We start from the raw sequence: 144,179 nt of genomic DNA on the forward strand, positions 1-144,179 counted from the left end.
GGTGTGACCAAGTAGCCTTGACCCTATTATCAAGTGCAGAACCAGCATTCACCTGACACTCACATGGCACTTCCTTCACCCTTCCATCAGACCGGCACAGGGCCTTCAGCTTTCCAGCAGGTGAGGGCAGGACATTCACCCTACCATCTCCTGAGCACTGCACATACACTCAGACCTCACATCAGGACAAGACCTCCACCAGGCCTTCATGTCAGGACATGGCACCCACCTTACACTCACATTAGGAAGTGACCTACAACCTTCTGTCAGGTGAGAAGAAAGTGAGTACTAGGTTAGGATAATAATTCAAACAGGGTGTTCACATTTCCCTCAGGAGATGCCTTTCAAACTTTTGTAAATTGAGAACACAGCGTTGCATTTCTGCCTACTGAGTTCACAGACTTCACACTTCCAGTTTCTGAGGAAAAGGTGTTCCATCCCACAGGTGAGCACAATGATTGCTCTTCCATCAGCAGAGTATATTCCCTCAGGTGAGCAGAGTGCATTTACTCGGCCGTCAGGATTGGAAAGGGCATTCACCATTCCACCAGGTGAGGACATGGCATTCACTCCATTATGAGGAAGAATGTTAGCCTTATCATCACAAGGTGAAATGGCATTCACATGTCAATCAGGCAACAACATGGCCTTCTCCTTTCCTTCTACTGAGGACAGGGTATTCAGAATTCTCTCACATAAAGACAAGGCCTTCGCCCTAACACCACTTGAGGAAACTATATTCACTCTACAGACATAGGATAAAGATGCCCAACCTTCCCTCAGGTGAAGAAAGGATGCTTCCTCTTCCATTGGCTGAGTACACGGAATTCACCTTCTCATTGGAGCAATTTGCTTTCCATCAGGGGAAACAGGAAATTCACTTACCATCACCTGAGTACCTTTCATTCACCCTTCTATCACATGAGGGGACAGGGTCTTCACCCTATCTTCACCTAATATGAAATTCACCTTACTGCCCCATTAGGACATGGCCTCCAACATGCCATCTGGTGAGAAGGTATTCAGAGTTCCATCCGGTGAACACTGATGACAATCTTTCATTCGGTATTGGAGAGGATGCTCCCACATCCCTCCATGAGAAGGCATTAAAATTCTGTAAGCTTGGAACATGGCATTTGCTCTTCTCTCCAGTGAGGTCAGACTTCTCCCTTTAGGTGAACAGAAGCTGTTAATATTTTCACATGAGTGTACTACTGATTACTCTTCTATCAGCATAGAATCTGTCTCTTCCATGAAGGGATGCACCTTTCAACCTACTTAACCATAAGATGAGGGAGTCTACCCATCCCTCACGTAAAGAAAGCACATTATACCTTCCATCAGCTGAGTCCACAGAGTTCACTCTCCCATGAGCTGTAGAAACTGCATTCATGTTCCTGTTGACAACCTGACCTTCGGTCTTCCATCAGATCCTTCACCTTCCTGATGTCATGATTAGGACAAAGCATTCAAATTTTCAACATGCCAGGGTACAGGGTTCACCTCTCTATGCCCATGACAGCTTGTTCATCCTTCCATAACAGGCCCACATGTACTTCACTCTATCATCATATGAGAACCCTGCACTTCCCCACCACTCATACGACAAACTTTCTTCACCCTTCCATTAGGAGAAAAGATGGTGTTCCCTATCCCACAGGAGTGTTCATGTGATTATCCTTCCATCATCAGGGAACAAGGCACTCAGCCCTCCTTCAGATGAAGAAAACACTTTTTCTTTTCCATAAGTGTGAGAAACAGCATTTCCCATTCAACTAAATGGAGACATGGCCTTCAAAATTCCATTGTGTGATGACAGAGTGTTAACAACGCTATCACAAGAAGAAATGGCATTACCACGTCCATCAGGTAAAGACATGGAACTCATCCTTCCCACATTTATGAACAAGACACTATCCCTTTCCTCAATCAAGGACTGGGAATTCACCAATCCTTCATGTGAACACCTGAACTTCACCTCTCACCATGTGAGGACATGGCATTCAGTCTACTGACAAGAAACATCAAGGTATCCACATTTCCCTCAGGTAGCAAGGACATTCCCCTACCATGACCTGGGAACACAGAATTCACCCTTCCACCATGTGAGGAAAATGTGTTCATGCTTACCTCAGTTTGAGGGCAGGACCTTCCTCTTCCATCAGGTGGAGACAGGCTGTTGCTCCCCCTCTTCATGGAGGAACGACACAGGACCCTGCGCTGTTCTTTTGTCTGCTCGGCCCTCCCCGGGTTTGCTGCTGGTTCTTCCCGGGTTGGCTACCGTCCCTTCCACCTCCGTGGAAGGGCGGTTCCCCCTGCCACTTTCCCCACTTCCGCAGGGGAGCGGCACACCGCCGGCCGGCTCTCTCGGGGGCTGCATAGGTGTTCCTTCAGATAGATGTTCCTGGTGCATGTTGTCTCTCTCCTCCTTTATAGTCCTCTTCCACCAATCCCAACTCTGCTACCCACACGCCGAGTACGCTGCTCTCCTCCAATCAGGAGCAGGTCCTGCTGTTTATTGGTTGAACTGGAGGCAGCTGTGTAGAAGCTGTTTCCTCCTCTCCCAGCGCCATATTGTGGGAGAGCAGATGCATAGAATAAGTCTTAATTCCAGTAACAGTCTAGTCCGAGTTGCTCCCCACAACAGGCCATTCAATGAGGACACCAAATTCAAAGGTCAGATATGTGAGATGACAACCTTCACCTCTAGGTAGTTGGGGACAGGGCATCCACCTATAGATCACATGACCTTCACCATATTGTGATGTGAGGACCCTGCACTCTCCCAGAATGTACATGACAACACATCAATCACACTTCCATGGGATATGCACAGAGTGCATAGTCTTCTACTTGGAAAGGACACAGCACTGACTTATTGTACTAATGATCCTGCTTAGAAGACCTTGCTATCTTCACATGAGGACACACCATGCACCTGTCTTTCATTAAAACATTGCCTTCTCTAAAGCTGTATTGTGAAATACAGGAAACTTGCATAACATATAAATTTTTTTTAGAAATAAATTTTAATTGGAAAAGAAAAAAATGGACTTCAACTCTCAGATGAACAGAAAACATGTGGCTTTTTCAATTGGGTGCTGGGTGATAATTCTTCAGTCAGTAGTGAACATTTTGTTCACACTTCCATCATAGGGAAAGGGTATTGAAATTCTATAGGAACAGAACATGTTTGCCCTTCTGTCCTGACAAGACTCAGATGTCACCCTTCTATTAGGTGATGAGAAGGCATTTTGTATCTCACAGAAGAGTTCAAATAAGTGAAATTCCATAAATGGTGAATAGGACACTCAGCCTTCCATCCAGTTAAGACAGAGCCTTTACTCTTCCCTCAGGATTATAAAATACATCTATCACCCCAACAGTTAAATAGGGCATTCACACATTCATCATGTGAGGACTAGGCATTCACATCACAATCACGAGATAAAATGGCACTTATTCTTCCCTCATAGGTAAAGAAGCCATCCTCCTTTTCCCTTGTAGAGGATGGGGCATCCAACATTCATCATGTGAAAACCTGATCTTCACCTATTTCCATGTGAAGACATGGCTTTGACTCTACTGACACCAAAAATGATGTGCCCATCTTCCCTCAGATGAAGGCCATTCCCCTTCCATCAGCTGAGAAGAGGGAGTTCACGCTTCAACTATGTGAGGAAAAGGTGCTCACACAGTACTGGCACTGTGGCTCAGAGAGTTAAAGTCTGGCCTATGGTGCAGGCATCTCATATGGGCGTTGGCTCGAGTCCCAGCCACTCCTCATGTGATCCAGCTCTCTGCTATGGCCCGGGAAACAGTAGAAGATGGACCAAGTCCTTGGGCCCTTGAACCCACGTGGGAGACCCAGAAGAAGCTCCTGATTCCTAGCTTCGGATCAGCTCAGCTCTGGCCATTGTGGTCATTTGGGGACTGAACCAGCAGATCAAAGACCTCTCACTCTCACTCTCTCTCTCGCTCTCACTCTCACTCTAGCTCTACCTCTCTCTGTCTTTCAAGTAAAAATAAATCTTTTTTTTTAAAAAAAGGTGTTCATGCATCCATCAGTTGAATACAGGACATTCCCTCATTCCTCAGGTACAGAAAGGACATTCATGTTCCTATTCAATGAGGACACCACATTCAAACTTCCAACATTTCAGTTGACAGAGTTCACCTCTCCATGGCTGAGGACAACTCTTTCATCCCTCCATCACATGACAAGACCTTCACCCTATTGTGATGTGAGGAACCTGCATTCACACAGACATAACATGACACATATCAATCATCCTTCAATCACAAGGGCAGAGGCTGCTCAAACTTCCAACAGGATAAAAGAATACTCACCTTTAACCATTACCTGCAGACACTCCATCCACCCTTCCATCACATGAGAACAAGACCTGTATCTTCACATGAAGACATTCCCTTCACCATATTCTCACACTGTAATAAGGCCTTCACCCTGCACCCTGAACTCAGAGAAGGAGAAGGTACATGGCCTTCTTCAGGTGATTACTGGGTAATAATTTTCAGTCACAAGTGGACAGGTGGACATTAACGCTTCCCTCAGAGTGGAGAAGGCATTCAAATTCTCTAAAATGAGAATGCCATGGTTGCCCTTCTGTCCAGTGATAAAAGGCATCAGTCTTAATTAGTGAGGAGAAAGCATTTACTATATCAAAGGAGAATTCCAATTGTGGGGAGCAACCCGGTCTGGACTGAGTTACTGGAATTAAGACTTATTCTATGCATCTGCTCTCCCACAATATGGCGCTGGGAGAGGAGAAAACAGCTTCTACGCAGCTGCCTCTTGCCAACCTGAGTGATGACCTCCAGGAGCTGATCCTGCTCCTGATTGGAGGAGAGCAGCGTACTCGGCGTGTGGGCAGCCGAGTTGGGATTGGCGGAGGAGGACTATATAGGAGGAGAGAGACGGCATGCACCAGGAACATCTAAGGGGAACATCTAAGGGGAACACCTGTGCAGCCCCCGAGAGAGCCGGTCGGCGGTGTGCCGCTCCCCTGCGGAAGTGGGGAATGTGGCCAGGGGGAACTGCCCTTCCACGGAGGTGGAAGGGATAGTAGCCAACCCGGGAAGAACCAGCAGCAAACCCGGGGAAGGCCGAGCAGACGAAAGAACAGCGCAGGGTTCAGTGTCGCTCCTCCACGAAAACGGGGAGCGAAATAATGGTGCCGTGACTCGCATATGAAGCCTAGGCAGGGTCCTGTGTTGCTCCTCCATGAAGAGGGGGAGCGACATAATGGTTCCGTGACTCGGATAGGAAACCTAGGACGGATTAGGAAACTTAGGAGGAAAGAAACGGGAAGAAGCAGGAAAATATCGGAGAGAGAGACTAGCAAAGAGCCTAGGTGCCGGAAGAAGCTATTGAAAGCCTAGGCAGAGACTCGGATATGGACTGTGGGAAAGAAGTTAGGATTTAAAGTGAAAGCAAGTACAAAAACAATCAAATACCTTGGAATAAACTTAACCAAGGACGTTAAAGATCTCTACGATGAAAATTACAAAACCTTAAAGAAAGAAATAGAAGAGGATACCAAAAAATGGAAAAATCTTCCATGCTCATGGATTGGAAGAATCAACATCCTGAAAATGTCCATTCTCCCAAAAGCAATTTATAGATTCAATGCAATCCCAATCAAGATACCAAAGACATTCTTCTCAGATCTAGAAAAAATGATGCTGAAATTCATATGGAGGCACAAGAGACCTCGAATAGCTAAAGCAATCTTGTACAACAAAAACAAAGCCGGAGGCATCACAATACCAGACTTCAGGACATACTACAGGGCAGTTGTAATCAAAACAGCATGGTACTGGTACAGAAACAGATGGATAGACCAATGGAACAGAATTGAAACACCAGAAATCAATCCAAACATCTACAGCCAACTTATATTTGATCAAGCATCTAAAACTAATTCCTGGAGCAAGGACAGTCTATTCAATAAATGGTGCTGGGAAAACTGGATTTCCACATGCAGAAGCATGAAGCAAGACCCCTACCTTACACCTTACACAAAAATCCACTCAACGTGGATTAAAGACCTAAATCTACGTCCTGACACCATTAAGTTATTAGAGAACATTGGAGAAACCCTTCAAGATATTGGCACAGGCAAAGAATTTCTGGAAAAGACCCAGGAGGCACAGACAGTCAAAGCCAAAATCAACTATTGGGATTGCATCAAATTGAGAAGTTTCTGTACTGCAAAAGAAACAGGAGAGTGAAGAGACAACCGACAGAATGGGAAAAAATATTTGCAAACTATGCAACAGATAAAGGGTTAATAACCAGAATCTACAAAGAGATCAAGAAACTCCACAAAAACAAAACAAACAACCCACTTAAGAGATGGGCCAAGGACTTCAATAGACATTTTTCAAAAGAGGAAATCCAAATGGCCAACAGGCACATGAAAAAATGTTCAAGGTCACTAGCAATCAGGGAAATGCAAATCAAAACCACAATGAGGTTTCACCTCACCCTGGTTAGAATGGCTCACATACAGAAATCTACCAACAACAGATGCTGGCGAGGATGTGGGGAAAAAGGGACACTAACCCACTGTTGGTGGCAATGCAAACTGGTCAAGCCACTATGGAAGTCAGTCTGGAGATTCCTCAGAAACCTGAATATAACCCTACCGTTCGACCCAGCCATCCCACTCCTTGGAATTTACCCAAAGGAGTTTAAATTGATAAACAAAAAAGCGGTCTGCACCCTAATGTTTATTGCAGCACAATTCACAATAGCCAAGACCTGGAACCAACCTAAATGCCCATCAATGGTAGACTGGATAAAGAAATTATGGGATATGTATTCTTTAGAGTACTATACCGCAGTAAGAAACAACGAAATCCAGTCATTTTCAACAAAATGGAGGAATCTGGAACACATCATGCTGAGTGAAGTAAGCCAGTCCCAAAGGGACAAGTACCATATGTTCTCCCTGATCGGTGACAACTGACTGAACACCAAAAAGGAAACCTCCTGAAGTGAAATGGACACTATGAGAAATGGTGACTTGATCAGCATAGCCCTGACTGCTAATGGACAACTTAATACATTATCCCTCATAGTATTTTTTTTTGTCTGTTCTACTTAATATGACTGGTTTAATTCTGTAATTATCACACAGTTATTCTTAAGTGTTGAAAATTAACTGAAATGTGATCCCTGTTAAACATAAGAGTGGGAATAAGAGAGGGAAGAGATGTATAATTTGGGGCATGCTCAGGCTGACTTGCCCCAATTGGTAGAGTTGGAAACATACCAGGGGATTCCAATTCAATCCCATCAAGGTGGCATGTGCCAATGCCATCTCACTATTCCAAGTGATCAATTTCAGTTCACAATTGATCATAATGAAAGGACTAAGAGTCAAAGGGAGCACATAAACAAGTCTAGTATCTGCTAACACCAACCGATAGAATAAATAAAGGGGAGAGTGATCCAACATGGGAAGTGAGACACTCAGCAGACTCATAGAATGGCGGATGTCCTAAATAGCACTCTGGCCTCAGAATCAGCCCTAAAGGCACTCGGATCTGGCTGAAAAGCCCATGAGAGTATTTCAGGCATGGAAAGCCAAGACACTCTGGCAAAAAGATCTCTGTGAGTGAGATCCCAGTGGAAAGAACAGGTCTTCAAAGAGGGAGGTACCTTTCTCTGAAGGGAGGAGAGAACCTCCACTTTGACTATGACCGTGTCTAAACAAGATAAGAGTCGGAGAACTCAAGGGGCTTCCATAGCCTTGGAAACTCATAACTGGTGCATGGGGAGATTACTGATGCCATAAACAGGAGTGTCAATTTGTAAAGTCAACAACAGGAGTCACTGTGCACTTACTCCTCATGTAGGATCTCTGTCCTTAATGTGCTGTACACTGAGGCTTAATGCTATAACGAGTACTCAAACAGTATATTTCACTTTGTATTTCTATGGGGGTGCAAATGATTGAAATCTTTACTTAATGTACACTAAACTGATCTTCTGTAAAAAAAATAAATAAAGTGAAAGCAAGAAGAAACTCAGATACGGACTGCAGGTTGAAAGTGAAAGTGAAACCTATAAGAAACTTAGACTTGGATACGGACTGTGGGGAGAGGCCAGGAGAAATGAGGGAGGAATATTGTTGGAAGAAAACTTAAGGAAACATACCGGGTAGAGAAAAATGTTAGGGAGGATGAAGCCGCGAGTGCAGGCCGAGGCGGAGACGTAAGCCACCTTGGAATTCTTCAAGTCACCCCAGGGAGCAAGAGGCGAAGATCTGGAACCAGAGGCAGAGACGTGGGCCGCCAGGTTGGAATTCGCCAGGTTAGTCCGGGGAACTTGGACTGAATGCCGGTGGTGGCGGAAACATTCGCGGAAGCCGCCGCGTGCAGAGAGAGCATGGGGCATGAATAGATAGGGAATGCAGGGCTGGCGCGAGGCCGTGGTGCAGGCACGTAGTGCGTGGAGACCGCGGAGCGTGCGCGCAGAGCCGGGAACCCGCTGGCGGGGCGAGGCGCCGGGAAGCCGCGCAGAGCCGTGACGCTGCCGCGGGGCGAGCCGCCGAGAAGCAGCCTCGGGGCAGGCGCCGGGAAGCCGCAGGGATAAGAGAAACAGAAGTTTAGAAGTAAAATGAGAGAAATAGGAATGCTGGTAGATAGAAGTAAAATAGGAGAAATAGGAATGCCCGGAGATAGAGAAACAGAAAAATAAGGCCTCCCCACAACACAGCAATGAGAGAGCTTGGATTCGGTCTGCCTGATTAGGAAGGCGGTGAGCACCTGCGGGCGGCTAGCAGCTTATGCGCCGCAGGTCACCGAAGACAGGCACGAATTAACATCAATAAGGCCTCCCCACAATACCTCAATGAGAAGGCTTGGATTCGGTCTGCCTGATTAGGGCAATAAGCACCAGCAGGCAGCTCGACCAGAGTGTGAGCTGCAGGTCACCGAAGATAGGCACGAATCAACACCAATAAGCCTCCCCACAATATGGCAATGAGAAGGCTTGGATTCGGTTTGCCTAATAGGGCTTGTAAGCACCTGCAGGCAGTTCTGGCAGAGCATGCGCTGCAGGGCACCGAACACAGGCACGTATCAGCACCTAAAAACCTCCTCACAACATGGCGAAGAGAGGACCCAGATTTGGTTTGCCTGATTGATAGGACTTGTAAGAACCTGTGGGCAACTCTAGCAAGCAGAGCAGAGTGTGTGCTGCGGGGCACCGAAGACAGGCGCGTATCAATGCCAAAAAATAAAAAGAAAGGGGGATCTGTGGGGAGCAACCCGGACTGGACTGAGTTACTGGAATTAAGACTTATTCTATGCATCTGCTCTCCCACAATATGGCGCTGGGAGAGGAGAAAACAGCTTCTACGCAGCTGCCTCTTGCCAACCTGAGTGATGACCTCCAGGAGCTGATCCTGCTCCTGATTGGAGGAGAGCAGCGTACTCGGCGTGTGGGCAGCCGAGTTGGGATTGGTGGAGGAGGACTATATAGGAGGAGAGAGACGGCATGCACCAGGAACATCTAAGGGGAACATCTAAGGGGAACACCTGTGCAGCCCCCGAGAGAGCTGGTCGGCGGTGTGCCGCTCCCCTGCGGAAGTGGGGAATGTGGCCAGGGGGAACCGCCCTTCCACGGAGGTGGAAGGGATAGTAGCCAACCCGGGAAGAACCAGCAGCAAACCCGGGGAAGGCCGAGCAGACAAAAGAACAGCGCAGGGTTCAGTGTCACTCCTCCACGAAAACGGGGAGCGACATAATGGTGCCGTGACTCGGATATGAAGCCTAGGCAGGGTCCTGTGTTGCTCCTCCATGAAGAGGGGGAGCGACATCCAATGAATGTCCTTTAATCTGCAAAGAATAGGACATACAGCCTTACAAGGACAGAGCATTTACTCTTTCCCTGGGATTGTAAAGTACATCTAGTGTTCCACCAAATAAACACATGACAATCAAATGTCCATCATGTGATGAAAGGGCATTAACACTATCACCACAGGACAAAACAGCATACACCCTAACCTCATAACTCAGGAAACCATGCTACCTCTCATCTGCAGAGTACAGGACACTGACCATGCCAGCACATGAAGACATGATCTTCTCCCTGTCACCATGAGAGGACAAGACATTCATCCTGTTACACAACAGATGAAGCTTCCCACTCTTCTCTCAAGGAAGGAAGCACATTCCCCATTCATCAGATGAGAACAATCTACCCTTTCAACATGTGAGGAAAATGTGTTCATGCTTCCTTCAATTGAGGAAAGGAACTTCCCTCTTCCATCAGGTCCAAAGAGACCATTCACCTTCCCATTCATTGAGGATACCACATTCAGACTTCCTCCATGTGAGGTGACAGGGTCCTTCTCTACACGGCTGAGGACAAGGCATTCATCCTTCCATCACATGATAATAGGACCTTCACCCTACTGTGATGAGAGAAACCTGCATTGACCCGGCCCTCATAGGACAACACATCCGTCACTGTCCCCTCAGCAGTGCAGAGTGTTGACACTTCAATTAGGAGAGAACAGAAGATTCATCACGTCATTACATGAGGACTCCGCATTCACCCTTCCATCATGAGGAAACAGGAATTTTAAGGCCATCTTCACAAGAGGATACTCCTGTCACCATATTCTCACATGATAAAATGGCCTTTATATTTCTGTCAAACGAGGAGTCGGTCTTTTGCTTTCTTTAAGTAAGTACTGGTTGATAATTCTTCAGTCTGTATGGACACTGGGTTTGCACTTTCCTTTGTGAGCACAAGACATTCAAATTCTGTCACATGATGATGCAGAGTTCACCTTATTGCCAGTGATGAAACAGATTTCACCATTCCATGAGGGTAGGAAATGACATTCACTATCTCTCAAGATAGGTCACGAGAATGCCTCTCTCCACAGAGAACAGGGTACCCAGTCTTCCTGCCAGGGATGATAGAATCTCCTACCCATGTGAGAATAATGTGTTCTTCCATCCTCCAGCAGAGGACAGGTGCAGGCTTGCCATTCACTTTCCCATCAATGAGGGCACCACATCTGAGCATCCATCGTAAGGACAGGATTTTTATCCTTCCATCACATAACAAGACCTTCACCCTATTGTGATGTGAGGATCCTGCAGTCACCCAGACTTTACTTGACAGCACACAACCACCATTATCTCAGATGTGTACAGTATGCTCTAACTTTTATATGCAGAGGACAAAGTGTTCATCCTGCCATCACTTGAGAAATCTGCATTAATTCTTCCTTCTTCAGAGAACAGGACCTTCTTGCTATCTTCACATGAAGACATTCCCTTCACCATATTCTCACATTGCAACATGGCATTCACTCCTCTGTCAGAAGAGAAGGCATTTGGCTTTTAGCTAAGCTCTAGGTGATACTTCTTCATACTTAGTGGGCATGGTGTTCACATTTACTTTTGTGTTGAGAGGGAATTCAAATTTTCTAAAGGAAGAATGTCCTTCAATCAGTGATAAAATAGGCTTCACCATTCCTTTGAGTGACAGCATGACACTCCTTTTCTCAAAGGGGACTTCAAGTGAATGTCTTCTGGTCTGCAGAAAATAGGGCTTTAACCTTCCCTACAGTGAAGACAGAGTCGTTATTCTTCCCTCAAGATTTTACATACATTTATCCTTCTACCAGATAAACACAGGTCATTCAAAATTCAAATATATGAGTACAGGGTGTTAACATTTCCATATGAAAAATGGCATTCCTATATCCCTCATCAGTGAACAAATAATCCTTCGCCATTTCTTCTATGGGGGAAAAGAAACTCACCGCCCCTTCCTATGAAGACATGCTCTTCATTGGGTCACTATGTGAGGATATAAAATTCATCCTGCTCACACTTCAGATGAGGTTGCCCAACCATCCATCAGGTCAGGGAAGACATTGCTTTTCTATCAGCTGAAAACAGAGTTTGCCATTCCAACATGTGAGCAAAATGTAGTCATGTTTCCACCATTGAATGAGGATCTTCACCATACCACCAGGTGCACCCTAGCCATTCATTTCCCATTCAGTAAGGACATCACAATCAAACAACCAACATGTGAGGTGACAGAATTCACCTCTCCATGGCTGAAGACAGGGCATTCATCCTTCTATCACATGACAACAAGGCCTTCACCCGATTGTGATATGAGGACCCTGAATTCATCCAGCTGTAACATGACACATATCAAGTGAGAAGATGGCATTCATATTCTCACAGCAAAGTTCAAATCAATGTCATTCCATCCCCCAGAGAATATGGCATTCATCTGTCCTTCAGAGAAGACAGTCTTTTTCTTCTATCGGGTTTACAAATTCATTTATCTCTCCACCAGATAAACACAGTGTTTTCAAATTGCAATCAAATGAGTACAGGGAATAAGAACTTCCATCACAAGAAAAATGGACTTCGCCCTTCCCCCATGAGTGAAATAATCACCTTGTTTTCCTCTTCTGAGGACAGGACACTCACCATTCCTTCACATGAAGACAAGATCTTCACCCTGTCACCATATGAGGACATGACATTCCTCCTGTTGACACAACAGATGAGGCTGCCCAGCTTTCCCTCAGGTGAGGAAGGACAGTCCTCTTCCATCAGCTGAGAACAGAGTTCACCCCCCCACACACAAACACACACACCCCATGAGGAAAATGTGTTCAGTGTCCCTCAGTTGAGGACAGGAACTTCCATCTTTCAGGAGGTGAAGATAAATCATTCACACTGACATCAATGAGGACACCACATTAAAACTTTTAACATGTGCCTGACAGGATTCACCTTGTCATAGCTGAGGACAGGACATTCATCTTTCCATCACATGACAACAGGGTCTTCACCCTATTGTGATGTGAGGACCCTCCATTCACACAGCCCCTAACTCAGAAAACATCAATCACCATTCCACCAGATACACTGAGTGTGATTTGACTTTGATTAATAGATGACATAGCATTCACCATGTTATCCAACAAGGAGTGTGCAACCTCATTCCAATATGGCAGAAAAGGACCTGCATGCTCTCTTTACATAAGAACTTAGCCTTCATCTTATTATCACTATGCAACATGGCCTTCACCTTTCTGTCAGATAAAGAGAAGGCATTTTTTCTTTCTTTACTTAAGTTCTGTGTGAAAATTCTTCTGAATATATTGGAGATTGTGTTCACACTTCCCTTTTTGTGAATTGGGAATTCAAATACTCTAAAGGGAAAATGTCCTTCTATCCACAATCCAGATGGACTTCTCCATTCTATTAATTGAGGAGATGACATTCATTCCCTCACAGTTCAAATGAGTGTGTACCCATCCACAAAGAATATGGCCTTCAACCTTCCCTCAATGAAGATGGAGCCTTCATTCTTCTCTCAAGTTTTCAGGTAGACATTCCCATTCTCATTCAATGAGGACACCACATTCAAACTTCCAACACGTGATGTGAGAGGGTCCAGCTTTCCATGTATGTGCACAGGGAATTTACCCTTCCATCTCATGAAGGCCTACCTTCACCCTACTGCAATATGAAGACCTTGAAATTACCCAGCCCTAACACTACAACACATCAATCACCACCTCATCAAATGTGCAGAAGGTGGCCAGACTTCAACTAAGAGTGGACAGAGCATGCACCATGCCGTTATATGAGTACCTGACATTCACACTTCCATCACAAAGAAATGGATCTTCAAACAATCTTCACATGAAGACATTCCCATCACCATATTCTCACATTGTAACATGGACTTCAACCTTTTTTTCTGATGAGGACTGGGCATTTTGCCTTTCTTAGTTAAATACTGGTTGAATTCTTCAGTCTTTAGTGGACAATGTGTTTACACTTCCCTTTATAGGAGAGGATATTCAAATTCTCCAATGTGAGAACACGGTGTTCATACTTCTTATCAATAATAAAACAGAATTCACACTTCCATTAGGTTGGAAAATGGTATTCACTATTTCTCAGAACAGTTCATATGAATGTCTTTTTCTCCACAGACAACAGAGCATCTGAAGTTACCTCCTGTGAACATGGAGCCTTTATTCTTCCCTCAAGATTGTAAATATCTTTATCTTTCCACAAAATAATCACAGGTTGCTCCAACTTCCATCACTGATTACAGGGCATTAACAGTGAAATCATAGGACAAAATGGCACTCAGCATTCCTTCATAAGTAAAGAAAGCTTCCACCCTTTACTCTTCTAAAGACAGAACACTCACTGTCTCTTCATATGAAAACATGATCTTCACCCTGTCACCATGTGTGGACATGTCATTCATCCTGCTGACACATCAAGTCAGGCTTCTTAACCATCCTTCAGGTGATGGGGGACATTTCCTTTCTGTCAGCTGAGAACAGAGAGTTCACCCTTCCACCATGTGAGGAAAGTGTGTTCATGCCTCCCTCCATTGAGAACAGAGCCATTCCCTTCCATAACATACAGATTGGCTAGTCACATGCCATTTTAACTAGGATACCTCTTTCAAACATCCAATATGTGAGGTGACAGAGTTCATGTCTCCATGGCTGAAGACAGGGCATTCATCCTTCCATCACGTGGCAAGATCTTCACCTTATTGTGATGTGAGGACCCTGAATTCACACAGCTCTTACATAACAACACATCCATCACCATTTTATCAGATGTGCAGGAGGTGCTCAAACTTTGATAAAGACAGGACAGAGCATTCAGCCTGCCATTACACAAGGATTCTGCATTCTCTTGTCCATCACCTTCATGAAATCTTCACATGAAGATATTCCCTTCATCATATTCTTATATCATAACACAGCCCTCACCTTACAGCCAGATGAGAAGACAACATTTGGCCTTCTATACTTTAGTAGTGGCTGACAATCATATGGCCTGTCATGGACACATTGTTCACAATGTCTTTTATGAACATTCAAATTCTCTAACATAGAAATACAGTGTTTGTTCTTCAGTCCAGTGAAGAAACTTATTGCATTCTTCCATTAGGTGAAGAGATAGCATTCTGCTTCTCACAGGAGAGGTCAAGATAACATCCATCCAAAAGCAAGAATGAGGCATTCAGCCTTCCCTCCAGTGAAGACAAATAATCTAATCTTCCATGCGGATTGCCAAGTACATTTACCATTCCATCATAAAAACATATAGGCCATTCATAATTAAATCATGTGGGTACCGGGCATTAACTTTACATCCACAACAGCATTCACCATATCCCTCATAAGTGAAAGTCACCTCTCCTTCCACTGCTGAGCACAGGACATCACCATCCCTTCACATGAAGACATGATCTTCACCCTGTCCCCATGTGAGGACATGGCATTTGTCCTGATGACACATCAGATGAGGCTGCCCACCCTTCCTCAGGAGAGGAAGAACATTCCCCTTCCTTCAGCTTACAACAGAACTCACTCTTCCACCATGTGAGGAAGATGTGTTCATCCTTCCCTCAGTTGAAGATAACATTCCCTCTTCCATCATGTGCAGAAAAATCATCCTCTTCCCCACACAATGAGGACACCAAGTTCAAACATCCTACATGTGAGGTGACAGGGTTCTCCTCATCATAGCTGATGACAGGGCATTCATCTTTCCATCACATGACAACAAGGCCTTCACCCTATTGTGATGTGAGGACTCTGCATTCACCCAGTCCTACCAATACAACACATCAGTCACCATTCCACCAGATGTGCAGAAGTTGACCAAACTTAGATTACAAGAGGACAACATGCCATTACATGAGGATTCTGCAGTCAGTCATAATGAGAAAACAGAATCTTAATATCTTCACAACAGGACATTCTCTTCACCATATTGTCACAGTCACACGGCTTTCTCCATTCTTTCAGATGAGGAGTAGGCATTTTGCCCTCTTTAATTGAGTACTGGCTGAAAATTTCACAGTGAGTAGTGGCTGCTGTGTACACACTTCCCATTGTGAGGAGAGGGTATTAAAATTCTCTAATGGAGAACATCCCTCTGCCTGGAGATGAAACACCACATGGTGAGGAGTTGGCATTCACTGTCTCACAGGGAAGTTCAAGCATTTGTCTTTCCATCTACAGAGGATGGCTTTCAGCTCTTTCTCCAGTGAAGACACAGTCTTTATTCTTACCTCAAGATTGTAAAGTCTAGTTATCTTCCACTTTATAAACACAGGGCATTCAAACTTCGAGCATTGGAGTACTGGGTATTAACACTACCATTAAAAGATGAAATGAATTTCACCCTTCCCTCGTAAATGAGAAAATGGTCCTCCCTTTCCTCTGCTGATGTTAGGAAACTCACCATTCCTTCACAAGGAGACATGATCTTCGCCCTATCACCATGTGAGGACTTGGCATTCATCCTACCGACACATCAGATGAGGCTGCCCACCCTTCCTCCTGGTGAGGAAGGACATTCCCCTCCACCAGCTGAGTACACAGAGTTCACCTTTTCATCACGTGAGAAAACTCTATTCATGCTTCTATCATTTGAGGGCAGGACATACACTCATTCATCAGGAGCTCTCAGTGCAATCACTCTTCCATTTGATGAGGAATCAGCTTTCTCATTATTTTCCTGTGAGGGCATGGGGCCACCTCTCCATGACTGAGGATAAGGCCTTCACCACTTTAGCCCACTAGGACACAACACTCATCCTATCACCTATTGTATTCGTCCAATACTCACCTGATTATACTTCTTTCTCTTAAACACCAAGCTTTCAACCTTGCAACCTTGCATCAGGAAAAGGCAAAGCATTCACCCTACTATCATCTCAGGTTCTACTTACACCTTTTCATCACATCAGGATTTAGACCTTCACCCTATCTTCAAGTGAAGATGTTGCATTCACCTTACACATACCTTTAGGACATCACCTTCAAACTTCCCTGAGGTTAGGAGAAGGTTTTGGCCTTCAGTCAGGAGAGCACCAGATGATAATTCTTCATACACTAGATGGCAGACTGTTGACATTTTTCATGGTGAAGGGAGGGTATTTAACCGTCCAGGAAGTGAGAATTCGGTGCCTGCCATTCTGTCTGGTAGAGACATAGCCTTCCCCGTTGCTTTAGGTGAGAAGTTGTTCATCCCACATTGTGAGCAGATCAACCCTTTCAACAGAAGAGACTAGGACATTCCCATTAGCTCAGCTGAAGAAAAGTCATTCACCGTTATTTCAAATAAAGCCATGGCCTTCACAGTATCACCATGTGAGAACACAACTTCCAGCCTACTGACACATGAAATGAAGCTGCCCCCTTCCATCAGATGAGGGGAAGACACTTCCCTTCCCTCAGAATGTACACAGAATTCACCCTTCTATCAGGTGAGACAACTGCATTCACTTTGCATCAGGTGATGACAGGACTTTCACTATTCCATCATTTTTGGACAGAGTTGTTACACTCCCATTCCATGGCTCACAGTTTCAAACATCTATCATTTCCAGGCACAGGAGTCACCTTTTGCACTGGGATGGGGCATCCACTCTTCCATCATATAACATGGTCTCCACCCTAAGGTAAATGTTTGCAGTGTGTTTTCTCATGAAATTCACATAATGATACATCCTTCATCCTTCCATGTTGCTAGGAAAGGGATTCAGTGTTCTTCAGGAGAGAACAAGGTGTTCACCATACCATCTCTTGTGGACACCTCATTCAGCCTTCCTTATGTAAGCCAAGATCTTCACCATTTCCACATTAGAACAAGGCCTTCACCCTTAAAACACTTTGCAGAGAATGACCTCAGCCTTCTGTCAATAAGCACTAGCCAGAAAATCTTCAGGGACTAGACTCAGGATGCTCATTCTTCCATGGGTAAGGGAAGGGCATTCAGACTTAGGTGAGAACACGGTGGCTGCCCTTCTGTCCAGTTGAGGACACAGACTTCACTATTCCTTAGGTGAGGAGATGGTGCTCATCTTCCCACATGTGGGTACATGTGATCCCTCTTCCATCCACAAGGAATAGGGCATTTATCTTTCTATCTCATGAGGACAAAGACTCGGCATCTGAAAGCACATGGACCATTCCACCAGATGAACACAGGGCATTCACCTTACATCATATGAAGATACCATATTAATCACACCTTCATGAGATGCAATGGCATCAACTTCTTTCACATATGAACATAACGTCATCCTTTCCCTCAGGTGAGGACAGCCATTCACAGCATCCCTTCAGGTGAAGACACAGCTTCCAACCTCTCATCATGTGAGAACATGGTTTCCTTCTGTTGAAACATGAGATGAGGGTGTCCACCCTCCCCTGCAGATGAGGAGACGACATTTCCCCTTCCAACAGCAAACTATGTAGAATTCACCCTCCATCAGGTTAGGAAATGGCATTCATGCATGCACCAGGTCAAGATAGGACATTTGCACTTCCATCAGATGTAGAGAGGGCATGCACCTGCCTATTTGGTGAGGAGACAGCATTAAACTAATGGAATCAGGAGGCTTGAGGTTCACCTCTCCATGCCTGAGAATAAGGTATTCACTGTTCCATCAGTTGACAGCATGGCCTTCACCCCACCATCATGTAAGGACCCTGCATTCCCCAGACACTCACATGACAACACGCCCCTCAACCTTCCATTAAGTGAGAACAGACACTCAACCCTCCATCAGGAAAGGCCTGGGCATTCACCAACCATGACTGAGGACCCCACATTCACCCTTCCATCACAGGAGGACAGAAGCTTTCCCCTACCTTCATGTGAGGAGATGGAATTCACCTTTATCCCATGTTAGGTGAAGAGAAGACAGTCAGCCTCCCATCATGTGAGTACTCGGTGCTAGTCTTTCAGTCAATATGGAATAGTATGTTCACACATCCCTTAGTGAGAAGAGGGCATTTAAAACTCTGTAAGGTGAGACCATGCTGTTCGCCTTTCTGTCCAATGAGAACACAGACTCCATCCTTCCTTAAGTTGAAGAGCAGGTATTCACATTCTCAAAGAAGTGACCATGCAATCACTTTTCCATCAGCACAGAATAGGGCATTTGTGATGACAGAGACTGAGTCTTTCCTCAGGCTTAGGAAGAGCATTCAAAATTCCACCCAATGAAGATGTGGCATTCACCCTTCTATCATGTGAGAACAAGACTTGAACCCTACCAGCTTGCGAGGAAGTGACATCTACACTTACGTCAGGTGAGTGCTTGGCATCATCCATACTCTCTGCTGAGGACAGGACATTCCCCCTACCTACAGGGTTTCATCATGTAAGGACGTGGCTTTCATCCCATGGACTCATGAGAAGAGAGTGTCCACCTTTCCCTTGGTGAGGAAAGGATGTTTCCCCGTCTATCAATAGAACACAACTCACCCTTTCCATCAGGTGAGGACAGGACCTTCATTTTCCAATTAATGAGAACACTGGATTCAGACTTCTGTGAAGACACATGGCTCACATCTCCATGATGATGCAGCCTTCACCCTAACATCATGTGAGGATCCTGCATTCACAACACTCACATGACGATACTTCCTTCATGTTCTATCAGATGGACATAGAGCACTCAACCTTCCATCAGGAAAAGACAGGGCATTCATCCTACCATCACCTGAGGGATACCACATTCACCCTCACTTCAACTCCAGGAAAGGATCTCAAATGTCTTCATGTGAAGACACAGCATTTGCCTTACTCTCATGTAAGGGCACAGCTTTCCCCTACTGTCAATAAGGAGAGGAATTTGGTTTTCGTCAGCTGAGTACTGGGTGACAATTCCTCAGTCTGTACTGGACAATGTGTGTTCAAATTCCATAAGCTGACAGGACATTGTTCGCCCTTCTGTTCAGTGATGACATAGATTTCAACCGTCTCTTAGTCAAGGAGGTGGCATTCACTATCTCACAGGACAATTCAAGTGAGGGCCTTTCAATCTGTAGGGAATGGGGGGGGGCGATAATTCAGCCTTCTCTCCAGTGAAGGCAGCACCTTTACTCTACTCTCAAGATTATAAAGTCTGCTTATCATTCCACCAGACAAACACATGGCATTCAAACTTCCATTATCTGAGTACAGAGCATTAGCAGCATTTTCACAGGACAAAATGGCCCTCACTCTTCCCTTACACATGAAGAAGCCATCCGCCCTTCCCTCTGTTGAGGTGAGAAAGGGGCATGTTCGCTTCCACCAGCCAAGCACACAGAATTCACCCTCCCATCAGGACAGCAAATGACATTTACACTTCCGACAGTGAGGATTTGACCTCCTCCAATCATTTCTGCACACGGCATTCACCTCCCCGCTCAATGAGGACACAGCATTCAAAATCCCATCATGTGAAGGCAGAATGTTAACACTACTGTTATGTGAGGAAATGGCATTCACCCATCAAATAAGGAAGCTGCATTCACCCTTCCTGGTTCAGGACATGCTATGAGGTTCACCTCCCTCAATGGAAGACACAGTGTGGCAACTTTCATAATTTTAGGACACAGCATTCATCTTACCTTCACTTGAGGACAGAGTTCCAACTGTTGCCAGGTGAAGATGGGACATTCACCTTTCTGGTAGCTGAGGACACAGCTGACACTCACCTTATCATCTCATGAAGACACAGCATCATCCACACAAGTGAGGTCACAATCTTCAGTCTCCCAGACCCCAGGCCAAGAGTGCCTGAGTGGGTGGGCATCACAGAGGTGGGTGAGCATCTCAGAGGTGTTGCCCTGACTACTGACCACCAGACATTTACAACAGACACCCCGGGACTTCAGCTGGGTCTAATATCAAGGGTGTCTCCTGGGCCAGCAGGCAGCGTCCCCTGAGCTTCAGGTCTGTTCACAAACAGGCAGTTTGGTAAAACAGATGCTCAGGTCCCCTAGCTGTGGTTGATCAACCAATGATTTAGTGGGACTCCTAATAAGCAACACATGAACATTCAGGCTTCCAGATTCAGCTTCAAAGTGACCCTCCAAGAGCAGGCTCCAACCTTTGTCCCACAAGTGCTGTACCCAGGCAGCTTCTTATTCCTGGAAGGGAGTGGATGCAGAGCCCTAAGGACCTGCACCAGGTCAGGCACCATCCACCTGCTGGGTTGGATTGGCTCCATCCTCTCCTGCCCTAAGACTCAGCCTCAGACACTTGAGAGAAATGGATGAGGCAGTTCTCCAGTCAGTGGACACCCAGGAGGGACCCCTGTCCTGCAAGTACAGGGCCTGCCAGGGACCCTGGTATCCATGGGAGGCTGTGGCTATCCCATGAACTCTCCTTCCAGGGTAAGTACAGCAAGCCCTGAAAGAGCTGAGGGTGAACGGTCCTGAGAAGCAGTCCTCCGCCCAGGGGATGGGATGGGGCTGGGACTCCCTCAGCCACTTTCCCCCAGTGGGGGTCCCTATCATAGACCCATATTGTGGCAATGCCAGAGAACTGCCTGGTACTACCAGGGACACCTGGCTTCAGTCTTTCCTGACACCCACACCCACTGGAGGGTCCACCTCCTCTAGCTGCTCTCCTATACCATGAGCATTGACCCACCTTCCCCAACCTCACCGCTTTCCACAGTGACTGTGTCTCCTGCACCCTGACCCTTCTTAATCCCAGGACTTCTCAGAACCTCAAGCCCAACATTCTGCAAGGGTCCCGACACCTAACTCATCCATGTTTCAAGCTGGGTTGCTGACACGTGGTCCTGAACAACACCTAAGCAACCATCCCACTTGTATGCCTGAGCCACCTCCCCAGGACTCTCTCCTACTGCTGTCCTGGGACAATGGTGGGGACAGACACTGGGCCTGACTCTCCACAGGAGGCCCCAGTTCACCTCCCAGCACAGACACAGGGCAGTTTGCCCCATGCTACAAACCCTTCCTGCATGGATCCTCCTTGGTGAGTCCCCAGAGAGAGGTTCAGTACAAGTGGCCTCCCCTAACTGCCCCTCACATTCCCCCTTCTAGATGCTGCAGGTCTGCTTCCATGCCCCCACTGAACTGTTGGAAACCACATGACTGAGCACACAGACTCCTGCCCCATGTCCAGTTCTATTCTGGTCCACTCTCCTGAGTGGCTTAATAGGTCACTCTCATCATTGGCAAAACATAGTCCTGAGCCTGGAATGTGCTGGGGCTGGTGACAAGGCCCCAGACCCTTTGAAGAGACATCCTGTATCAAGAAAGGAGTTTCTGAAAACAGAACTTACCCTGAGATGAGGTGGGGAGATGAGCCACCGCAGTGCAGGTCCCCAGACTCTGCCAATAGGTGTGGGCAGGGTGGGGGGTGTGTTCCCCTCTTCCCGGGCATCAGCAGCAGCCCTGCTTGCCATTCCTGCAGCCCACAGAAGACCTGGGTTACAGGCCAGAGCTCCAAGTTACAGAACAGGACAGCCCTGCCCTCTCCTGCAGACTGATGGAGCCCAGACTATGACTGGGGGCCCATCAGGTAAGGATGACCCCACCCACTGATCCCTGCTAACAGCCACTGCTCACTCTGAGGCCACCAATATCTCAAGTACACCCCACTTTCCAAGCTGCAAGACTGAAGTCCAAACCTGACACAGTACTGAGGGCCACAGGGTGGCTTCCCTATGACTGTCCCTCAGATCACAGTGACTGACACTGCACAGTGAGACCAGTGGCACCCAATACCTAGAAAGCAGGAAGTGGTCTGCTCCAGAGGACATGGACAAAGGCAGGCCAGCTTGGTCAGCCCCTGTACTTCCCAAAAGCATTTGTCTCCAATCTGTCTACTTTTGCCCAGGGCAACTCTGGTCTAGAAAACCAACACAGGCCAGTTCCTAATCAAACACTGCCTTCCTCTAACTGCCAGGGGACAGGCAGGGAGCTGCTTAGTGATGGTGACATCATGAGGTTCTAGAGCATGTCACAATGCCACTCTGCCAGATCAGCAACATGGGGTCCAACTGCTCAAGCCCCTGCATTTTCCAGTTCTCACAGAGGTGGGTTCAGAGATCTCTCCAGGATCAGGTGAAGGCAGGTCTGTCACAGGTAGAACATGAGCCCAGGTATGCCTGTGCCCACTGTTCCCTGCATGCCAAGGTCCTGAGATTCGGCAGCCCTGCAGTTCTTTCTCCTATGACTCCTCTACAATCATACACATATACATATATACTTTTCTTTAAAGGCCTTTTCCTTCTTAATAAATGTGCTTCTTTCCAGGGTCTTTCTAGTGTCTGTGACCTGAACACTGCCTGACACAGGTAATAACCCAGTAAGTAATAACAAATTGAAAAATCTACAAAGTCCTCAATATTCTGCTGTAGGCCTGTGTGGCATTTTAGGCAATAAAGACATCCTCCACTGTGGTTAGCAGCCAGGTGTCCCAGAGCAAGCAGAGCTGCTAATCTGTCAGCCAGGCCAACTAAACTAAAACAGAAGGCAGGAGAGAGCATGTTCCCAGAGTGAACCCCAATGCTGGGGGCTGAGCCTTCTGTCTTCAAGGGAGGGAAGAAGTGGTACCAGGACAACAGCCATTATTCTCTACTGCCTGGGTAGCCATCGACAACCTTGGGACAGGGGCACCTGAACAGAATAGAGCTCCTCTGTTCCTTGTTACCCTCCCTGTCCTAAGCAGTTGCTCCAGGGAGTGCTGAAATCATTTGATACTCATAGTGTGGCAATGGCATTATAGTGTCTGTAAGCAGCTGATGGCACATCACTGTCCACACTGGCAGACATGGGGACAGAGCTCTGGAAGCCCATATGTCCCAGCAAAAAGGTCAGAGGAGGCTGGGCAGGGCCCGGGAAACAGAGCCTGGGATTCCACCTACTCTCATTTTGCGATGCAACACACACACCCAGAAATGATCCTTAGCCAATACATGGGCACCCACCATCAGGTCAGGTTGACTCCCAGAATGAAATATCACAGTCACACCCCCGTCAGCACAGCCACCATGTGCATTTGCTAAAATCAGGCACCATTTCCAAAGAAAGGCAGTGGCCAGCCATGATCACTGCTCCTGCTCCACTGGTGTGCAACAAAGCCACACTGACCTTCCCCACAGGAGAAGGCGAAGGCTGTGAGTGCTGTTGGCTCTTCTCTCAAATGCCCTAAGCTGCCTACTCCAGTGCACAGCAAGCAAAGCTCAAAAATCATGATATAAAGCCATAGTCTAAATCTAAGCCCAGCCTTGTAGACAAGGTCACTCTTCCCCTTGATTTTCACAGAGCTCACTGGTTATTTATATAAACATTTCTGCTCACCCTTTTTTTGTTCTAATATAGGTGATCATGTTGACAACATCATTACTACAGAACCTTCAGATCCTGCACACCAGGGCCACTATTAACCCATAGAAACAGGAGTTTCTCACCTGTTGGTGGCACAGAATTTTCTACTCCTATGTCTACCTGGGATCAAGAAACATTCCCACATTGGGTAATCAAGGGTTGTTTTTCCAACCCTAAAAGAAAACAGAGATTTTTATGTGACTGGTGCCCCTGAGGCAGGGCCAACCCTTCTATGGTCACCTGTCCTGTCTTGATGTCACTTGGAGAGACAGGCTGGGTGCTCCCCCTATCTGGGAGCAGCAGAGAACATGCTTTGGTCTTCACCTTCCCAGCAGGCCTGGGCCATCCCAAGGCTGCTCCTGCTTGGCCTGAAGCACAACAGACTCAGGACTCAGTGCTCAGGAGCCCCCAACACTCGGATGCCTCAGCCCCAGAACTGGATTCGGGGATCAAGTTGAACAGATGGGGCTCCCTGGTTCCCAAGCTGTCCAATTTTACCTGAAACCATATCATAAAACAAATCTCAAATGGACAGTTTATGATTCTAAATGATAATGTCAAACACTTCATAAAATGCCAATATGCATGGTGACAGAAAATGTTTAAGGTCTGACAGCAGAGCCAGAAAATATAAAAGGCTATTTTATGGTACATAAGTTTTATACTTTTGAATGAGATTAAAAAATAGAAAAACTAAAGGACAAATAATAAAAAAACAAGGCTAATAATCACAACCTGTATGGCAAAAATTCTGCATTCTTGTCTAGGTTATTTTGAAGGTGGCTGGGAATTAAAAGCAAATTATTTCTTTAGGGGCTGGGGCACACTAGGTTAATCCTCCGCCTTTGGTGCCGGCATCCCATATAGGCGCAGGGTTCTAGTCCCAGCTGCTTCTCTTCCAGTCCAGCTCTCTGCTGTGGCCTGGGAAGACAGTGGAGGATGGCCCAAGTGCTTAGGCCCCTGCACCCGCATGGGAGGCCAGGAGGAGGTACCTGGCTCCTGGCTTCAGATCAGCGTAGCTCTGGCCGTTGCAGCCATTTGGGGAGTGAACCAACAGAAGGAAGACCTTTCTCTCTGTCTCTCTCTCTCACTGCCTGTACCTCTACCTGTCAAATAAATTTAAAAAAATCTTTTTTTAAAAAAAAGCTACTTCTTTATCAGCCCTTGTCAGTGTGACGTGATTCAACCCAGCACCCTCAACACCAGGCACCTAGAACTGCCATGAGAAGCCTAACCTATTGCATTCCCCTGAAAAAGGAAGAAGTGACTCCCCTGACTCCCACAGGATCTCCTTCCTTGGAATGAATGCACACCATGTACTGGGAAAGATACTCCAGAGCATAAGCTGTGGTTATCTTGAGGCTTGGGTGAGTTACTTTTTCCTTTCTGTATTTCCTAAATTGAACACACTTTCCTTTGGGAAATAAGGGGAAGGGTGGTTATTAGGCCACTTTTTTTTAAGATTTGCATTTGTTTATTTGAAAGGCAGAAAGAGAGAGAAGGAGAGAGAATTATGAATCTTACATATACTCGTTCACTCACCAAATGGCCACAATGGCCAGGACTGGGCCAGGCTGAAGACAGGAGCCAGCAGCTTCTTCCAGGTCTCCCCATGTGCGGGCAGGAGTCCAAACACTTGGGACATCTTTGGCAATTTTCCAAGGTGCATTAGCAGGGAACTTCATTGGAAGTGGAGCAGTGGGAACTCAAACTCAGCATCCATATGGGATGTTGGCATTGCAGTCGGCAGCTTAACCTGCTGCACCACAGCACCAGCCCATAGCCCAAGTTCTTAACTGTATGTAATACATATCAGTTCTGATTTACAAAGAGATGGGTGGTATTTAAAATGCATTGGGATTATCACTGAATTATACAAAAAGGTGGAAACCCATGCTGGGGTGCTGAGCAGAAAGAAAGAAGCATCCAGATCACCCCAAAGACTGGTGAGAAAAGAGCTACCCATTTAGCATGAGGGGCTAACCTTGGGGCCACCTCCATCTCAGCATCAGGCACTCTATCTTGGAGTAACCACAACTGTCCCTGTGTCTTGGAGATCATTGTCATCTCTGCATCTTCCTGTTACTCTGCCCTTGTCAACACAGAGGGCACAGCTGGCAGAGAGCCTGGCCAGATTGGGTGCCTGCACCCCCAGAGCAACCACATCTGCAGTGTCAGTCTCTCCAGCAGGCAGATGGCTCTTCATCCTCTCTACACTCCTAAGGTAGAGATCCTAAATGTAGATAAGGGTGGTTTGCATGCTGGGCAGAAAAGAGAACAGTCAGTGTCCACACAACACACTGCTAAGGGATTCTCACAGGAAACAGAGGAAGGAAGGACTCTGGGAAGCTCAGCAGCAGTTCCAGGAAGACTGTGAACAGCTGGGTGACTCAGCCAGATGCCTCCACCGGACGAAAACCATCTTCCTGCCTGGACCACAGGAATCTTCCCATTTTACTGCTGTCCCTGAGATACCTGCCAAGTAACACATTTTGGGGGTTAACCATGTTTTATATAATGAAAGTCTTCTGGTAGGAACTGATTGGTCACAGTGCTTTGCAATTCCTGCTCACAAAGCTACTCTGATGCCGAACTTTGAATGGAGGTGAGGGAGACGAAAATCATGGCACTGAGGGACTGGGTAAGGAGATGCAAAGGTGGTGAATTTAAGGTACAGTGAGTGTGTCACAGAAAAAAATTATTCAGTGATACTTGTTGATGTACAGTAAGGAAGATGGTACTCAGGGCACCAAGATATGTTAGGGGAACACTGTAATAGACTCTTGCAGTGTTGAGGAGAGACAGGCTCAACTCTGAACATGATCAAGCGAGGATTTATGGCTCAGTGGATGAAATAAATTTAGGAAGAAACATTAGGGTCCAGGGCAATTATGGCAAAACCATCCTAATAGGATGCTGCTGAACACAGACTAGGGGGACCAGACCTCTGCTGGGCACTGCTGGAGGCTGATCAAGCTGGTCAGCTGCCAAGGTTGGCAGGTTCTTTGCTAAAGCTGGATTTTAGAAGAAAGAGCAGAGATGGGCTAAATGATTGTTCAGGAACATGTCTCAAGGTGACCAAGCAGAGACACTTGGTCAAGCACATCTGGGTCACAAGAGGAAAGATACAGGTCATGAAAAAAAAAAAAGCAGAAAGGCAGGCAATGGCACCGGAGACAGATATTTCAGAAATGCATGGCAAATGGACTGATGCTATGATGTACCAGGTAAAGGTGTCACCTGAAATGCCAGTATCTCAATGGGTGCCAGGGGATGCTCCACTTCCAATCCAGCTCTCTGCTATGGCCTAGGAAAATAGTAGATGAAGGCCCAAGTGCATGAGTATCTGCACCCAAGTGGGAGACATGGAAGAAGCACTTGGCTCCTGGCTTCCTATTGGCTCAGCTCTGATCACTGTGGCCTTTTGGGGAATTAGCCAGCACATGAAAGACCTCTCTCTCTTTGTCTCTCTCTCTCTGTCTCTCTCTCTTTCTTTCTGCCACTGTGTCTCTGAAACTCTTTCAAATAAATAATCTTTTAAAAAAGTTTATGAATATATAATTCATATAAATGGATGATGTGACACATAATTTTTAGATCTCACTTATTGAATTATTTTAAATTTGATTTGAGAGGCAGAGAGACAGAAAAAGGCCTCTGCAAGGCCTCTGCCTCTCTGTAAATCTGCCTTTCAAATAAACAAATGAATCTTTAAAAAGAAGAAGTAGAAGTGCACAGCGAACATCTGTGGACCAGGAACACAGTGAGAGGACAGCATGGACTTTCCTCACAGTCCCTCTGGACCTACAATGTGGACCACGGCAGCTCCTCTGCTCCAGTCACCTCACAGAGCACAGAATCCCCTAAAATAAAGTTATGGAAACAGCCTTCTTCCCCCAGGTAATGGAAGCAGCACCAGAGGTCACGCCCATCTGTCCCAAGGTGTGTGCCCAGGGATGCACTCTTCACTCTAAGAAGCCAGTGCTGTTTTAGGGACCCTGGGCAACAGTTGCCAGTGTCAGAACCAGGAACAACTGCTCTTCTCCCTGGGGGCCAGGCTCAGGCCCACATTTGTCTTTTCCTTGCCCTGCTCCGTGGCAGCTCAGTCAGGATAAGGCAGCTCCAAGAGGCAGCAGGATGCCACAGTGCTCAGGAGCATGTTTTCTGGGTTCCCAGCCACTGCAGGTTTTCCCAACTCTGTGTTTACCACTGCCCTTCTCCTCTTCACTATTAGGAACCCACCAGCCACTGACAATGCTGTTTGTAACAAGGTCACACAAGAACAACCAATACGCATGTTCACATCTGCTGGGAAGCTGGCCTGTAAACTGAAGGCATAGCTTTGAAGAGGGAGAGGTGGGGCCTAATGATTCTAGGTCCCAGAGAAGCTCTCTGAGTACAGTGCACAAAGCAGGAAGTTTATGTAAAAGATGAGAAGACACACACACAGTGTGGGAACAGTTGAGGAGTGGAGTGGACCAGAGACAGAGAAGGGGTATTGGGGTAACAGAGAGATGGCAGCCCAGCCCCTCCTTCAGTCTCCATCTCTGACAAAGGGGGAGGAGCACCTTCCAGCCCCTCCTGTTATTAGTGCAGTCCTCTGGGAGTTTGAAGACACCTCCATAAAATGCCACGTGGAAATATTTCCATGGCAACTTTCCCCCAGGTCCCAGATGAAAACAAGGCATCTGGGAAAGGGGATGCTTTGATTGACAAGTAGGGTAGAATTACATGTGCAGGGGATTATGGACTGGGACCTCCAGCTTAGCTAGCTACCTTATCCCATATCAGTTTGACTCTAGTGGGACATCATTAAATCACACTTACATCTCCCAGGAATTCTTCTGGTCTCCAACTGCTATCTACCATGGGAACAAAGAGGAGGACAAGACTGCCCAGAAGGGGCTGGAAGGAAAGTCTGAGCTGACTGAAGTGTTCTTCCCGAGGTTCCAGCCACATGGCAGGCTGTGAGTGACCAGATTTGGAAAGGTCCCCATTCAGGTTCTCCCAGGGGCTGGGTTGTATTTTTGGCTCTGTTGTTGCTAAGTGGCCATGGACATTCTAACAACATTGGCTATGGTACACCAAAAAATAGTGACCCTTAGTAGTATTTAGGATAATCAGATTACAAATCCTCTCAAACACTCTAACAGACACATTTAGAATTAGATTAACAGGAACTAGGGGAATATTTTTATAGAGTCAATTTGTGGGTAGAATAAAGATGGTTTTAAAGCAGCCAAAATGCTTAAGGAAGGCCAAGTGGAATAATGGTTTTTATAAAAGCCTCAAAACGCGAGAGAGTAACTTGTATTTCCTGAGGCAGGCACAGGTTAATCTGTAGGACCTGTACTGGTGGCCCTGGTTGGTCTACCGAGACAAATAGCACCTTCTGGTTGTGCAGGTGAGGCCTTACCACTTCGGGGAGACAATATTTATAGCAACAACAAAGAGGAGAAAAGTGAAATGGCAATCATTTTTATTTTGGCTCAGCAATTAGCAAGAAGACTTGGAATGAGTTTGCTTCATTTAAATCTTGATGGAAGTTTCTGAAGCAGCCTACAAGGTACCACTTCAGTCAGAGGCAATTAAAGGACAGAAAGAGAAAGCCCTGAGAGTTGACACTGCAGGGGATTCTATTAACTGCACTCCCATATACTGTGAATCGAGCTGCTTTGATTCTCCTCCAATACTGTCACCCCATTTTGGAGTGGGAATGGTGCAGGTGTTGTGTAAACAGTAGGAAAGTATACTCAGATTTTGCCCTTCAAGCTTTAATGCCCACAACGTGAGTGTGTTACAAGAGTCCAGTAAGAAGGATGATGCAGACTCTGTCCCCATATGCAAGTGATTCATACTGTCCCTTCTTGTCAGTGACAAAGAGAACACACATGAGAACATCCTTGGCCTAGGTTTGCACCATCCTTACAGCCCACTGAAGAAGGCACAGCAGCCCTAAGGGTCTGGACACCATTAGAGATGGGGTCTCACCAGGTGAAACTGCCTACAGGAACCACGTTAAAGGGGCCTTCACTGTATTGTTGCAGCCTATGAGAAAGCCACTTGATGATGCATGGAGCTATTATAACATAACTCACTCTTATAGGAGCTGCTCACATATGGAACAATTGCACCTTTCACAGCTTGTTTCCTGTTTAAAGCATGTGCCTTCCTCCATCTGTGCTCTGTGTGAGTAAAGAAATACCCTGTGCTGCATAGCCCAGGTCAGAGACCTGAAAACCCAGTAGCCCTGTCCTTGAATGGCCCCTAAATGCTCAATAACCTTTCACGTAATCTACAATCCACCTGACACAGCATCCTTAGCTGAATTAAAGGTGGGTAAATTTTTGGATTAAATGTTAATCCTCCTGATTGGCAGAGCATGAGAGGCTCCAAATTACAAGAAGGGCAAGAACCTCTCTAAACTCCTCCTAGAATTTAGAATATTCCAGGACAGATCCCATCAAAAAAATTCAGGGCGCAGTGCTGTGGTGTGGCGGGCAAAGCCAATGCATGCAGTGCCAGCATCCCACGTGAGCACCGATTCAAGTCCTGGATGCTCCACTTCCCATGCAGCTCTCTGCTATGGCCTGGGAAAGCAGTAGAAGATGGCCCAAGTCCTTGGGCCCCTGCACCTGTGTGGGAGACACAGAAGCTCCTGGCTCTGTTTTTGGCTAAACTTACACATTTTCACTGTTTGTGCAGGCAGCCATAAGCGATAACCCCTAAACACATCTATGACTCTACCTTCCCAGGTATGCTCAGCTCAGTGTCTCCCTGTCCAGGGAGTCCAGCCGGCACGCCATCTCTGCATCAACTTGTTCTTCCTTTAGAATCTGTACATTCGAGACTCACTCAAGCTCAAGTCCAACACGCACAGAGTCCAAAACCATGCTAACAACCAGGTTAGTACTGACCTGCAGACACTTCTCTAAACAGTCCTGTTTCAAACAGCCAAGGCTGAATCACAGGAAACTGCTGAGTTTACAGCAACAAAGTCTCAGGTCCAGTTTCTCCCAGGGTATCATGCAATGGAAGGGCAGCTGAAATGCCTGTCCTGTATTCCACTTTGTATTTTGTGCACAGTCTCTTCTAAGGGGAAAACATGTCCTTACTCATCTGTTTCCTTCACAATAAACTTAGGGGCCAGGTTTAAGGCCTAAGTTCTTGTTTCTCTGCCAAGTGCACACAGCCACAGTACTTCTATCAAGAAGACTATCACAAGGCTGCAAAATCCAGCAAGGAGGACAATATGCAGGCAACAAGAAGTAGTTTCTTCAGCCACAGTGAAGCAGACGTCAGAGGAAACTGTGGCCACTGCCATCTAAGGTTGGACAGATGTGTACCCGGGCACTGATACTAATACAGCTCGTCATCAGGAATATCAAAAAGTAATAGGAAGCTCTTCCTTTTCTATCTGGAAACAAGGGACCTGCAGGACATGAAGACCTCAGGGAGGGAAGAAGCAAGTGTGTAAGCTCCTTTCTGGGTCTTTGTTAGGGGAAAGGAAGTAAAACGCACAACACATACAAACAACACACACAAATCTGGAACATTTGTCAAGGAGCAATAAGCCAACGCAGTGAGAACAACAGAAAAATGTTAAGCTGTGTAAAATACAGTAGAGTCAAGAGAAAAGGCTTATGTAAGAAGCAGGCTATAAGGACGGCTAAGCTGAATTCACCTGGAAGTTTAGAACAACACAGGGATAGCTAATGGTTACTGTCTCAGTAGAATTTAAGAACCTCTTAGCATAAAAATGTGATTTGATTTTAGTATCTTTGTGTCAGGCCTGTGCACTGATGCCAGGGATCCTGAGGCAAGCAGGGCTGGAACTGACAGAAGACGTGCAGAGCTGCAGGCAGATGGGTCATCCTTGATTCAGGCAGCAGCAACAGCCGCAGCATGGGTGACCATACCACAGCAGCAGCAGCCCACAGGGCCGGTTCCTTTTATACAGGGTTGCACAATAGGGGCCATCAGCCAAGGACTTACCCAGCAGAAATATATCAGTCCTGCTGGGTCTGCTGACCAGCAGAAATGTATGTGTCATTGCGACCTGCCCTGCTGCCATGAAGGCACAGACAAGAAGGCATAGCAGCATGCAATCTTAGCACTATTTATCAACCTGTTAACCTGCAATGTCTTATGGTTCCAACACCTTGGACCCTAACACTCTGCCTCTCAGTATGAACTTTTCTGATAAATTATGAATGATAAGAAAAAAAGTAAAAAGAATAAGAATTCAGGGACTCTGTCAGAGGCCTTACAATCTCTTAATAATTCTCCTTGTCTCTTGGCCATAGCTCAGATCTCTTGTCTTCCCCAACACAGAACGGCAGAGAGGCCAGCATCACTCATTCCCTATTTTCTATTGTTTATTAACTTCGCAATTATAAATGCCACTGCTGCCTTTGATAGCAAATATGAGTGTACTTTTGATAGCAAATATGATCTGTACTTCAGAACCCATTGCTTTCATTTTCATTTTCTTTTTTTTTAAAGATTTATTTTATTTATTTGAAAGACAGAGACAGAGAGAGGTAGAAACACAGAGAGAGAGGTATTCCACCCATGGTTTACTCTTCAAATGGCTGCAACAACCATAACTGAACTGACCTGAAGCCAAGAGCCATGAGCTTCTTCCAGGTCTCCCATGTGGGTGCAAGGACAAAAGGACTTGGGCCATCTTCTGCTTTTTCAAACAAATTATCAGGGAGCTGGATCAGAAGTGGAGCAGCTGGGACTCAAACTGGTGCCCAAATTGGATGCCATTGCTGCAGGTGGGGGTTTTAACCCACTGTGCCACGGCACCAGCCCTTCCTTTTCTTTTAATATATACTTATTTGAAAGGCAGTTGGGGGAGGGGAGGGAGGAGGGAGAGGGGGAGGGGAGGGAGGAGGGAGAGAGGGAGAGAGGGAGAGAGGGAGAGAGAAAGAGAGGGAGAGAGGGAGAGAGAGAGAGAGAGAATCTTCTATCCACTAGTACATTCACCCAAATGGCTGCAGCAGCCAAAGCTGGGCTGATATGAAGACAGGGCCAGGAGTTTCTTCCAGGTCTCCCACATGAGTGGCAGGGACCCAGGGACTTGCACGATATTTCACTGCTTCCTAGGCGCACTACTGGCAAGCTGGACTGGAAGTGGAGCAGCCAGGACTCAAACCAGTACCCATATGGGATCCTGGCACTACAGGCAGTGGTTTTAACCGCTACGCCACAGCCCCAAGGATTCCACTGTTTTCTATTTCAAATTCTCCAAAGATAGTCAATGGATACATAATCATCTAATCCACAATCATTTATAAAGTTGTCCAAAACAATACTCTACAGAAAACATTTTATTTCCAGTGGAAGACAAAATACCCGTGTGTTCCCTTTCCAGGAAAATCTACACTGACTGTGAGTGTTCAGATCAGATCCATGTTCCACCAGCTCCACAGGTGATGTCAGGCTGTGAGCCAGAACTCCTGCTGGATAACACTAAATGGAGTCATTGGAGAAGCCAGATGTCACCTATGCTAACTGTTCATGTCTACTGAAAGAATGGAGATTGAATCTGATTTTGACTGCTACTGCTATTTCCACATTGAGTATGACAGCTTATTCTTTCCTGTGTGGAGCTATCATGTTGCTTCTTTTCCTTATTATAGGAAATCAGAATAAAAGTTTGGTTCAGGATTCTCAGATTATTGTAATGGCGCATAGTGCAATTTTGGAAATCTCAGCAGAAATGACCCATTTATTCAGTGGTTTTCTTAGTGAAATTACCAAGTTTAATTTATGTTTTCCCTGATTTGTGGTAAGGTGTATACTGTTTACAGAAAACTTAATATATATCAGTGAAATTGACTTTTTGAGGTTTGATTGTTTATAGTCATTCTCTATTCTCTTGAGGAACTGTGGTTTTTCTACTGACCACTAACTGAATTCTTTAGTGGAGGGTTAAGTTTGTGATTATAAATAAAAATTGAAATATGTCATTGTAAAAGTTAAAAGAAAGAAGAAGAGGAGTGAGGGAAGGGTGGGAAGTATCTTTATACTCTTATAACTGTAAATATCAAGAAGTTGTAATTTTTTTCTTTATATAAATTTTAAAAAGTGAAAATAAAAGATGCTAACCTTAGTCACCAGAGAGGAAATCAGTTCTTGTTTTAAGCCACTGAATTTAAACCTTGGATTGTCTGAATCCAGAATCTCATCTCTAAGATCTAGAGCTGCAATTTCCTCTTTGATTTGGAAACATATACCTCTTATATACTAATTAAACTCTATTATAGATACAATAGAAGAGCAACTTTAGAAGATGTGGGAAAATGGAAGGAGAAGGCAACACATTTTATTTATTGATTTATCTATTTGATAAGTCAGAAAGAGAAAGAGTGAGCTGTCACCTGCCAGTTCACTTCCCCAGGGATGTAACAGCCAGGGACAGACCAAGTGGTGTCAGGAGCCAGTAACTCAGAGTATCCCATGTCAGTGGCATGAACTTAATCACTGGAACTAACAGTATTTCCTCTCAGGGACTGAAGTGGCAGGAAGCTGGAGTCAGGACCCAGAAGCATGCACTGAGCATAAGCACTTTGATATAGGACACGGGTATTCCAACAGTCATTTTAATTACTAGGCCAAATGTAACAAATTATTATTTATTAACATAACAAAATCTGTTCTTTAAAACAATGAAGCAATGGTACTTTAAGGTCTAATGAGTAAATTACAAATGGTCAATAACACAGCGAGAATCATAGGCACCTATTCTGTCAACACCCTTTAAGGGTTGGCAAACATTTTCTGTAGAAGACTAGATCCCAAGCACTGTAAGCCTTGCATGCCGTGTGGTCCCAAAATCCTCAACTCTGCGACTATGGAATGAAAACTGCCATAGGCCATGCATAATGAATGAGTATCATCGTGTTATAATATTTTTAATATTAAAATGTGTATTGGGCTATAGTCTGCCAACCATTTTAGGCTCTCAATGATCTTGGGCCAAAATTACCTAGTTTATTAGCTTTGATAAAGATAATCTATATGTTGAGTTACCCCAAGATCTACTAGAAAGTCTATATTCATATTACACTGTCAAATACCACTAGGTATATGACATGGTGAAATTTTGCATGTGAACTTAAACTTGCCTATGTTTCACAGCTGTTGATTAAACATGAGCCTACATGTTGCTGATAAGGTATTTTATAGATGTCATGAAAATTTAACATCAAGTGACCTTGTGGGGAGCAGCTGGGAGCAACTCGGACTAGACTAAGTTACTGGAATTAAGACTTATTCTATGCATCTGCTCTCCCACAATATGGCGCTGAGAAGGGAGAAACAGCTTCTACACAGCTGCCTCCAGTTCAACCAATAAACTGTAGGACCTGCTCCTGATTGGAGCAGAGCAGCGTACTTGGCGTGTGGGTAGCAGAGTTGGGATTGGCGGAAGAGGACTATAAAGGAGGAGAGAGACAACATGCACCAAGAACATCTATCTGAAGGAACACCTGTGAAGCCCCTGAGAGAGCCGGCCGGCGGTGTGCTGCTCCCCCGCGGAAGTGGGGAAGGTGGCAGGGGGAACCGCCCTTCCACGGAGGTGGAAGGGTCGGTAGCCAACCCGGGAAGAACCAGCATCAAACCCGGGGAGGGCCGAGCAGACAAAAGAACAGCGCAGGGTCCTGTGTCGTTCCTCCACGAAGACGGGGAGCGACAGACCTGAAGTAGATTACCCTTTATAATGTAGATAGAATTAATTCCATCACTGGAAGTCTTAAGAGCAAACACAGGACTTGCAGAGAAGAAGCAGTTCTGCCTCAAGCCTGTAGAACACAAATCCTGCCTCAGTTCCTAGCTGGTCCACAGATCTCACACTTGCTATCCTTCACAAACACGTAAACCAATCCCTAAAAAATAAATACTTCTATGTGTACTCATTTACCCTATGAATTCTATATCTCTCAAGAACATGATATACTATATTAAGACAATAACCCTTAAATATAGAAAGGCTTATATTCTGATTTTTCACTCACCATCCAGAACTATCAAACACTTGTGTTCGATGATACTGTTATTTGGTGTTATTCACCCACTGCTTTCCTAACACATCCATGTGTGGACAAGTGAATTGTACATGTTTATAAAGAATGGAGATCTCAGTGAGATGTCCAGCCAGCACAATGTGAACAGCTGTGGTGTACAAAGATCAAAGCAAAAGCTTGAAGCAACACTCCAAATCTGGGCCATATTACTTACTCCAATACACTGTCAAGAGCTAGCATACTACATGGAAAGCTGTTACTTTCTCCATGGATTCTAAATGAGAAGTGTCTGGTGCAGATGGGTGGGATGGGGCAGAATAGCAATAGAACCACAGTCTACAGGGCAAAGTTAGGGATTTTTATCTTAAGAAGCCATTGATATTTGGAATAATTAAGACAAAAAGCTGGAAACTGAATAAATTTGTACCAGAGTGGGTTGCTAGCTTCACCAGCAGTAACACCACCACCAGTGTGATGTAGGCTTTGGAGCCAGTAGCAGCACAGAAACTTGCTAGAGACTGGAAAACTGATAAATCAAATAACAAAGTGGCAAATAAAACATGTGCAGCAACAGAAGTTTAGTCTACCAGCTAGATAATTCACATTCCACATCGGAGTACCCAGGTACATCTCCCGGCTCCAGCTCCTGACTCCAGCTTACTATTAAAAAGGACCTGGGAGGAAGCAGTGATGGCTCACAGAATGTGACTGCTGCCACCCACATGGGAGACCTAGATTGTGTTCATTTCTGCCAGCTGTAAATCTGGTGCAGTCTCCATTATGGGTATTTGACAAATGAATCAGCAGGTCAGAACTGTGTGTGGGGGAGAGGGGATGTCTGAACACAATGTAAGCATGTACCACTAAAACATAAATGTTTTCGAAAAATGCATGTAAAACCTAGGATGCTTCATGAAAAGACTACAAAATAAAAGCTGTGCTTTTTATTAACAGGATCTGATAAAATACTGTTAGGAGAAAAATACAATGAGAAACAGGGGCCTATTTCCAAGAAAGAATAAAAATGAAAGGAGAAAAGCCTGGAAATCCTGTATTGGCAAAAGAGAAACTTGTAGCAATGCCCATCTCTCACAGGTAGAGAAGTGTTTCGAAGTCCAGTTCACACACTGACCCAAGGTAAAGACCAAGTCACAGGTGTGGCTGTCACACTGTTTAATACCTGTGAAGTAGACTGAACTCAATGAACCCTTTCAGTGGAAAAAGGACTTGGAGACTAAACAGCACTCTGGCCTCAGAATCAGCCCTTAAGGCATGCGGATCCGGCTGAAAAGCCCATGAGAGTATATCAGGCATGGAAATCCAAGACACTCTGGCAAAAAAAAAAAAAAAATGACCTAAATGAAAGATCTCCGTGAGTGAGATCCCAGCGGAAAGAACAGGTCATCAAAGAAGGAGGTACCTTTCTCTGAAGGGAGGAGAAAGCTTCCACTCTGACTATGACCTTGTCTAAATATGATTGGAGTCGGTAAACTCGAAAGGCTTCCATAGCCTTGGCAACTCATGACAAGAGCCTAGGGTAATTACTGATGCCATAAACAAGAGTGTCAATTTGTTAAGTCAACAACAGGAGTCACTGTGCACTTACTCCTCATGTAGGATCTCTGTCCTTAATGTGCTGTACATTGTGATTTAATGCTATAACCAGTACTCAAACAGTATTTTTCACTTTGTGTTTCTATGTGGGTGCAAACTGTTGAAATCTTTACTTAATATATGCTAAACTGATCTTCTGTATAAAATGAGAATTGAAAATGAATCTTGATGTGAATGGAAAGGGAGAGGGAGCGGGAAAGGAGGGGGTTGTGGGTGGGAGGGAAGTTATAGCGGGGGGAAGCCATTGTAATCCATAAGCTGTACTTTGGAAATTTATATTCATTAAATAAAAGTTAAAAAAAAAGAAAAAAGGACTTGGAGAAGGACATCTACATGCAAGCACACACACACACACACACACACACACTGGATGAGATGATGAATGCAGTTCCACAGAAGCCCAGGAAGCTCAAAGCAGTTGAGTTAAAATCTAGAGAAAAGGGCAAGGTTCAAAGACGTGAGGTTGTAGCTATCAGCAAATGGACAGAACTGAAATAAAATGCATTTCAAACCAAAACCACCCCAGCCTGAGCTAAGGAACTGTCCCTCCTCAGAGCGGATTCGTCCAGAGACAGAAAACAGGCCGAGTTGCTCAGCCCTACTCTGCTACCAGACAAGAAGGGCGCATCCTCCAGGACTCTTTCAAATGTGGATGCCAGCAATGCATTAAAGGAAGCAACTAACAGAGTAACTAACAAAGAGAGAGATCTTCCATCCCTGGTTCACTCCCCAAATGGCCACAATGGCACAGGCTGGGCTGATCCAAAGCCAGGAGCCAGGAGTTTCTTCTAGGTCTCCCACATGGGTGCAGAGGCCCAAGCACCCAGGCCACCCTCCACTGCTACCCAGGCCATCAGCAAGGAGCTGGATGAGATGAGGAGCAACCAGGACTCAAACGACCATTGTCCATATGGGATGCCGGCATCACTGGAGGAGGCTTAACCTACTACGCCACAGGGGCAGCACCTATTTTATTTAAATATTACAATTGTATGCATGTCATTTTTGCACTTTTCCAGTATTTTCTGTATTTGAAAGACATACTCCTATGCTATCAAGATACTTATGAAGTCCTTTCCGTGCTCCTCTTGGTTGGCAGCATTGTGAGGATCATTACTATCATGCTCCAAGAGGTCTAAGGTGTGGAAGAAGAGAAGGTTAGGGATATCACTCAGATTATTATGATTATTATGGCCATGATTATCAAACTATCATGGTGTCAGCCCACACATTATCTCCAGCAAGGACACCAGAGCATGTGCTGACAAACTGTCTATGCCCTGAGTGACAAGCCAATGAGACAAAAAAAAAAAAAAAAACACTATAAATGCTGTATTGCCAATAGATTTGGAAATCTGGGGGAGAAATAAGGAAACTATAATGAAGAGAAAACAGTATTTTTTTAAAAAAGCATATGGCATATGGCAGGGCTGGCCCTGTGGCGTAGTGGGTAAAGCTGCCACCTGCAGTACTGGCATCCCATATGGGCACCCATTCAAGTCCCAGCTTCTCTACTTCCAATCCAGCCTCCTGCTATGGTCTGGGAAAGCAGTAGAAAATGGCCCAAGTCCTTGGACCCCTGCACCTGCATGGGAGACCCAGAGGAAGCTCCTGGCTCCTGGCTTCGGATCGGCGCAACTCCAGCCAATACTGTCAATTGGGGGGTGAACCAGTGGGTGGAAGATCTCGCTCTCTCTCTTTCTCTGTCTCTCTGCCTCTCCTTCTCTCTGTGTGTAACTCTGACTTTCAAATAAATAAATAAATTTACATTTTTTAAAAAGCATATGGCACAGTTACTTTGAAGTATCAATTACTTTCACATGAATTTACATAAAATAAAACCACATTTAATCTAAATATTATCATGTCCATAGGTGAAATAATTCCTTACCTGTGCAGCACTAAGAAGGTGTGTCCTATAAACTGCAATTACTTCTGGTGCTGTCTCTCAGCATCCTAGAAATGTGGCCAGATTAGAAAATCAGCATTCGTGTGTCCAAACAGAGGCCTCTCTCCATACCTGGAACTCTATGCTGACAGGAATAGGACACTCTCACCCTCACAGGGCTTAGCACGGAGTCAGGAACATAATAATAATGCAAAAATAGTTCCAATCCTTTAAGGGACCAAAACATCCTTTTTATAAGACATAAATCAGCACTTTCCTATAATTAATCTGTAGGCCAACACAAGTAAAAATGAACACTTAAAAATAAGCTTCTTCTAATCAAAAACCATACAAAACCAATTCCTTCATACTATTAACATTTCTATGTCTGTTGGCTCATTCAATTAAAAAAGTAAACCAGGAAATAATCAGTTCTTATTGTTCTAGTTTGTAGATGAGCATGCCAAGAATTAAAAAGAATATTCCATTCACTTTTATTTGGCAGACCTTACACACAACTTTATTTTTTTTTAAATTTATTTATTAATTTGAAAGGCAGAGTTACAGAGAGATAGAGAGAGAGAGACAGAGCAATCTTCTGTTGCTGGTTCACTCCCCAAATGCCTGGAACACTGGGGGCTGAGCCAGGCCAAAGTCAGGGGCCTGGAATTCCATCCAACTGGGTCTCTCACATGAGTGGCAGGGACCCAAGGGCTTGGGCCATCTTCTGTCGCTTTTCTAGGTGCAGTAGCATGGAGCAGGTTTGGAAGTGGAGCAGACGGGACTTGAACTAGCACTTGTGTGGGATACTGCATTTCAGGCAGCAGCTTAATCTGCTGTACCACAATTCCAGTCCCACAGCTCTCTTACTTCAAAACCCAGGTGCTTTCTTTCAATATATAAGGATATAAAATCTAAGACTACAAGCACATCTTTCTTCATATGATGAAAGTTCAGAAAAACTCTAGAAGGCTAGTATTTTAGAGAGGATCCTGTAGCAGGAAAGATGCAGGACTGGAGCCAGCCAGGCTCAGGTTTAATTCTAGCCATATGACCCCAAGCATCAAGACTTTTAATCTATGTTAACTTATGAATGAAACAGAATAGAAAATGCATCGTATAATTCTGAGGAAGACATAGTTTGGAGACAATGCATGTAAAATGCTTAAAGTACTGCCTGGAATACAGTGGGCACCCAACAACTATTATCACACTAGCGGTATAGGTACTTTTGCAAAAATGATCGCATGTGTGGATATGGACACGCTACTCATCAGATCCGTCTCTAAGGCAGCCTTGCACATCCCAGTTAACAGGAACCTCCCTAGTGCAGCCCCACCCCTCTGCTTACTCACAGCCAGTTGCCGCTGCAGGGATTTCACCTGGTGCTGTAGACTGTCAATGAGCTGGCTCTGCCTCTTGGTGGGGCTCCCGCTCATGTGGGTGAGTTGGGAAAGGCCATGGAGTGCCTGCTTCAGCCTTTCTACATCATTAAGCAGTTCAGTTATCTTTAGAAATAGAGAAAACAGTTGTGAGACAAACATATATTTTTCATTTACCCACTTATAATGAACATCTTTGCACAGAGAAATTTTCTTATTTGAGACACAAACTTCATCTTTATCTTCCAGAAAACTGAGGTATGGGTACTGCCAATATGGTTGACAATATATAATTCCATTTCTTTATTGAAACTCATCTCAGTATACCCATTACAAAAGAAATACCAAGTTAAGAATTAATTTCGAGGGAAGAGATGTACAATTTGGGACATGCTCAATCGGACTTGCCCCAAATGGTGGAGTTAGAAATGTGCCAGGGGATTCCAACATAATCCCATCAAGATTGCATGTACCAATGCCATCTCACTAGTCCAAGTGATCAATTTCAATTCACAATTGAACACACTGATAGGTCTAAGAGTCAAAGGGATCACACAAACAAGACTAGTGGCTGCAAATACTAACTGATAGAATAAAAAAGGGAGAGAACGATCCATCATGGGAAGTGGGATACACAGCAGACTCGTAGAATGGCAGATGTCCTAAACAGCACTCTGGCCTCAGAATCAGCCCTTAAGGCACTCGGATCTGGCTGAAGAGCCCATGAGAGTATTTTAGGCACGGAAAACCAAGACACTCTGGCAAAAAAAAAAAAATCGAAATGAAAGGTCTCTGCAAGTAAGATCCCAGTAGAAAGAACAGGCCATCAAAGAAGGAGGTACCTTTCTCTGAAGGGAGGAGAGAACTTCCACTTTGACTATGACCTTGTCTAAATAAGATTGGAGTCGGTGAACTCAAAAGGCCTCCATAGCCTTGGAAACTCATGACTAAAGCCTAGGCAGATTACTGACGCCATAAACAAGAGTGTCAAATTGTTAAGTCAACAACAGGAGTCACTGTGTACTTACTCCTTCTGTGGGATCTCTGTCCTTAATGCGTTGTCCAGTGTGAGTTAATGCTATAACTAGTACTGAAACAGTATTTTACACTTCATGTTCTGTGTGGGTGCAAACTGATGAAACTTTACTTAATATATACTAAGTCGATCTTCTGTACATAAAGATAATTGAAAATGAATCTTGATGTGAATTGAATGGGAGAGGGAGTGGGAGATGGGAGGGTTGCGGGTGGGAGGGAAGGTATGTGGGGAAAAGCCATTGTAATCCATAAACTGTACTTTGGAAATCTATATTTACTAAATAAAAGTTAAAAAAACTTACCAATATTATGAATAATTCAGTCATATTGACTTTAACTTGTTTAAGAAGTAGGGAGAAAGAGAAAGAGAGGACTCACCTCTCCATCAGAATATGGAAAATGCACCATTCCATCATGTGACAAAGTATCCTTGACCATATCATCAGAGGAAGATCCAGAATTCATCTGACACTCATGTGGCACTTCCTCCACCCTTCCATTCAGATGAGCAGAGGATGTATAACTTACCACCAGGCAAGGACAAGACATTTATCCTAACATTTGTTGAGGACTTCACATTCACTCATTCATCACATGAAGACCTTCACCATGTCTTCATGTAAGGACATGGCACCCACCTTATGCTCACATTAGGAAATGGCCTACACCCGTCTGTCTGGTGAAGAGAAGGTGTTCAATATTCCATCAAATGAGTACTGCGTGATGATAATTCTTCAGACATGGTGTTCTTACTTCCCTCAGAAAAGAAGGCATTCAAATTTCTGTAAGGTGAGAACATACTGTTTGCCCTTCTGTCTGATAAAGTCACAGAATTCACTCTTCCATGTGGTGAGGAAAAGGTGTTCACCATTCAGTGGTGAGTACAGTGATTACTCTTACATCAGTAGATACTATAATAACATTTACAATTCCCTCAGGTGAGAACACTGTATTTTCTTTTCCCTCAGGATTTGAAAAAAGCATTGACTATTCCACCAAATGAAGACAGGGCATTCACCTTCCAGCATGTAAACAAACTATATCAATTATACCATCATGAGAAGAAATGGCATTCAAAGTCTATCATATATGGACATAGCATAATCCCCTCACTCAGTTGAAGACAGGCATTCACCATTTTTTAATATGAAGACACAACCTTCACCCTATTACCTATCATGAGAGAATGTGTTTTTCACCCTATTGAAACATGAGATTAGAGTGTTCACCCTTTTCTCAGGTGAGGAGTATAGATTACCCCTTCAACAAGTAAGTATATGGAGATCACCCTCCATCAGGTCAGGAAACTGCATTCACACTTGCATCACATGAGGACAGGATATTCACATTTCCTTCAGATTCCAGAGAGGTCATTTACCTTCACATTTGGTGAGTACACAGCATCAAAACTTGTAGCATTTGAGGATACAAGGTTTGTTTTTCCATGCCTGAGAAGAGGGCATCCACCCTTCCATCACTGATGACAAGGCCTTCATCCATTATCATGTAAGGACCCCGTATTTGCCACTAACATGACAATATGTCCCTCACCTTAGATCAAATAAGCACAGGTACTCAACCTTCCATCAGAAAAAGATAAGGAATTCACCCTATCAACAGCTGAGGACTACACATTAACACTTCCATCACATGAAGATGGCATATTCGCCTTATCTTCATATGAGGACATGGTATTCACCTTCCTCCCACATTAGTACATGGCATTCACCCTTCCATCAGATGAAGAGAAGGCATTCAGCTTTTCATCATGTGAGTACTGGGTGATAATCCTTCAGTCAACAGGGAATAGGACGTTCACACATCCCTTCGTGAGGAGAGGGCATGCAAAATTCTGTAAGGTGAGACCATGGTGTGTGCCCTATGTCTAAGGGGAACACATACTTATTCTTTAGTTAGTTAAAGAGATGGTATTCACATTCCCATAGGTGTGAACAATAATTACTTTTGTAGCAGCACAGAATAGGACATTTGCCCTTCCATGTGAGGACAGGGCTTTAGCCCTACCAGCATGAGTTGAAGCGGCATCCACACTTACATCAGGTGAGTACTTGGCATCATTTCTTCCTTCAGCTGAGGACAGAACATTCACCACTCCTTCACATGAAGATGTGACCTTCAGCCTATCACTATGTAGGGACTTTTCTTTCACTCTATAGACAAATGAGATAAAGGTGTCCACTCTTCCTTTAGGTGAGGAAAGGACATTCTCTCTTCCATCAGCTGAGAAATTCTAGGAAGTGATTTATTTTGCCTCCAACTTTTGAAGAATTATTAGGGAAAGATTAACTGCTATAATTACAGAAGGTCTTGTAAGAACCTCGACCTAGAACCAAGAACCTAAATCTAGACCAAGAACCTCACCTCAACAGAGGGAAACAATGAGGTCTGGAGCAGGTGGAGCAGACATGAGGCTCCCAAGCACACAGACAAAGCTGACTAAAAAGTGACAAAAAGGGTGGACACTACCTGCTTCTCCATGGGTCATACTAGTCCTGCTGCCTCCTCTCTGCATTACAAACTGTAACTTATAGGTGTCCTCAAAGATAGAAAGCTGTTATTCACATCCCAACTCCATGACTTTTCATGAGACTAGACCAAGTTACAGAAGGCCTATCAATATTTTGTTTTTTTATAGAAAGATTTTATTTAATAAATATAAATTTCATATGACAACTTTTATTTTTTTAACTTTTATTTAATGAATATAAATTTCCAAAGTACGATTTATGGATTACAATGGCTTCCCCCACATACCGTCCCTCCCACCCACTACCCTCCCCTTTCCCACTCCCTCTCCCCTTCCATTCACATCAAGATTCATTTTCGATTATCTTAATATACAGAAGATCAGCTTAGTATACATTAAGTAAGGATTTCAACAGTTTGCTCCCACACAGAAACATAAAGTGAAAAATAATAGATGATTTTTTTTAAATGATGATGAAATCAGATCAGACCTATTGTCATGTTTAATTCCAGTGAGAGTCAAGTTGGGAGTTGAGAATTTCTTTTTTTTTTTTTCAGATCATAGCAGTTCTTCCCCCCATACCTGCCCTCCCACCCACAAACCATCCCACCTCCTACTCCTTCTCCCATCCCATTCTTCATTAAGATTCATTTTTAATTATCTTTATATGCAGAAGATCTACTCTATACAAAGTAAAGATTTCAACAGTTTGCACCCACACAAACACACAAAGTATAAAGTACTGTTTGAAGACTAGTTTTACCACTATCAACATTTTCATACTTCTTTTGCAGGGCTCTTTCAAAGACTGAATATGATAAGGAATATGTAAATCATGATAAACAGAAGTGGGTCCAGTAACTAAGCTGTGGTTTTCCTACAGCCTGTGCAACCAGATCATGGGGCAGTGTTGCATGTTATCTCCCAACCTTGGGGTCTAGTTTGAAAGGTCTTACACTGTAGGGATATGTAAAGACTTTAAAATAACAGTTAATAACCATAATTCACAAATCTTATGTTTATGCAAAGGGCTCACTCAAACCCCTTCAGACAGGCTTACATTACCTGTAACATGTAGATATGCATTCCATGTAAATTTTGTCTGGATTGGCTCCAGAGTCTTCAAGGATTAAGGACAATTTTGCAATTCTCCATTTCCTGCTGCTTTAATCAATTATATTAGTTCCTATCTGCTGGATCATAGAGAAAAGAAAAAGCAAGTTAACATGGGACCTGTTATCAGAAAGGTTTTCCACTGGAAGGAGGGAGGCGGAAGCAGGAATGCAGAGCACCTCAATCCCCTCCCAGCTATATCCCAAATTCCATTTCTCTGATGCTGCTCTAATTTCCTTAGATCAGCAGTCATAGGGGCCGGAATTATGGTGCAGCAGGTTAAGCTGCTTCTGCCATGCCAGCTTCCCCTATGGGCATCAGTTCAAGTCCCAACTTCTCTAATTCTGATCCAGCTTCCTGCTAATGTCCCTGGGAAACCAGCAGAGGATAACCCAAGTACTTGGACCCTTGCACTCTGTTGGAGACCTAGATGAAGTTCATGGCTCCTGGCTTTGGCCTGGTCCAGCCCAGACCATTGCACCCATTTGGGGGGTGAATAAATGGATGGAAGATTATCTTTCTCTCTCTTTCTTGGCCTCTCCACCTCTCGCTTATAAAATAAATAAAAAATTTTAAAAAGGCAGTCATACTACCTTCAAGAATACACAATATTCAAGAAATAGTCTGAATTCTACTTTTGAGCAAAAAAGTATCTTTCTCATATTCTTGTCTATTCTTTTGCTGTTCCTACCCCTCTAATGCCCATTTATGGATTTGGTTCTTGTTACTTATACTTATATCACAGGATACTTCCTTAGACCAGAAAACTGTATTTTGGGAGAATACTCTCCCCCCAAAACAAATATGTACTTATTTAAAAGGTACTGATAAAAATATAGTGGTGCGGTCTGTACTGAGGCATAGTGGGTAAAACTGCCACCTGCAATGCTGGCATCCCATAGGGGCACTGGTTCAAACTGGGCTGCTCCACTTTTAGAAGCTCTCTTTTATGGCCTGGGAAAGCAGTAGAAGATGGCTCAAGTGCTTGGGCCCCTGCACCTGTGTGGGAGACCTGGAAGAAGCTCCTTGCTCCTGGCTTCAGATCAGCCCAGCTCCAGCCATTGCAGCCATTTGGGAGTGCGCCAGCAGATGAAAGACACCTCTCTCTCTCTCTCTCTCTCTCTCTATCTATCTATCTTTCTGCCTCTGCCTCTTCGTAACTCTGCCTTTCAAATAATAAATTAATTAATTAAAGAAAAGAAATATAGTGGTAAATTGTACACACACACTCAGTAGAGACAGTGTGATAGCATGGCTTGAAGTTTAAAATATTCCCACAGGACATAGCATGCCCTGGTGGTTATAGGTTATCTTGCTTGGTTGCTTCAGAGCAGGGCCTGCTCCTTTGATAGAAACAAGTTATAGATATTGGTATGCTCATCTGGCTTGAACTGGAATATGTCTGGCTTCTGTACTTCTGCTTGCTTGCTTGCTTGCTTGAGAATGGCTGGGCCCCAAAAATCTGGTTTCTGCCTTTAAAAATGCCCCAAAACTGCAACTCAGAGCTGTCTTCTCTGGACTTGCTCTGTGAAAAGGCAGTTGCCAGCTGGTTAATAAAGACTCCTAATTTGATCTCAAAAGTCTCGCTGTGTTATTAATCTGTGCACCCCACAACAACAGCAATTCTTCATATGTATATGTAGGAAAGAAAACTTCAATGTAGGAAAAACTAAAAAGACCCTGAAGTACTAACTACTCAAAATCATAAAATGATAGGATTGTGATAGCATTCCACCCTAAAGTTGCAGAACACACATTTTTTTCATCAGTGCATGAAACCATCTCTAAACCAGACTATATGCTAAGCCATAAAGCAAGTTTCAACAAATTCAAAAAAACTAAAATCATATCATGTCCCTTCTCTTACCATAATGGAATGAAGCTGGAAGTTAACAATTTAAGAAACTCTAAAAAATATAAAAACACATGGAGACTAAGAAACATGGTCCTGAATGAACCGTAGGTCACAGAAGCAATCAAAAGACAAACTGACAATTCTTTGAAACAAATGAAGATGAGAAAACAACATATCAAAACTTATGGGGCCGGCGCCATGGCTCAATAGGCTAATCTTCTGCCTTGCGGAGCTGGCACAACAGGTTCTAGTCCCGGTTGGGGCGCTGGATTCTGTCCCAGTTGCCCCTCTTCCAGGCCAGCTCTCTGCTATGGCCCAGGAGTGCAGTGGAGGATGGCCCAAGTACTTGGGCCCTGCACCCATATGGGAGACCAGGAAAAACACCTGGCTCCTGGCTTTGGATCAGCGCGATGCACAGGCCACAGCGCGCCGGCCACGGCGGCCATTGGAGGGTGAACCAATGGCAAAAAGGAAGACCTTTCTCTCTGTCTCTCTCTCTCTCACTGTCCACTCTGCCTTTCAAAAAAAAAAAACTTATGGGATACAGCAAAAGCAGTGTTAAGAGGAAAGTTTAGAGCAATTACTTTCTACGTCAACAAATTAGAAGGGCATCAAATTAAAGATCTAACAGCACATCTCAATGATCTAGAAAAACAAGAATAAACCAAACAACAAATTAGAGGAGGGAATAATAATAAAAATTAGAGAATAAAAAATTGAAACCAAAAAAGATACAATAGAACTATTTGCATAATATTGAATGGGGGAAAGATAGAGAAATTTCCACTGTGATCCAGAACCAGACATTACTACTCAATATAATTCTGGAAGTTTTAGCCAGAGTCATTACACAAGAAAAAGAAATCAAAGGAATACAAATACTCAAATTATCTCTGTTTTCAGATATGATCACACACAGTGGAACCAAAAATACACCACTAAAACATTACTGGAACTCATAAGAGAGTTTGGCAAAACTTTAGGATATAAAATCAACACACAATAATCAATAATCTTCATATACACAAACAATGCCATGATTGAGAAAGGGTTTGTAACATCAATCCCATCCCATTCATAACATCTACAAAAAAATTTAAATACCTTGGGATAAATGTAACCAGTGATATGAAAGACCTTTACAATGAAAATTACAAAAGATTAAAAAAGAAATAGAACACCAAAAATGGAAAAAATTTTATGTTCATGGATTGGAAGAATTAATATAATCAAATGTCCACACTACACAAAACTATTTACAGATTCAGTGTGATCCCAACCAAAATACAAAGTTGTTCTCAGATTTCAGCAAAATGACCCTAAAATTCATATGAAATCACAAGTGACCCAGAATAGTTAAAGCAATCCTAGACAATAAAGCTGAAGGCATCAAAATACCTGATTTCAAGACATATTAGAGGGCTATTATAATCAAATAGCTTGGCACTGGCACAACAATAGATACCTTGAACAACGGAACAGATTAGAGACCCCAGAATTTAATTAAAAAACCACAACAAGGTTTCACCTCACCCAAGTTAGAAAAGCTATCACACAGAAATCAAAAAATAACAAATGCTGTTGAGTATGTGGGGAAAACAGTATTCTAATATACTGTTGGTGGCAATGTAAACTAGTACAACTATTATGGAAGACAGTGTGGAGATTCCTCAGAAACATAAAAATAGATCTATAATATGATTCAGCTGTTCCACTCCTGTGAATTTATCCAAAGGAATTGAAATCAGCATATGAAAGCTTTCTGTACCACTATGTTTATAGTAGCTCAATTTACAATAGCTAAGATATGAAATCATCCATGATGTCTATCAACTGATGACAGGACTAAGAAATTAAAGTACATATACATGATGGAATGCTACTCAGCCATAAAAAATGAAATCCTTTTGCAACAATGTGCATGCAACTGGATATCATCATGCTTAGTGAAAAAAGCCAGTTTCAAAAGGAGAAATATCATGTTTCCCTGATTTGTGGTAATATACGGAGTACAAATAAAATCTAATGTATAGGAGTGAAACTGACATTTTGACAATTGATTATTGTTTATAGCCCTTGTCTATACTCTTCAGGAACACTGGTTTTTGTACTCACTACTTGTTAAAATCTTTATTTAGTGGAGAGTTAAAAAGATTATAAATAATATTGAAAGTACATCATTTTAAAAGTTAAAGAAATGAAGTAGGAAGGGTGAGAGTGAGTGAAGAAGGGTATGGTGAGAAATATACTCTTTAAACTGCTTATATTAAATACATGAAAAGTGTTCCCCCCCCCTTTTTTTTTGACAGGAAGAGTTATACAGTGAGAGAGAGACAGAGAGAAAGGTCTTCCTTTTTCTGTTGGTTCACCCTCCAAGTGGCTGCTACAGCCGGTGTGTTGTGGCCAGCGCGCTGCGCCAATCCAAAGCCAGGAGCCAGGTGCTTCCTCCTGGTCTCCCATGCAGGTTCAGGGCCCAAGCAATTGGGCCATCCTCCGCTGCACTCCTGGGCCACAGCAGAGAGCTGGACTAGAAGAGGAGCAACCGGGACAGAATCCGGCGCCCCAACTGGGACTAGAACCCAGGGTGCTGGCGCCACAGGCAGAGGATTAGCCTAGTGAGCCGCGGCACCTGCTGAAATGTGTTCTCTTTTATAAATAATTTTAAAAATACAAAAAAAATTCAAACATGGATATTTTGACTTCCCCATTTCCAATTTCAGTACCATTTTTTCTTTCTCCTCTCCAATCATTTTTTAAAAAGATTTATTTATTTGAAAGGCAGAGTTATGGAGAGGCACAGAGAGAGAGAGAGAGAGAGAGAGAGAGAGAGAGGTCTTCCATCCGCTGGTTCACTCCCTAGATGGCTGCAGTGCAACAGCTGGAGCTGCGCCGATCCAAAGCCAGGAGCCAGGAGCTTCCCCTGGGTCTCCCATGTGGGGGCAGGGGCCCAAGGACTGGCCATCTTCCACTGTTTTCCCAGGCCATAGCAGAGAGCTGGATTGGAAGTAAAGCAGCCAGGACATGAACCAGTACCCATCTAGGATGTCGGCACTGCAGGAAGCAGCTTTACCCACTATGCCACAGCACCAGCCCGCCTAATTACTTTTTTTTCATTTATTTGACAGGAGAGTTACAGACAGTGAGAGACAGAGAGAAAGGTCCTCCCTCCGTTGGTTCACTCCCCAAATAGCCACTATGACCAGTGCTGTGCTGATCCAAAGCCAGGAGCCAGGTGCTTCCTCCTGGTCTTCCACACGGGTACAGGTGCCCAAGCACTTGGGCCATCCTCCACTGCACTCCTGGGCCACAGCAGAGAGCTGGAGTGGAAGAGGAGCAACCACATGGGATGCCAGTGCCACAGGTGGAGGACCAACCAAGTGAGCCATGGTGCCGGCCCCTCCCCCCTAATTACTGTTACTGATACTTCAAATACTATATTGATTAAGGAGTGGAGAAAATGGACAGATCTGTCTTGTGCCAGATCTGAAAGGAAATGCTCTTTGCTTTCCCTATTCCAAATATTAGCCCTTGGACTGTCATTCAGACTATATAATTTTGTTATGTCTCTTATATACCTAAGGTATATAACTTATATACCTAATATATGTCCCTCTACACCCTTTTATACCTGGGGAGGTTTTATCATGAAGCATTGTTGAATCTTATCAAATATTTTCAGTACAACTAAGGAGATGATCATATGGTTTTTGGTCTTCATTCTGTTGAGATAATTTAAGGCATTTATTAATTTGTGAATGTTGAAACACTGTTGCACCTCTGGGGTAAATCCTACCTGGTAGTGATATATGATCTTTATAATGTACTATTGGATTTGGTTTGCTAGAATATTGTTGAAAATTTTTGCATCTATATTCCTTAAGGTTACTGGTAGTTTTCTTTATGTTATATCTTTGGTTTGAAATCAGAGTGATGCTGGCCTCATAAAAAGGGTTTGGTAGAAGGACATCCTGCTCAATTTCAATTTTGGAATCACTTGTAAAGTAAATAGTCAGTTACACTAAAATGTTTTGTAGAATTCTGAAGTAAATCCATTAGGTCCTGGAGTTCTCTTCACTGGGGACTTTTAATCACTGCTTCCTTCACGCTGCTTATCATGCGTATATTTAGATATACTATATAGTCTTGATTTAATATTAGCATGTTATATATATATCCAGAATTTATCATTTTCTTCAAGGTTTTCCAATTTGTTAGCATATAATTAGTTGTTCCTGTGGCATTGATAGTAATGTCTCCTTTTTCACCTGTATTTGATTTTTTCTCTTTTTTATGTTAGTCTGACTAAAAGTTTATCTATTTTGTTTATATCTTCAAAACACTAGGTTTTTGCTTTGGTGCTCCTTTGTATTATCTTTTTAATTTCAATTTAATTTATTCCTGTTCTCATTCTTATTATTTTTCATCTCTTGTTAATGATGAGCTGTTTGTTCTTGTTTTTCTAAGTCCTTGAGATGCACTGTTGGGTCATTTATTTGAGATTGTTTTGTAATGTAAGCACTTAATGCTATAAACTTCCTTCCTACCACTACTTTTTTTGGTCTGGTAGTGACAAATTCTGTTTTTGCTCATCTGGGAAATACTCTATTTCTCTGTCACTTATAAAGGATAGTATTTCTGGATATAATATTCTTGAAGATTTTTCCTTTTTTAAGACCATGGATATATTGTTCTACTCTCTTCTGGGCTGTAGGGTTTCTGTTGAGAAGTCTGCTGTTAGTATATTTAGTTTTGCTTTATATGTAAAATAACACTTTTACTGTCTTTATGATTCTTTGTTAAACTTTGTCATTTTCATTATAATATGCATTGGAAAAAGTATTTTTTGGTACTGTCTGCTTTGGGATCTTTGGGCTTCCTATATCTGGATATCCGTATCTCCTTCAAGACTTGGGAAGTTTAAACTACTATTTAATTAGGTTCCCAAATATCTTTTTCCTTCTCTTTTTTTCAGCAATCCCTATATCATGAATATTTGTTCACTTAATGGTATCCTATATTTCATATAGTATTTCTTCATTCCTTTAAATTCTTTTCTCTTTATTTTTATCTGACTGGGTTATTTCAAAAGTATTGTTTTCTATATCCAAAATTTCTTCTACTTGATCTGTTCTGTTGTTAAAACTCTAGTGAATTTCTCACTCCTGGCATCTATTTCTCTCTCCATTTCTTTAAACTGTGTTATCTTGTATCACATTGTTTCCTCGGAATCATGATTCTGGATTCTATTTTATATATTTCATAATTTCCTTCATGTCAGAACCTGTCTCTGTAGAACTCTTCTGGTTTTTTGTCCAAAGTGTAGTTCTTCCTTGCTTCTTCACGTTTTCTGTGTCCCTACACTGATTTCTGAACATCTGGTGTAATAGTCCTTTCTTTTTTATGGAGTAGGTTTCTCAGAAAACAGGTTTTTTTAGATGGAATGTTGAGTATCAACTTGGCTTATTGCTTTGGCTTTGGTTTTATGTGATCCCAGAATTGTAACCTCAAAGTGCTTTAGCTTTAATCAATGTCATCAGTGTCTATGAGTGCCACAGCTGTCTAGCTTGCAGCAGTTCATGGAGGTAGAATGACTTTGAAGCATACTAGGGGTATATCTCTTTAGTCCCCAGAGTTGGTTGTCAGTCACAGTATGCTTTGTGATTGCTGAAGCTTTGGTCTTGGTGCTCAGGGACACAGAGCAGGCTGTGCCCTTAACACACTAAGTAATCCTGATACTAGAGCTTTGGGTACCAGCACTAGCTCTATGACTTTATATTGTGGGTAGAACATTCTTCAGTTCCTTCTGGGAGAGTGGTTATAGTACCAAAAGTCCTAGTCCCAGAACTGGGGGATGTGAATGGGACCCTACTCCAGGTACTACAGGGTAATAGCAATATATACTGATTTTTCACTAGTAGGTATGGGCTTGATGTAGTGGAATACAGACCTCTTCTTCCCTAGGTCCTATGAGGCAGACTGGTACTAATAGTCACAGTCTTGTTTCTGCGGGATGCAGGGAGATCATTACCCAATTGTTAGAGGAGAGAACCAGCTATGTTGGAGATTGTGTCCTGTGAGCGACCAGCCTGAAGCAGAGGAATGCAAATCAGAACTCTATATGCACTGCAGTGTGAGCTACTTCAGAGATTCCAACACCAACAGTGCCAGGTTTGCAAGGCACATCTGGAACTGACCCTGTTCCCATAGGGCATGCATGGGTGACAAAGATGCTTGCACCCTAGACCTCTAGAACTGGTCCCTTTAGGATTTTCTACAGTCTTTTGCTGGTGCTAACCCTAAGAGGCCAAGGAAAATCCTGTAGATCACAAAGTGTGAGAATTACTTATGCCACAACCCCCCAGCTAAGGGCACAGGTGGTCTGCTCTCCACCCTGCAAAGTGCCCTTCTCTGACTCTGGTGGTCCTTGGTAGCAGTAAGTCTGCCTGCTGTCCCCTAAGTCAGAACAGAGTTGAGTAGCAGCTCTACCACAGGAAACTGGAATCTAGTACTTTTGAGCAAAGTAGTTGCTCATACCCTACTCACCTCTTTAGGCTGGACTTGAAGTTAGTCAGGACTCTAGAATTGTCCCATAGCACTACTGGAACATAATGGTGACAGGGTTGCAGTGCCTTCTTTTCTCAGTAAGATGGTGTTCCTTGAACAGGTGCTGGTGGCACAGAAGCTTTAGCAGCTAGCAGTGGTTTGTATTCTCTGCTAGCTTACAGTCTCTGCGCTGTTCTCTAACTTATTTACTAAAAATTTCCTTCAATCTGTCCTCTGGAAATGGGGTCCTTCCTTTGTTCTGGTATTTCTGTGGCTGTGATGCAGCATCTCTATATTCAGCCATTTTGGATTCCAAGATATAATTTTGATAAACTACAGTAATTCTGAATCTTCCTCAGTATACAACCTCGCATGTTTTATAAATAGAAAAAAGAAGCCCTGAGCCTTCAGAAATAAAATAATGTCAAAGTAGGGGACATGCTGATTATCCTGATCAGAATATATTGAATACATGATCTGCAATGTCAAAATGTAGCCTGCAATCATGTACAATTATTGTCAATCAAGAAGACTTCTGAGGGCAGAGCCAAGTCACCCTCCAGGTCTTGGTTTCATTCTTTGCTTTTGATTCCAAAGTTTGCAGTTTGCTGGATGTAGGATCCCTTTAAACACACAAGTCAGGATGCCTACTTACCTAAAACTCACTGAAAGGGCTCAACTCTGCCTTTGGTTCCTTCCAGGATATGCACAGAGTGGAACACATTCTATTTATGTTAATTTCATCACTTCATTTATGTTGGATGTATATTTAAAATCACAAAAAATGTGTGTAGTCAATTACATGCCATCAGAAAAAATATAACAGAAAGATTACCTGCTATGTATACCTGCAGCATAATTCACTGTCAATTTTTTTCTTCTTCTAACACTTTTAGGCAGATTCTGTGGGGATAGACAGGGCATATTCAAAAAGCTATGAAGTAAGCCTACTCACAATAACAACTGGTAAGAAAGCAAATGAATATTTAGGTAAAAGAGATGTCCGTTAGGTCATATCCTCATATTAATCCTTAAGTTTAGACAAAAAATTTATATGCTGTTTACAACAAGACTTGCCAAAAAAAAAAATCCCTCAAGCCTCCCATACACCTTTTTGCCATACATTTGTTGTTTCAGAATACATGGGAACCTGCAAAGCCAGAAAGGAAGCTAGCAAAGATGGAAAAGAGCAGATAAGGAAAGATACTCAGTTCAACTTACTTCCATGTTATTCAGAACAAAGGAAATTATTGGGATCAACAATGATAGAAAACTGTAACTACAGAATTTAAGTGACGATTAATAAACTAAAAAAATAAGACTAAATCATAACAAACAGGAGAGAAATTTCCACACTTGCTATGGTGATGGATATAGAGTGTTCTCTGGATCTTTGAACTCACTGACTAGATTCATCACAGCTGCACACACTTCAGCATAGGCTCTGAAGACTAATTCTGAGGTTTAATAATTTTCTCTTTTACAGAACTTAGAGGAAAACTCAACTGTGGCATTAATGGGTTGTCTGGGGCTGACAGATAATAAAACTGAACTATTATAGCTTTGAATGCCATAGTCTAGGTTGGACAAATTAGCATTTTCAGGTTTACATTAATGTACAGTGTCATAGATATAATTCAAACCCAGTCTATTTAAAACACAAGGTTTGCTCATTTATTAGTCTTCCTAAATATGTTTGTTTGTTTATTTATTTAAGAGGTACAGTTACAGACAGTGATAGGGAGAGACAGAGAGAAAGGTCTTCATGGCCATTGGTTCACTCCCCAAATGGCCGCAATGGCCAAAGCTGTGCTGATCTACAGCTGGGAGCCAGGAGCTTCTTCTGGGTCTCCCACATGGGTGCAGGAGCCCAAGGACTTGGGTCATTTTCTACTGCTTTCCCAGGCCATAGCAGAGCTGAATCGAAGAGGAGCAGCCAGAACTAGAACCAGCGCCCACATGGGATGCTGGCACCTCAGGCCAGGGCTTTAACCCACTGCACCACAGCGCCAGCCCCCTAAATATGTTTCAATATGAAACATTTCCAGATGTCTGCCAGAGAACTCAATAGTTAATGTTGTCCTCATCATATTTAGTGAATTTATCACAAAGTTGTCTGCATCATCTGTGCCTAAATTGCTGGATACAATATGCATGTGGAAGAGAGATTTGAGCCGTAAAAAAATTTGCACAAAATCAGCTTGACAAGCATCTAACAGGATGATTGAAGAACCATTAGAAGCCAAAACTTTACATGACAGTCCAATTTAATGCAGAAGTTAGTCCAAGATTAGTTGGTGAGAGTTCAACCTTACCCATTAACTTAGTTGCATGAATACTTGAGCTATTGAAGAATAATTTTTTGCTCTGCAAATGCATTTCTTCAGTGGTAATCAATGTGTTGCACTATTCCCAAAATGTCATTGATTGTATTGCTGTAATATTTGAGATCAGATATCTAATATAATAAAATTGTCCCTGGTTCAGCAAGTATTACTTTTTCAATTCAAACCTTTAGAAGTCTACACCTCTTCAGTGATATGTCCAGCAACATCTTGAAAATTTTTTTCAACACCTTGTGTAGAAACATGCTTTAAAAGAAAGCTTACAGGTGTTCCTTTTCAGAAGCAGTAATCCAGTGGGTTGAGCCACTGGCCCTGCTGCCAGCATTCCATGTAGGCACCGGTTCAAATCCCACTGTTCCATTTCCAACCCAGCTCCCTGCTGGTGTGTCCAGCAAAGCAACAGTGGGCGGTCCACCTGTTTGGGCCCCTGCACACACATGTGAGACCTGGAAGAAGCTCCTGGACCTGTCCCATCCATTATGGCCATTTGGTGAATGAGGCCGCAGATGGAGGATCTCTGTCTCTCCCTCTATATATAACTCTTTCAAATAAACCAATCTTTTTTAAAAAAGCAGTAGCTTGATGGAGCCAGGCCAACATATCTCTTACATACCTCACGGGAGTCCATCTCGAAAGATCTAAGTGCATTCTCTGTTCCTCCTCTTGAAAGGTATCAATAAATCCACTAACAACTGTACTTCTGGTTGATCCATATTTATCTAAGGTGTACTTATATATAAGACAGGTCTATCCTACAGAGATTCCATTGACCCTGTTAATATCAGAGATATTGTGCCTGTTCTGCATTCACTTTGAGCCCATCAAGAAAGGTTTTCAAAAGCTGTTTTTTAAAAGCAGGCTTTTCTGTTCCAAAATCTCCAAAATTGATGGTGCTGCTAATTTGATGTATCTTCACAATAGCAGCTCACCATTTGAACATCTTCATTAATGTTTTCAAATTCTTCCTGCACTTCCTTGAAAATGCTTACAAATTCTTCACTGATAGCTTGGGTTCAGTATCTCCATGTAAATTTCATCAGGTCTTCAAACTATATTCAACAAAGGCTGAAAGGGCCTCGAGAGCTTCCAGCATATCCTTGTTGTTGTCCAGCCACATATCCAAGATTTTATGCAGCTTACACAACAATGGGCTGTAGGTCTGCACTGAAGCAACACAAATCCCATCCTGAGGCCATTTTCAGGCTTGATCACTGGCACCATGACACTTCCCCATTGTCCTCAACCATAGTGCCATATACCCCACTTCTAATGGTGTTGATGCCATCTCCATCTATTCTCTTTTATGTTAAAATGTATCATTCATAATATTTTAACATGCCTAAGTACAAAATTTACTTTTCTTAAATGTTTATTTTCACTTACTTGAAAGAGCAACAAAGATACACAAAAGAGAACACCAGAGATTTTGTCCAATTGCTGGTTCACTGACCAAATGCCTGCAATGGCCTTTTGATGAAATTCAAAATAGTTTAGGTCTCTTTAAATTTTTAAGGAAATCTGTATTTCCTTGGCTCAGGAAACTTCAATCAAAAGCACTGCACAGTAAAATAGTTCTGAGTCTCAATGCTGGCTCCACTGTTGCATAGATTCCACCAGACTGGCTCTGAATTTCAGCTTTTGTTTTCCTTAAAAATAAGAATACAAATATCTACTGGAGAGACTTTTGACACAATTCAATGTCATGTCAGGAAATCTTCCTAAAATAATCCCTGGTACCAAAGAAGCACTTACCAAGCCTATTTCACTCAACTTCTAATGTTCAGAATATTGTTTGATGGTAATTAATGTTTTAGATGGTCATCTAAAGTGACAATTTAGAAGAAACTTTTGGGAAGGAACTGTGTTAAATTCAACATCTGTAACCCCTGACCCTATGAATCTCATTAAACTTCAAAGAGAAGACTGCAGCCTTAATAGAATCACCTCAAGTAGCACTCTCGAAATAACCTGCACTATCACAACAAAACAAAAATGACTGAAGGAAATGTGTTTCACTGTAGGACTGAATGTCTCCATACCACTTTAGCTTTTTATTATGGGACCTCTGGGACTGTGGTTGGCACATGAGATACAACTTGGTCAAAGCACAGAAAGCTCAAAGTAGGCTAGGACTGAAGCTCTGCAGAAAGCAACACAGCCAAATGCCACAGATAGTGGTGGCTGACAATTGCCAGGCTTTCAAAAATTTTTTAAAAGATTTATTTATTTCAAAGACAGAGTTACAGAGAGAAGTAGAGACAGAGAGAGAGAGAGGTCTTCCATTACTGGTTCATTCCCTAAATGGCCGCAAACACTGGAGCTGAGCTAATCTGAAGCCAGGAGCTTCTTCCGGATCTCCCAAGTGGGTGCAAGGGCCCAAGCACTTGGGCCACCCTCCATTGCTTTACTGGAGCATTAGCAGGGAACTGGATTGGAAGTGGAGCAGCTGGGACTTGAATCAGCACCCATATGAGATGCTGGCACTGTGGGCTGGGGCTTTAACCCACGAAGGCTTTAGAATTTTAATGTAAATGTTTCTATAAGCTTCACTTGGTGGTTGTGCTACAAAATTTTTTTAATAGCATCATTTATCCAGAGACATTTTAGTAACCAGAGTTACAAGAATTTTGATATACTAACAAAGAAGAGGGAAATGTGTAAATTTTTTTATTCTCAAATTTTCATAACCTTTATGAGTATCTTTATGGATTAAATCAGTGGGTAAATCCAATAATAGTAATACTTATGAAGAAGACTGAAAATCAACTGATGGGGCCAGTGCTGTCGTGTAGTGGGTAAAGTGACTGCCTGCTTTATTTTATTTTGGCAAATAAAATTAATCTTTACCTCATGATAGAATGAAAGGATGTACTACATATACTTGCCACAGTGAAATAGGAAATAAAATTTTAAAAGGACTCATTTTAAAATAAATAGTTTTCAGTGATAAAGTACTAGGAATTAATCTTAAAAGCTTTGTCAAGTTGTTAACTCTTCTCAAATCCATTGCCACTCAAATCAAACTTTCAGTAACACTTGACAAGGATTCTTATATCCATATAGAAAAATGAAAGAGTCATACAAATTTGAAAACATATCTAAGTAGCTGATACACACACTCTTAGGAACAGAGAGCATGAGTACATGCTCCCATCTTCATATTTGTATCCCTTCAGATTCACACCTCAAGGGCCCACAAAGGCTGAGATGAAGCCAGGAGTCCAGAGTCAGAAATGCAATACACATCTCCCATAAAGGAGGCAGGAACTCAATTACTTGAACCATCACTGCTATCTCACTAGGTCTGCATTAAGAAACCAGAGCAGGACTCAAACCTAGACACTCTAATATATGACATAGGCATATTAATCACTAGTCCTAAAGCCCACCACAGGCACATACATGTACAAAGATAACAGTGGGCTTGAAGCTGGTGGAATAGAATGGTCCAGCATTTATTTCTTCCTCCAAAGAGAACTAAAATAACAATAACTGAAGTTTGGGTGACTGTTTAGAGAAACCAGTGGAATTCAGTAAGCCAGACAAGGAAATCCCACAGGACACAGGGACAGTGATGGCAGTGTAAAGAATGCAACTGGTAGCCTCCAGCCTGAGAGGAATTTCCATTAGAGGGGGGAAGGGTAAATGGGAGATCACCAGCAGATGCCATCTCCAGAGATATACGACATAAACAACAGGAGCTCCAGAAGGGACCCACAACTGTCATAAGCTTTGATCCCAGCAAGGTGAGCCACCAGAGTATACACAGTACTTTGTTCCTCAGAAGGAACAAACATTGTGTCCCCAGCACCCACAAGACAGGCTGTAGCAGTATAATACCATTTTGAAAAATTAGTCATAATGAAATACAGAATGCCATAAGGGATAGGAGCCCTTGTATGTATCCTTCCTTAGAACTCCTAAAACATTCCAGCATACTAGCAGATCTGCTGTCTCAATGACCCAGTCTTTACTTTCTTCCCCAGAGATATCCCATCACACTAGCAAAAGAACTGCAGCCTTAAAAACCCAACAGGATGCAATATCAATAGTTACTCTATCATTTTAACCCAAGAAGTGTCTTTTTTTTTTTTTTTTTTGGACAGGCAGAGTGGACAGTGAGAGAGAGAGACAGAGAGAAAGGTATTCCTTTGCCGTTGGTTCACCCTCCAATGGCCACCGCGGCCGGCGCACTGCGGCCGTTGCATCACGCTGATCTGGAAGAGGGGCAACTGGGACAGAATCCGGCGCCCCAACCGGGACTAGAACCCGGTGTGCCGGCACCGCAAGGCGGAAGATTAGCCTAGTGAGCCGTGTTGCCAGCTCCCAAGAAGTGTCCTACACTGTGTGACAGGTGGTTCAGTACAGCAGAAGGAATGAAAAAATCAACAACAGAACATCAGAGTTACTGCACTAGAACAAATGGACCAGACATTTAAGGAACATTCCCAACAATACCAGTGGAATACATGCTTTACATCTACACATGGAACATTTCCATATATAGAATTAACAATACATTATTGAAGAAGTCAATTGGGAAATTAAGGGCTGGTTTTATGGCATAGCAGGTTAATTCATTACCTGAAACTCTGGCAATCCACATGGGCACCAGTACATGCCCTGGCTGCACTTTTTTCAATCAAGCTCCCTGCTAATGGCCTTGGAAAAGCAATTAACAATAGCCCAAGTGTTTGTGCCCATGGCACCCATGTGGATGAGGCTCCTGGCTTCAGACTGGCTCAGCCTTGGCCATTGCAGCCATTTCATAAGTGAAGTGAACCAGCTGGTGTCTCTCCGTCTATAGTGATGCCTTTCAAATAAATAAACCTTTTCAAAAGAGAAATGTTAAACAAGTATTCAAAAAAAATTGAAAATGGAAAGGCAACATACCCAAACTTATGGGATACATACAATAGAGAAGAACTAAAAGGGAAGCATATTGCAGTAAATGCCTATAGTAAAAATTTAGAACTATATCAAATAACCTATTATGCATCCCAAGAACCTAGAAAAAGACCAAAACCAAAGTCAGGAGAAGGAATGAAACAATATACATCAGAATAGGATAACAGAAATCAATGAGAGAGAGCGAGAGAGGGGATATAGAGGAGAGAGAGAGGAGAGAGAGAGGGAGAGAGGGAGAGAAGAAGAAAGAAAGAAAATAAATGTTGGCTCTTTGAAAAAAAAAAACACAAAATTGATAATCCTTTGTATAGACTAAGGTAGTGAGGAGACAGAGATAAATGAGCAGACATGAACAAGGAGATATAACTGATAAGCAAGAACACAAAGGATCATTAGGTACTATGAAAAACAATGTCAACAAACTTGAAAGCCTAGAAGAAATGGATAAATCTCTGCAAACAAATAACTTCCTAAGACTAAATCACAAAGATACAGAAAACCTAAGCAGGCCAACTGTCAGTAAAAAGACTGAATTGATTATAAATATTTTCCATGTAAATAAAATCCCAGGATCAAATGACTTCACTACTAAATTCTACCCAATTTTTTTTTTTTTTGACAGGCAGAGTGGACAGTGAGAGACAGAGAGAAAGGTCTTCCTTTGCCATTGGTTCACCCTCCAATGGCCGCCGCAGCCGGCACGCTGTGGCCTGTACATCGCGCTGATCCAAAGCCAGGAGCCAGGTACTTATCCTAGTCTCCCATTGGGTGCAGGGCCCAAGGACTTGGGCCATCCTCCACTGCACTCCCGGGCCACAGCAGAGAGCTGGCCTGGAATAGGGGCAACCAGGACAGAATCCAGTGCCCTGACCGGGACTAGAACCCGGTGTGCCGGCGCCGCAAGGCAAAGGATTAGCCTAGTGAGCCGCGGCGCCGGCAAATTCTACCCAAATTTTAAGGAAGAACATCAATTTCATTCAAGCTATCCAAAAAAAAAAAAAAAAAAAAAATAGGGGCTGGCGCTGTGTCGTAGCAGATAAAGCACTGCCTGCAGTGCTGGCATCCCATATGGGCACCGGTTCATGTCCCAGCTGCTCCAATTCCAATCCAGCTCTCTGATGTGGCCTGTGAAAGCAGAAGATGACCAAAGTCCTTGGACCACTGCACCCGCATGGGAGACCTGGAGGAGGTGCCTGGCTCCTAACTTTGGATTGGCATAGCTCCAGCCATTGTGGCCAACTGGGGAGTAAACCAGCAGATGGAAGATCACCCCCCCCTTCTCTGTGTAACTCTTTCAAGCAAATCAATAAATCTTTAAAAAAAAAAAAGACAAAGATATAACAAGAGAATGAAAGATCAATATCCCTAATGACCACAGATATAAACATTGGCAACAAAACACCAGTGATTGAATCTCAGGGAAGAGCTGGAAGAAAACTGCAGAGGAAACTCCACTCAAATTTTGGACACTGGGTTTCTGTGGAGGGTATGGATATACCGCATGAACACAGACACAACACAGAAGCCCAGCAGCCAAGAGCCTCAGACCCAGCTTTGGAGAGATGAAACCAGACTACAGCAGCCCAAGCTACTGGCGATAAAGCTACGGGAAGAGCCTGGCTTGAATCTGGCTTGGAGCCCTGTGGGGGACAGTGTACCTGCCAACCTAGAGGGAAAAAAAGATTATGCTTCTGTCTCCTTGACCACCCAGCACCAGTGTCCTGTTACTAGCTGAGAGAGGGTGGACACTTCAGACATACTTAACAGCTGTGCCAGCTCATGTCAGCATGCCCAGCTACTGCTGAGAGAAGATGCTGGAGAATTGACAGGGGGCTGGGTGCTCCTGACTGTGGGAGTCTTATGTGCCAGGACTGTGAAAATACTGGCTGTGTGGGAGGGCACAGGGTGTGGCTGGGACTCTGGGCAGTCGCCGTGGGTGGCTCCACACACTCATGGCTCTCTGATTCTCTGGTGAGGGTCATTGCTGTGGAATTCATGCTCAGACTGAGAACTGCACAGATCGTTTATGTGATGCCTGTGGCAACATAGACAAATATTGCACCCACTGGGGCTAGCATCCAGACACTGGTCTCCTAATAGGAGAAGGTGAGTATGAGACTATATAAACAGAGCTGACCAAACCCTCCCCCCTGATTAAAAAGAGAGAAATTTCCCACACCCAACTTGGGTGTCACAATGGATATTCCCCTCACCCTGGAGCTCTGAACAGAACTCCCTGGCCACAACCAGCACATACCTCTAGATATTCACTGAAAGAGTAGACACTAATAAGCCACAGAAGCAGTGTCCAAAGAGAAAAGCCATCAGAGGAGGGGAAAAAAACAACCTTACATTATAAGTGTCTCCACAAGTGCCTAAAAATAAATGCAGATATTCAAAAAACAAGAATAAGGGACATAACATGACACTCACAAAAGAACACAATACTTCAATACTAAAATGTGAAGATGAACAGAACGAAGAAATGCCAGAAAAGGAATTCAAAAAATTAATCATAGGATTATTTATAAGTAATTAGAAACAATCCATGAATTAAGAAAACCATACAGGAGACGAATGAAAATGTTTCCCATGAAATTGAGATTTTAATCTGGAAAATATCATGCTGAGTGAAATAAGCCAGTCCAAAAGGACAAGTATCATATGTCCTTGCTGATCAGTGACAACCAACCACAAAAAAGGAAACCTGTTGAAGTGAAATAGACACTATGAGAAACAGTGACTTGATCAGCCCTTGTCCTGACTGTCGAGGAACAACTTACTATTTTATTACTTTTAGTATTTTTTCATTCTACTTAATATCATGGGTTGAACTCTTTAACAATTATTCTTAGGCATTTAAATTTAAATGAAAAGTGATCCCTGTTAAATATAAGAGTGGGAATAAGAGAGGGAAGAGACATACAGTTCAGCACATGCTCACTCGGACTTACCCCTAATGGTAGTTAGAAATGTGCAAGGGGATTCCGATTCAATCCCATCAAGGTGGCATGTACCAATGCCATCTCACTAGTCCAAGTGATCAGATTCAGTTCATAATTGATTATAGCGATAGGATTGTCAAAGGGATCACATAAACAAGACTAGTGTCTGCTAATACTAACTGATAGAATTAAAAAGGAGAGAATAATCTAACATGAGAAGCAGGATACACAGCAGACATAGAATGGCAGATGTCCTAAACAGCACTCTGGCCTCAGAATCAGTCCTTAAGGCATTTGGATCTGGCTAAAAAGCCCATGAAAGTATTTCAAGCATTGAAAGCCAAGACACTCTGGCAAAAAAAAAAAAAAAAAAAAAAAAAAAAAAAAAAAAAAACAACAACCAAACAAAAAAAAACACCTGAATGAGAGATCTCTGTGAGATCCCAGTGGAAAGAACCGACCATCCGGCCATCAGGGAAGGTTACTTTTCTCTGAAGGGAGGAGAGAATGTCCACTTTGACTATGACCTTGTCTAAATATGATCAGAGTAGGCGAACTCAGGGGGCTTCCATAGCCTTGGCAGCTCATGACAAGAGCCTAGGGTGATTACTGATGCCATAAACAAGAGTGTCAATTTGTTAAGTCAACAACAGGAGTCACTGTGCACTTACTCCTCATGTAGGATCTCTGTTTTAATGTGTTGTTCAATCTGAATTAATGCTGTAAGTAGTACTCAAACAGTACTTTATACTTTGTGTATCTGTGTGGGTGCAAATTGTTGAAATCTTTATAATAAATTGACCTTCTGTATATAAAGATAATTGAAAATGAATCATGATGTGAATGAAAGGGGAGAGGGAGTAGGAGATGGGAGGGTTGCAGGTGGGAGGGAAGTTGTGAGGGGGGGAAACCATTGTAATCCATAAGCTGTACTTCAGAAATTTATATTAAATAAAAGTTAAAAAAAAGAATTCTGGATGAGAAAAAAGTCTAATTCTCTGCTATGATTAGGTTACTGAAGTCTCACTACTACAGTGCTGTAATATTCTCAAGTTGAATAAATGCACAAAATCTATAACTAATTGTTCTTAGCAGCATTTGGCAAACACCAGAAAACATGAACAAAAATATTCACAACTTGTGAATAGAGTAAAAAAAAAAATGGTAAAACCATAAAATGGAATATATAATCCAGGCATAAAGTGGAATTATGCACAGATTTACTTAACTGAATATATAATGAGACTTCAAAAAACTTGAGGACATATTAATTAAAAGCTAAAATAGGGGGCAGCATTGTGGCATAGCAGCTAATCCACAGCCTGCAATGCCAACATCCCATATGGGCACCAGTTTGTGTCCTCGCTGCTTCAATTCCATTCCAGTTCCCTGGTAATGGCCTGGGAAATGCAGTGGAAGATAGTACAAGTCCTTGGGCTCCTGCCACCCATGTGGGAGACCCAGATGAAATTCCTGGCCTAGTTCTGGCTGTTGCAGGTATCTGAGGAGCAAACTAACAATTGGAAGATCTATCCCTCTCTGCTTTAACTCTTAAAGATGTTAAAAAAAAGTTAAAATACTAAAAATAGAAAGAGACAATATAAACTTCATTTCTCAACATCACCTCCATTAAACTCAGGACATTTTGTAATTGATAATGGAAATTTAATTCATCCCTAGAGAACTGAGAGTCCTGGGAAATCAATGATTTGTATTTTTTTTTTTTTTTTTAGTTAGTAAATGAACAAATATGGATGGGGTTTGAAAAGTGTTTCAAGTCAGATAATAAAATAGGATTCAAGTCAAGACTATAAGCTGGATGGCTAACGATTTCCCACCAAAATTCCAACAAAATCTCCTTTGTCTGATGACAGGGATAAATAGGAACATTAGCAAAGAGAACTCTGGCAAAATTTTCCCAGGTTTTTTTTTTTTTTTTTTTAATTTTGGCTAAAATTTTCAAGCACTCATAATAAATAGATACTGTCATTCCTTGGCCCTCCAGAAAAGTCAACAAGGAAAATTCCTCACACATTCAAAAAATGTGTCCATGATATTTGCTTTCGAGTCATCTGCTTTTGCTTTGAATAGACCACTGTATCTACCTCTTGGTAGTCACTGATTTGAGTATGCTTTGTATTCAGGATATAGGTAATGCCACGTTGGAATCCACCATAAGTCTTCAAAAAACAATGCTTCAGGGTCTTAATTTCACTTACTTAAAATTTCCATTAATTGCTTTGCTTGTCTGTAGCTGACTTGAGTTTAATAGTTTTGGTACCCATCAAACAGAAAACTAGCTTGTCAGAATGGTGTATGCTGAATCAACTGCAATGTCTATTTTGTTATTAATTTTTCTGCTACTGATCATCAGTTCTCAATGAGGGAATATGATTAACCTTTAAAGAAGAAATTGTGGACAGTGTACTGCTTCAGGGCTTAATTTTCAACATCTTGTCACTTCTTAAAACGAATTACCTATTTGTAAACTATTTATGTTTTGGGGGGGCATTGCCCACACTTTTTTGTGCAGCCTCAATGATTCCACCATTCTTTCACTCATGATTCACCATATATTTAAGGTTTGTTCTTCAATTATTAGCAGAATTCAAGTTTCTCTGACTGGGGCTCTCTTCACAGTAATGTCTTAGCTTTCTGATCGCTTCAAACTAGACCCTATTCAGATGGACTATAACAGATAAATAGCTTGTTTTGCTAAAGAATTTCTGAAATCTACACATATTTTCTTCAAAATATACATTTCTCAGGAACACTTTCAAGTCCTCATACTTGTGATGGCTGCTCTATGCATTCTAAAATTTAGTACCCTCTCTAGCCTCTCCTTACTGGATACCAGTAGCATCTATCACCACCTCATGACAACCAAAAATCTTTCCAGCAATTATAAAATTCTATTCATTTGTTGAATACTTGTTAAAAATTTTATATACTATACTCATATTTACTGTTTTGAGATGCCCTGCTTGAAAACAAAATGAAAATTTGTATCTTTCTGTTTCTACTCAAAATTTCTATCAATCTTACCACACTGATCACCCAATTTGGGCTTGAAAATTAACAACACAGGTTTCTTTCCTGCGGGAATTTTCTTATATAGAAAGGCTATAAACTTCTCCCAGGTATCATTCATTATGTGGATTCTTCAATAAATGGATTAAGCACAATGGACTGTGTGTGTTATAATGCAAACACATCACAAATACAATGGCTCAACAGAATATTTATTTCTATATGGTGTAAAGCACAGAAAAAATAAAGATGGGGTATATCTCTACCACAAGCCATTCCTTCTGTCTTTACTCACAATGGCCTTTAACCATATATGGTCAGCAAGGCACCCTGGCATTCATATACAGATTAGTCACACAGGGCATGAGAAATCAGTGGACCACATGGTCTTCTTTCTTCTCCCAGGCTTGGATATAATGTCCATTACTCCTTGGCAGTACTTTGTTACATGGTGCCCAATAAAAATTGGCTAAAAAATAACAACAACCCTGGGTTTTGTAAACTATAGCAACTGTTGCCAGACAAGATGTCTTCCCAGCACTCTCTGAAGTCTAGTGAGGTGTTGTTTATGCAATAGGTTTTCTTAAGTGAGGTCTCTCAAGCCTGTTGAGGTCTCTCAAGCCTTCCGGCTGAAACACTTCCTATTATATTTACATTCTTAGGATTTCTATCTTGTGTGAGTTCTCTGATGCATACTGAGGTGTGATTTCTGGCAAAAGGTTTTTCTACACTCACTACATTCATAGGGTTTCTCTCCTGTGTGAGTTCTCTGATGGACAGTGAGGTCTGACTTACGGGAGAAAGATTTCCTACACTCACTACATTCATGAGGTTTCTCTCCTGTGTGAATTCTCATATGACTGCTGAGGTAGGACTTCCGACAGAAGGTTTTGCTACATTCGTTACATTCATAGGGCTTCTCTCCTGTGTGAGTTCTCCGATGGACAGTGAGGTCTGACTTTTGATAGAAAGACTTCCTACATTCATTACATTCATAAGGTTTTTCACCTGTGTGAGTTTTCTGATGTAAAATAAGGTTTGACTTTTGGTAGAAAGATTTCTCACATTTGTTGCATTCGTAGGGCTTCTCGCCTGTGTGGGTTCTCTGATGCCTGATAAGGTTTGACTTCTGGTTGAATGATTTCCCACATCCATTACATTCATAGGGTTTCTCGCCTGTGTGAGTTCTCTGATGAACAGTGAGATCTGATTTACGGGAGAAAGATTTCCTACACTTATTACATTCATAGGGCTTTTCTCCTGTGTGAGTTCTGTGATGTATAATAAGGTCTGACTTCTGGTAGAAAGATTTACTACATTCATTACATTCATAGGGTTTTTCTCCTGTGTGAGTTCGTTGATGACTACTGAGGTTCGACTTCTGGCAAAAGCTTTTGCTACATTCATTACATTCATAGGGCTTCTCTCCTGTGTGAGTTCTCTGATGTACAGTGAGGTCTGACTTGCGGTAGAAAGATTTCCTACACTCATTACATTTATGGGGCTTCTCTCTTGTTCTAGGTTGTAAAATGAGGTCTGACATCTGGTAGAAATATTTCATATATTTGTTATAATCATTGCATTTCTCATCTACATCAGTTCCGTGGTTTCTACTGAGGTTTGACTTCAGACTGAAAGGTTTTCTAAACTCATTAGATGTATATGGCTTATCCATTGTGTATGTTCCCTGATGTTTTGTAACGTATGCTCTGTGAATGAAGGGTTTCTCATATTCAGAGCATTTACTGGATTTCTCTCTTATGGGTGCTTTTTGATGGTTGGTCAGTTTAGGCCTTATATAGGTTTTCCCACATATACTATATTCAAAAGCTTTCTTTTCCACCTGAGCTATCTCTTGTATGACGAAAGCTGATGTATCACAGGCTTTCTCATACTCATTATATTTATATGAGGTTCCTCTCATATGAACCCTCTTAGGTGTAAAGAACACTGCCGCAGTGTTGAAGGTTTTCACTTGTCCTCTATATTCAAACTCCTGCTGCTTATTTTGATTACTGTGATGCTTACCAATATACTTAAGATGTCTGAAAACATTTCCAGTTCTCTTATGGTCATCAGGCTTCTCTGCAGCATGCATCTCTCCAGGTTCACTATAGATATTCATATTTTGACATATAATTAACTCCTCAGGCTCCAATCCTATGTAGTTTCCATTATTTATAATCAGTTCTGAAATACAGTTAGAATTCAAATTGAATGCTTTTCCTAATTCAACTCTCTGCTCAGTTGCTGAGTTGCTGTTAGAGATTACAACTTTCCACAAGTGCCTGTCTTGACTTTTCTGGCTGGTGTCAATTACATCATCCACTTTCTGGACATCTAAAATAAGAAAAAAATAATAATTATAGCCATAGTCAGATCCAACTATTTATTACGGAATGTTCAAATAAAGAAAGTTTCTTCCTATGCTAGCATTAAAGATTTTTGTCCCTACTACTAATAAAATAAATTATTTCTGCCTTTTTTTCCAAAGCTTAATTATGTTTTTCTCTTCTTAAGTTTTTTTTAATATTGTAGGAAACAGTCAAAATATTCACCTAACACCTAAATGTAGTTTCCTAACTATAATTTTAAGGTACATGCTTTTCACATACCCTATATTTTAACTGTTGTTTTTCTATATTTTCTTATTTATCGGTCTTTTATGGTGTTTTTCTGATTCTCTAGCTTTGATGATGGAAACAGGAATGGCTGTGAGCATCTATGGTGGCTTACAAATAAAAAATCACTCCCCATCCTGGATGAAGACACCTTCCAAATTCCTAATTTAAAACAGTAACCTCTGCTTATCAGAAACATAACAGGAACAGGAAGAATCTGTTTTCAACCAACCTGGACAAACAATCACAGCCAGTCTAAAAATTGGTTTCACAACCCAGGATGTGACCATCATATATGAAAAGTCTTTCTGGCTCCTTTAGAGATCAACAGTCCTGACATTCTCATAGCCTTTCCTTACATGTAAGCACTTCCTTGACAATTCATTTCTTAATGTTTCTGTTCCATGGACATTCAGTTTCTCCTTAGTTACACAGAAAATGGAGGCTTTTATAAAGTCCTCTTTTTTTTTTTTTTTTTTTTTTTTTGCTGTTTTAGGAATAGTTTTCTACAAAGAAAAGGGGAAAATGATAACATCAAACTGCTGAGACAGAAATTTGAGCCCTTCAACATGATTCCTTGGTTCACTTGGGTTTGAGAGTCAGGATCTCTTCCTTGTCCTCCTCCCATGTCAAGGACTTCTGGAAACTCAGGAAAAAGATATTTGAAATAGCTCAACATGGCCAGTTCTTGTGTTCTGCTCTTTCTGGCCTCCCTACCCAGTATGAAGACTTACCTGGGAGGCTCTGGCCTGGGGATTCTCCCAACCATGTCTCTACTTCTGGCTCCAAGTTGGAGATCACCTCAGGTTTGGGAATGCACTGCCCTGTTAACAGGAAATCAGAGTAAAAATCTGCCTATGCTGAATCTACCTAGCTTCACTAATTTCTGATATCTAGTTATACAAAGCTCATACTTTGATCTACTTCCCCATTAGTTCCACAAATAACTTTTTCGTAAATACATGGATTTTATTTTTACTATTAGTCTGAAACCAGTATTTCAAAGTTGCATCTCCAATAGAGATGTACACCTTCTACTGTTAACTATATCCACCTATCCTTCAAACTTAGAAAACAGTCATCTCAAAACCAAGGTAGCGCAAAGTAAAGAACTACTCTATAGCTGCCTTCCCTAGGGCATTTCTTAAAACAGCACATCCCACTTTCTCTGTCTCTCATCCTAGAAAACACTCCTTGTGGTTCTTATCTCACAATTACATAAATTTGCTGTTATTCTCTCTCAAAAGAATTTTAAAATCCCTTTAAAAGGAGACATATTTGTCTGACTACTGCTATCCCAACAACTGAACACCTATAAGCTACACAATTAGTAAGCATTGAATGAATTAATGTATAAACAAGTGGGGGAAAGTCCATTAGAATGGAGGAAAGGTCAACTGAGTATTTAGAAAAAGTATTTGATCAAGTGAAAGTCTAAATATGACAGATGGATTGAGGTTTTTTAAAGAAAATACTCAACCAAAAAAAGGCAGAGAGGTAGGTTTCCACGTGAGAGCCATCCTTGGAGATTGTTCAATGCACGTATGTGATGTGTGACAGCAGCTATCTTCAGGTGTGGAACCTGGTGGAAAAGATTACTGAGAACAACTCAAAATGACCAGTATCTGCTGGCCTCCACTCTTCCCATCCTTCCTGCCCATTATGCAATGACTGACCTGAGAGTCTCTCGTTTGAGTTTTCTACCAGCCATGGCTCTTCCCCTTGCTCCAGCTTCAATATCATCTCAGGCTTGGGAATGCAGTGCCCTGTTAATAGAAAATAATGTAGGACTTTTTACAAACTGCTAATTTGGGTCTTTCGAAGAATGAAAATATTATGGTTTCTAGGGTTGTGCAATGTAGGAACCAGTGACACTTTTTACTGGAAAGGAGTGAATGTTAAAATTCTTTAGTGCCTGGAATTACATACCTAAACAGCATTAAAGCTTATAAGCATTCATATATTTACTAAGAACAGTGTTGCTCCTGGGAATACTGAGATTTTTACTCACCCAAAGACATCAAGCAGCTGTAGGTCTCTAGCATCACATCCCTGTAGAGGGCTTTTTGAGTATCATCCAGATCTTGCCACTCTTCCCAGGTGAAGTTAACAGTCACATCCTCAAATGACACCAACCCCTGAAATGGCACATTTCTCCTAAACTCATTATCCCTGGGATTCACAAGAACATGAAACCTCACAGTTCACTCTTGTGTGTATCTTATATATACCTAATATAAGATGATGTTTGTTTTGTATCTTGTATATGTTGTTAAGAAAGGTCACAGAAGAAACATTGGCTCTGTACTAATTAATTAATGATTAAAAATATCATAACATTTCCATTAGAGATATAGAAATGTCTTTGTTGCCAGGGATAAAAGCAAGATAAAAATTCTCCTCCTCCAAGGAGATTATGATCTAGTATGAAGGTAGTAAGTATAAATATATACCTGGACTAACATGTTAGAAGAACTTAGAGCACAAGTTAAATATAAATCAAGGTAACAAATTAAGAAGTACTATAAGGTTGTGTTTCATGGAAATGGCAAAGATATTTAGATCTTCTACAAGAATGTGTGCTCGTAATTATGAGATAACAAAACTACTGTCATGGAAGTACAAGAAATAAGCTACATCAATGTAAATACAAACAGCATTATGTCTAGATGAGTGTTTCCTAGATAGACTGAAGAGAGAGAGAGAGAGAGGTAATAACGAGTCCAAAGAACTGATTACCTAGTAATTCCACATTTAAATACTTGATCAGATTTGCGTTTTAACAGTAATCTCTTGGGGCCGGCGCTGTGGCATAGTGGTTAAAGCTGCCGCCTGCAGTGCCAGCATCCCATATGGGTGCTGGTTCAAGACCTGGCTGCTCCACTTCTAATCCAGCTCTCTGCTATGGCCTGGGAAAGCAGAAGATGGGCCAAGAACTTGGGCCCTTACATCCATGTGGAAGACTGGAAGCTCCTGGCTTCAGATTGGCACAGCTCTGGCCATTGTGGCCATCTGGGGAGTGAACCAACAGATGGAAGACACCTCTCTCTCTCTCTCTCTCTCTCTCTGCTTCTCCTCTCTGTGTAGAGCTGACTTTCAAATAAATGAATCTTTGGGGAAAAAAAAAAAAAACAGTAATTCCTGAAAAAATAGTGGGGAAGGGCTTACAAGAGAGAGAAAAGAAAAGAAACAAGGTGAGACATGACCACCTACATCAGGATGTACAGCAATAATACAAAATAGCAAATTAATCATAATAGGGAGAAAAGGATAGCAGCATCATAGTATGGTAGCAATTTACTCTGCATAGGACAAGGGGAGTATTTTTTTTTTTGAAGATTTATTTATTTATTTGAAAAGAAGAGTTACAGAGAAGCAGAAGCAGATGCAGAGGCAAAGACAGAGAGAGAGAGAGGGAGAAAGAGAGAGAGATCTTCATCCACTGATTCAGTCCTCACATGGCTGCAATAGCTGGAGCTAAGCTAATCTGAAGTCAGGAGCCAGGAGCTTCTTCTGGGTCTCCCACATGGGTACAGGGGCCCAAAGATTTGGGCTCTCTTTTACTGCTTTCCCAGGCCATGTCAGAGAGCTGGATCAGAAGTGGAGCAGCCGAGTCTTGAACCGGTGCCCATGTGGGATGCCAGCATCGCAGGCAGAGGCTTTACAGCCATGCTACAGCACTGGCCCCAGGGGAGTACTAAATCCAGGCTGTCTGAATAAGCAGATAGGTAGATATCAATGCTGTCAACTGGAAATGGATAAAAGGACAAAAATATGATGGGCAGAATATGATGAGATAGAATTTGGTCAAATCATGTTTGAAATTCTTGGGACCAAATATGCACATGTAGAGACATCCACCTGGCAACCAGATACAAGACCTGTGTTCAGGAAAGTGATATGAGAAGAAGATAAAGATTTGCTAAGCAGCATAATTTCAAGACTAATCAAAGTGATCAGAGTAAATAAAATGGCTCAAAGAGAAGCTAAGAGATTAAAGGGAGCACAAAGAGACAAAGAAAAATAAACCATGACAACTGAAAAGAAACTTTAAAAGTTACTCTAGAGGGTCTGGCTCTGTGGCACAGTGAGTTAAAGCCCTGCCCTGAAGAGCCGGCATCCCATAAGAGTGCTGGTTCTAGTCCTGGCTGCTCCTCTTCTGATACAGCTCTCTGCTATGGCCTGGGAAAGCAGTAAGAAGATGGCAAAGTCCTTGGCCCCTGTACCCAACGTGGGAGACCTGGAAGAAGCTCTTGGCTCTTGGCTTTGGATCGCTGCAGCTCCAACCATTGCATCCATCTGGGGAGTCAACCAGCGGATGGAAGACCTCTCTGTCTCTACCTCTCTCTGTAGCTCTTTCAAATAAATAAATCTTTAAAAAAAAAAAGAAGTTGCTCTAGGAATAAGGAAAAATTCAGTATTAAGAAGTCTTTTAATATATTATAAATTTATACCTCTATGAGAAAAACACCAATAATCATCTATAACTGAGAATATATGCTTTAAAATATGAACCCACTTAAAGACCACCAACAGAAGAAGATTCAGGGCAGTTTTTCCTTAACATGGAACTGACACATGTCAAATCTAAGCAGAAGCTGTAATGGTCACACACATAACACCATGTTTTCCCTCAGACATGAAGACCAACAATGTTCAAAATGGAAATGATCCTACCTAGGACTTTTGGTAATGCAAAAAGAAAAAATGTTCACCTGAACCTTGACAGAGAGATAATATGAACCAGGAATAAGTATTTGCTGCCAACCTAACTGGTAAAACGATCAGTATCTGGACAAAACAAAACACCACTGACAATAATAACAAGCAGTGCAAGGACAGCGAACTGCTAAATTCCAAAGCATTAAGATACAGTAAATAACTTAGCATAAACACTAAATGTCTAAATTAGTAAAAAATGACTAAATATTTATTAACAATGTTGCTTAGATACTGTTACCCAAATATGACAACTGTAACTAGGTAAAATAAATGTAACTTGTTAAACCATATAATGGGCTGGTGCCGTGGCTCAATAGGCTAATCCTCCGCCTTGCGGCACCGGCACTCCGGGTTCTAGTCCCGGTCGGGGCACCGGATTCTGTCCCGGTTGCCCCTCTTCTAGGCCAGCTCTCTGCTGTGGCCAGGGAGTGCAGTGGAGGATGGCCCAGGTGCTTGGGCCCTGCACCCCATGGGAGACCAGGAGAAGCACCTGGCTCCTGGCTTCGGATTAGCACGGTGCACCGGCTGCAGCGTGCCGGCCACGGCAGCCATTGGAGGGTGAACCAATGACAAAAGGAAGACCTTTCTCTCTGTCTCTCTCTCTCTCACTGTCCACTCTGCCTGTCAAAAGAAAAAAGGAAAAAAGAAAAAAATAAACCATATAATGTGCACATCACAGACTTAAACCTTTAAGAAAGATAAGACGGGAAACAGAATGATAGTAGTATATCTCATTTAATGGTCACTTCATTTGTTAAAGACTGTAAATGAAGTATGGAACTCATGACAAAAGCAAATTTGCAAGCCAGAATGGAAGAAAATACAGAAGGGAGGGTAAAGCAATATGGCAATTGAGTAACATGCTTCAGCAAACATCTTCACAAAGAAACAATTTCAACAACTATTCACATACCAAACCAACTTCACTGGCACAAAAGAAGCCAAGTGAGAGATCACAGCACTTACTTTTAGAACAATAATGAGAAAAACACATTTGAATAGGCAGGAAAAAAAGAGTTGTCGACATTACTCCTCTCTCAGCTCCAAGTAGCACAACATGAAAAAGAGATGCCATGAATCCCACTTGATGGAGGAAAAGTTGATTAGACCGAGACCTAGACCTTGGACTTAAAGAACAGTAACATGCCTGCCTTGGTGAAACCCAGTGCTAGACAGTCCCCCATGTCTCCTACCCAAGGCCATTACTGCCTGACTGATCCCTTGCACCCCATCTCTGAACCTCTGGGAGACAACAGAACAAGACTCCAGTTGTTGGGAGTAAGGTGGCCAAGGGCTTCACCTCAAAGTTCAGCAACATGCCTAGAGTCAGATGGAGTCCCACAGCCAGTATTCCTAGGCAAATGCTAACAGCTGGAGCCTCGAAATGTGTTCTAGCATTAGCCAGAGACCCACACCCAGGTGGGCAAAACTGCTTCAGTCGACATGACTGCCAGTCTTGGTCAGGCATAGTGTTGCAATCCTAAAACTACTGCAGTTAAATTATGCAGCTTAGAGTCAGCCTGGGTGGCAGCCAACGAACTGCCTCTACCATCCCATCCTCAACCTTAGGCACACAGCAAAGAATAACATTTTAACCACAGTGGAGCGGGGGCAGGAATGTGAGCTCAGAAGCTTCCCTAGAAGCCAGTGTCATTCCTGCTGCAATGAGAGCAAGTAAGATTCTATCCCCAGGCCAGTGTGAGCAGATGATGCCTCTAGATCTACTCTGGTATCAGTAAATAACTGCACCTTGGTATGATGGATTTGTATTTTGGCCTGTATCACGGCCAACCTCACACACACCTGGTGTCTATTTGCCTGTGGGACTCAGGTGAGCCTGGCTTAGTGTCAGCCTAGGCAGGCAAGGGAAACTGCCTTCACCACCCTGCCCAAAGAGCAAGGAGCAAGAATCCATCCACTAAAGAGCAGGGTACCAATGTGACCACAAAACCACATCTTGCAATTCAGTGCAGGGTTACTAAAAACAACAAGGCCCTAACAGCAGGTAATTGAAGGCCAATGCCTGTGGATAGAGCCTCTAGTCTTGCTCCATGTCAAGTGGAGATTACAGAACCTCACTAACTGGACTTACACAGTGGCCACACCACTTGTGCTTCAACCTTAGGCAACAAGTTCACCTCTGGAGTCGGAAGCTCAATAAAATGAAGACCATAGTCTTACTCCTGTGCAGTGATCTTGGGAGGCTATGAACTGTGGGCATGACCTAGGATTGTGGCATTGCTGGCAACTGGGCCACTCATTCCTTCCCTCCCTCAACTCCAGACAGTATAACATGGAGAGAATAATTGCTTGAAGGTTATGGTAGTCAATCAAAAGACAATGCACAGAGAACGGGAGGAGGCGCTGCTGGGAACTGTATATCCCTCCTAGAATTCAGCAAAGTCATCAAGCAACCTTAACTATGACTCTATCACTCAGAGAACTCAAAATACCCCTTTGACACAACCCCTCTGGTACTCCAGCTGGCACTTCCACAACCCACGAGGGCAGGAATCTCTGTATCCTAACCTTACAGGCTACCACCGAGACACACATCTGTAGAAATATTATGAAGAGAATCACATGCCCCTATTGATACTGCCATTGACTACAATGAAAGATACAAGGAAAATATATTACAGCATTCAACTGGAAATAAAGCCAAAACAGCTTACCAAAGTGATACCTTAAGATGTATCTTCACGATGAAGATTTTTACCAAAGCTACACTTTTTTTTTTTTTTTTTTCAAGGCAGAGTGGACTTTGAGGAAGAGAGAGACAGAGAAAGGTCTTCCTTTACCATTGGTTCACCCTCCAATGGCCACTGCGGCCGGCACGCTGTAGCCAGTACACCGCACTGATCCGAAGCCAGGAGCCAGGTGCTTCTCCTGGTCTCCCATGCAGGTGCAGGGCCCAAGGACTTGGGCCATCCTCCACTGCACTCTCGGGCCATAGCAGAGAGCTGGCCTGGAAGAGGGGCAACCGGGACAGAATCCGGTGCCCCGACCGGGACTAGAACCTGGTGTGCCTGCGCTGCAGGTGGAGGATTAGCCTAGTGAGCCACGGCGCTGGCCCATCAAAGCTACACTTTAAAAGTGACAGAGGGTGAGTAGTTGGTACATCAGTTAACATGTTGCTTGGAATGTCTACATCCAATATTGGAGTGCCTGAGTTCCAAGTCCTGACTTAACTCCTGATTCCAATGTCTTGCAAATGCATATCATGGGAGGCAGCAATGATGGCTCAAATTCCTGCCATCCATGTGGCTGGAATGAGCTCTCAGTTCCTGGCATGAGCTGCTGGCACTTGAAGAGTGACCAGTGGATGATACCTATCTCTCTTTCTCTCTATGCCTTTCGAATAAATAAGATTAAAAAATAAGTGACAAATAGATTGATCTGATGTGAACACCAACACAGGGACACAAACAGTATAAAAAAGTAAGACATGTCAGTGCTGCAGCACAACAGGTAAGCTGCTGCCTACAGTAGTGGCATCCTATGTGGGTGCCAGTACGAGTCCCGGCTGCTCCTCTTCTGACCCAGCTCTCTGCTATGGCTTGGAAAAGCAATGGGAGATGGCCCAAGTCCTTGGACCCCTGTGCCCACATGGCAGACCTGGAAGAAGCTCCTGGCTCCTGGCTTTGGATCGGCACAGCTCTGGCTGTTGCAGCCAATTGGGGAGTGAACCAATGGATGGAAGACCTCTCTTTCTCTCTCTGCCTCTCCCTCTCTCTGTGTAACTCATACTTTCTAATAAATAAATCTTTAAAAAAAAAAAAAAAACTGTAACAGAAAGTTGTCCAGTCACATATAAATGAAACATTAGACCAACAGATTTCTCAATAAAAATCCAGGAGGGGAAAAAAATTATCTATTTCAAGGTCTGGCACTGTGATGCAACAGATTCAACTGCTGCCTGCTATGCTAGCAACCAACACGAACACTGATTTGAGTCCCACTGCTCCAAATCTGACCCAGTTCTCTGCTAATGCTTCTAGGAAAGCAGCAGAATACCCAAATACTTGGGACCCTGCCAACCATGTGGGAGACCTGGATGGAGTTCCAGTCTCTTACCTTCAGCCTGGCCCAGCCCCAGCTATTGCAGCCATTTGTGGAGTGAAGCACTGGATGGAAGATAACTCTGTCTCGGTCTCTTTCTCCCTCTCTCTCTGTAACTGCCTTTCCAACAAAATAAATCTTATTTCAAGTTATGAAAAAAAAAAAAAAAGCAAACTGCCAACTAAGACTACTATACCCAGAAAAGCTATCTTTCATAAAAGAAGAAATAAAGACTTTACAAGATAAGCATTAATAGGGAATTCATCACCACCAGATCTGGAAAGGGAGTCAAGACGGCTGTATACAGAAGCCCAGTATTTGCCTCTTTCTCCTCCAAGAAAATGCAAAGCAGCTAATTTCAGAGATGACAGTCCAAGGAAGAGAGCTTGAACACAGTGAGAGAACAGTGAGGACACTGATGGCAGGACTAGCAGCACTGAGAGAAGAGCAGAGCCAAACCAGCAGTGTCTGAAGTCCTGGCCCCTGATTCCCTGTTGCAGGGGAAAAAAAGAACGAGAGACCATCAGCAAAGTTCATCTGTGTGAATTCTTTACATGAGCAATCCTTCCTAGAGAGGAATCCTGTCACCACAGACCAGTGGCTTCATAAGGAGAGCTCCCTGGAGAACCCAGACACTTTGCTCCAGAACAGGAACTCACATTGCCTCCTCCCCTAGCCCTCACAGCAAGGGCTTTTGCAGTAAGGTGCTATCTTGAGAGGGCAGCCACTGTCACAACCCATACTGTGTTAGGAGTCTTGCCTATCCTCTTCCTAGGAATCCCCCAAGGACATCTAGCATTCAAGCAAGGCAGACTGAGCCCCACAGGCCCAGCGGGGCCCAACAGCAGTGGCAATCCCAGAATAATACCCAACATAATGCTCTACCTCAGCACATAATGGGACCAGAACAGCTGGGACAGCCAGCCCCAAGGACTCTGCAAGCAAGGAGGCTTACCTCTCAGAATCAGGGAACACCCCTCTCACTGCCTCCTTTACTCCAACCACTGAAGCACTGCAGATTGAAGTTGGAACCTATGTACATCGGAAGACTCAGGTTCCTGTGCATCCACTGAGTTTTAACTACAGAGGTTCAGTGCTCTCTGCACACTAGGGATGTTGCAGTAGCGACTGAGTTTGCAATAGTGAAGTTACCAGTGCTCTGGACAGTGTGTATATCTTGGTAGGTGAAGATCCCTGGAACCATGCAATCACTTTCAACAGTGAATCAGCCTGCACCCACTGGCATGTGTAAGGTTAGGGGAATAAAATCCACACCAGTCTGCTCCAATTCCCTTACCCCCACTGACGGTAGCCACAGGTGTTGTACCATACTCATTACAAGTGTCAAGCTGGACTCCTGCCCCCGCTATGAAAAGTGACAGGATCTTTCTGGCCCCACACAGCACATGACCTTGGGGCTCTCACTTATGTCTGATATGCCCTGCCTACCCTAGATACACTGCTTGTGAGGATTTGGAAAGGGGCTCTGTGTGCCTTGCCTAAAGCAACACTTTGTTCCTGCCTGCTGAGGTCTTAGGCCTAGTTTCTGTGCTCTTTCTAGGCCCAGTGTGAGGATCAGGGCTCTAGCCTTTCCAACAGAAGCTGTCAGATTTTTTGTGCTGCTGCTCACAGGTTGCTTGGGCCCAAGATTTCTAGACCCAAGCCACCTCAACAAACATCTCAGACAGTGGTACAAGACTGCTTTTTCAGTCACTCTCGAAGATTCAGCCATTCTCTCAGACAGTATCTCTGTGTGCCTCCTCTATCCAGTGTTAATGCAACTCGTGGAACTCCGAAACCGGGTAGTCATTAGGAGTCCCTAAGACCATCCAGCTCCTGAAGCCAGCACAGATCTCACAACTCCAGCTCCTGACCTGGATACTGCTGGGAATCTCTGTGCCAAGCATACATATAGCACCAGCAGGCCCTGCTTCCAAGCTCTTCACACCAGTCCCTCCTTCAGAAAATGGCTAGGGACTTGTGTAGCAGACATCTCAGTGACCAAAGGGAGCCACAAAGACAGCCCAGATTTCTGATATGGCCACTATCAACTAGAGAAAATAAAGACACAGGTAAGCTATACTAAAAAATCAAGCAGAACTAGTTAAAGCACTCTATCAAACCAAAATTCAGACAGAGGCAACATCTCCAAGAAAAATCTTACATCAACAAAAACCATCCTCTAAAAATGACAGCTCTCCCAGAAGCACAAAAATCAATGTAGAAGGCCGGCGCTGTGGCTCACTAGGTTAATCCTCTACCTGCGGCACCAGCACCCCAGGTTCTAGTCCAGGTTGGGGTGCCAGGTACTAGTCCCTGTGGCTCCTCTTCTAGTCCAGCTCTCTGCTGTGGCCCGGAAGGGCAGTGGAGGATGGCCCAAGTACTTGGGTCTCTGCATCTGCATGGGAGACCAGGAGGAAGTACCCGGCTCCTGGCTTCAGATCAGCGCAGCGCCGGTCAGAGCAGCCATTAGGGGAGTGAACCAATGGAAGGAAGACTTTTCTCTCTGTCTCTCTCTCTCTCACTGTCTAACTCTGCCTGTCCAAAAAAAAAAAAAAAAATCAATGCAGAAACACAATAAATGTGAATAAGCAAGGCACTATGAGTCCCCAAAAGGAACAGCATAATGCATTACTATGAAACTATGATGATACAGAGATTAACAAAATACCTAACAATTAAAAAGAATGATTATGAGGTTACTCAGAGATATAAAAGAATACAGATAAACAGTTAAATGAGATTAGGAAATTACTACATGACATGATGAGAATTTAACAGATATGGAAGAAGACTCAAACAAAAATATTAGAAATGAAATACTCAGTAAGTCAAATAAAACAAATACAATGGAAAACCTCAACAACACATTAGAAGAAGAGAAAGAATATGTAATCTAGAAGATGGATCTTTTAAAACATCTCAGTCAGAAAAAAAAAAAATTGAAAGAACAAAAATAGTACAGACTCTCTGAGCTAACATCAAAGGACCCAATATGTAAGTCTTGGGAATTCTTGAAGGCAGGTTAAAAAAAGACTGGTTTAGAAAACCTATTCGATCAAATAATACCAGAAAAATTCATCAATTTGAACAAAGATATGAACATCCAAATATAGGAAGCACACAGAACCCCAAATAAGCATGATCAGAAAAAGATCCTCACCATGACACATTATAGTCAAATAATTTTAATTTCAACACTAAAACATAAAGAAATCATTCTACAATTTGCAAGAGGAAAGTGTCAGGTCACTTTTTTTTTTTTTAAGATTTAGTTTATTAATTTGAAAGACAGAGTTACAGAGACAGAGACAGAGAGAGAGAGAGGTCTTCCATCCGATGGTTCACTCCTCCCAGATGGTCACAATGGCCAGAGCTGCACTGATCTGCAGTCAGGAGCCAGGAGCTTCTTCTGCGTCTCCCACATAGGTGCAGGGGCCCAAGAACTTGGTCATCTTCTACTGCTTTCCCAGGCCATTAGCAGAGAGCCGGATCAGAAGAGGAGCAGCCAGGACTAGAACCAGCGCCCATATGTATGCCAGAGCTTCAGGGCAGGGTTTTAACCCACTGTGCCACTGTGCCGGCCCTGTCAGGTCACTTTTAAAGGAATTCCCATCACACTAACAGAAGGTATTTCAACAGAAACCCTATTGGTTAAGAGAAAGAGATATAGTTCAAGTTCTGAAACAAACAAAAAACTATCAATCCACAATACTTTACCCAGTGTAGCACTCACTCATAAGTAAAAAGGAAATAAAGAACATACATGATAAGCACAAATTCAAAGAATTTATCACCACCTGGTAGTCTTACAAATGATACTTAAGGATGTGTTAGATACAGAAACAGACAAAGGCAATGGGCATCAAAAAAGAATATGAAGATAGAAAACCTAGTAAAAGAACAAAAAGAGTACAGAGAAAAAAAGGATATTCAAAGCAAACATGAGTAATTTTTATGGAAAAATGGCAGGATCAAATCATTACTTATCAATGATAACTTTATAAACAGACTAAATCCTCCACTAAAAATTTACAGACTGAATAAAAAAAAATAAGACCAAACTATTTGCTGCCTACCAGAAACACACTTACATCAGTAAAGAAACACAGACTGAAGATTAAAGGATAGAAAAAGTGTTCTACACAAATGGAAATAAACAGATAAATCAGAAAAAAACAGACTTAAGAGAAAAAACTATGCAACAAAAAGGGGTGACTGGGGCTTGCACCGTGGTGTCACAGGTAAAGCCATCAGCAATACTGACATCTCGTATGGGCACACGTTTGAGTACTAGTTGCTTCACTTCTAACCCAGCTCCCTGCTAATGTGCCTAGGAAAGCAGAGGAGGATGGTTCCAAGTCCTTTTGGGAGACCTGGAAGAAGCTCCTGGCTTTAGACCAGCCCATCTCTGGCCATTGCAGTCATCTCATGGGCACTGAAAGAGAGGATGGAATCAATCAATCTCTCTCTCTCTCTCTCTCTCTCTCTCATTTCTAATATTTTTGTTTGAGTCTTCTTCCATATTGCTCTGTGTAACTCTGTTCTTCAAATAAATAAATATTTAAAAACAAAGGTATGACCACTGAAATGTAAATACTAGGATCCCCAGTTTAATGGATCCAAAAGAAAATATAAGCTCCAATACTGGGGCTGGTGCTGTGGTCCAGCGGGTTAAAGCCCTGGCCTGAAGCGCCGGTATCCCATATGAGTGCCAGTTCTAGTCCCAGCTGCTCCTCTTCTGATCCAGCTCTCTGCTATGGCCTGGGATAGCAGTGGAAAATAGCCCAAATCCTTGGGACCTGCACTTACACGGGAGACCTCGAAGAAGTTCTTGGCTTTTGGCTTCGGATTGGCGCAACTCCGGCAGTTGTGGCCATCTGGGGAGTGAACCAGCGCATGGAAAACCTCTCTTTCTGTCTCTACCTCTCTCTGTAACTCTTTCAAATAAACAAAATAAATCTTTAAAAAAAAAAAAAACTCCAATAAAATAATAGCAGCAAACTTTAATATCCATTTTCATTAATGGAGAGATCAAACAGACCAAAAGATCAACAAAGAAATATCACAGCTCATCTGTACTACAGATCAAGTGGGCCTAACAGGCATCTATAGATCAATCCATTCCACAGCTACAAAATACACATTTTTTCTTCAGCACATGGAAAGTTCTCTCGGATTGAGCATGCAGGTCATCAAACAAGTTTCAGCAAATTAAAATACAAGCAAGGCCAGCACCGTGGCTCAATAGGCTAATCCTCTGCCTTGTGGCGCTGGCACACCGGGTTCTAGTCCCGGTCAGGGCGCCGGATTCTGTCCCAGTTGCCCCTCTTTCAGGCTAGGTCTCTGCTGTGGCCCAGGAGTGCAGTGGAGGATGGCCCAAGTGCTTGGGCCCTGCACACCATGGGAGACCAGGAGAAGCACCTGGCTCCTGGCTTTGGATCAGCGCAATGCACCGGCCGCAGCACACCAGCCGCGGCGGCCATTGGAGGTTGAACCAACGGCAAAAGGAAGACCTTTCTCTCTGTCTCTCTCTCTGTCACTGTATAACTCTGCCTGTCAAAAAAAAAAAAAAAAAAATACAAGCAAATAATATTATGTATCTTTTTTGACCACAATGAAGATGAAATTAACAAAAAAAGAAATTTCAGAAAATAAGACAAATATATGGACATTGAAAAACATGCTCCTCGGGCTAGCACTGTGTCGTGGCAGGAAAGCCGCTGCCTGCAGTACCAGCATCTCATATTGGCACTGGTTCGAGTCCTGGCTACTCCATTTATGATCCAGCTCTCTGCTACGGCCTGGAGAAGCAGTACAGATGGCCCAAGTCCTTGGTCCTCTGCACCCATGTGGGAGACCTGGAAGAAGCTCCTGGCTCCTGCCTTAGGATCATTCAGCTCCAATAGTTGCGGCCATCTGGGAAATGAAAAAGTGGTTGAAGACCTATCTCTCTTTCTCTCTCTGCCTCTGCTTCTCTGTAACTTTGCCTTTCAAATAGACAAATAAATCTTTAAAAATAAAAAATACATAAACAACCTGAAACTACAACTCAAGGACCTAGAAAAACAAGAACAAACCAAATCCCAAATTAGAAGGAAATAAATAATAAAAATTTAGGAATAAACATAATTAAAATTTTAAAAATAATATCAAAGATTAGTGAAATGAAGAGCTGCTTTGTTGAAAAGAAAACATTGGGGATAGCACTATGGCGTAGCAAGTGAAGCTGCTGCCTGCAGTGCCAGCATCCCATACGGATGCTGGTTCAAGTCCTGGCTGCTCCGCTTTCAATCTAGCTCTCTGCTATGGCCTGGGAAAGCAGTAGAAGACGGCCCAAGTCCTTGAGCCCCTATACCCCATGGAGACCAGGAAAAAGCTCCTGGCTCCTAGCTTTGGACTGGCCCAGCTCTGGCCACTGCAGCCATTTGCGGAGTGAACCATTGGATAGAAGACATCACACTCTCTCTCTCTCTGTCTCTCTGTAACTCTGCTTGTCAAATAAATAAATCTTAAAAAAAAATTTTTTAAATTGTAAAAAGAAAAAAAAACAGGTCACTATGTAATGATCAAGGGACCAATTCAACATTATACAGCGATTATCAATTTATTAAATGCCAGATAAATTTTATAACACAAAAGTTAGACATAAAGGGAGACATAAGCTCCAATACAGTAACATTGGAAGACTTCACCCTACTTTCATCAGTAGAAAGATCATCCAGACAACAAAAATAATTATCTTGATACTATATTATAGATCAAACTGACCTGACACAGAACATTCAACAGCTGTAGGATACATTCTTTTCGTTACCACACTGAACATTCTCTAGAATAGGTTATATGTTAGGTCAGTCTCAATAAATTCAAAAAAACTAAAATTGTACCATACATCTCTTCTGACCATAATGTAATAAAATTGGAAATCAACAAAGAAACTCTAGAAATTATATTAATACATGGTAATTGAACAATATGCTTGTGAAGGAATAAAGAAGGGCATCACTGAAAAAATCAAGAGCAAAATTTAAAAATTCTTTAAAGTGAAAATGAAAGTACAACATACCAAAACTATGGAACACAGTAAAAGAAGTACTAAAACAGATGTTCATAACAGCAAGCAGCTACACTGAAAAACAGGAAGATAACAAATAACATAACAATGCATCTCAAAACACAAATAAACCAAACCCAAAGTTAACAGAAGGAAAGAAATTACAAAACTCAGAATAGAAATAAATGATACAGAAAGTAAAAGCTCAATATGAATATGAATGAACTGTTTTTAAAAAAGATAACATCAATAAATCCTTCACTACACTAACCAAGAAGAAAATAAAGACTCAAATAACTAAAATCAGAGATGAAAAGGAAGATATTACAGAAACACACACAAAAAATAGGGAATATTATGAATAATAATATGCCAGAACACTGGAAAATCTAGAAGAGATAATAAATTTTTAAATATACATAACTTACCAAAAGACACAGAACACATGAATGGGCCAATGACGAATGATACTGAACCACTATTAAAACTGCTTCCAACAGAGAAAGCCCAAGACCAGATAAGCCTTACTGAATTCTATAGACATCCAAGGAAGGACTAACACCAATTCTTCTCAAAATATTCCAAGATGTTAAAAAAGGAGAGAACCCTACCAAACACATTCTATAAGGCCAACATTAGCCTAATTCCAAAATCAGACATGGATACAACAACTTATAGATTAATATCCTTGATGAACACAGATGCAAAGATTCTCAACAAAATACTAGCAAATCAAATCTAGTAACATCAAAAAGTTCATTATAATCAAAAGAGATTTAATCCAGGAATGCAATGAATGAAAGATAAAAATCATATGATTATTTAAACAGATGCAGATTTGCATTTGATAAAATTCAATACCCACTTATCAAAACAATCCTGAACAAATGAGTTACAGGAGGAACATAATTCATTACAATAAACACTATATACAGCAAATCCACAGCCCACATCACATGAATAGGGAAGAGCTAAAAGAATCTCCTCTAAGATCTGGAACCAGATAAGGATATCCACTCTCACTGCTCTTATTCAATATAGTAATAGAAGTTTTAGCCACAGTCATTACAAGAGAAAGAAATAAAAGGAATGTATGGAGTCACAATATCCTTGTTTGCAGATGACATTATTCTGTATAAAGAAAACCCTAAGGCCAGCGCCGCGGCTCACTAGGCTAATCGTCCGCCTAGGGGCGCCGGCACACCGGGTTCTAGTCCTGGTCGGGGCACCGGATTCTGTCCCGGTTGCCCCTCTTCCAGGCCAGCCCTCTGCTGTGGCCAGGGAGTGCAGTGGAGGATGGCCCAGGTGCTTGGGCCCTGCACCCCATGGGAGACCAGGAAAAAGCACCTGGCTCCTGGCTCCTGCCATTGGATCAGCGCGGTGCGCCGGCCGCAGCACGCCGGCCGCGGCAGCCATTGGAGGGTGAACCAACAGCAAAAGGAAGACCTTTCTCTCTGTCTCTCTCTCTCACTGTCCACTCTGCCTGTCAAAAAAAAAAAAAAAAAATTAATAGAAAAAAAAGAAAACCCTAAAGATTCCATTAAAGAGTACTGGAATTGATAAATTCAGTAAAGTGACAAGGTACAAAATGAACTAGCTAAAAACAATCCCAGTCAAAATAGTAAAAAATTACATTGGAATAACTTTAACCAAGTTTGTAAAAGAGATCTGTAAGGGAAATTATAAAATAATGAAGAAACTTCAACTCTCCAAGACAAGAAAACACCTCCAATATTAATGGATTGTAATAACACTGTTAAAATGTCCATATCCCCCAAATGATTTACAGATTCAGTGAATTCCACATCAAAATAATCATGACATTCCTCACAGAAAAAACATCCTAAAGTTCATATGGAAGCACAAAGAACCCAGATTGCCAAAGCAATCTTGGATAACAACAGAGACGAAGGCATCACAATATCTGATTTCAACATACAGTATATAATTATTTTAACAAAAGCAGCATGGAACTGACTTTAAAGAACAGAAAGACCAATGAAACAGAATAGAGCCCAGAATGAATCCACACATCTATAGCCAACTGGTTTTCCATAAGGACGTCAAAAAAACACACTGCAGAAAGAAAATAAATGGGGAACGGCACTGTGGCACAGTGGGTTAGAGCCACGGCCTGCAGAGCTGGCATCCCATATAGGTGCCAGTTCAAGCCTTAGCTGCTCCACTTCCGATCCAGCTCCCTGCTGATGTGGCTGGGAAAGCAGCAGAGGTTGACCTAAGTCCTTGGGTCGACCTAAGTCCTGTACCCACACGGAAAACCCAGATGGAGCTCCTGACTTCGGCCTAGCCAAGCCCCAGCTGTTGCAGCCCTTTGGGAAGCGGACTAGCAGATGGAAGAACTCTCTCTTCTCTCTAACTCTGCCTTTCAAAACAAGTAAAATCAATCTAAAAAAAAAAAAAAAAAAAAAAAAAAAAAAAAACTACACCAAGATTAGAATGCAAAGAGGTTAATGAGAAAATGAAAAGAAACAGTGTGAGGAAAACAGGATAATCATATGCAGAACCTTAAACCTTGACCCTTTACTTAGGAATCTATTTTAAAAAAAACTCAAAACAGATCAAAGATCTAAACGTAAGACCTGAAATAAACTACTAAAAGAAAACACAGCAGCAACACCTTATTTTTTTTTTTTTTAGATTTTTATTTTATTTATTTGAAAGAGTTACAAAGAGAGGTAGAGCCAGAGAAAGAAAGAGAAACAGAGAGATCAATCTTCTATCCACTGGTTCACTCCCCAAATGACCGTGACGGCCAGAGCTGAGCTGATCCAAAGCCAGGAGCCAGGAGCTTCTTCCCAGTCTCCCATGTGGGTGCAGGGGCCCAAGGACTTAGGCCATCTTCTACTGCCTTCCCAGGCCATAGCAGAGAGCTGGATCGCAAAAGGAGCAGCTGGGACTCGAACCGGCGCCCATATGGGATGCCGGCACTGTAGGCTGCAGCTTTAACCTGCTACGCCACAGTGCCAGCCCCAGCAGCAACACTTTAAGATGTCAACAATGTTAACTATTTCTTGGATATGACCCAAAAAGCACAAGCAACAGTAACAATAGATAAATGAGATTAGATTACACTTAAAAAGTTTCTCTAACAGCAAAGGACACTACCAAAATAGTAAAGTGACAGCACACAGATAGGGAAAAAAATAGTTGCAAACTATTCATCTGGAAAAGGAATTACAGTTCAGAATATATAAGGAACTAAAAATAAAAACACCTCAACAACACAAAAACCAAATAGTTAAGAAATGGGCATATGATCTAGACATTTCTCAAAAAAAGAAAGACAAATGGTCAGAGAGAACAATGGGTTGGGGGCTACCAGGATGCAGAATCCAGGCCTCATCAGGAATGTTCTCCATCCTCAGTGAAGCGCCCATTGATCTGTGATGATGGAAAATCCCAGACCTTTCAGCAGTCACATGGAAAAGGAAGGACAAAACTGCCATTGTGAGGGTCCGGGGGGGCCTCAACAGATGAACACTTTCACTTTAATACTGTTAAATTCTGAAGACCTGAAGGTTACATTCAAAGTCAAAAAAAATAAAAGTGAAAAAAATAGCTGTTTCTATTTATTCTCATCCTGTTCAGGACATAGACAAAGTAGAGGAAGGGGCCTCAATATAAGATCTCAGTTAAAAAACTAGAGATTCCGTGATCTGTTATCAAGTGGTATCATATACGTGAAGCTACAGATTTCAGTGCGGCCTGGAAATCTTTAAATAAAAAATAAATATTTGACTAATGTAATAGAAATTACAGACCCAGAGATCCAAGAAGCTCAGCCTATAGATCACAACCTGCATAGCAAAGGATTAATGTTTCCCAAAGAAAAATCTGCCCTTTGCCCAGATCCTACGACTTTATCATTTAGCCACTGGAATGTCTTTTAAAGCTTTGGGACTTTGAGGCAAATGGACAGTCTATGCTTACAAGATGATATATCAGATAAAGGCAGCGTTTGCAGTGCCAGCATTCCGTATGGGTGCCAGTTCCAGTCTAGGCTGCTCCACTCCTGATTCAATTCTCTGCTACAGCCTGGGAAAGCAGTGGAAGATGGTCCAAGTCCTTGGGTCCCTGCAACTTTGTGGGAGAGCATGAAGAAATTCCAAGGTCCTTGGCTTCAGATCGGCGTAGTTCTGGCCATTGCAACCATTTGGGGGAATGAATCAGCAGATGGAAGAACTCTATCTGTTTCTGCTTCTGCCTCTCTGTAACTCTGCCTTTCAAATAAATAAATAAATCTTATCAAGAAAAAAATAATTTATGGTGCAAGCCTTCAGGCATATGTTACCAACTCAAACTCTGGATGGCAACAAGGGTGGGCAGTCTTATTTATGTGACTGAATCCCAGTCAAAATTCTGAACACAGGTTCCAATGAGATTCTATAGCTGCTATTATCCTGGGGGTATTTTAACCATTGTTGTTGGGAGAAACAGCAATGATGATATGGTAGAGGCCTTGGCCTTTTAATTAACCTTGTTTCTAACTGACATGATTAAATTTGTAGTAGAAGCCTTCCCAAGGTCAGAAGAATCTGGGACTAAAATGGGATTGTTACTATGTGTCTAAGAATGATTCAACTATGGTTACTATCTGCTTACATGTAACCACTTCAGGTTCTGCTTGCTAATATAGAGGAATAGTGTTAATCCTTGCCAAACAGCATATGGCTTAGTATGTATGTGAAAAAAAAAAAAATCATCAGTAACTAGGTTGCATGCTGTGCAGTATTGTGGCCATCATGTAACATTAGAATATCCAATCAAATGTACCCATGTAACCATATAAGGGAGATAAAAAGGCTAAAACCATACATAAGGAAATACCCTCCTTGTTCTGGGCTCAGGCTTTTGGATAAGAAGTTCCACCTGGGCCTTATGCTGGCATAAGTCCTTGGGCACCTGCACCCGTGTGAGAGACTGGAAAGAAGCTCCTAGCTCCTGGCTTTGGATCGGCACAGCTCCGGCCATTGCAGCCAACTGGAGAATGAACCAGTGGATGGAAGACCTCTCTCTCTGCCTCTCCTCTCTCTATGTAACTCTAACTTTCAAATAAATAAATAAATCTTTAAAAAAAAAATAGAGAAAAACTTCCCACTCCATCATCTATGTGAGCAGTGAAGACGGTGTTTAAGACTTTGGTACCAGCAAGTCTTCATGAGAATTTGTTATGCTGTCCTCTCAGGATCCACTAAGTCATGCAACATGTGTGACTATCCTTCAGCCACAGCATCAGAGAGACCAGAGACAAATTTCCAAATAACTTAAAAGACACTAAGGTCTTATAACCTGTCTATATCTATGTGTCAACTTTATCTTGTTTATGTCCAGTTCCCTGAAGCTGAATTTTACTTATTTCAACATTTTCATTTTAAAGCATAGGCCCTAAAAAGCTCTCACAGTAACAATGTAAAATAAAGTAAATGATATGCAGCCAAACAACTCACCAGGGACTTGTACATTTTTCGTTGTTCTTGGAAACACATGGAAAACTCTGGAAGCACAGCTGGGAGAGATGAATGGAGCATAATCATGAGAGAAGTGATATGGTGTGGTTCAAGACTCTCCTTCCCAAAACTCTATTCATAAGCTGCAAAAGACAAAATAAAAGCCTCCCTGTGGGATAAGTCTTTTATATCTCAAACTAAGGCAAAAACACCCCACTGGAGATATACAAAGGTCCACTACTTGATAAAAAATTACACATATAATTCTTGGGTAGATGGAAACATCTATTGCCTACTGATTAGCAACAATTTCTATCCCCCAAAGAAATAAATGAAGAATTTAAAACAAAGGAAGAAACACTATTCACTAAAATTAGTGTTAAAGAAATATACTTGGGCTGTATAAACAATCAATCTTTATTAATATAGGGATACCATACAGGAATCCATATGACTGCATCCAGTACAACACCTCTTCCCTTTGTATAACTCTTTTTCACTAAGACTGTACTTATTTTATTTGAGAGGTAGAGTTACAAATAGATGGAGGGAGAGACAGAGGAAAAGGTCTTCCATCCACTGGTCGACTCCCCAAGTGACTGCAACAGCCGAAGCCAGGCTGATCTAGAGTCAGGAGCCAGCAGCTTCTTCCAGGTCTTCCATGCAGGTGCAGGGACCCAAAGACTTGGCTCATCTTCCCCTGCCTTCCCAGACCACAAGCAGAGGGCTGGATGAAAGAGCAGCAGCCAGGACACAAACCAGTGCCCATAAGGTTTACCACGCCATAGCGCCGGTTCCCCTTTTATATTACTTAAATTTTATGAAAAGCATGCTGCTTGGGACCCGTGCCGTGGCCTAGTGGGTAAAGCCGTCTCCTGCAGTGCCGGAATTCTATGTGGGTGCTGGTTTGAGTCCCAGCTGCTCCACTTCTGATCCAGCTCTCTGCTATGGCCTGGGAAAGCAACAGAAGATGGCTCAAGTCCTTGGGCCCCTGCACCCAGAGGAAAACTCCTGGCTCCTAGCTTAGGATCAGCACAGCTCCGGCCATTGTGGCCATCTGGGGAGTGAACCACCGGATGGCAGACCCCTCTCTCTATCTCTCTCTCTGTCTCTGACTCTCTGTAACTCTGCCTTTCAAATAAACGAATCTTTAAAAAAAAAAAAAAAAAGCGTGCTGCAACCTGTTTTCCACATTTATAGAGGAAGAAATATATGCATGTGTATTTCTTTAGGTACACTGTTCCATTACTATCTCAATGACACATCTTCCTGTACCCAAAGTGCTCACATAATGGCCTCTTACAATGACATGAGCTTTGCTATTCGACTTGCTTCTGTCAATTAGACATTAGACCTATGTTTGGTGCCTGCCTTCTTGGACACATAGTGTGAAAAAGCCTGGGTTCACCTTGCTGGCACAACAATCTGTAGAAACTGCCAGACCCAGGAGCAAAGCCATCTTAAATTAACCAGCTTCAGTCATAGCACCAGAAGACTAAAGCTTCATTTATGATCCAGACTGCAACAGCACAGAGACTATCCAGCTGAACCCAACCCAAAACGTGGATCCAGAGAGCTACAATTAAAGCCGGCGCCGTGGCTCACTAGGCTAATCCTCCACCTTGCGGCGCCGGCACACCAGGTTCTAGTCCCGGTCGGGGCGCCGGATTCTGTCCTGGTTGCCCCTCTTCCAGGCCAGCTCTCTGCTGTGGCCAGGGAGTGCAGTGGAGGATGGCCCAAGTACTTGGGCCCTGCACACCATGGGAGACCAGGATAAGTACCTGGCTCCTGCTATCGGATCAGCGCGGTGCACTGGCCGCAGCGCGCTGGCCGCGGCGGCCATTGGACGGTGAACCAACGGCAAAAAGGAAGACCTTCTCTCTGTCTCTCTCTCTCTCTCACTGTCCACTCTGCCTGTCAAAAAATTAAAAAAAAAAAAAAAAAAAAACGGACTTTCTTTGGTCAGTAGTCTGAGTTGGTTCATTATACAGCAAATGCTAACTGGCACATCTAATCACCCAACACCAGACATATTTCAACAAAAACATGAATAAGAGAAATTCTTAAATTACAGGTCAAAGACAAGCAAGTGAACTTCACAACCACAGGTACAAGTACTGAAAATCACAATGCATGTCAACTGAGGGGACTTCAGTGAGATTGCTGGCACTAGTAGACATCACGTGAATCACAGCAGGCAACTGTTTACACACTAGCAGACTGTTGTAAGTTTACTTAAACACTGATAATAAAATCCCTGTTTAAAACATAAAATCTGTTACTTTTAAGAGGGCATTGTACTTACAGCTGATAAAAATGGCTCAGATCAGAAGTGTGACGCAGCCTAATGTTCCCTTTCAAATAATGTGAAATAGCCACATATGATTTTCCTGCAAGTGATTTTCAAGGACTGGTTAAAGAAACTAACTTAGAAACAGTTCTGTAATTAACCCTCTTAGGCCAGAAATCCACAGAAAATTAGTGACTGGGAGTAAAAAAGGAATAGGCATTTTTAAGGCAAGGTATTATAAAGCCATATTTACGCTAAATGAATTATGTTTCACGATAATAATCTCAAAAGCAAAACCAAAATACATAACACTAGCTAAAAAATCAGAATGCCTAGCATCTACAAAACATGCACTTCTGGGCAACTTACATCTTCTCAAATTCAAATTTTTACATCTCAAAAGGCAAAAGACCCTGGCAAGCTTTTCTTGAATTACCAGGAGAACAGTCAGGAAAGAGAACATTAGTAGTGTACCTCAAGAAGCCAAATTTCGTGGCAGACTAGGTTTGAGAAAACCCAGGTTCTGGACACAATGAGGGAAGGCTGAATGAACGGAAGTGTGTTAAACACAGTAGAGAGATCCTCTCAGGTGTGACAGGGCATCCCTCCGCTCCACAACACCCCTTCGCTAAGTCACATTTCCTAGGTCCTTGCCTATTCTGTTTAATCAACCTCATCTCTCCCTTCTGAAAACTGGTCCAAATCCTTCCATATCAACGTCTTATCCTGGCTGAACTACGATCAGCCAAATGGTGTGCACTCCAGAGACTAGGATTAATAACTGCGTGCGCCAAGAAAAGCTAGGATCTCCACCTTCCTGTGGGGCTCTTCTGCCTCTGCTCTGAAGCAAGCGAGTGTTCAGGGGTGGTCTTCTACGTACGGAGTGAGCTAACTCTGTCACATCTCCTTGATTCCGAATAAAACGGGACCAACATCCAGTACTCCACTCTCCCCCTTGGGACTTACTGTCCCTGGAAAACAGGTATGGCCGAAACGTCTATAAACTCAAACGAGGGGCGCCAGGCAGGCTACACCAAGCACCAGAAACTTCCCAGACACCACTACCACATGATGAGACCCGGCATGCAGCACACAAGTCTCTCTGGGAGTATGCGGGGGACAGGTCACTGACACTATCGTGCCCGCCTTAGAAATGCACACGCAGCGGCAAAGCTGGAACGCGCACTCTCGCCGCCGGCCAGCCTTCCCGCCCATCCCCATCCCCATCCCCACCGAACACCGCTTTCCGGCGTTTCCGCACTTCTGGAAGAGCGCACCCGACCTCCCGTCGGCACTCTCCAGACAAAACAATCGCCGACAGCGGCGCCCCAGGGGCCTCTCCCAGAGCGCCCCACCTGTGAATCCCACCGCCGTCGGTCAGGTACCGCCGCCTGAAACGCCCCCTGACGTTTCTCCTCCCATAAACCTCCCATTAGGGCCTGCGGGGGCTCCCGTTTCACTCTCACACCCACCTCCAGCCACACAGGATATAGCCCCAGAACCGCCGAGCAGCTTAAGAAACCAGAGGAATTTCCTTGCGGAAGATGGCGGGAGTGGGCGGGGAGGCACATGCGCAGAAGGAACCCGGAAGATCCTTTCCGTGGCCCTGTGCTGATGACGTAATTGAAGGAGACTACATTTCCCACAGGGCTCTGCGCCAGTTTGTCAGCCTGCTGGAAAGGACGAATTCTGTGCTTTCCTAGCGCGCATTACCTTGTAAGGAGAACTGGAGATGCAGGATCGTCATCCAAGTGGGGAGATGTGGAGTTCATTACTAACTCCGGTTCTCACTATCTGGGACTTTGTGGGAAAGACGGGGAAATGAGTGAATTATAATAATAACATTTTTATGTTTTTATCAGGTATTGCTGTTCTTGATTCTTTTTTAAACAGCCTAAAACATGAAGAAAATCAAATCTCAATTTTTTTTTACTTTAGTTAACTAAGAAATTTGTACGGTAACCCTCCTTAAACTCATTAAGACACATTTGTTTTCACTCACTAATCTATAATTTGTGAGTCTTTAATAGGTTACATTACACAGTTGGGAAAACTGCTCTTAGTATATATAGTGAAATAAAATATAGCTTCGTAGTGAGGTGCACACCATAATCTTTATGGCCATTTACTCTTTCAAGTGTCTGATAATTATTCTCTGAGAAGCCCCAAGTTCCATGTTCCATTTACCTAATCTTCAGCTATTTGGTTTTGGAGGATTTGGGGGGGGGGGGGGGCGGGGAGAGGAAGGGAGAAGGAGAGAGAGAGAATCGGAGATTTGGCTTTCGTTCTTTGGTTTATACAACAAACGAAGCAAGGACCTCTCTATAGTAATTTCTCAGAACTTCCACTAACACAGAAGTAAACATGTAAATGTTCACCTTGAGTGATTAAGATTCTATGTAGTCTTGGGTGTTGGACTTGAGAGTGAAGTTTGAAGTGGGTGGAAGGGGTTTATGTAACAGACTCAACTCTTGCCCAAGACTGATCCCTGCTTTTCTCTTTCTCTAATGTGTGTCCTGCCTTGTTCATATATCTGTAGCTTCTCTGACCCCTCAGTTGCCTCTCCCTGATTCTATTCTTCAGATCCAGAAAACTAAATCTTGTTCTTCTCAGAGTGCACTTGCCTTGGACTCTGGAATGCCTAGCTCCCTTCCTCAGAGTTCTGGACCTTTCCTTCCTTTCTTAAACACCTATTGGTATGATATATATTTTTTTAATTTATTTATTTATTTGAAAGGCAGAGTAACAGAGAAGCAGAGAGAGAGAGAGAGAGGTCTTTCATCCGCTGGTTCACTCCCCAGATGGCCACAATGGCTGGAGCTAAGCCCATCCGAAGGCAGGAGCCAGGAACTTCTTCCAAGTCTCCTACGTGGGTGCAGGGGCCCAAGGACCTGGACCATCTTCTTTCCCAGGCCATAGTAGAGAGCTGGATATGAAGTTGAGCAGCCGGGTCTTGAACCTGCGCCCACATGGGAGCACTGCAGGCGGCAGCTTTACCTACTACACCACAGCACTGGCCCGGTATGATAACTTGAGTTCCTTTAACTTCAGGGTGATTGGCATGCAATGGCTGGAGGAATCAGTGCCTGATATTCCACTCTCTAGCATATGGATTGTCATTCTTGCTTTCTAGGCCTAAGTCATCTAGCCCTTAAAAATACAGATACAATAAATACACATTTGGTTGTGTCAGTCTGATCCCAGGGACTGAGCTATGATAATATAAAGGCCAGAAATGCAATTCCTTTCCTCCCTAAGTAAAGTTCTCAGAATCGAGAGGAGGCTCAGGGTGGATACCTATGTATTTCTAACACTAGCCATATGCTGTCTTCATTATGGTTAAGATTTACATTTATTTTGTTAAAATTCTTTCTATGTATTTGATTTTGATGTTATTGTAACTGAAATAATTTCTTTAACTTCATTTTATGGTTTAATCGTTTCTTGTATGTGGAAACAATCAATTTTTGTATTGGATCTTGTATCCCAACACTTTCCTTAATGTGTTTATTGGTCCTAGTATGTGCAAAGGGATCCATTATTATTTTCTATACATAAGATCATGTCTTCTCTGAAAGAAAGATCATTACATTTTTTCCTTTCCTATATTAATGCTTATCAATTTCTGTTGTCCATTTGTACAGACTAAACCTCAAGAACAATGATGGGTAGATGTGGTTGAAGTGGACCTATTAATAATATATTATTTATGCAACTATACAGGCTTTAACTGTAGTATGATGTTAGCTGTGAGTTTTTCATATTCCCTTCATCAATTTGGGGAAGTCTCATTCTATTCCTACTTTGTTTAATGTTATCATAAAAAGTATACTTGGTTTTTCAATTTCATTTTCTGCATGTATTAATGTGGGCTCATACTGGTTTATTTACTGTATTGGTGTATCAGATTGTTCAGACTTTTGACTAAACTTGCCTTTCTGGGATAAATCCAACATGGATATAATTATTTTTACATATTGTCAGATTCTGTTTGCTTATAGTTTTTTTATAAGATTTATTTTATTCATTTAAAAGACAGAGTTACAGAGAGAGGTAGATACAGAGAGAGAGAGCTCTTCCATCTGCTGGTTCATTCTCCATATAGATGCAATGGCCAGAGCCAGGAGCTTCCTCCAAATTTCCCACATGGGTGCAGGGGCCCAAAGACTCGGGCCATCTTCTACTGCTTTCCCAGGCCACAGCAGAGAGCTGGATCACAAGAGGAGCAGCTAGGACTAGAACCGGCGCCCACATGGGATGTCGGTGCTTCAGGCCAGGGCTTTAACCTGCTGTACCACAGCGCCAGCCCCTGCTTATAAAGTATGCTGCATCTACATGTACAAGTTGCAATGTCTGAATTATTTTCTTTATCTTTGTATATTTTTGGCATCATAGTACTACTGCCTCATAGAATCAGTTGGGAAATATCTGAGTGTCTTCCACACCAATTGTAACATTTTATATTTCTAGTAACAATGAATTAGGGTCTTAATTTCTCCACATTCTCAATTATTCTTGTTCTTTTCTTTATAAAAGGAATCAATAGCTACAGTAATGAGTATGAAGTGACATCTTAATGTGATTATAATCTAATTGCTAGTGATGTTGAAAATCTCTTTATGTACTTATTGGTCATTTCTGTATTATATTTAAAGAAATATTTATTGAAGTTCTTGACCACTTAATTGGGTTGGGTTTTTTTTTTTTTTTTTGCATTGGAGTTTTTAATTGTGATTTGGATATCAGTATTTAAATAAGAAATGCAAATATTTTCTTCTTTTCTGTGGACTGTATTTTTATTCTGTTGATAAGCACAAAAGCTCATAAGTTTAATGTATTTTTTCTTTTGTTCCCTGTGTTTTTGGTGTATGAAAGAAATTACTGCAAAATCCAGTGTGGTGCAGTTTCTCCCTATGTTTTCTTTGTAACTTAACTGCTTAAATTCATGATCATAGCTTGAGACATTAAGATAATGAGGTATGTTTTAGTCACTTTTTTGAAACCCAATATTTTATATAAACATAAAAATGTCTCATTTAAAATCCATATATTATCTCTTGCCTGTACCTTAGTCCCTTTGGGTTGCTATGATAAAATGCCATAAACTGGGTGGTTTATTTAAAAAAAAATTTCTCTGTTCTTTGGAAATCTAATATCAAAAGATCCTAGTAGTTTCAATATCTGGTAAGGACCGTCTTCTTTCTATTACTTTCCATGACTGAATGGATGAATAAGCTCCCTCATATCATTTTTTATTATTATATGAGTACTAATCTCATTCACAAGAGCTCTTCCCTCATAACGTCGCACATTCCAAAGGCCCCAGGTCCAAATATCACATTGGGAATGAAGTTCTAACACATGAATTCTGTGGGGACACAAATCTTCAGACCACAAGTCTCTTACAATATTTGTATACTGTGCAACTTTCTTTAGTGCTCATGGCTCATGAGTAAGGAGTTGGGCAATGGGTTTGAAAATGCTGTTTACTCTGGCATAGGTCTCCTAGGATTTTAACAGTGCTCCAATATGTCATCTTCTTCTGGCTAAGCAGGTTACTAAGGTGAGTCCACATCAAGGAGATTCATTTCCATATCAAAACTAGAAGTAGGAGAAAAAACTGTGGTCATCACACACCTACAACAAGTGTTGTTACAATATATCTGTTCAAAATCTATCGCAATTTCCTTGCTGATTTCTTTTTTGATTCTTTTGTTGATGAGTAGTATATTAATTAACTTTAAAATATTTTAAGCTCAGGGCTGGCACTGTGGTGCAGTGGGTTAACACCCTTGCCTGAAGCTCCAGCATCCCATTTGGGCACTGGTTCTAGTCCCAGCTGCTCCTCTTCGGATCCAGCTCTCTGCTGTGGCCTGGGAAAGCAGTGGAAGATGGCCCAAGTCCTTGGGCCCCTGCACCCATGTAGGAGACCCAGAAGAAGCTCCTGGCTCCTGGCTTTGGATCGGTGCAGCTCTAGCCATTGCAGCCATCTGGGGAGTGAACCAGTGGATGAAAGACCTCTCTCTCTCTCTCTCTCTCTCTCTCTCTCTCTCTCTCTCTCAAAGAACCAAAGTGACTCCACTTTAAAACAAACAAACAAAAAAAGCAGCCTCCGTTTCCCATAGCGGACCCGAGTCCTTGTAAAAGCAGGCATTCAGACATTCTGGAAATGTCAAAGCTTACCAGGGACAGCTAGTTCAGCAGACCAAGGACAGCACAGTAGAGATTGATGAACAAAGTAACTCCCTGCGCCCAAAGCTTCCTGCTGTAAGCCCCCGCTGTAACTCCCTGTACCCAAAGCTTCCATGCTGTATGTAACTCTTTTTTTTGCTAATGTAGCCCTTTTTTCCTTTAAAAACTCTCCCAAACAAAGACTGGGGCCTCACTCCTTCCTCCGCTGTGCCGGTTGGTTGAATGGGGTCCCTGTCACAGCTTGTACTCCTGAATAAACCTTGCTTTTGCGGTTCGGTGTGATCGACTCTCTGGGGGTCTCTGCGGTGATCTAACGGCCTGGGCACAACACTCTGCCTCTCCTCTCTCTATGTAACTCTGACTTTCAAATAAATGAATAAATCTTTAAAAAAATAAAATATTTTAAGCTCTCCTGGGTTTCTTTTTGCTCTATAAAATTTCATGAAATTTTGTAGAATTTCTTTTATTCACCAAAGCTAACAGCATTAATTTCTGTACTGTTCCTAGATAAGCCAAAAAACACTTCTTTGTGGATGTTTTCCAGGTTTTGCTTATAAATCAAGACACAGCAGTAGATAGAATCACGGAAAAAAAATGGAAGGAAATAGACATATTAGCCATCAGTAGCTCTATCTCTGATTCTATTCTGACCATGAAACAAAACCATTTAACACATACTTGTAAAAATCTTATGAATATATGGCTAAACACAGGAACATAAACAGTAACAACTAGTGACAGGCTCTTCCATTAAGCCTTCAGTTGTAATTTATTCCTTTAAGTTCACTTAAGGACACAATTTATACTAAAATAATTATTTGGTGAGCTCAGAAACTTTTCTCTCTGTAACTATTTTATGTGTAGTACCTTTTTTTTTTTTTAACATACTTAGAACTCCTACTGATCTGAAGGCTTCATTGTGACATTTTATAGAATGCATTCCTCACACACACCTTCAAAATTTATTTATTAAAAAATTGGTGTCATTACTTGAGAACTGGATCCTCAGTTATAATAAATATTACTTCTAAAATCACTTAACTGAAAGAATTGCAGAGTTGTACTATCAGAGACACAGAAGTGAAATGTAGCACTCTGAATGCAATCTTCTGGAAGAACAGACAGGCCTTCTAAGTATGAGAGTTAGGTTAGGGTTCCCTGAAATACACAGATTATCAGTGGCTGATATACAAGCAAATGTATTCATTGACTAATGCCAGATATAAAGGAAAGCTTATTTTAAGAGTCTTGGGTACTTTCAGTTGTTTCTTTGTCATCTGTAGTAAACTCTTTGTTGTATAGAGTTTGATAGATGTTTCTACCATTAAATCCATATCACGTTTTATTTTTATCTGAACGACCTGTTATTGGAACATGTAACAACCCCTGAACTAAGAAGGAATCCTGAGACAAAAAAAGGATGCTCCACCATGTAAGAATAAAAGAATGTATTGGAGCAACTTAATTTAGGATTCCAGGTGGGTAGATATGTTGCAGGCATAGCCAGAGCAAGACCTTTCTAAATGGCAGTAGGGGCCTCATTACATACTTGAGAGCTTGTTTGGAGGTTCTAGCAGGGGAGCGCAGCTATACCCTGGACTGAAAACTGGTCCTCCCCTAGTGGGGAAGGTCGTCCTCTTCGACCGAGCACGCAGCTTCGGGAGGGACGCACTTGGAGCGGTGAGAGAGGAAGCAGACACAGGCTAGGCAGCCAGATCAGCCAAATCAACCCTGGCGATTAAAGGGGTGACAGATGTCGCAGCCGGAACGCCCTCACAACCAACACACTTCTACAAATCATAAAAGAACATGGGGATGAAATGTTTGTAACAGTGTTCCTCTATTATTCATTAGGAATAGCTATTCTGGCATCCTGCTGCGCTGTATACCTTAGCAGAAAGTCTTGTAACTTAAATTGTGTGACTGAGAATGGTGCCGGTTAAGTTACCAGGTGTTGGTGTACTTGTAAGAAATGGAAGACTCAATATGACTTCACTATGGTCTGTTGTATAGAGTTTGTATATATGTTGTATAGAGTTTGACAGATGTTTCTCCACCTTGACATATGGAGGCTAGTACAATCTTATCTATCATTCTTCCCTTGAAGGCCTTAGAGCCATACACTGAGAGGTGGTCCAAAAGCCAATCTTACAGTAACAAAAAAATTCATAAATTATTAATAATATAGCCAGGAATAAATACCAGAAAGAGGTACAATGCCTTGTTTTTCTGACATATTAGAACTAAGAGGAAAAATAGTTCACAAAAATGAGATAATCTGATATGTTGTGAAACTGAATCTCTATGTGTTACTCTTACGTTCTCATGCACCTCCCTCATCTACAAGGTGCATGAGCCTGTGAGGGACTCTCAATAGTGTCTAGGTGGCATAGCATGAGGCCATTCACCCAGCTTGTCAGCAGAGTCCATAATAGAGGCACATGCAAGGAAAGAGATAAATTTTAACTATGTAAATTATAGTAACGATAAGTTTCTAAAAACCAAAAGTCTTAGTAGATAGAGCAGTAAATAAATAAATAACACATTAAGACACCACTACAGATGAAAATGTAAATGTTCACTAGAGACTTAATAATGGCAAATCACATAGTGGCCAACAGGACAGGGTCCACCAGTGGTTTCTAAGATTAATGGCATCATGGTATGCTAGACAAAGGCCACTTGTAGTTCTCTAAGGAATTCCTTCAGCCTGCTCAGTGCACAGGTCATGTTCATAGGAAGAGAGTCCAACAGGACAGATGGGGATCAATTTAGGGGCCCAGAGTCTCTTCACACTATGGCAAGAAATACCCACGCTATGCTCAAACAACAAACCACCTAAGTCTCCATTAACTTGTCCCAGAGTAAACTCTGTCCATCAAATCTGACAACACAACAATTTGGATGCCCAGTGCAAACAGACAGTATCTGAGGCTGGTGCCAAAGTCCCTGTGAGTGCTCCTAAGAGGCCAGCCACATAGAAAGTTAAATTTATTAATGTTTCCTAAGAACTTTAGTCCAACTTGCCAACATGCATTTGCCAAATAGGGCCTGTATCTGTTGTCTTATCAAGCCTGCTTTTTTTTAAGTCTACCAACTCTGTTGTCTGAGAGTTAAAGAGCTAATCAAAGTACCACAACAAGTATTTGACTGCAATCTTGTACAACACACCTGTAAAGTGGATATCTGTTTGTGCCAGTGCTGCCACAAACCCCATGAACATCCTTTAGGATAATTAGTCACATATAATATACAATTAATATCTGGCATCAAGACTCCCAATGTCAAACTATCCCTATTTGCAGATGACATGATTCTGTACATAGGGGATCCAAAACACTCCACTGACACACTATTGGAGTTCATAAGAGTTTGGTAAAGTGACAAGATACAAAATTAACACACAAAAATCAATAGCCTTTTATACACAGACAATGCCATGGCTGGGAAAGAACTTCTAAGATCAAGCCCATTCACAATAGCTACAAAAAAATTAAATACCTTGGAATAAATTCAACTAAGCATGTCAAAGATCTCTATGATGAAATTACAAAACATTAAAGAAATAGAAGACAGCACAAAAAATGGAAAATCTTCATGTTCATGGATTGGAAGAATCAATATCATCCATACTACTGAAAGCAATATACAGATTCAGTCAAAATACCAAGGACATTCTTCACAGATCTAGAAAAAAAGAGGCTAAAATTCATATGGACGAATACTATGTCAAATACTATCCCAAAGACAAATCCTATCTTTTGCAATAAAATAGATGCAACTGGAAACCATTATACTTAATGACATAAGCCAGTTCCAAAAAGACAAATACCATATGTTCTCCCTGATTTGTGGTAACTAATAGAGTACCTAAAAGTAATCTATAGAAGTGAAATTGACACTTTAAGATGCTATGATTTTCCCTTGGCAACTCATGACAAGAGCCTAGGGAGATTACTGATGCCATAAACAAGAGTGTCAATTTGTTAAGTCAACAACAGGAGTCACTGTGCACTTACTCCTCATATAGGATCTCTGTCCTTAATGTGCTGTACATTGTGATTTAATGCTATAACTAATACTCAGACAGTATTTTACACTTTGTGTTTCTGTGTGGGTGCGAACTGTTGAGATATTTACTTAATATATGCTAAATTGATCTTCTGTATATAAAGATAATTGAAAATGAATCCTAATATGAATGGAAGAGGAGAGGGAGCAGGAGAGGGGAGAGTTGCGGGTGGGAGAGAATTTATGGGGGGGGAAAGCCATTGTAATCCATAAGCTGTACTTTGGAAATTTATATTCATTAAATAAAAGTTAAAAAAAAGAGATGCTATGATTTTCAACAGCCCTTGTCTCAACTGTTGAGGAATAGTATTTTTTTTCTTTTCATAATATTTTTTGAATTCTTTACCTAGTGTAGGGTTAATCTTATATGCATAAATTTAATTGAAAATAGATAGTTATAAAGAGGAGGGTAGGTTGGGAAGAATTACTATGTCCAAAATTTGTATATATGTAATTCATGAAGTTTGTATATCTTAAATACAAGTGTTCTGGGTAAAAACAAACAAAAAAAAGCACTATTAGCAGGAGAAAAGAAGAATGCAATTGGAAAATTGTTTCTCTCAGTTTAAATATCAAGGAGGCTAGAAATCAGAAAAGTAGTTGTGCTTCTGCTGCAACTGGCCTTTAACTTAAGGTTCCAGCCAGTAACTAGTAGAGACAACCTAGGTATAGTTGCTACAAACTGTACTATATCCAAAAATATACCAATCATAAGAGGCTATATGGAGGGGACAGCGCTGCGGCTCAATAGGCTATTCCTCCGCCTTATGGTGCCGGCACACTGGGTTCTAGTCCCGGTCAGGGTGCCGGATTCTGTCCTGGTTGCCCCTCTTCCAGGCCAGCTCTCTGCTGTGGCCCAGGAGTGCAGTGGAGGATGGCCCAAGTGCTTGGGCCCCGCACCTGCACGGGAGATCAGGAGAAGCACCTGGCTCCTGGCTTCTGATCAGCGCAGTGCCGGCCCGAGCAGCCATTGGAGGGTGAACCAACAGTAAAAGGAAGACCTTTCTGTCTCTCTGTCTCTCTCTCTCTCACTATCCATTCTGCCTGTCAAAAAAAAAAAAAAAAAAAAAAAAAGAGGCCATATAGAACCATTGAGAAAATATGCTTTACATAAAGTAGAAAAAGAACTAACTCCACAGAAAAATCCCACAAATATTATTAGATGGTACCAAAGGTTTTCTAAACTGATTTTATCAATTAACATTTAATCAGCAATGAGTTATAGTTCATGTGGCTCCATATGTTTCTTATAAAACTATCTTTAGCTACAAATGCAATTCCAATATTACATTTTTCCAAAAATATCTAATTTACATATTTTGAAATTATATATAGTTGTTATCTCATGAAGTTCATGATTATAATATTTATCTGAAGGTTTTTTAGATGTTCTTCATATATAATCTCATCTTTTATAAATAATTATTTGTTTTTACTTCTCCCTTTTAAGTTTTTAACATTTATTGTTTTCCTCATGTCTGTCTTATGGTGAAAGGAAAACTATATATGTTGTACAATATACCTCTTTAAATTTTTTTAAAGATTTATTTTATTTATTTAAAAGACAGAGTTACAGAGAGAGGTAGAGCCAGAGAGAGAGGTCTTCCAACCACTGGTTCACTCCCCAAATTACAGCAACAGCCAGAGCTGAGCTGATCCAAAGCCAGGAGCCAGGAGCTTCTTCCGGGTTTCCCACTCGGGTACAGAGGCCCAAGTACTTGGACCATCTTCCACTGCTTTCCCAGGTCATAACAGAGAGCTGGATAAGAAGTGGAGTAGCCGGGACTCGGGTGCCGGCACTGCAGACCAGGGCTTTAACCCACTGTGCCACAGTGCCGGCCCCCAATGTATCTTGATTATAGACACGTGTATATAAATATTATGACATGATTAAAGCAAGCTAGTGACATGTTAAAAAAATCTGAATATAGACCTACCATATGACCCTGGTAATTCCACTCCTGGGAATTTACCCTAATAAAGAGAAATCAGATATGAAAGAGTGATCTGTATCTCCATGTTTATTGCAGATCAATTCACAATAGCTAAGATATGGGATCAACCTAGATGTCCATAAACTGATGATGGGATAAATAAATTATGGTATATACACACTATGGAATACTACTCAGCTATAAGAATGAATGAAAACCTGTCTTTTGCAACAAACATGGGTGCAACTGGAAACTGTTATACCTAAGTGTAATGTCTTTTCACTAAATTCACTAATGAAATTAGCTAATTCCCAAAAGACAAATACCATTTGTTCGCCCTGATCAGTGGTAACTAATAAGAGTGCCTAAAAATTAATCTATAGAAGTGAAATAAACACTTTGAGATGTGATTATTTTTAACAGCCCTTGTCTCAACTGTTGAGGAACAGTGGTTTTTTTCTTTTTCTTCCATACTATTTGTTGAACACTTAGTGTGGGGTTAATATTATGAGTATTAAGTTAACTGAAAGTCGATTTTTGTAAAAAAAAAAAAAAAAAGCATGGGAATAGGAGAAATAGGATAGGAGAGGGAGGAGGAAGCAGTACAGGAGTATGGGTGGGTGGTAGGGTAGGGTGGAAAGTATCATTATATTCCTGAATCCGCATACATGAAATTCGTACACCTTAAATAAAAATTTTTTAAATAAGAAGTATAATACAGGAGCATGTAGATTCCAAACACAGAGCAAACACAAGAAACGATAATGCTAATTACCTGATTTGATCAGTTATGCTGATTAATGTTGTCTATATGAATTGAAATATTTCACTGAACCCCACAAGATATGCAAGCATTACCTGTTAAAAACTTTTGATAAATGAAACAACTCTTGCCCTAATAGACTTAAATCCATGATCTCAAAGTGTATCACATTATGTTATTTGTTCAAACATTAAATAGATTGACAGATAAATAATTGATTTGCTTATTAGTAAAAATAAAACTTTCTCTTAACTATAATTCTTACATTTCTGAAACGAGCTTTTAAAAATGTATCACTAGATACAGAAAATCTCCGGGCCCAGACGCTTAGATCTGACGATGCAGTAAACTGTTTGGTCCAGCTGCTCCATCTTGTAGGTGAATTACAGAGGTTTAAACCCAGCAGTCCTGGCTGAAAGCAGATATGTATGACACCAGGAGACGGCACTAGCTTACAATTCAGGCGAGCAAGAACCGGAGTCACATAATTACCAGTCTTTTTTTTTTTTTAAGATGTATTTATTTATTTGAAAGGCAGAGTTACCCAGAGAGAGAAAGAGAAAGAGAAAGAGAGAGAGAGAGAGAGAGAGAGAGAGAGGTCTTCCATTTGCTGGTTCACTCCCCAGATGGTCACAACAGTGGAGCTGTGCAAATCCGAAGCCAGGATCCAGGAGCTTCCTCCAGGTCTCTCACGTGGGTACAGGAGCCCAAGGACTTGGGCCATCTTCTACTGCTTTCCCAGGCCATAGCAGAGAGCTTGATCGGAAGTGGAGCAGCCGGGACTTGAACTGACTCCCATGTGGGATGCCGGCACTGCAGGCGGCAGCCTCACCCACTACCCACAGTGCCGGCCCAGCCAGTCTTTTTCTTTAAAATATTTATTTTATTCATATGAATGGCAGAGTTACTGAGAAGGAGAGCCAGAGAGAGAGAGAAAGAGAGAGAGAGAGAGAAATTTTTCATCTGCTGGTTTACTCCCCAAGTGGCTATAACAACTGGACTGGTCAAGGCCAAAGCCAGGAGCCAGGAGATTCTTCCGGGTCTCCCATATGGATGCAGGATCCCAAGGACTTTGGGCCATCCTCTGCTGCTTTCCCAGGTGCATTAGCAGAGAGCAGGATCAGAAGTGGAACATCTGGGATTCGAACAGGCACCCATATGAGATGCCAGTGTTGCAGGTCATGTCTTTAACCCACCAGAGTGCTGGCCCTTCAAGTCTTAATACATGATGGGGAGCAGCTTTAATTAATGTAGAATAGGTAGGAACCAGTGGATCTCTTGATAAATGTTCATTTTCTTCTCTCTTTCACCATAAACAAGTGCCTGATATAAAGCAAAATTACATGGGGATGTTGGATCACATACGAGTCTTTTTATGACAGTATTTGCCAAAGCACTGCAGGATGAAAAGACACACTTAAAAATATAAATATTCATCTCAGGATAAATTGCTGCCCATTCCAGATAGAAGATGCCTGATGTTATCAAGTTGCCACCAAGTGATGTTCTCAAAGATTAACAGTGTAAAGAGCGTATAATTGACTTCGAAAAGTGAGGCCGACCTTATCTTTAGTCTCTTAGTTTTGAAGATAAAATCAGGCATGGGTATTGAAAACTTGAGATGAATCATGATTTTCAATGGCTGCAGTTTATACTAAGATTTCCTGGCCGGTGCCGCGGCTCACTAGGCTAATCTTCTGCCTGCGGTGCCGGTACTCTGGGTTTTAGTCCTGGTTGCTCCTCCTCCAGTCCAGCTCTCTGCTGTGGCCCGGGAGTGCAGTGGAGGATGGCCCAGGTCCTTGGGCCCTGCACCCACATGGGAGACCAGGAGGAAGCACCTGGCTCCTGGCTTCGGATTGGCGCAGCACGCCGGCTGTAGCAGCCATTTGGGGGGTGAACCAATTGAAGGAAGACCTTTTTCTCTGTCTCTCACTGTCTAACTCTGCCTGTCAAAAAAAAATTTCCTGACTTCATCTTGATGTTTTTGGTTCTTTGGTTAACCCATCTTCTTGATGTCTGCTCATCTGTAATCTACTGCTAGTGTCATCAATCCATGTGAGTCACGGGGCCCCAGTTGCTGTCAGACCTGGAGCCTGATACTGTCTATCTAAACTGCTTATTTTTAAAAACATTTATTTATTTATTTATTTATTTATTTATTTATTTATTTTAAATGCAGAGCAATGGAGAGATAGAGAGAGAGGAAAAGGGAGAAGGAGAGAGAGCCAGTGAGAGAGAGAGAGATTTTTCCACTTGCTGGTTCACTCTGCAAATGCTTGAAACAGCCAAAACTAGGCCAGGTTGGCACTTGGAACCCAGAATCCAATCACCTGTGTTTCTCATGTGGATGGGCAACAGGAACCAAGCACATGACCTATCACCATTGCCTCCCAGGGCCCACATTGCTGGAAGTTGGGAGTCCCCACAATCTGATGGGATGCAAACTTCTTAACAGGCATCTTAAATACTAGCAACACATCCACCCAAGATCTACTAAAGTTTTATTGGGCTTTTATTTTCCATTTACTTTAGAATACCAGTAATTTCAAATGATTTCTTGGCCCTGGGAGATGTAGATAAGTCTTAACCCAGGAATGTCTTTCTCAAGGATTTGGGAGCTATCTCTTTGAAATGTAATTATCAATAAAGAAAGGGTGCTGGCATCATGGCATAGTGAGTAAAGCCACTGCCTGCTATGCTGGCATCCCTTATGGGTGCTAGTTAATGTCCTGGCTGCTCCACTTCCAATCTAGCTCCCTACTAATGGGCTAAGAAAATCAATAGAAGATCTCCCAAGTACTTGGGTCCCTGCCACCTACATGGGAGACTTTGACAGAAGCTCCTGACTCCTGGCTTTGGACTGGTCCAGCCCTGGCCATTGGAGTCATATGCAGAGTGAAATCAACAGATGGAAGTGCATTCTCTGAGGGTCTTTCCTTCTCTCTGTGTAAGTGTTTCAAATAACTAAATAAATATTAAAATAAAGATCCATAGCAATGGGACAGTGCAGAGTCCCTTAATAGATCCCTGGTTTGAGTCCTGGCTTCTTTCTTTCTGATTCGGGCCCTACTAATTTGCCTGGGCACTCGGCAAGTACTTGGACCCCTGCCCTACAATTAAAGAAAGGTAAATCTTTTAAGTAAAAAGAGCATCCTCTTGGTCCAGCTTCTTTGGATAGCTAAGAGCCTAACATCGATGAGTGGCAATAAACAAATAACTAGAGTCCAACCACATTGGTCAGCATCCCCTCTAACACATTCCAGTAATTTCCCATTACCTTACTGCAGTGTTCAAAAACCCTCCCATCTTTTTCCTTAGTAGTGTTGAGGTCAATTTCTCTTTCCTATTGCAATAGTCTGGGATAAAATCTTTGCCATGTAGTTTGACTCCATGTAGTGAAATTTTTCACTGGTAAAATAATTTTCCACTCTTCATAATCTTCACAAAAATTTTCTAACAATGAATATTTTGTTTTAGCAATAGAATTGCCCATTTTTCTAGTTTATAGCAATAGTATTACATTCTGCCAAGAACTTCGGACTTGAAGAGGAACAAAACTCAGCTTCTTGATGACATATGTAACTTTCATTTGGAAAAGAAAAGCTGAGGCAGATTAGTGCAAGACTGTCCCTTGTACTATGCAAAACCTTACAAGATAACTGAGAAGGTAATGATATTAAGAGAAGGATTTAGGCTAACTTGAAAGGTTTAGACTAACAATTCAGATAGATGATCAGGGAACTCATCTTTAAGTGCTGCCACTTAAGTGGAAAGTTGATTGAGAAAAGAATGAGCATTATAGACAGAGAGAACTAAATACAATGGCCCAGAGGCTGAAAATAGCATGCCCTATTTAAAGAATTACAACAATGTGATGACATTAGATGTTGGGGGGCATTGGAAGTGATTAAGTCGTAAAGGAAGAACCCTCATGAATTCTGAGTTAAGGTTGAAAAGGGAATTCATTAAGGTTGAAAAGGCTCTTTCTTTCATGTCTTGGCAACTTCAGTTCTGATCCAATTTCCTGCTAATGTGCCTTGGGAAATCAGTGGATGGTGGCTGAAGTACTTGGGACCCTGCCATCCACTTTGGAGACATGGAAGGAGCTCCAGAGTCTTAGCTTTAGCCTGGCTCAGACCCAGCCATTATGAGTTGTGAGCCAGTTGGAGAATGAAACTGTGGATGGAAGATCTCTCTCCTCCTCTATTTCTCCCTTTCTCTAGAACTCTGATTTTCCAAAAAATAAAAATATCTTTAAAAAAAAGATCCTTTGTTTTTGACACTCTTCTTTGTGTTGACATTTCTTTTGACACTCTTCTTTCTTCTGTGTTGTTTGTTCATGTTGATAGAAGCCATCTGTCATGTGGATAGCTACTAAATGGAGAAAACCATGTGGCAGGGCAGTGAGGGAATACAACAGCCCATGGGTAACTAAATTCTGCCAATAGCCACATGAGTGAGCTTGGAAGTGGATCCTCTCCTACTTATGCCTTGAAATTACCACTGCCCTGGCTTTGATTACAATCAGTTGAGAGGACACCTGTGTATTTTAGTAAAAAATTAGGTAACCAAATACATGAAAATCAATAATCTCAAAATATACCTACTAGAGAAATTCAATTACAGAAGAACTTTAGAAACCAAATTCTCATTCAAATTAGCAAACAAATATAAACATCAAATCCCACGTCACAGGCCAAGGCTATGGTAAGAAAATAATTTTCCTTAGAGACACAAATATTTAATTGAGAAAATGGGAATACTATTGGGCGCTTTACATATTGGTCAGTTGAATGTATTTAGTGATATTATATATAAATTTATTAAAATAGCTGAATCTGCTTTTTATAAGAACTATGAAACTTGGACGTTGTAAGAGATAGAATGGTTACCCAGGGATGGCAAATGAGGCTTTTGTGTATGTAGTGAGTTGGAATTTTTTTTAGGGATTTGAGTGTAGAACCTTCAGTACATGGTGGGTGTCATGTGTGATCTCCTTTGTGCTAGTTATGATGTTTCCAAATGAAAAGGTTTTTTTTGATTCTAGGGCCTTGCATGGCTGGAGGTGGGGGTTAAAACTGACCTGAGAATGGTTACCTGTGGATATGGGCCAACAGCTGAAAATGTTGTTGGTGCCTATGGGACAGTGTACAAGGCTTGTGACCCCCTTAGTGCTCACCTTGCAGCTCTCAAGAATGTGTTAACCCCCAGTGGAGGAGAAGTTAGAGGTGGCATTTCCATCAGCATGGTTCTGGAGGTGACTTGATTGAGATGGCTGGAGGCTTACAGCAGAGGCCACCAAGGATCCAATGCACCAGTTTCTGATAGGGTTGGATTTTCTTCACGCCAACTGCATTGTTCACTGAAACCAGAGAACATTCAGGTGACAAGCAGCAAAACAGTCAAGTTGCTTGACTTTGGCCTGGCCACAATCTACAGTTATAGATGGCACTTGCACCACTGTCTGTTACACTCTGGTATCATGCTCCTGAAGTTCTTTTACAAATGCAACACCTGTCAACATGTGATGTGTTGGCTGTATCTATGCAGAAATGTTTCATAGAAAGCCTCTCCTCTGTGGAAACTCTAAAGCTGATCAGTTGGGCAGTATCTTTGACTTGAGTGGGCTGCCTCCCAAAGATGAGGAGCCTGTTCTCCTAGAGGACCCACCTAGTGTAGTCAGTGGTACCCGAACTGGAGAAGTCTGAAGTGCAGCTGCTGTCTGAAATTGACTTTTTTTTTTTTTAAGATTTATTTGGCCAGCACTGCGGCTTAATAGGCTAATCCTCCACCTTGCGGCGCCAGCACACTGGGTTCTAGTCCCGGTTGGGGCGCTGGATTCTGTCCTGGTTGCCCTTCTTCCAGGCCAGCTCTCTGCTGTGACCAGGGAGTGCAGTGGAGGGTGGTCCAAGTGCTTGGGCCCTGCACCCCATGGGAGAGCAGGAGAAGCACCTGACTCCTGGCTTCAGATCAGCGTGGTGCGCCGGCCGCAGCAGCCATTGGAGGGTGAACCAACGGCAAAGGAAGACCTTTCTCTCTGTCTCTCTCTCAATGTCCCCTCTGCCTGTCAAAAAAAAAAAAAAAGATTTATTTATTTCACTTGAAAGTCAGAGTTACACAGAGTGAGAGAGACATGTCTTCCATCTTCTGGTTTACTCCCCAATTGGCCACAATGGTCGGAGCTGTGCAGATGTGAAGCCAGGAGCTAGGAGCTTCTTCTGGGTCTCCCACGTGGGTGCAGAGGCCCAAGGGCTTGGGCTTCCCAGGCCATAGCAGAGAGCTGAATTGGAAGTGGAGCAGCTGGGACTCGAACCAGCATCCACATGGGATGCTGGCACTGCAGGAGGTGGCTTTACCAGCTATGCCACAGTGCCAGCTCCCTGAGAATGACTTTTAACACACACAAGTGAATCTCTGCCTGCAGAGGCCTGTAGAACTCCTATATTCATAAGGAAGAAAGTAATCAAGGGTGAGCAATGTAGTGACAGTCAAGAAGGAAGAGAAGAGGTACCGCCACTCCTTCTCATGGGCACTAGAGTGGTGAGAATCCCAACAAGAAAGTCAGCTCTGGCTTCGTCTCTGAGCTGATGAGACTCCAACTTTTTAGAGAATATTTTCTGTCCTAAAGACATTTTCTTCCTACTCCTGCTTTTGAGACTCATCTTTCTCCTGTACCCCTAGTTATCTACAGTGAAAGGTATGCTCATCCTTCCCCTTTTCAACCTTGATACTAGGGTCATTTTGATTATAGGAAAACAAACAATCCAAAGAATTAAGAGCCTTTTTTAAAGTTTTTCCATTATTTATTTATTTTTTTTGATAGGCGGAGTTAGACAGTGAGAGAGAGAGAGAGAGACAAAGGTCTTCCTTTTTCCGTTGGTTTACCCCCCAAGTGGCTGCTATGGCCAGTGTGTTGTGGCCAGTGCGCTGCGTCGATCCAAAGCCAGGAGCCAGGTGCTTCTCCTGGACTCCCATGCGGGTGCAGGGCCCAAGCAACTGGGCCATCATCCACTGGCCTTCCCGGGCCACAGCAGAGAGCTGGACTGGAAGAGGAGCAACCGGGACAGAATCCAGTGCCCCAACTGGGACTAGAACCCAGGCTCCCGGCGCCGCAGGCCGAGGATTAGCCTAGTGAGCCACAGCACCGGCCAAGACTCTTTTTTTTAAAATGCTTCTTCCTCTGGCTTTGTCATTTGGAGATTTGGAGAAACCATTTGGAAAAAGAGACTTCCCAGTACCACGTTAAAGGCTCTGTCCTTACATTACACAGGACCTAGGCAGCCAAGCAGAGCTCTAACAAAGATTATGGAACTTAAATGAATTTTATTTTTATATTCACTGAGGGGAAAAAAAAAACTATTAGATAGGTGCTGGGGTCAATAGGATCTGTTACACTCTGGATTTTTAAAAAATAATTCCTTAGGAGTGTGCAACACATTTAATGAGAAAAATATCCTGGGAAGCAGAAGGAGTCTGTATTTCAATCTCAGAAACAAACAAAAAAAGGAGCAGAAGAAAGGAAATCAAGGACAGGCAGCATTTGAGAAAGCTGCAAGCAGAGAACATAGTGGATGTGTGAAATGGGGAGAAATTGCCTCTTTCCTCTCTCACCAACCTCCCAAGAGTTTTGTTGTTGTTTATTTTTCAGGATCATGGTTTCAGCCTTGGGTCTAAAGTAAGCCTCTTGCGTTGCTGTACCAGGCTTGCACTGGGATCCTGCTCGAATGAAACCAGTAGTCTTAACATCACCCTCAATTAACAGTAAGATTGGCTGAGTACCTAATTCCATTTTATGTAATCCTGCCGAGAGCAGCCACAATACAGCAGTGAGTCTGGGAGAATGAGGAATTCCTTGTTTTAAAATGTGTGTATGTAACAGATGAGAAAATTACTGCAGTGAAGAGAAACACTTAACAAAGAAAATTAAATGCCCCAGAAAACTCAATTATTTCAAAGTGTACAGTTCAAAGAACAGAAGTCTGATGAAGTAGAATTAGCACGGGGAAGAAATCACCCCTAAGTGGTTCTAAAATTTGAAGGCCACAAGATTCTTCAAAAATATCTCTTGCTGATGTTAACTTGGCTGAGCTGAGAAAAACATTCTGTGGACAAGCGAGAAGGGCTTTCCATGGCTGCCTCCTGCACATGCTTGCTTGGTGTGCCACCAGGCTGTTGGGTCCTCAGGTTCTCATCACTGAGACTCAGACTTCACAGATACTTGCTGACTATGGAGAAAGGATGCTTTGTTCCAACATACTGACCCTCAAACGCTATACAATCAGAATGTCTTGGCTCCAAAACAAAAGTCTGCATTACAAGACAGACAAATTGTCCCATGCAAGAGTCATAAGATGTTGCTTGATGACTGAGGAGGAGAGGAGGTAAAGGGGGAATTGATAATATTTTATTTTGGAAAAAAAAGAAACTAATTGACAAAGGCAAGAAGATCTATACTCAAAAAAACCCCTAACATAATTCCTCTTAAGGAGTCCACAATACATCACCAAGAGAAAAATTAAAATGTTCTTTTTTAATCTGAATAACTTCTTAGAACCCAAACTCTAATTCCTGAGCAGACTCCTCTGGGAAGAAACCCTGAGCACACTGTGCTGTTGGCTGGGACATTCGGGGCCTTACCTATGCCAGGTGAGTCTGTGATCAGTTAACAAAGTTATAGTCTTGTTTGATCCTGGAGAAAAGTCAGCTCCATAAAATATCATCAGGGGTTCACACCAATTCCCTCACAGCAAACCTGAAGGTGGCTCATCTAGAAAAATGTAGAGCATTGAAAGTGCTTGTCACTTGAAAATGCTAACACTTTAGATGACACAGTATCTGAGTTTTATTTTTTCATAGCAACTTTGAGGTATAATTTATAATCCATATAAATTACCTGTTTAAAGTGCACAGTTCAGTCATTTTAAGTATATTCAAAGTCTTGAAAACATTACAATTTCAGAATCAATTTCAGAATGTTTTAATTACCCCTGAAAAAATTTTGTGGTTCTTAGCATTAACTCACTGCCCTCCCTCACCCTGAGCAACCGCTGATCTACTTTATGTCTTTCCATCTTGGCTTATTCTAACATTTCATGTAAGTGGAGTCATGGGGTCTTTTGTGACTAGTTTTCACAAAAGTATTATTTCCATATATCCAAGGTTCATGCTGAAATGTATGAATACTCTTTTTTAAAATTTATTTATTTAAAAGGCAAAATTATAGAGAGGCAGAGGCAGAGAGAGAGAGTGAAAAAGAGAGAGTCCATCTGCCAATTTACTCCCCCAGATGGCCCCAATGTCTGGAATGGGGCTGATCCAAAGCCAGGAGCCAGGAGCTTTCTCCAGGTCTCCCACCTGGGTGCAGGGCCCCATGGATTTGGGACATCTTCCACCGCTTTCCCAGGTGTATTATCACGGAGATGGATAGGAAATGGAGTAGCTACAAACTGGCTCCCATATGGAATGCCAGACCTACAGGCATTGTTTTTACCTGCTACATTATAGCACTGGTCAGAGCCTCACTCCTTTTTATGGCTGAATAAAATTCCAGGATATGGATAAGTCACCACATTTATTTTTCTTTCTTTTTAAAGATTTGTTTATTTAATTGAAAGTTAGAGTTACACAGAGAGAAGGGAGAGAGACACACACCCAGACCTTCTGGGCCAGGCTGATGCCAGGACCTGGGAGATTCCTCCAGGTCTCTCATGTGTGTGGAAGGGACCCAAGTACTTGGGCCATTGTCCACTGCTTTCCCTGGCCATTAGCAATGAGTTGGATAGGAAATGGATCAGTCCAAGTCATTTACTGGCACCCATATGGGATGCTAGCATCGTAGGCTGCTACATCACAACATTGCACCCTAGACACAACATGTCATACAGTTTATGGATGTCAAGGGTGTTTTCATCCTTTAACTGTTATAGATAATATTGCAGCAAAAATTCATGTGCACCATTTTTGGCAAAAAAATTTGTATTTCTGTTGAGTACATACATAAGTGAAATTTCATGGTCATATGGTACCTCTGTGTTTCAGAAGCAGCTGCATCAGAGCATGATGTTGAGTCACTGCTTGGGACACCTGCCTCCCATATCAGAGTGCCTGGTACCAGTTTTGGCTCCGGTACTCCTCCTGCTAATACACACAAAAAAAATTGGGAGGTAGCAGATGATGGCTCAGGCATTTGGGTCCCTGCCACTGACTTAGGGGACCTGGATTGAGTTCTGGGCCCCTGGCCCAATCCTGGCTGTTGAGGTCTTAGGGGAGTGAACCAAGAGATGGAAGATCTCTCTCTTGCATTCAAATACAACAGAAGTTAAAAAATTCAGCTAACAATCCCACCAGTAATACATGAAGGTTCCATTTTCCCTGTAGCTGCACCCATTCTCATTATCTTTTTTTTATATATATAGCTATCAAAGTGAGTATGAAATGATACCTTCCTCATTGTGGTTTTGGGTGGCCACTTCCTAAAGCAAATGCTCCAAGCACCCAGGCCACGCCCACTAGCGCGTTGTTCACGCCCAGGCCACGCCCCCTCAAGCAGGCGTACTGGTGGGCCCACTGAGGCTTCACCAACGTCCCCTCAGGGATGGTTATGGAGTGCCGGCTGGGAATAGGCAGGTAGCGGGCGACGAAACGGGTGTCAGGGCGAGGAGCGAGCGTAGATGGGATGCACTGTGACAGCCGGGCGCGCAGGTGTTTGAAGTCCGCGGGACTGAACAGGCGGCTGGGCTCCGGGGATGAGGGAAGTCGCGGTGAGTTCCCTGCTTGTGCTGGGAGGCCCCGGGCCGCTGCGCGGTGCTGACCACTGGCAGGTGAGGGAAGGGGGGGTGGCTGGAGCGGGCGGATGGGTGGTCAGGGTCCGCGCCCGGCTCGCCCTCTCCACGCTCTCCAGTAGCCCAGCGAGGCCGCGGAGGTGGGAAGGGACCGAGAGGGGCGCCAGCTCTCCCGCGTGAGTTCACGCTGGACGGCGGCGGTTACACAGCGAGGGGAGGCGGGTCGTGGTCGTTTCTCGGCCGCGATCCGTTTGGTAGCCCGGTTCCTGGCGGGACTGGCGAGGCCTGTGGGCCGCGGAGGGGCTGCGAGCGCTTTGGCGCCTTTGGAGGGTGCAGGGAATCCGATGGACTGCCGGACACGCAGGCCCAAGAGCCGGCGGCCTTGGGGAGCGAACCAATAGATGGCGCCTCACTGCCTGGCTGTTGGTCTCTGTCTTTGCCTATCAAAATAAGATATAAAAAATAGGAATGGAAATAGGAGATGGAGGAGAGAGGATGGAAGTGTGGGTTGGAGGGCGGGTACAGTGAGAAGAATCATTATATTCCTAAAGCTGTATTTATAAAGTGCACGAAGTTCGTATTCATCGACTAAAAGGTTTTTGGGGAAAAAAAGTTAAAGGAGAAAAATATAATTCTCAGTGTGTCTCTTTGCTAAGGATTAGGGAACCAGGGGTCCTAAGTACCAGAGTTGATTCCAACACATAATGCTTTGAAATCATCTTAATTGATTTGACACTATTGGACCTAATTTGGGGACTGGCGTGGAGGACACGATGTGCCTCCTGAAGTCAGTTTAGTAAATACCAGCCTTATTTTGAGGCTCGAACTTTTTCTTCTTAGAATGGGATGGAGCTGATGAAGTAACTCTTCCCCTGAGCCCTTCTGATCAACTGGGTTTCCTTGAGGGAGATCAGACACACATTGTATGAGGCCAGATGTAACGGCCAGCAGATGAGCGAGCATCTTGGTTCTGGCATGTGTGATGGAAGCAGCCTCCCAGTGGAGTGGAGAGAATGCAGCTGCTGCCTGTGGCCAAGGCGCAGAGTGCCATGGGTTGGGTCTTTCTATTCATGTCAATCTTGGAAGATTCAGGTAAGATGATTCAAGTATTTGGCATATTTAGGTGAGTGTTGAGTCACCATGTGATTCCCCGTCACACAGTGTGATGGTTAAGGATACAAAACTAGTGTTCGGGTTCCAATTCAGGAAGAAAGTAGTTTTGAGCTAGTCTTTTCTTCCCCTCCCTCCCTTCCTTCCTTCCTTTCTTCCACTTGTTTTGTGATCAGTTAGTATACGATCCATTCTGGGAAATGTTCCATGTACTGTTGAGAAGTATGTGTATTCTGTAGCTGTTAGATAGAACCTTTCTTTAGCTACAGGCGATCTCAGGTGCAGTTTAACTCTGCTGTTTATTTGTTGACTTTCTATCTGGATGATTTGTCCATTTCTGAAACTGAGGTGCTCAAGTTTCCTACCATTATTGTGTTGGAGTCTGTCTCTCTCTTTAGGTCTATTAATGTTGGCTTGGTGAGGAGACAGAGGAGAGAGAGAAGAGAATGCTCCCATCTGCTGGTTTACTCCTCAAATGCTCGCAGCATCCATGTCTGGGCCAGGCCTAAACTGGAAATTGGGGGCTCAGTTCAGGTCTTTCAAGTGAGTTCCTGAGACCCAACTGCTTCAGTCATCACCTCCTGCCTCCCAGGGTGCTGGAATTGGGAGCAGAGCCAGGATTCCAACTCAGGCACCCTGATTTGGGATGAGGGCATTCCAAGCAGTGATGTAACTGCTAGTCCAAATGCCTGCCCTCTAGTTCTTATCTTTGTTTTGTTATTTCATCTTGATACCAAAGACATGATGGTTTTGAAAGGTACAATATTTACAGTGTTAGAGTATTCTAAATATGCAGAACTCTTACCAGTGAGTTTTCTACCTCCTTGACAGGTATTTAGCTGGCCACTATAGAACAGGTCTTCAAAGAAGGAGGTACCTTTCTCTGAAGGGAGGAGAGAACCTCCACTTTGACTATGACCTTGTCTAAACAAGATAAGAGTCGGAGAACTCAAGGAGCTTCCATAGTCTTGGAAACTCATGACTGGTGCATAGGGAGATTACTGATGCCATAGACAGGAGTGTCAATTTGTAAAGTCAACAACAGGAGTCACTGTGCACTTACTCCTCATGTAGGATCTCTGTCCTTAATGTGCTGTACATTGAGACTTAATGCTATAATGAGTACTCAAACAGTATATTTCACTTTGTGTTTCTATGTGGGTGCAAACTGTTGAAATCTTTACTTAATGTATACTAAACTGATCTTCTGTAAAAAAAAAAAAAAAAAAGAAGAAATTATCAATTCCCAACTTGACTCTCACTGGGAGTAGTAGATTAAACATGACAATAGGTCTGATCTGATTTTATCATCATTTAAAAAATCATCTATTATTTTTCACTTTATGTTTCTGTGTGGGAGCAAACTGTTGAAATCTTTACTTAATGTATGCTAAACTGATCTTCTGTATATAAAGAGAATCGAAAATGAATCTTGATGTGAATGGAAGGGGAGAAGGAGTGGGAAAGGGGAGAGTTGCGGGTGGGAGGGACGTTATTGGGGGGAAGCCATTGTAATCCATAAGCCGTACTTTGGAAATTTATATTCATTAAATAAAAGTTAAAAAAAAATTTAGCTGGCCACTAGCTGACAACTAAAACTGGTTTAACAGTCATGTACTGGCAAAGTTTTACTTCACAGAGGAAGAAAGGGCTATGCCTCAGAAGCCACAGCAGTGAAAGGACTTGTAGGATATATTTATATATTCTGAGATTGCTAATTGCAGATCTTGTGGTTCCATGTGCCAGCCAGGCAGGAAGCTCTGCACCAACCCCAGCATATGTTCTCAGGCTTGAGGTACAGGTAAACCAAGATTCTATGTTCTGATGATCTCCAAGATGGCCAGGTGTGAAGAGTTCTTGTAAAACAGGGATCAGAAAAAAAGAACTGATCTGGGGGCCAGCACTGTGGTTCACTTGGTTAATCCTCTGCCTACGGCACCGGCATCCCATATGAGCGCCGGGTTCTAGTCCCGGTTGTTCCCCTTCCAGTCCAGCTCTCTGCTGTGGCCCGGGAGGGCAGTGGAGGATGGCCCAAGTGCTTGGGTCCTGCACCCCCATGGGAGACCAGGAAAAGCACCTGGCTCCTGGCTTCAGATTGGTGTAGCTCCGGCCATAGCGGCAATTTGGGGAGTGAACCAATGGAAGGAAGACCTCTCTCTCTATCTCTCTCTCTCAGTGTCTAACTCTGTCAAATAAACAAATAAAAAATAAATAAAAAACTGATCTGAATGTTCACTTTCTTTTAAATTGAGGGGGTCATTCTCTGTCCCCTAACATCATCATATTTTTTTTACTCATTAACATACCTCTCCTTCAATTTAAAGTGCTCCCTTGAACATTTGTAAGACAAATATTTTGATAAATTGCTTCAGCTTTTATTGTGTGAGAATGTCTTTATCTTTTCTTTATATCTAAAAGATAGCTTCATATTCTTGACTGACAGGTTTTTTCCTTCAGTATGATGAAACTCTTGCATTCCCTCCTGGCTTGTAAGATTGTTGCTGGTAGGTGCGGATTCAGGCAAATTATGACACCTGTGTGTGTTATTTGCTCCTTTTTTTGTCTTGCAGCTTTCAGACTCCTGTATTTTTAGCCTTGAAGGCATTGATTAGAATGTCTTTGGGAGAGCTGGCGCCGCGGCCGGCTGCGGCGGCCATTGGAGGGTGAACCAACGGCAAAGGAAGACCTTTCTTTCTGTCTCTGTCTCTCACTGTCCACTCTGCCTGTCAAAAAAAAAAAAAAAAAAAAAAAAAGAATGTCTTTGGGGAGTCTTTGGGGTAGACTTGATTGAGTTGAGTCTTACGAGTGACCTCTGACCTTCCAGTACTTAGATTGTTATATCTTTCTCTAGGCTTGAGAAGATTTCTGTTTCTATGTCTTTTTTCGTAGTTGTTGTTCCTATCTGTTTGGCATTGTCAGGTTCCTTGTTAACTCCCAATAATGTGGGGTTTTACCAGCCTGGTACTATATCCCAAGACATTATCCAGTGAACTTTTGCTGTCTGCCCATGGTTGGGATAGGAACTAATAAAGGCAGCCTCTTGGCCATCCAGACTGGCACTTAGCTACTTCACACTTGGGTTTCTTTGTCATTAGGCCCTGTGCAGTCTTTTTTTTTTTTTTTTTTAAGATGTATTTATTTTGAAAGAGTTACACAGAGAAGGAGAGGCAGAGAGAGAGAGAGAGAGGTCTTCCATCCACTGGTTCACTCCCCAGATGGCCCCAACAGCCAGAGCTGCACAGATTTGAAGCCAGGAGCCAGGAGCCTTCTCCTCCAGGCTTCCCCCGTGGGTGCAGGGACGCAAGGACTTGGGCCATCTTCCACTGCTTTCCCAGGCTGTAGCAGAGAGCTGGATTGGAAGTGGAACAGCTGGGACTCGAACCGGTGCCCACATGGGATGCTGGCACAGCACGCGGCAGCTCTACCGCTACGCCACAACACCGGCCCCAGCCATGTGCAGTCTTGCAGAGTTGCATGCCTGGCCCATAGGAAGCTGGCAGTGATACAATCTGAAATCAGTGTGTCATACCGGAAAGCAGGACACTTGCCATGATGTCACGGAAAGTGAACAGGCTGCATCTGTGAGTCCTGGCCGGAGTAGTGGCCTTTGGGTTGTATCAGGTGATGGGTCTCATAGAAGTAAGTCTAGCTCTGAACTCCAAGACAAAGAACTAAGTTCCCTTTCCTGCCCTACTTCCCAGCTGCTGGTGTGTTGTCTGCTGCCTGTTAGAAGTTCAGTGAGAGATAGTGGAGCAGTTCCTTAGCTGTTTGGCTAGGAGGATCCATTGACTCAGTCTTCAGACAATGGCATAAGTGCAGTGGCTGAGGGACCCATCTGGGTCTGGTTTTTTTTTCATGGCAGTGCTGATGCTGGTTTTCCAGTCTTGGATCTACACTCAATTCCTTTTGCATCCTAAGCTAGAAGCTTCAGGATAGGTAAAGAGTGATGTAGGGAACTCTGTCCTACCTGCTTTCTCCAATGTTTCTTTTAAATATTTTTAAAAATTTTTATGTGAGGTTCCAAGGCACATGCATGTTTGTGCATGCACATGCACAGGCACACATGCACATGGATAGACAGAGGGAGGGGAGCTTCAGTGTTCTGGTCCACTCTCCAAATGCCTGCAACAGCAAAGGCTGTGCCAGGCTAAAGCCAGGAGTAAGGAATTCAATACAGGCCTGTAATATGGGTGACAGGAACACAACTACTTGGCCCAACACCTGCTTGCTCTAAGGGTGAACCTTGGGCGGAATCTGGAATCAGGAGTACAGCCCAGACTCTGACCCTGTTGCTCCCATATGGATGCAGCAGTTAACTGCTAGGCCAAGTGCTCATTCTGTCATATTATTATGCTAAAACCAAACTCTAGTCTCTCACCTGACTTCCCTAGCTCTTGTGAAGGTGACTTGGTTTGTGAATAGCTGTTGAAATCACTGTCTCTGTAGAGAATTTATAGCCAGAGTTTTATTCATCTGCCCTCTTCTCTGCCTCTCAGAGACTTTGAATTGTATAGAACATATTGAGAATTTGCATAAAGAATAACACAGATTAACAGTTCACCATTGGGGCTGGCTCTGTGGTGCAGTAGGTTAATCCTCCGCCTGTGGTGCCGACATCCCATATGGGCACTGATTTTAGTCCTGGTTGCTCCTCTTCCAGTCCAGCTCTCTGTTGTGGCCTGGAAAAGCAGTGGAGGAGGGCCCAAGTGTGTGGACCCTGCACCCGCATGGGAGACCAGGAGGAAGCACCTGTCTCCTGGCTTCAGATGGGCCCAGCTCGGTCGTAGTGGCCATTTGGGGGGTGAACCAACGGAAGGAAGACCTTAAAAAAAAAAGTTCACTGTTTAAGTCCAAGAGTAAGTTAGTTATACTAAGTGGCTTTTTTTTATTTTTAAAGATTTATTCATTTATTTGAAAGAGTCACACAGAGAGCAAAAAAGACGCAGAGAGAGAGAGAGAGAGAGAGAGAGAGAGAGAGAGAGTGTCTTTGGGCCCCTGCACCCATGTGGGAGACCCAGAAGAAGCTCCTGGCTCCTGGCTTCGGATCGGCGTAGCTCCAGCTGTAGCGGCTATTTGGGGGGTGAACCAACAGAAAGGAAGACCTTTCTCTCTGTCTCTTCCCCTCACTGTCTGTAATTCTGCCTCTCAAATAAATAAATAAAAAAATCTTAAAAAAATTCACTTCCATCTATTGAAAGATAGGAACTCAGTTCCACAAACAGGGTACAGAAAGGTGTTGGCTTTGCACAGTTTCAATATGTATGGTTTTCAGCTATCACAATGTAGTTAAATCACAGAAATTTTTCAAAACCTCATTTCTAAAAATTGATTGTACAGCCCTTGTCTCTTCTGCTGAGGAACGGTGTTTTTATTCTTTATACTCTCTTTTGAACTTTTCACTTAGTGTAGGGTTAACCTTATGATCATTAAGTAAACTAAAAATAGAGGTTTGTTAAACTGGTAAGAACAGATACTACACTTGATCTTAGCCAAAAGGCCAAGAAGCAATGTTTGTAAAAATTAGAGGGAGGAGGAAGAAGGGTTGGAGCATGGGTGGGAGGGAATTATCACTATATTCCTAAATCTTTATATATGAAATATGTGAAACTTGTATAACTAATTAAAAAAGAGAAAAACCTTCCAAAGCAAAAAAAAAATTGATTATTTTTGACTTGAGCAATAAGGCCATTAGAGAGATGAGACAGAGACAGGGAGACAGAGACAGAGAGACAGATGTCTCCCGCATTCACTAGTTTACTCCCCAAATACCTGTGATGGCTGCGTGGCTTACAGCTAAAGCTGTGAGCTATAAATTCAATCCAGGTTTCCCACATTCATGGAAGGAAATCAGTTGCTTGAGTGATCACCACTGCCTCACAAGGATTGCATTACCAGGAATCTTAAGTCAAGAACCTGTTGAACCCAGGCTCTCTGATACGAGACCTGGTCTCTTAACTGCTGGGCCAAATACCTACCCCAGCATTATATACCTAGCAGCTACCAATAGCATTAACTGTGAGTAGTTTTACAACATAGGTAGCTCTGCAGCCCATGAATCACTGCATAACTAACAGATGTATCATAATTAGTGACCAACCATTATTTTTTTAATATTTATTTTATTTATTTGAAAGGCACAGTTACAGAAAGACCACAAGAGATAGAGAGAGAGAGAGAGAGAGAGAGAGAGCTCTTTCATCTGCTAGTTCACTCTAAATGGCTGCAACAGCCAGGGCTGGGCCAGAAGGACGATAGGATCTAGGAGCATCCTTCATGTCTTTCATGTGGGTGTAGAGGCCCAAATACTTGGGCCATCTTCTGTTGCTTTCCCAGGCACATTAACATGGATCAGAAGTGGAGCAGCTGGAACTCAAATCAGCACTCACATTGGATACTGGTGATTGTTTTACCCACTGTGCCACAATGCTGGTCCCTAATTTCTTCAAAGTCTGCATGTGATTGGTCATGGTGCCTGTGCTATTCATTCATGGCAATAAAATGTGTAGATGTGTTAACTGCTTGTCAACAGAAATAAACACATATTTTAAAAGATACATTTATTGAAAAATAGAGCAACAGAGAGGGAGAAAGAGGGGACAGAAGGAGAAACAGCTGAGAGAGAATGAATATGAATGAGGAGCTTCCATCAACTGTCTCACTCCCCAAATGGACACAATAGCCAGGTGTGGGTCATTCTGAAACCAGGAGCCAGGGACTCCATCTTGGTTTTCCACATGGGTATCAGGGGACCAAGTACTTGGACCAGCATCTGATACTTTCTCAGGAACATTAGGAGGAAGCAGAATCAGAAGTGGAGTAGCTGGGACTCAAACTGACACTTTGATCGCATGCTGGTATCACAGCTGAAGCTTAACTTGTTATGCTGTAGTGCTGGTCCCAATTCAGATGTTTTGAAGAGAATTAACCAACAGAAATGAATGTGCATCAAAATCTCAAGGAATTATAAATTTGGAAGTAAAATTTGAATTGAGTGCAACTGGAGTTGCAGAAAAAAATCACTCATATGGGAATGTTGAGATACTGCTGTTCTAGAAAGTGGATGTACGGTCATAGGCAAATTTACTTCTGTAATTGAAGAGAGATAAAAAGGATGATAAGCCTGAGGAAGTGATACTGGCAAACAAATTCACATTAAAAGGTCTCTTGGAAATACTTCATAAAATGGAAAGCACAAATGATATAATATATATATAGTGAATCCGGACTCAGGACTTAAGACAGTTTGTCAAGCCATAGAAATGTATAAGTTTTGCAATAGGGAAGAAATATAAACACTATTTTTAATAAGGAAAAAATACCTGATTCTAAATATCTGTACTGTTTAAATTATAATCTACTGAATAAATTAAGTTTAGTATTTTTCATTTTATTATGCATTTAGCAGAATTTTTAATATTTTGGCAAAATTTTGTAAGGCTCACAAGCAATTGTAATTTTCCTCCAATGGCGTTTAAGATCCCTTTGCATTGTTTCAGTAGTGGGGCCAATTTAGTGCTCCTGTGCTGCTGTACAAAGCTAAGACTTCCTGTGTATATACATTTTTAGATGAATTATATGTACAAAGAAACAGCTTTCTCTTTTTAGTGTAATTGGAAAGGTGGAAGCAGTGACACGGGTTGCTGTCTTGTAATGACAAGGAAGAGAAGGATCATTTTCCTTTTTTGAAAATTTTATTTAATAAATATAAATTTCCAAAGTACAACTTTTGGATTATAGCGGCTTTTCCCCCCATAACCTCCCTCCCACCCGCACCCATCCCATCTCCCACTCCCTCTCCCATCCCATTCTTCATTAAGATTCATTTTCAATTATCTTTATATACAGAAGATCAACTTAGTATATACTAAGTAAAGATTTCAGCAGTTTGCACCCATATAGAAACACAAAGTATAAAGTACTGTTGGAGTACTAGTTGTACCGTTAATTCACATAGTACAACACATTAAAGACAGGGATCCTACATAAGGAGTAAGTGCACAGTGACTCCTGTTGTTGATTTCACAATTGACAGTCTTGTTTATGGCGTCAGTAGTCACCTGAGGCTCTTGTCATGAGCTGCCAAGGCCATGGAAGCCTTTTGAGTTTGCCAACTCCGATCTTATTTAGACAAGGCCAAAGTCAAAGTGGAAGTTCTCTCCTCCGTTCAGAGAAAGGTACCTCCTTCTTTATTGGTCCGTTCTTTCCACTGGGATCTCACTCACAGAGATCTTTCATTTAGGTCATTTTTCTTTCTTTCTTCCTTTCCTTTCCTTTCCTTTCCTTTCCTTTCCTTTCCTTTCCTTTCCTTTCCTTTCCTTTCCTTTCCTTTCCTTTCCTTTTTTTCTGCCACAGTGTCTTGGCTTTCCATGCCTGTGAAACTCTCATGTGTTTTTTAGCCAGATCCGAATGCCTTAAGGGCTGAATCTGAGGCCAGAGTGCTGTTTAGGACATCTGCCATTCTATGGGTCTGATGTGTATCCTGCTTTTTAATTCTATCAGTTAGTATTAGCAGACACTAGTCTTGTTTATGTGATCCCTTTGACACTTAATCCTATCATTATGATCAATTATGAACTGAAACTGATCACTTTGACTAGTGAGATTGCATTGGTATATGCCACCTTGATGGAATTGTATTGGAATCCCCTTGCATGTTTCTAACTCTACCATTAAGGGTAAGTCCAACTGATAATTTTCTGTACTGCAAAAGAAACAGTCAGGAAAGTGAAAAGGCAACTGACAGAATGGGAAAAATATTTGCAAACTATACAACAGATAAAGGATCAATAACCAGAATCTACAAAGAGATCAAAAAACTCCACAACAACAAAACAAACAACCCACTTAGGAGATGGGCCAAGGACCTCAATAGACATTTTTCAAAAGAGGAAATTCAAATGGCCAACAGACACATGAAAAAATGTTCAGGATCACTAGCCATCAGGGAAATACAAGTCAAAACCACAATGAGGTCTTAACTCACCCCAGTGAGAATGGCTCAAATACAGAAATCTACCAACAACAGATGCTGGCGAGGATGTGGGGAAAAAGGGACACTAACCCACTGTTGGTGGGAATGCAAACTGGTAAAGCCACTATGGAAGTCAGTTTTGAGATTCCTCAGAAACCTGAATACAACCCTAACATACAACCCAGCCATCTCACTCCTTGGAATTTACCCAAAGGAAATTAAATTGGCAAATAAAAGAGTTGTCTGCACCTCAATATTTATTGCAGCGCAGCTCACAATAGTTAAGATATGGAATCAACCTAAATGCCTATCAACAGAAGACTGGATAAAGAAATTATGGGATATGTACTCTATAGAATACTATACAGCAGTAAAAAAACAATGAAATCCAGTCATTTGCAACAAAATGGAGGAATCTGGAAAACATCATGCTGAGTGAAATAAGTCAGTCCCAAAGGGACAAATATCATATGTCCTCCCTGATTGGTGACAACTGAGCATCAAAAAGGAAACCTGTTGAAGTGAAATGGATTCTATGAGAAACAATGACTTGATCAGCCCTTGTCCTGACTGTCGAGGAACAACTTACTATTTTATTCCTTTTAGTATTTTTTTGTTCTACTTAATACCATTGGTTGAGTTCTTTAATTAACACACAATTATTCTTAGGTGTTTAAATTTAACTGAAAAGTGATCCCTGTTAAATATAAGAGTGGGAATAAGAGAGGGAGGAGATGTACAGTTTGGCATCTGCTCAATTGGACTTACCCCTAATCGTAGAGTTAGAATCATGCCAGGGGATTCCAATTCAGTCCCATCAAGGATCACTTTCAGTGCTAATAACAAGCTTGGGATTGAAGTAGACAGGCATACAGGTTAAAATTGATTAGGTTTGTGAGGGAAGACCATGCCTTCACCACACCCCTGTGTGTGATCTCATGACCCTACCTGGCCACACCTGAGTGCCCATCTGCCAATCAGATTAATTAACCACTGCCCTTTGAAAGTTTATTAAAAGCTTGGGACAAGGTGTGTCAGGCCCTTTCCTCCCTTTTCCTGGCCCTGGCCTCTTGTTAGTAGGGGGCTGGCTGTAGCCCTGTGCCAACTCGCCCTATGCTTCCTGGTCTGGATGCTCCTCCACGTGGCTGTTTCCTGGTACTCAGTATGAACCCAGATTTACCTCTTTTTTAGACAGGCCGTCACAATCCTATGCATCTATCACACTGAATAAAAGCTTAAAATGTACCATGTTGCCTCGTTCATTTATGCTGGTATTCAGAATTGTTCTCTGAATGTTAGGCAAGAACCCACATGGGCTTATTAATGTGGGGAACTTATTAATAAGCATATGGTGATATCGTATGGCACCCCAAATTTCGATAATATATATTTTAGAGGGCCAAATTCTGATATCAGGATGGTACTAATCAGACCATAAAAGTGGACATTTCTTTGAATTATTGAAAAGGTAGAGTGGTGAGAGAGAGAGAAAGAAAAAGGGAGGGAGAAAGATCTTCCATCTGCTGTAGAGAAAGCTGCCTAAGTGTCTCTCAGGCAGCAAACTTCTCTGGAATTAGAGGCAAGGCTGCAGTTTCTATCTCCTGCCAAAACAGGCCAGGGAAAGGCAAACCCGCCTCCAAAGCAATGTGGCAGTGGAGGTAGCAGGGGGCTAATGGGCCTTCATTGGTACCTGGGGTGTTTTTTGTAAAAGTGTGAGAGCTTTTGAATGGACCTGTCTTTGAAGATTTATACCACCATTCTGTTTTTGATTAGGGACCACAAGACTGGATTCTTTTCCCATCATAGAGTTGATGTATAACCTTGCCTAAGTGGCTGCTGGCTTGAGGAATTGTTGGTACTCTCTAATAAAAAGTGCCAGCAGAGAGCTCTCTGGTGGTGCATTCTTAGAATGGAAGCTCCTGTGTCCTGTCTCTTCATCTGAAAAACCCAGCAATACCTGCAAAGGTTGAGGGTGGACCAAGAGCAAGGGCCAAGAGCAAATAACTCCATCCAGGTTTCTCATGTAATTGGCAGAGACCCAAGTACTGAAGACATCATCTGCTGCCTTTCAAGGTGTGTATCAGCCAGTGGCTGGATTGGAAGTAGAGGTGACATGATCCTTGATTGTCTGATTTATCAGGGTGTTGGGAGCAGTGGCTCAATCTGCTGTGCCACAGAACCTTCCTCTAATCTACTTCTAATACTCTCAAAATGTTAATATTCATGATAATAAGTTCAAGTGTAGTTATAATAGGTATAATTTTTCAATTGCAAGACTACCAGGAACGTTTTAGTAATAAAATGTTTAAATGAAAGTCATTGGACTTCAAATGTATACATGTAAACCAGCTCCTTTTGTCAAATCAGAAATCTCTGGTCATTACCCTGGGTGTTATCTACCACATTGCCAGTTGAATTAACCCTAGGATCAGATATACCCATATTGTTTTGCTGTGGGTGGTGATAGTTATGATGATGCTAAAGAAAAGCATTTCAGTCCAAAAAAAAATTTTCCAAAAGACCTAGAAAAGCTAGCAGTGTGAATATATAAAGATTATGTATCTGCTGAGGGCAAGGTAATTTCAAGCACACATGTAAAAAAGAAGTGAACTGAGACCTGCACTGTGGTGTAGTGAGTAAAACTGATGCCAGCAGTGCAGGCATCCCATATGGGCACCAGTTCAAGTCCTGGATGTCTACTTCTGTTCCAGCTCCCTGCTAATGTGCCTGAGAAAGCAGTGGAAGATGGCCCAAGTGTTTGGGCCTCTATACCTATGTGGGAGACCTGGAAGAAGCTCCTGACCAAATGTTGAGAACATTTGGGGAGTAAACCAGCAGATGGAAGATCTCTGTCTCTCCCTCACTCTCTTTTCCTGTAACATTGCCTTTCAAATAAATAAATAAATCTTAAAAAAGGAAGAAATAGAGGTGAACTTCTTCTTTTCAAACATGGAAGAATGCACAGTATTTATTATTTTTTTTACAGGTATAGTTATAGACAATAAGAGAGAGAGAAAGGTCTTCCATTGGTTTACTCTCCAAATGGCCTCTATGGCTGGTGCTGCGCCAGTCCAAAGCCAAGAGCCAGGTGCTTCTTCCTGGTCTCCCATGTGCGTGCAGGGGCCCAAGCACTTGGGGCATCCTCCACTGCCCTCCTGGGCCACAGCAGAGAGCTGGACTGGAAGAAGAGAAACTGGGACTAGAACCCAGCACCCATATGGGATGTCGGTGCTGCAGGTGGAGGATTAACCAAGTGAGCCATGGCGTGGCCCCTCATTTATTCTTTAGGTGACAGACAAAGCTCATCTGTAGCATTTCCAACTATCTTGCCTTTGAACGCATACAAGACTTCATTCCTCCCTACCACTCTATCTTGAATTTCTGTGATCCTCTATCATGTAAAGTGGGGAAAACCTGCTGAAACTTGCCTTAGGGGTGTACATTCTTACCCAGATTCTATTATAGGCTGGTGTGAAGAATTAAAACAAAAATCAAACTCTAAAGAAAAATATACCTAACCCTATTTAAATAATAAGCAGTGTGTTCCTGTGTTTGTATGCATTTCCAGCATCTGGAATAGGACATCTTTAACAATTACTTCTTTATCTAGCCAAGCTAAAAAGAGAGAAAATGATAAGTACATTTCAAAATATAGAAATGAACTTTAATTTTCTCCAAATGTTCCATATTTTCTAGTTTTTAAAAAATGCTAGAATGCTCATATTATAATTCAAATTTGTGATATCCAACAATTAGGAAAACATTTGAAAGCTCTAATAGTAAATCATTTTATAATGTTCCTGATGCATTGATTTCTAATCTGATAGATAACGATTATCATCAAGTTATCCAGATTATTTTTATAAATGATGACAAAGTTACTTGGTTTGAATTATTGTGAAGCCTCATAAATGATTTGGATGTATCTGTTTCTCCTTTGAGAAGGAGATTATTTGTCCAAAGGGCATTTTTGACTGCTCTTCAAATTTGGCTGATAATCTATTAAATTTCTAGTTTTGGTTACTCTGATTTGATATTTTCTGGGATCTGGTTCACATCCTGAAATTTCACCACTGTTTTTATATTTTGCACTGCTGCATCAGCTTAATTTTTTAAAAATATTTATTTATTATATTATTATTATTATTTGAAAGGCAGAGCCACAGAGATGCAGAAGCAGAGGCAGAGAGAGAGATATCTTCCATCTGTTGGTTCACTCCCCAAGTGGCTATAGTGGCAGGACCTGGGCCAATCTGAAACCAGGGGTCAGGAGCTTCTTCTGGGTCTCCCATGATGGTGCAGACCCAAGCACTTGGGCCATCTCCTGCTTTCCTAGGCCATAGCAGAGAGCTGGATTGGAAGTGGAGCAGCTGGGTCTTGAACCAGCGCTCTTATGGTATGTCGGCACTGCAGGCGGCAGCTTTACCTGGTGTGCCACAGTGCTGGCCCCAGGTTCATTGTTTAAAATTTTGTGGAACCAATTAGTTTCTTTTCCTTCAGGCCATGCTGCCCCACTCTGTTGTTTCAGGAATTCTTCCAGGAAAAGCAGCCAGGACTGAGCTAGCTGTACATCATCTGCCTCATTTCTCCCAGCAGTCCTTCTTGGGTGATCCCTGAGGCTTTTTTCAGTTTTCTTTTCTTTTTTTTTTAAATATCTGCTTTAAAAAAAAGATTTTATTTATTTAATTGAGAGGTAGAGTTATAGTGAGAGGGGGAGACAGAGAGAAAGGTCTTCTGTCCATTGGCTCACTCCCCAGATGGCCGCAATAGCTGGATCGAAAGCCAGGAGCCAGGTGCTTCCTCCTGTTCTCCCATGTGGGTACAGGGACCCAAGGACCTGGGCCAACTTCCACTGCCCTCCCAGGCCACCTCAGAGAGCTAGATTGGAAGAGAAGCAGCTGGGACTAGAACCGGTGCCCACATGGGATGCCGGCACCACAGGCGGAGGATTAACCTACTGTGCCATGGTGTCGTCCCTTTTTCCAGTTTTTCTAACCTGGTATTCCCTTCTTTCTCCAGTGTTCAGAAGTTGTTTTAAGCCTTGTCTGAGCTCTTTCCTGCATTTCACTGGTGTGCTTAAAACTGTCATCCGTAAGCAAGATCACAGGCTGCTTCCTCTCATTCCTGATAGTTGGAAGGCAAGCATGAATTAAAGACTCTAGGACACTACAGAATGGCAGCATTGACTTCTGCAGTTTTATAAGCCCATCCTGTCCCACAGAATGTCCTGATGGTAGCTGGGAACAAGTCATTAACTTTCTGGAATGCACCACTTTGTGTTTCAGTGGCAAAAAATTTCATTTTTTTGCCCCATTATCTCTTGTTACATGTGTAATTTAATTTCTTCTTGTCTGAACCTCAGTGTCTGGCTCAATGACATCATCATGATCAATTTCTAGATACTTCTCTTAGCTACTGACTCTTCTGTAGCTCTGAACTAGGTGCTAGCTCAACAGGATGAAATTCAGAAGGAAGGTCGGGGGTCATTAAAGGGAAATTGACTTCCTTGGTTATTATTTTAGAGGATTCTTAAATAGAATGGTATGGTACTATTAGAGCTGTTTCATTTTTCCAGAGAAGGACACTTAATATTCAAACGGACTTAAATGCAGTTGTGTGTGTGTGTGTGTTGTGGGGGCAATTGGCTATATGGTCAAACTTCCTTTTGTGCTGAAACTCCATTTCTTAGGCTCCTTGCAGCTAGCAGTGCCCTTAAAATCAGATGAGGAGTGTGCTGCTTTGAACATTCATATCTGGGGCTAGTGTTATGGCATAATAGGTTAAGCCTCTGCCTGCAGTGCAGACATCCCTGGGCACTGGTTTGAGTCCTGACTGCTCCACTTTGGATCCAGCTCCTTGTTAATGGCCTGGGAAAGCAGTAGAAGATGGCCCAAGTGCTTGGGCCCCTGCACCCACATGGGAGACCTGGAAGAGGCTCCTGGCTCCTGGCTTCAGATCAACGCAGCTCTAGCCTTTGTGGCCATCTGGGGAGTGAACCAGCAGATGGAAGACCTCTCTCTCTGCCTCTCCTTCTCTCTGTGTGTAACTCTGTCTTTCAAATAAATAAATAAATCTTTAAAAAATTCCTATTTCAAAGATAGAGAATAGAATTTGGGGGTATTAAGTGATATGTCCTAATCGCTAGGAGAACACATTCTGGCAGCCTGTCATCAGCTACCTTTCTGAATCAACCTTACTGTGTGCTAGGCACTGTTCTTTTTTTTTTTTTTATATGGCACGCTTCACGAATTTGCGTGTCATCCTTGTGCAGGGGCCATGCTAATCTTCTCTGTATCGTTCCAATTTTAGTATATGTGCTGCCGAAGCGAGCACCTGTTCTAAGTACTTTACAAATAGTATACCAGATGATCCCCATAGCAACTTTATTAAATCTGTTATAATAGGGTATGTTTTTAATGTAAATTATTTAAATTTTTGATTAATCTGTCATGTGTACATTTTTATCCAATATACTGCAGTATTTTGACACATATACACAATATAAACCCATGGAGCCAGGCATTTGGGGCTGGTGTTACCATACATTGAGTTAAGTTATGTGTGGGGAGCCATTGCACGGCGCCCTAAAGATGGCACCGGCTCCTTTCCCCCGGAAGGACTGGCGAGAAACAAACATCTCCTAATAAGGAGATGTCTGAGCTCCCTTCCGGCTTCCGCATTGCTGTACCAATCAATGCTTGCCACTTGGCTGCTTTTGATTGGTGCGCTGATGGCTATAAGAGGGAGGGGAGAGGAAAGGACGCGGTAGTAGAAGTTTGAAAGAGGTTCCTGAATAAACTGCTGGAAGAAGAGTTCGGGTCATGTCTTCCTTGCTGGTCGAGGGACGCGACAACTGGTGGCCCGTACGGGGAACATCTCGAACGCGAACTCAGAACTTCCTGCAGTCAGGGCAGCGCTGGTAAGTCCCCCAGGAAAATAAGGTAGGGATCCGCGATAAGAGCGGGCAGTCCTGCGATAATAGCGGGAGGGTAGTTCTGCGATTAAAGCAGAGGAAGTTCTGCAACAAAAGCAGAAGGAGCTCTGACCCGTGGCCAGGGAAAGAGCACAATTTTTGACGATGGGTAATTCACAGTCCCATCAAATTTTTCTGGCGCTGAATGCGCTGCTTTGGGAAAACGGTTTGAAACTTAAGCCTAGTACGTTGCATAGGTTTTTACGTAACTGCAATACCATTGCACCCTGGTATGGGGTTTCGGGAAGCCTTACTATCCCTTCATGGGACAAACTAGGCAGGGATTTGGATTTTGCATTTGAACAGGGTAATCTTGAAGGGGGAGTGAGACCAATATGGAAGTTAGTGCGAGCATGCCTCGAGGATGAGCAGTGTAGTGAAGCTATTCTGAGCGGTCAAGCTGCCTTGGAGGAGCTTCAGGAAGAGCGCTCCGAGAGAGCTGCCAGTGAAAAAGGGAAAACTTTGAAGGAGAGTCGGAAAAGAACTAGGAAAAAACTGTACCCCGATCTTTCCGAGTTGCGCAGCCCCTCCTTAGTAAGTAGTTCTAGTGCAGAAAGTAGCTCAGAAAGCAGCAGCGAGTCTGAAGAGTGTGGCGATAACAAAGAGTCTGATATAAAGCAAGTACGGGAATTAAATCGGCAAATGAGGAAGTTGCAATTAAAAGGAAAAAAGGAACTTAAGCATGGTACTTTCCAGGGGAACTTAGGGGAGGAGCCTGAAGCCTCTCCTCCTCAGTATGAGCCTCTATCCGCGCAAGAAAGAGGGCGGACTTTCTGTCCGGGAGTCTGGAAACAGGTTGGTGCGGAGTTGTTAAGTGCCTATCCTGTCTTCCAAGAGCTGCAAGGGCAGAGGTACGAGGAACCCCTCAACATAAAGATAATCAAATCACTAGCGGAGTCAGTAAGAGCCTATGGCATCAGCGGCTCTTTCACGCTGACTCAAGTAGAAAATCTTCAAAGATACTGCATGACTCCAAATGACTGGAGTGGGTTGGCTCATGCCACATTGTCACCAGGACAATACTTAGACTTCAGAGCTTTCCTGATTGACTTTGCCAATGAAAAAGCAGCAGAAAATGCAGCAGCAGGGAATCAGCATTGGGACAGAGATATGCTGCTAGGCATAGGGAGATTCGCTAACCAGCAGACAGGTTACCCACATGCAGTGTATGAACAAGTTAACAAGATAGCCATCAAGGCTTGGAAGTCTATACCCAACAGAGGAGAGGTAAGTGGGAATTTGACAAAGATTACACAGGGACCCACCGAGCCATTTTCAGACTTTGCAGCGTGCATGGTGGAAGCTGCAGGTAGGATTTTTGGAGATCCAGATCGCGCCATGCCGCTGATAGAACAGTTGGTTTTTGAGCAGTGCACTAAGGAATGCAGAGCCGCTATAACACCATGGAAGAGCAAAGGGCTTCAGGTATGGATAAAACAATGCAGGGAAATAGGAGGGCCGCTATACAACACTGGCCTCGCTGCAGCAGTCCTTCAAATCACGAAGGGCAATAGGGGATCAGGGAACGCTGGAGCATGTTTCAGCTGTGGAAAAATGGGACATATGAAGCGGCAATGTCCGCAAAGGGGAAGAGGCAAAGAACAAAGACAGGAAGGACCAGGAATTTGTCCAAAATGCAGGAAGGGAAAGCACTGGGCCAATGAATGCCGCTCGGTAAAGGACATTGACGGCAACGTCCTTGCTTCTGGCAATGGTGGGGCACGTCCAAAAAACGGGCAGCGGGGCCCTCATCCCCAGGGCCCGCAAATATATGGGGCATTCGAGAGTCAGCATCAGGGCGCCCATCAGGACCAACAGCAGGGGAGGCAAAGTCAGTGGCCCAGCTTCAGACATCCCAGAGACCACGGAGAGCCACTGCAGGCTCCGCAGGCCTGGACCTCTGTGCCACCGCCAGACTCATACTGACACCAAAAATGGGAGTGCAAGCCATTGAGTCAGACTTTCAGGGACCCCTAGAGGAAGGGACAGTGGGATTGTTGTTGGGACGTCCATCCTCTACCTTGAAAGGTCTCATAATTCATCCAGGAGTCATAGATTCGGATTATACTGGCATGGTGAAAATCATGGTTGAGTCCCCTAGAGGTATAACAGCTATTAATCCAGGAGATAGGATTGCACAACTTGTAATCCTTCCTAGCAAGCATTTGCAGTTCAGTGCATCAAAGAAACAACGAGGAAGTGAAGGCTTTGGATCCACAGGCGTAGATTGTGCCTTCTTGTCTTTAGAACTAGACCAGAGACCAACCTTAAAGATAAAAATAAATGGAAAGGACATTCTTGGCCTACTAGACACAGGTGCAGACCGTAGTATCATCGCCTCCAAGGATTGGCCTCCAAAGTGGCCTAAGCAGGCATCCTCACAATCCCTTCGGGGACTGGGATATTCAGAAACTCCTGAGATGAGCGCAGTAATGCTGCGCTGGGAGGATGCAGAGGGACATTCAGGCACGGTGCAACCTTATGTTTTGGATTTACCTATCTCTTTATGGGGCCGAGACCTTTTGAAAGACATGAACTATAAATTAAGTAATGAATACTCCCGTGTTTCTCAAAAATTGATGAAGGATATGGGACACCATCCAAATTATGGAATAGGAAAATTCTTACAAGGAAGAAATGAGCCCACTGAAGTAGTGCAGAGGCCTCCTCGCCAAGGGCTGGGTTTTTCATAGGGGCCACTGAGGAAGGTATTCCCATTACTCGGAAGCACGAGGACCCAGTGTGGGTTCCTCAGTGGCCTCTGTCCTCAGACAAATTGGTTGCAGCGCAGCAATTGATTCAAGAACAATTGAATTTAGGACACATTAGACCCTCTGTATCGCCTTGGAATACTCCTATTTTTGTAATAAAAAAGAAATCCGGGAAGTGGCGGTTGCTACATGACTTGAGAGCTATTAATATGCAGATGCAGGTCATGGGGCCTGTGCAACGTGGGTTGCCTCTTCTATCTACACTTCCACAGGGATGGCCCATAATAATAATAGATATTAAAGACTGTTTCTTCTCCATACCCCTACATACAAAGGATTGTGAAAGGTTTGCCTTTACCTTGCCAGCGTGCAATCATGAGCAGCCTGACCAGAGGTATGAATGGGTTGTGCTTCCGCAGGGCATGGCTAACAGCCCCACAATGTGTCAGCTATTCGTGGGTCAAGCGATTGGGCCTTTATGTAAGAGATTTTCTTCCTTAAAATGCATCCATTACATGGATGACATCCTCTTAGCAGCAAAAGACGAATTAGTATTAGATGATGGCTTTGCATATTTGATTCAGTTGTTAGAAAGTAAGAAGTTATTTATTGCCCCTGAAAAGGTTCAAAAAGGAAGCATTGCAACTTATCTGGGATCCCGCATAACCAGTACTCAAATTGTTCCTCAAAAGGTGGAATTGCGCAAAGATAGTTTAAAGACTTTAAATGATTTTCAGAGATTATTAGGAGATATAAATTGGGTTAGGGGTTATTTGAATCTTCCCAATTATGAACTTAAGCCACTTTATGTCATTTTGCGTGGTGATTCGGCGTTGGACTCACCACGGTGCTTAACTCCGGAGGCCAGGGAGGCCCTAGAGAAGGTAGAAAAGAAATTACAGGAGGCATTCTTATGCAGAATGAATGAAAATCTGCCATTGTCATTATGCATTCTCCCAATGCTTAGCCAACCTACAGGGCTAGTATGGCAGGAAGGTCCGCTTTTGTGGATACATCCAAGGAGCTCTCCAGCCAAGTCTATTGAGTATTATCCGGCAGTGGTGGCAAAGCTAGCACTGGAGGGTTTGCAACAATGTTTACAATATTTTGGAAAATTGCCGTGTGAAGTGATTGTTCCTTATGATGCCAAACAAGTCAACGTCCTATGTGCTCTTTTAGATGATTGGGCAGTGTTTCGCTGTGGGTTCCCAGGCTTTATAGACAATCACTTACCAAAAAGTCCATTGTTACAATTCTTTAAAGAACATCCGGTAGTATTTCCAAAAATTACAGCCACTGAGCCATTACTAGGTGCTCCAAATATATTTACGGATGGGTCAAAAACAGGCTGTGGGGTTTATATGGTAGAGGGTAATGACCCAGTATTTCATCAGTTTCAGCCAGGCTCACCTCAAGTTGTGGAGTTAAAAATAGTTATTGAGGTCCTTAAGCAGTGCTCTTTTGCCTTTAATTTGTTGTCAGATTCCTTATATGTGGTGAACGCATTAAAGATATTGGAAACCGCAGGGCCGATTAAACCTTCTAGCCCAATTGCATCCCTATTACATATAGCCCAGCAGTTGCTTTGGTCACGGAAAAATCCCTTTTTTGCTCAGCATATTAGAGCCCACACAGGCATGCCTGGTCCTTTATGTGAAGGCAATGCGCGAGTAGACCTGTGTACTAGACAGGAATTCATCTTTTTTACTACTTCTGCAGAGGCTGCTAAAGCTTTCCATCAATCTTTTCATGTCAACGCGCGCGCTTTGCAGCAGAAATTTCATCTTTCCCGCGCAGATGCCAGACAGATTGTACTTGATTGCGCTGACTGTGCTGTTACTCGTGCGCAACCTAGTGTTGGCGTAAACCCTAGAGGGTTACTGCCTGGGAGAGTATGGCAGATGGATGTGACCCATGTATCGGAATTTGGGAAATTGAAATATGTTCATGTCTCAGTGGACACGTGCTCAGGCATTATGTATGCCTCTCCCCTCAGTGGTGAATCTACACATCAGGTGATTGCTCATTGTCTGGATGCATGGGCCGCCTGGGGGAAACCCCAGGTGCTAAAAACTGATAATGGCCCAGCCTATACATCTCAAACCTTTACCACCTATTGCCAAAAAATGGAGGTTCAACTTGTCCATGGATTGCCATACAATCCTCAGGGCCAGGGCATAATTGAGCGAGCACACCGCACACTGAAAGAATATCTTTTAAAACAAAAAGAGGGAGTTGGCTATAGCCGCACCCCGAGAGAGAGAATTGCCTTAGTCTTATTTACAATTAATTTTTTAAATTTGGATGTGCATGGGCACTCAGCCGCGGACAGGCATCAGCAACAAGGAAACCCAAGTAGAGGGTTGGTAAAATGGAAAGATCTCTTGACGGGCCAGTGGCGTGGCCCTGATCCCGTGCTGGCATGGGCACGAGGTGCTGTTTGTGTTTTTCCACAGGATCAACATGACCCAGTGTGGGTTCCGGAGCGAGCGGTCAGGCGGGTCTGCCACGAGGAGAATCCTGCTGTTGCTTTTGATACTTCTGCCTCAAATGCAGCGGACACTGGCGGAGCAGAGATGGGGGATTCTATCCGTATTCCCAAAGCCGATGCCGAATTGGTCCGCGGAATTTGACTACACCTTGCAGCAACTGCGCCTTGCCGTGGTCACCATCAACTCCACGCGTGTGGATGTCTCCTTCGCATCTGGACTGTCATCCCAGATCCAGCTGTCTCCAGCCTGATGGAGTGGGCGGGACTTGGAGCTTTGACAGGGTTGCTGTTACTTGTTGTGTTATTTTGCCTGTGGTGTTTGTGCAGGATGAGGACAGCTCATTGGCGGGAATTGGCCATGATAGCTCAAGCCTTTTATGCCCTTGAGGCTGGACAATCGCCACAAGCATGGCTGGCCTTCCTTGAATGCTAGGCATGGGTGCAGGGTGCGAGGCAAAGCACAGCAGAGAGAACGAGCTATTACGTTCTCTGGAAGGCAAGTCTGTCTGCATGTGGGTTGGCATCCCAGATCCCACCCCCGCGAAAAGGATGCTGTTCCAGGTGGATGCCTGGCAGTGGGGGACAGACCCCTACCTTCTCCTGTAATCCTTAGATGCCTGGTTCTAAAACAAAAAGGGGGAACTGTGGGGAGCCATTGCACGGCACCCTAAAGATGGCGCCGGCTCCTTTCCCCCGGAAGGACTGGCGAGAAACAAACATCTCCTAATAAGGAGATGTCTGAGCTCCCTTCCGGCTTCTGCATTGCTGTACCAATCAATGCTTGCCACTTGGCTGCTTTTGATTGGTGCGCTGATGGCTATAAGAGGGAGGGGAGAGGAAAGGACGCGGTAGTAGAAGTTTGAAAGAGGTTCCTGAATAAACTGCTGGAAGAAGAGTTCGGGTCGTGTCTTCCTTGCTGGTCGAGGGATGCGACAGTTATGGTTGTTAACACTAGCATCCTGTACTGGAGTGCAGGTTCAAGGTCTGGCTGCTCTGCTTCCAATACAGCTCCCTGCTGATGTGCCTGGGACAGCAAAGAGTAATGGCCCAAGTACTTGGGCCCTTGCTAATCATACGAGCGACCTAGGCTCCTGGGTTTTGCCTGGCCCAGCACTGGCCATTATGGGTGTTTGTGGAGGAAACCAGCAGATGGTAGATCTGTTTCTCTCTGTGTCTCTCACTTTCACTCCATTTCTCTGTTTCAAACAAATAAAATACATATTTTTTTTTTTTTTTAGAAAAACAGGCAACTAGCCTTTCCATTACCTTTTTCTTTCCTTTGCATTTGGAGCCTACCAGCTCCTCACGTCCAGGTCTTTATGCAGTATACAATATGTTGTAAACTGTAATCATCCTCACTGTGCTGTGGAACAGTAGAACTTATTCCTTTTAATTGTATTTTGGTGCCTGTTATTTACCCTCTCTCTATTTCCCTCCCCCAACCACTCCCAATTAGTAGAAATCATTATTCTTAGATCAACGTTAAAAAAAGAAATGCTTTTCTAGGTATGAAAGAGAACACATGTTATTTGCCTTTATTTCACTTAACATAATGATCTTGAGTTCTATCAATTTTGTTGCAAATGTCAGGATTTCATCCTTTTTTATGGTTAACTAATACCCCATTGATATATGCCACAATCACTGATGGACACTTAGATTGATTTCATGTCCTAGCTTTTATGAATATTGTTGCATTAGAAATAGAAGTGTGGGTGTCTCTTTAACATGCTGACTTCATTTTCTCAGGCTATATCCTCAGGAGTGAGGTAACTAGGTCATATGGTAGATCTGTTTTTAGTTTTATTTTTCTTTATTTTTATTCTTTTTAAGATTTATTTATTTATTTATTTGAAAGTTAGAGTTACACAGAGAGAGGAGAGGCAGAGAGAGAGAGGTCTTCCATCCGATGGTTCACTCCCCAATTGACTGCAACAGCCAGAGCTGTGCCGATCGGAAGCCAGGATCCAGGAGCTTCTTCTGGGTCTCCCACATGGGTGCAGAGGCCCAAGGACTTGGGCCATCTTCTACTGCTTTCTCAGGCCATAGTAGAGAGCTGGATCAGAAGTGGAACAGCCGAGTCTCGAACTGGAACCCCTATGGGATGCTGATGCTTCAGGTCAGGGCATTAACCCACTGCACCACAGCATCAGCCCCTATTTTTTTAAAGGAGAACAAATTTCTTATATTTCATATATACAGATTTAGGAGCAGAGTGATCCTTTCCACCCTCCCCCTTCCATCCCAGCCACACACCCACTCTCCCTCCACCTTTTTTTCTTATTCTTTTAATTTTTACAATGATCTACTTTTAGTTTATTTTATACTCACAAGATTAACTGTATACTAAATAAAGAGTTCAACAAGTAGTAAGAAAAAAAAAAAAACTGCTCCTCAACAGTGGAGACAAGGGCTGTAAACAATCATCAAATCCCTAATGTCAGTTTCACTTATATGAATTACATTTCTTGTACTCTGTTGCATACAGATCAGGGAAAGCATATGGTATTTGTCTTTTTGTGAATGGCTTATTTCACTAAGTATAATGGTTTCTAGTTCCAGCTATTTTTAGTTTTTAGAAGGCCTTTCATAATGTTTTCTATAATGGCTATCCTACTATGCCTCTCTACCTACAGTGACTAAAAAACCTTTGCCAACATTTGCTTAATAATAACTTTTCTAACTTTAGTGAGCTGATATCTCTTTGTGGTTTTGAGTTGCACTTCCTTGATTACTCATGTTATTGATCATATTTTCATGTATTTGTTGGTCGGTCATGTGTTATCTTTGTGAAAAATGCCTATTCAGATCTTTGCCTATTTCTTAACTGGCTTGTTTTATTTTAAAGGATACATTTCTTCATTTATTTATTTATTTGAAAAGAATAGTGACAGGAGGAGGGAGGGAGGGAAGGAGAGAGAGAAAGAGACAGAGAGAGAGAGAGAGAGAGAGAGAGAGAGAGAGAAATTCATTCCCCAAAGAGAAAGAGAGAGAGAGAGAGAGAGAGAGAGATTCATTCCCCAAATGGCTGTGACAGCCAGGTCTGTGCCAGGCTGAATCCAGAGCTTGGAACTCTATCTGGTTTCCCACATGGGTGTCAGGGACCCACCTCTGCTGCCTTCCCAGGATCATTAGCAGGAAGCTGGATCAGAAGCAGTGTAGCCTGGACTGGAATCGGCACTCAGGTACGGGATGCTGGAATTGGAAGTGGCGGCTTAACCTAACCCACCACAATGCCAGCTCTGGTTTATGTTTTTTTTTTTTTTCTTGAGTTTTTTGAACTCTTGTATATTCTGGATATGAATCTTTTTGTCAGGTGCATAATTTTCACATATTCCCCATCCTGCCAGTTGTCTCTTCATTGTTGTTTCTTTTGCTATGTAGGAGTTTCCTAGTTTAATATATGTGCACAGATTCTCTGCTGGGGCCTGTTTGAAGTTGGGCTGGGCTGCAGCGTGTTTGAAAGGTAGGGCTGGTGCTTCCCCAAGGTGCCCAGGCAGACACCAAGTTTGGCCTGTGGAGAAGGACATGCTTGCACCTTTCACCATGCAGTTGTGTCTTCCGGATCATTCTCTAACTCGAATGCAGCTAGCTGGTATTGTGTGGCCCATCTGGGACACACTCACTACCTCTTTTATTTTCAGGGGAAACTTGAAACCAGTTCAAAAGCTCGCTAGCAGAAGAATCTGTCATACCATCAAAGAATCTGTCATACCATCAAAGAAAGTCTTTTCTGTCTGACACCCCCATGAACTCTGTGAAAGAACGGTCCTCCAGGATGTTAGTGTTGCGCTCTGTGGTCACCTCCCTGGGGCAGAATTGTCTGGCTGGTGGGACTTTTTTGCTGGGGCGGACATCCAGTCCTGAACATGATTCAGTCCTATGAAGCATTTTGGAGTTTTTCTCAGGGATGAGGCAGAATGATGGGCTCCTTTTGGCTAAGGCACTATTTTCCATTAGTGGCATTGTGATCATCTTGCCCTTTACTGAGCCTAGTTTTACTTCTGCTGACTCTTTGTTTGAGGATGATCTGAAATCATGCACAAGTGGTGGTCTGGGGGCTGACTGGATAGACTTTGCATCCTTCATGAAAGTGGCCAGCTGGCCTGAGCTTTCACTAAAAGGGACCTCCATATGCAGGTGTTTTTGTTTTTGTTTTTGTTCTTGTTTTTGACAGGCAGAGTTAGACAGTGAGAGAGACAGAGAGAAAGGACCTCTCTCCATTTGTTCACCCCTGAAACAGTCGCCATGGCCGGCCCGCTGTGCCGATCCAAAGCCAGGAGCCAGGTGCTTCCTCCTGGTCTCCCATGCAGATGCAGGGCCCAGTTTCTTCCCAGGGGCTGGTGCTGTGGCCAAGAAGCTTCAACCTCTGCCTGCAGTGCTGGCATTCCATACGGGCACCTATTCGATTCCCAGCTGCTCTACTTTTGATCTAGTTCCTTGGTAACGCACCTGGGAAAGCAGTGGAAGATGGTCCAAGTGCTTGGGTCCCTACACCCAGTTGGGAGACCTGGAAGAAGCTCCCGGCTCCTGGGTTTGACCTGACCCAGC

At 42.8% G+C, this 144,179-nt stretch overlaps 1 protein-coding gene, 1 long non-coding RNA gene, 1 other non-coding gene and 3 pseudogenes across 13 annotated transcripts; 1 reads left to right on the forward strand and 5 right to left on the reverse strand.

The window, feature by feature from the left end:
• Positions 1–969: 969 nt before the first annotated feature.
• Positions 970–3,858, reverse strand: LOC149123242 (uncharacterized). The gene is made up of 3 exons (XR_016217671.1): positions 2,131–3,858; positions 1,335–1,443; positions 970–1,169 (listed from the first exon to the last, which is right to left on the reverse strand). It is a non-coding gene; the product is annotated as an uncharacterized LOC149123242 (long non-coding RNA).
• Positions 3,859–12,329: 8,471 nt separating this feature from the next.
• LOC100346587 (zinc finger protein 717) lies at positions 12,330–95,243 on the reverse strand. Of its 11 annotated transcripts, none has more exons than XR_016217676.1 (14): positions 95,104–95,243; positions 91,342–91,484; positions 72,044–72,170; positions 71,709–71,798; positions 71,513–71,614; positions 70,767–70,856; positions 69,440–69,751; positions 55,019–55,086; positions 51,269–51,359; positions 45,738–45,862; positions 41,120–41,272; positions 39,768–39,832; positions 25,770–26,702; positions 12,330–22,302 (listed from the first exon to the last, which is right to left on the reverse strand). XR_016217676.1 is itself a non-coding variant. In XM_089309562.1 (8 exons), exons 2-8 carry the CDS (start codon positions 91,378–91,380, stop codon positions 64,097–64,099), a joined length of 807 nt encoding a protein of 268 aa, XP_089165688.1. In that variant the 5' UTR covers positions 91,381–91,400; positions 95,104–95,200; the 3' UTR covers positions 64,015–64,096. The 11 variants fall into 11 exon arrangements, 4 of the variants coding, with proteins under 4 accessions (XP_089165688.1, XP_051684815.1, XP_069910887.1 ...); XR_016217678.1 differs by lacking the exons at positions 25,770–26,702; positions 51,269–51,359 and adding an exon at positions 93,647–93,731 and having other exon boundaries at positions 13,163–20,658; positions 22,178–22,302; positions 45,738–45,865; positions 95,104–95,229; XR_016217672.1 differs by lacking the exon at positions 51,269–51,359 and having other exon boundaries at positions 45,738–45,865.
• On the reverse strand, positions 56,050–57,156 carry LOC100346844 (conserved oligomeric Golgi complex subunit 6 pseudogene; annotated as a pseudogene).
• A 16,437-nt stretch (positions 95,244–111,680) lies between the features above and the next one.
• On the forward strand, positions 111,681–113,064 carry LOC103346027 (cyclin-dependent kinase 4 pseudogene; annotated as a pseudogene).
• A 10,823-nt stretch (positions 113,065–123,887) lies between these two features.
• Positions 123,888–123,991, reverse strand: LOC127485654 (U2 spliceosomal RNA; annotated as a pseudogene).
• A 9,688-nt stretch (positions 123,992–133,679) lies between these two features.
• Positions 133,680–133,786, reverse strand: LOC127485655 (U6 spliceosomal RNA). Its single transcript, XR_007912601.3, has one exon. It is a non-coding gene; the product is annotated as a U6 spliceosomal RNA (small nuclear RNA).
• Between the last annotated feature and the right edge of the window lie 10,393 nt (positions 133,787–144,179).

Source organism: Oryctolagus cuniculus, chromosome 12 (genome assembly GCF_051225735.1).
Source record: "Oryctolagus cuniculus isolate XC-2025 breed Fujian yellow rabbit chromosome 12, ASM5122573v1, whole genome shotgun sequence".
Taxonomy (NCBI): Eukaryota; Metazoa; Chordata; class Mammalia; order Lagomorpha; family Leporidae; genus Oryctolagus; species Oryctolagus cuniculus.

What these genes read in the sequence shown, in the direction of transcription:
- LOC100346587 (XM_070054786.2), bottom strand. Translation starts at nt 91,428, where the DNA reads ATGATTATGCTCCATTCATCTCTCCCAGCTGTGCTTCCAGAGTTTTCC. An exon ending in TACCTCTCTGCCTTTTTTTG is followed by an intron (nt 70,857 to 71,512) that starts GTTGAGTATTTT and finishes TCCTGTTAACAG; the next exon opens with GGCAGTGCATTCCCAAACCT. An exon ending in CCCAGGCCAGAGCCTCCCAG is followed by an intron (nt 69,752 to 70,766) that starts GTAAGTCTTCAT and finishes TTCTTATTTTAG; the next exon opens with ATGTCCAGAAAGTGGATGAT.